A 144179-nucleotide genomic window follows, 5' to 3' on the forward strand; every position below is an offset into this window, starting at 1 on the left:
ATACAATAAGGACGTTTAGGTTGGAATAAATTCATTTTCTCGAGAATGGGCGATTTTGGAGAAAAATTCCGAAACAGGTCGATTTTTATTTTTAAATTATGATTTTTTGTCATGTATATCATACTAGTGACCAGGCGCGGATTTAGAATTTCATAATAGGGGGGGTCAGACGTACCGCAAATATTTTATTGTCCAGATTTAGCCATACGACTCACACTTACTCTAAGGATAAAATTCAGGCATCTCAAATACATACGGTATCAAAAGGATTGAGCTCTGGTTGATTTGACAGAAAAAAAAATAATAAATAATAAAAAAATACTTATAGACTAAATACAATAGGGGGGTCCACGGACCCGTTGACTACCCTCTGTATCCGTGCCTGCTAGTGACGTCATACATCTGAGCGTGATCACGTAATCGACGATTTTTTTAAATGAGCGTAGGGGTCTTGTGAGAGCTGATTTGAAAGGATATTTAATTCTCTACTTCGTAATATAAACATTAATATAATTATTTATAGAGTGTGTCCAAAAATATTTTTTTGAATTAAATTAATTGAGACAAAAAGAAGAATGTATGTAATGTATTTAACTCAACATACACTTTACTGCTATCAGAAAACAGAAAAAAATGTTTATTAGAAAAATAAATATTGATTTTTGCTTAAATTCAATGTTAAAGTTGCCACCCACCTGCCTCATAGCAATTTGAACATTGAATTTAAGCAAAAAGAAATATTTATTTGTGAAATAAACATTTTTACCTGTTTCCTGACGGCAGTAAAATGTACTTTAAATTAAACAAATTTCTTACATTCTTCTTTTTGTGTCAATTTATCTAATAAAAATTTTTTTTGGACACCCTGTATAACTAATTATGTTAATGTATATATTACTGAATAGACAATAGAATATTCTTTCCAATGAGCTAGCACACGACACACATTCTCAAAAAAATCATCGATTACGTCATCACGCCCAAGTGGATGACGTCCCTAGTATGATGTACATGCCAAAAAATCATAATTCAAAAATAAAAATCGACCTGTTTCGGGATTTCTCTCCAAAATCGGCCACTCTCGGTAAAATGAATTTATTCCAACTTAAACATCCTTACTGTATTATGTTACGATTAATTTGTTCTTATAATACATTACTCAATTTTTAGATTCCTCAGAATATTCTAGACATATCTTGAAAAATGTCGATAAAAAAAGAAAACTGAGGCGAGGATATAAAGCACTAAAATCGCCTAAGCCTCTAACTTTTTTAAAGTAAGACGGATCGTTATGAAACCTTTTGAATTAGATTCGGGAGATATTAAGGAAAATAATTGTTGAACACTTGGCATGAGGGACACATGAAAATTGCATTGTTGGAGGCGAAAAATGCATTTTCAAGCATGCTAATTTCAGCTAGATCATAATTTCAACTAATTCATGACAAATTTCCTAAAACTCCAGGAGACGACGTAGATACCGGGAACCAGCTTCTCCGACACGATATTCCTGTCTAGCGACCTCAAAAACCCCCGAGTATGAAAATTGAACTCATTTTCATGATTATTTTCCGAGTTGTGAATTTTCATTTTTTGGACACTTTTTAAGATGCACTTTGGAAAATGTGTTTTTCACCTACAACAATGCAATACAGGGTGAGGCAGATAAAGGGCCTATTAGAAATATCTCGAGAACTAAAGGTAAGAAAATCATGAAAATTGTTATACAGGGGTTTTGAGGTGTGAACTATTTAATGAAAATATTTTGGTCTCTTTGCTACTTCCGGTTATACCGGAAGTTGATTGCAACTTCGTTTTTTTAAATGGGACACCCTGTATATTTTTACATTTTTGGATTCTTCTCGATTTTTTCTTTCTTTAAATATAAGGTTTTGAAATATTAAACAGGGTAGGTTAAAACATAATTACGTTTCCTTATTAATTTCGTAGCAATATTCACACCCTGTAGGCTTGTAGTAGTTTGGCATAATAAATTCTATTTATGTTCAAATGATTTTTAATATAGTCTTCTATTGTTAACAATTATTAGTGTAGCTAAATTTTTCGTTTTAGTATACAGGGTTGGTCGAAACACGGAATGAGTATTTTCTGAGTTTTCTTAAATAGAACACCCTATATTTTAGTATTGTAATGAAATGTTGTTTTATGGTACATTTTAATTACTTCAGCACTTCCTATACCTAACTGCTTTAATTTGTGAGTTATTGGTGATTCAAGCAAAACATTAATTGCAAAAAAAAATATGTGAAATTGTATTAGGTTGGCCGTGAAAATATTCAATCACAAATAATTTTTTGGAAATAAATACATATTAATCTAGACTGATACTTAAAATTGCCAATAATGGTTGAACTGTCAAAATACCATCGAAGTTAAGATTGTTGGTGCGATTAACAATTAAGCACAAATTAAAGCAGTTAGGTATAGGAAATGCTTAAGAAATAAAAAAGTACCATGAAATATCATTTCATTACTATACTAAAATATAGGGTGTTCCATTTAAGAAAACTCAGAAAATACTCATTCCGAGTTTAGACCCACCCTGTATACTAATATTAAAAATTTAGCTATACTAATAATTGCTAACAATAGTAGACTATATTAAAAATAATTTGAATATAAATAAAGATTATTATGTCAAACTACTACAATCCTACAGGGTGTGAATATTGCTACGAAATTAATAAGAAAACGTAAATATCTTTTAACCTATCCTGTATAATTTACAAAATATTATATTTTAAGAAAGAAGAAATCGAGGAGAATCCAAAAATGTCAAAATATACAGGGTGTACCATTTAAAAAAACGAAGTTATAAGCAACTTCCGGTATAACCGGAAGTACTAAGTAGATGAAAATATTTTCATTAAATATATCAGTCTTCAAAACCTCATTATTCCAATTTTCATAATTCAGTTACCTTTAGTTCTCGAGATATTTCTAATAGGCCCTTTATCTGCCTCACCCTATATTGATTTGTCCCTCATGTCAAGTCGTCAACAATTTTCCTAAAGCTCTCCCGAATCGAATGCAAAAGATTTCATTCATAACGATACGTTTGACTTTAAAAAAGTTAGAGGTGTAATGCTTTATTTCCTCGCCTACTATCTGAGTACAAAAATGTTCTACAACACACTGAAAAACTATACCTACTTTTTGGTTTGTTGATAATGTAAAAACCAAAAAATAGATTAATGTTAATATAGGAAATGTTCAACATGCTCGCCGCTAAAGTCTTGGCAACATCTTAACTTAAACAGAATTTTTTTCTAACGTTGCGTTTCTCAACATCTCATGTGCGACCGATCTAATCTACAGCGTTATTCGTATTCTTAAATCAACTAAGTATAGGGGTCTAGATTTTTATATACAGTGGAACCTCGATAACTCGGATTAATCGGGACCACGGCCGATCCGGGTTAGCTGGAGAATATGGTAAAAATTAATAAAATACGGTATACTTACAGATAAACTCATTTATAATTGAAATACGACTGTACTATATACACACAATACGGTCACAATCGGAACGATGTTATGTTATTTATGAACAGTGGAGACTAACACCATTGTTTAAAAAATAATTTTTTAAATAGTTTTTTAGAAATTTTTAAACAATACAAAGACAGTTTGAAATAAATAAAGGAATAACAGGTGCCTGTTGTTTCCGATGAACCGAGACAATGGACGTCGCACTGCCGCCCTGTGCCATGAGTCATTTTTATTATCGTATAGTTCAAGTTACACAAATACCCATTATCTCTCAAATATTATATTACATACATTTTTATTGTTGAAATGTTTGTCTAATGAAAATCGGTCCGGGTTATCAGGGGCCGACTAATCGGGGTCCCCACTGCACATAATATTTTCGACATATTCCCATAAGAAGAAATCTAATGGAGTCAGATCAGGAGATCGTTCTGGCCATTTCATCGATCCTCGCGTCCCTATCCACCAATTTTGAAATAGTCGGCTGAGGCACTAACTACCAAACCAAACAGTTATTTGGTAATTGGGTATTGCTCCATCTTAGTGAAAGTATTCGCTGGAGCTTGCAGGTTTGCTGGAATTAGCTATAAGTTTGTTAAATTAATATGACATTATTTTGGAAAAGTGCTAAGTAATTATCACCATTGAAATTACCATCAATGAAAAGGGATATATGATATATGATATCCGTTTTTTTTTTGAAAAATCACTCCAATATGATGTTTTTTTTATGTATTGCTATTGGCCTTATTATAGTAAATAGTATTTTACGTATACTTATCTCAAAAAATATTTGTATGTTTACTTTCTTTCTATTTTTTTTGTTGTTGATTTTTAGTCTTCTCTTCTCTTTAGTGTCAACTTCATTTTTGTGATTGATGGGTCAATAGTAATGTCAGTGAATAATCTCCTACACTGTTGTTTCTATGTTCTTGCACTTCTTGCTTCTCTGTACTTGCAATTTTTAATCGTATCATTTTAAAGTACCTATATCTAGTAAAATAAGAAATGTAAAATATTGAATTAGTAATGAGAATATAGACAGTTATGGTATTATTCTTAAAATACACATAGACTTGTTCAAAAGCATTCTCCTTCCAGTACTGCCAATTAAGTACATTCTAAGTATGAACCTCATACTTGAACCTCATGCTTAAACATCTCAAACGGGATCTTTAATACTTCAATCGTCAAGTATCTTCTTCATTCCGCTACCAGCGAACATTCCTACATAGTTCCACCGTACTAACCGCTAAATTAAAGAAGAACCCACCGGCTGTGCGCATCCGTTCTTCTTGGTTAAACAGTTGAGCTGCAGAAGTCATCCGCGACTCCGCGATATATAAATTACTAGAAGATAGATCGCGGCGGGCCCTGGAAGTCATGGCCGACTACGTAAGCATTATCAGCGTGTTGGTGTTGTTTTGTTGGGTGTCTGTCGCCGAAGAACAAACAGCCAGTGTAAGTTTATTGTTGTTTTAGGCAGTGAGAGTGTGTCTCAGGGTAGGTCAATGGGGCGGTTAGAATGCCATAAAGTAGAAATATACATACTTAAAAGTACAAGTTCATTGCTAGTGCTAATAGCGATCTCATATATGTATCTAAGTTATCTAAAATGTCAGCTATAAATCATGCAATATATTGAAAAACCTCTGATTACAATCAGATTATTATTATACTAGAAACAATCTACATACTTATGATATTATACTGAGAATACATTTTTAAATTGTTTCTGTTTAATTACAACGAGTTATAAGTTTTGACAACTGTCACATTTAAGAAAATAAACCAAAATAATCTTTTAGTTCTACATCTAATATCAAATTGTCACGAGGGAAATACAAATGGACAATTTTAAGAGCTCGAGTGTACTTCGGTAAAATTATTTTATAAATAAAACTGTTTAAATAATTTTAACCGATATTTTATTGATATCTTCGTCTGAATATTAGCTAAACCTGTTCATGGTTTTAACTTTGACAAGTGTAAAACATTGATAATTATGATAAATATCACTGAATGTTTATTTACAAAGACTTAAATTTTGTATGTGAGTGTTAAAAAATAATATTTCGAATATCACACGATAGTAAGAGTAAACAAGAAAATAGTGCTTCAGTTTTTTTCCAAACTTGTTTCCCTTTGGCAATAGTCACACGAGCCCTGCGGGCTCTCATATCTATTGCCAGGCAACAAGTTTTCGAAAATTTGTAGCATTATTTTCAATTTATTCTCACTCTCTTGTGATACTAATGCTGAGTATAATTTTTACATTAATTTTTACAAGTTGAAATGTTCCTTTTTCTACTTGGCTTTTAAAAGTATATTGTATGTCTACATCTTTTGTAGCTAGTGTTTTCTTTCTTACATGAACTATCACCGGATCTTGTAATGATTTATCGTTAATAAACTAGATGACAAAAATTTCTTAATATAATTTATGAGACAATAATTAAATTTATTTAAACTTTATGTTTAAATAACGGATAGAGGCCCATTATCTTCTATGAATCTATGGCACTCAACTTTGTACAACTTCGTCGAATTAGTTTTTAAACAATATTAACGTTTATTACCAACTACTGTTTTCGATAACTCTATTACCTCAATTGTTCCTTAAAATACGCTTTCAATCTGTTGCCATAAACTTTTCTAAATAACAAAGAACAACATTGTTTGATACCCGCAGCATTTGTGGTACAGGGCGTTCAGTAACATGTATTATTTTCGTTAAGAGGAAACAGTAGCGATCAACAGGTAGCAAAAACGCGTTCCAAGATTGCGGCTGTAATTTTGAATATTTTTTCGAGATATTTGGCACACGTATCGTATTCGTAATATAATAAAGAATGGCGGTACAGAGCCCACTTTGAAAAATATATTAATAATATGTGGAAATTACTTTGTAATTATATACAATATTAAAAAACGAGCCTGTACCGCCATTAAGAAGAACAAAAAAATACACTTTCTTCAAATAAACTTTTTTATCCGATGCCTAGATTTTGTGTCATTTTGGAACTACTAAAATTTTTTATTTCATTAGTAGTTCCAAAATGACACAAAATCTAGGCATCGGATAAAAAAGTTTATTTGAAGAAACTGTATCTTTTTGTTCTTCTTAATGGCGGTACAGGCTCGTTTTTTTTAATATTGTATTTAATTACAGAGTAATTTCCACATATTAATATATTTTTCAAATTGGGCTCTGTACCGCCATTCTTTATTATATTACGAATACGTGTGCCAAATATCTCGAAAAAATATTCAAAATTACAGCCGCAATCTTGGAACGCGTTTTGGCTACCTGTTGATCGCTACTGTTTCACCTTAAACCAGATATTTCCGATTCTTGCTCATTTAGAAAAAGTCAAATAGAACCAAAATATTACTTGGGCATTAGCGTGATACTGATTAATAAAATCCAATGATATTAGCAGATAGGTATCTTTGAATGTGTAGATATTTGCATCAATTACTGTTTAAGTGATGAACTAGCTGCTGGTATGAGCACATTGTGTAAATGTTAGGAAATAAGTCCAATGCTCATAATCTTATTGAAGGTTTTATTTACTGCAGTTTGTGGGCGACCACTTTCGGCGTTTACAATTTGTACGCCATCATCAGGCCCTTAGAAACTGAACAAAGCTATAAAATAAATTAAGCTGTGTCAAAATACAGTTGCCCTAGGTTAAGTTTTAGGTGTTAGGTTTAACAATAAGTAATAAAAAAAGGTGTCACAATGGTGTTCGAATGGACCAGTACTAATCTGATGTTAACTGTTGTAGTCAGTAGATGATATAATATAAAGTATTAATAATTTAATTATTGGTACTTACCTATCAGTACAATAAGTATACAGTGTACAATCTGGTGTTAGAATAGTAACAATTTAGCCTCTGTGTCTTACTAGGTTTCGAACTCATATGGTCTTCTAAATGTGTTCCTTGGTTGCCTAGGTGTTCTAATTGAGATACATATTTAGAACACCTAGGCAACCAAGGAACACATTTAGAAGACCATATGAGTTTGAAATCTAGTAAGACACAGAGGCTAAATTGTTACTATTCTAACACCACATTGCACACTGTATAGTTCTTGTACTGATATGTAAGTACCAATAATTGTATTATTAGTACTTTATATATCATATACTGACTACAACAGTTAACATCAGATTAGTACTGGTCCATTCGAACACCATTGTGACACCTTCTGTGTTTTATTAACTATTGTTATACCTAACACCTAAAACTTAGTCTAAGGTAACTGTATTTTGACACAGCTTCATTTATTTTTTAGCTTGGTTCAGTTTCTAAGGGCCTGATGATGGCGTACAAATTGTAAACGCCGAAACCGGTCGCCCACAAACTGTAGTAAATAAAACCTTCAATAAGATTATGAGCATTAGACTCCTTATTTCCTAACATTTACAATTACTGTTTAATTTCTGACGTGTGGACTAATCTTTAAAGACTATTTTCGTCTTGGGCAATCAATATTGCATCGTCTGCGTGACATTTTGCGAATCTGCGAGTAGTTTTACTTTGTTTATCATTCGGTATCCTCTTCGTTTGTTGACGCTTTTGATGATTTCATCCACTATTAATTTGAAGAGCGAAGGACTCAATGAGTCTCTTTGTCTTATTCCCTGCCTATGTCTATAAGTTCTGTAAGTTGTTCTATTCTGACTTCTATTTTGTTGTTGTGGTAGATATTTTCAATAGTTTTTATGATATTTAGTGGGAGTTCTCTATTATATAGAAGATGGATGACATATTTGAATCCTGTCTCTGTCAAATGCTTTCTTCAAGTCGGTAAGTCATAGAAATGCTGGTCTATTATTATACTCTAGTGTTTATTCAGTAATGTACTTTATTAGGCCAGGGTAATAAGACAAAAATGTACCCTGTTCGTGACACTTCAGCAGCCAGGGTACTGAAGCGTTTTTTCGACAGGTAATACCTATAGGAACAAATTGTAACTATTTCCTGCGTAGGATCTTTTTTCCTTTTTTTTTCAAATCAATGGAAAACAGTGAAACTTATGATTTTTTTAGTACAAATATCTTTGAGATTATGGAAAAAGCTTTAGAATGACATATTACAAAGTTTGATATACTCAAAAATAAAAATGTATACCATTTTTATTCATTCAGTTGCGGTGCGAAACCAAAACTGTCTTAATTTTTACTCAGATCAGAGAGTGCAGCCAGCACTCTTATCGACGATTTCACCTCTTGTTAGAGGTTCATCAGAGACTGCATAGGCTGCATTTCTCTGGCCCAGGTAAAAATCTTCGACATATCCATCTCCCACCGCAACTGACGAGATGGTAGTAGGTGCCTAGCGGCATCTGCTAAATAAAAGACTAAGTTTTTCAACCTAATAAAAATATTTTTAAATTAAATATTTTTAAAAGATTTTTAATTGAAAAACTTTATTGGCCCATTTCCTGGTGACAACCTCCAAGGCTTCTACAATATGCAAGCCAAATGGATGCTGCAGTGAAGACTAAAGGGAAGGAATTCTACACTATGCAATTCACAACCCCCGTCTGCAGCGTGGTAAAGTTCCAACAGAAAATGGACCTAGTTACTCTATAGGAGTAATACTAATATAAAAATAAAAATGTATACCATTTTTATTCATTCAGTTGCGGTGCGAAACCAAAACTGTCTTAATTTTTACTCAGATCAGAGAGTGCAGCCAGCACTCTTATCGACGATTTCACCTCTTGTTAGAGGTTCATCAGAGACTGCATAGGCTGCATTTCTCTGGCCCAGGTAAAAATCTTCGACATATCCATCTCCCACCGCTGGCTGACATATCGTCGATAAGAGTGCTGGCTGCACTCTCTGATCTGAGTAAAAATTAAGACAGCTTTGGTTTCGCACCGCAACTGAATGAATAAAAATGGTATACATTTTTATTTTTATATTAGTATTACTCCTATAGAGTAACTAGGTCCATTTTCCGTTGGAACTTTACCACGCTGCAGACGGGGGTTGTGAATTGCATAGTGTAGAATTCCTTCCCTTTAGTCTTCATTGCAGCATCCATTTGGCTTGCATATTGTAGAAGCCTTGGAGGTTGTCACCAGGAAATGGGCCAATAAAGTTTTTCAATTAAAAATCTTTTAAAAATATTTAATTTACAAATATTTTTATTAGGTTGAAAAACTTAGTCTTTGATATACTCATTTATTGTTAATATAATTGCGAAAAAAGGTCGGAATTGCAAAAAAAATATTTTCGCAATAACTGTGTACAGGTTTGAAATTGTTATGAAATTGTTTGAAATTTGTTAGATGAGGGTTCTTTGGTGCTTAATATGTGATAAAAATTTCAAAGCGATTCATTCAGTTGTTTAAATTTTATTCGAATTGTTTATCCCAGAGAGCATTTTTTTTGCAATAACATAAGTCAGAAAAAAAATGACGTTAGAACCATTCCACAGGTGTCAAATAGAAGAGCATGCTATATTTTGAACTTGGTTTAAAAAAAGCGAATAAAAATGCATTTATTAGTAATAAATAATTATGCAAAAGTACCGTAAATCTTTCCTTATAAACTTTGTGGATAACTTTTTCCAAAAAAATTAACTTTTTTTACCCTGTTTTAAGTGCACAACTACCAAGTAATGTTATTTATATCATAATTGAAAAAGAATTGTAATAAATATATATAATTTCTTATATAACAACATAAAAAGTTTATAAGGAAAGATTTACGGTATTCTTTCATTATTATTTATTACTAATAAATGCATTTTTTATTTACTTTTTTTAAACCAAGTTGAAAATACAGCTCATGCTCTTTCATTTGACACCTGTGGAATGGTTCTAACGTCATTTTTTTCTGACTTATGTTATTGCAAAAAAAATGCTCTCTGGGATAAACAATTTAAATAAAATTTAAACAATTGAATAAATCGCTTTAAAATTTTTATCACATATTAAGCACCAAAGAACCTTTTATGACAAAAATTTCAAAGCTGTACACTAATTTTTACAATAGATATTGCGAAATTATTTTTTTTTGCAATTCCGAACTTTGTTCGCAATTATATGAACAATAAATGAGTATATCAAACTTTGTAGTACGTGATTTTAAAGCTTTTTCCATAATCTTAAAGAGATTTGTACTAAAAAAATCATGTTTCACTGTTTTCCATTGATTTGAAAATGTCTATTAAGCCAGATCATCCATTTCATAAGTCCATATTTGGAATAGTTTCATATTTTTTTGCTAATTTTTTGCTAATTTATTACCACAAAAACAAATTTTTTGCTCCACCCCTAACCGAGAAACAATGGTCGATGTAGCTTAATATTATGTCACATCATCGATAGCCATATCTCGCGAACCTAAAGAGCTAGAAAATCGTACGACGCAGCATATTTTTTTGCTAATTTATTGCTGTCGATCTGCATATGCAACATACCCCAAAACCACCCCTGCTTCCCTTACAGCTAAACAACACCCCCAAAAAACAACGAAAAATCTTGAAAAATGATTTTTGTGATATAGTTGACGGTTGATATTTAATTGCTAATTTTTTGCTGTCATTAGCTGTAAAAAACAAATTTTTTGCTCCACCCCTAACCGAGAAACAATGGTTGATGTAGCTTAATATTATGTCACATCATCGATAGCCATATCTCGCGAACCTAAAGAGCTAGAAAATCGTACGACGCGGCATATTTTTTTGCTAATTTATTGCTGTCGATCTGGATATGCAACATACCCCACAACCACCCCTGCTTCCCTTACAGCTAAACAACAGCCCCAAAAAACAACGAAAAATCTTGAAAAATGATTTTTGTGATATAGTTGCCGGTTGATATTTAATTGCTAATTTTTTGCTGTCATGAGGCGTAAAAAACAAATTTTTTGCTCCACCCCTAACCGAGAAACAATGGTTGATGTACCTAAAGAGCTAGAAAATCGTACGACCCGGCATATTTTTTTGCTAATTTATTGCTGTCGATCTGCATATGCAACATACCCCAAAACCACCCCTGCTTCCCTTACAGCTAAACAACACCCACAAAAAACAACGAAAAATCTTGAAAAATGATTTTTGTGATATAGTTGACGGTTGATATTTAATTGCTAATTTTTTGCTGTCATTAGCCGTAAAAAACAAATTTTTGCTCCACCCCTAACCGATAAACAATGGTTGATGTAGCTTAATATTATGTCACATCATTGATAGCCATATCTCGCGAACCTAAAGAGCTAGAAAATCGTACGACGCGGCATATTTTTTTGCTAATTTATTGTTGTCGATCTGCATATGCAACATACCCCAAAACCACCCCTGCTTCCCTTACAGCTAAACAACACCCCCAAAAAACAACGAAAAATCTTGAAAAATGATTTTTGTGATATAGTTGACGGTTGATATTTAATTGCTAATTTTTTGCTGTCATTAGCCGTAAAAAACAAATTTTTTGCTCCACCCCTAACCGATAAACAATGGTTGATGTAGCTTATGTCACATCATCGATAGCCATATCTCGCGAACCTAAAGAGCTAGAAAATCGTACGACGCGGCATATTTTTTTGCTAATTTATTGCTGTCGATCTGCATATGCAACATACCCCAAAACCACCCCTGCTTCCCTTACAGCTAAACAACACCCCCAAAAAACAACGAAAAATCCTAAAAAATGATTCTCATGATATGGTTGACAGTTGATGTTCAATTACAAATTTTTTTCTATGATAAGTTCTATCGATCCAAAGCTTATTTTAAATGTTTTTTAATTATACTTATGCACGTATTATAAAAATTGAGTTATCCATCGCATTTTTTCGGTATGTCAAAAAAAAGTGTTTCATTTTTTGTTTATTACATTTTCTGTTATATCTCGAAAACTGCTCGATGGATTTTAATGATCCTCATCTCTTTTTATTTTGTTAAACGTGCAAAAATATGAATTTTTCATTTTACCATATCAGTGTATATCGAACCATATCTCCGAGATTTATCGATCGATTTTTGACTATTATTAAATATAAGTCACTTCGATACCACTCCGGCTACACTCATAAAAAAAGTAGTTACCGATCTTAGAAAAAGCGTTCTTGAACGAAGAAAGGCTGTTTTCTACAGCAAAGAGTAAAATAAACTATAGCCAAGAACTTATTCTTCATAAGAATGTATTGAAAAAAATTCTTGGTTGTAATTTATTTTACTCTTGGCTCTAGAAAACAGCCTTTCTTCGTTCAAGAAAGCTTTTTCTAAGATCGGTAACTACTTTTTTTATGAGTGTAGCCGGAGTGGTATTGAAGTGAGTTATATTTAATAATAGTCAAAAATCGATCGATAAATCTCGGAGATATGGTTCGATATACATTGATATGGTAAAATGAAAAATTCATATTTTTGCACGTTTAACAAAATAAAAAGAGATGAGGATCATTAAAATCCATCGAGCAGTTTTCGAGATATAACAGAAAATGTAATAAACAAAAAATGAAACACTTTTTTTTGACATACCGAAAAAATGCGATGGATAACTCAATTTTTATAATACGTGCATAAGTATCATTAAAAAACATTTAAAATAAGCTTTGGATCGATAGAACTTATAGAAAAAAATTTGTACTTGAACATCAACTGTCAACCATATCATGAGAATCATTTTTTAGGATTTTTCGTTGTTTTTTGGGGGTGTTGTTTAGCTGTAAGGGAAGCAGGGGTGGTTTTGGGGTATGTTGCATATGCAGATCGACAGCAATAAATTAGCAAAAAAATATGCCGCGTCGTACGATTTTCTAGCTCTTTAGGTTCGCGAGATATGGCTATCGATGATGTGACATAATATTAAGCTACATCAACCATTGTTTCTCGGTTAGGGGTGGAGAAAAAAATTTGTTTTTTACGGCTAATGACAGCAAAAAATTAGCAATTAAATATCAACCGTCAACTATATCACAAAAATCATTTTTCAAGATTTTTCGTTGTTTTTTGGGGGTGTTGTTTAGCTGTAAGGGAAGCAGGGGTGGTTTTGGGGTATGTTGCATATGCAGATCGACAGCAATAAATTAGCAAAAAAATATGCCACGTCGTACGATTTTCTAGCTCTTTAGGTTCGCGAGATATGTCTATCGATGATGTGACATAATATTAAGCTACATCAACCATTGTTTCTCGGTTAGGGGTGGAGCAAAAAATTTGTTTTTTACGGCCAATGACAGCAAAAAATTAGCAATTAAATATCAACCGTCAACTATATCACAAAAATCATTTTTCAAGATTTTTCGTTGTTTTTTGGGGGTGTTGTTTAGCTGTAAGGGAAGCAGGGGTGGTTTTGGGGTATGTTGCATATGCAGATCGACAGCAATAAATTAGCAAAAAAATATGCCGCGTCGTACGATTTTCTAGCTCTTTAGGTTCGCGAGATATGGCTATCGATGATGTGACATAATATTAAGCTACATCAACCACTGTTTCTCGGTTAGGGGTGGAGCAAAAAATTTGTTTTTGTGGTAATAAATTAGCAAAAAATTAGCAAAAAAATATGAAACTATTCCAAATATGGACTTATGAAATGGATGATCTGGCTTAATAGACATGATTTGAAAAAAAGGGGAAAATGCCATTTTTTGACACTTAATTGTTTATAAATAAAAATAGCCGCCAGATCCTAAGCAGGAAATAGTTACAATTTGCTCTTATAGGTATTACCTGTCGAAAAAAACGCTTCAATACCCTGGCTGCTCGAGTGTCATGGGAAAAACCTTATTACCCTGGACTATATGGCGAAAATTTCATAATGTGTAGACGATCTTAAAGTAAGAAATCTTTGTGTTCATCTGCTTACCCTCTGATTCACTAGGTCTTGTAAAATTTTAGTTGTAAGTTTTAGGGTAGTATTTAACAAGTTAATACCTGTGTAGTTTTCTGGCTGTTTTTTATCACCTTTTTTAAATGGTATAATTAGTTTCCTCGTTCTCCATTCTTCCGGTATTTTATTGTGTTTTATCATTTTGTTAATTGATGTTGTTAATTCTGCTGTCATTGCTGCTCCACAATATTTCAGGAATTCGTTTTATGTTTCATACTTACCTACAGTTTTTCTGTTCTTCGGCTTTTTAAGTGTTTTTCTAACTTCCTGTGTACTTATATTAACTTTATTTGTGGTAATTTATGGTGTTTCCGGTTCTAGCATCATTTTTTCTTCCTCTGCATTTTTTAGATAGTCCTTTTCTAATGGTTTAGTTTTAGTTAGTTTTAATTATATTAATTCCTTAACCTCTGTTCTTTGACTACTTATAAATCGCCATATTTTATTTTGTAGACCATAAAAATCATGTCTCATTTCTTTCTAAAACCTTTCCCAGTGATCATTTTTTATTCTTCTTACGAGTGAATGTGTTTCGTGTCTTATTGTCTTATAATTAATTAACGTATGTCTCTTGTGTCTTAGTTGACATGTATTTTAGGTAAGTTTTTTTACATTTTTCCTTCAATTCTGTACAAAATCATGAAGTTATTCGCCTTGGAAAAAATTTATTTTATTAATGTTTTTTCACTAAGAACTTCCTTGACTGAGGCTAAGATATTAGACTTAATTTTTGCCCAACTTTCTTCAACTCCGTCACTTTCTGTGATATACTTGTTTCTGCTTCTTTCCGTTATTTTTTTTGGAATGTGCAGTCCCTGAAGGTGGATATGAGCTATTACCTCCGATTTCGTTGAACCTCCATCGATTTGCATGAAAATTGGTGAGTGGTTAGAGGATATCTCAAGGAACAAAGGTGACATGGTGCCAACTTGCGCTTTTACCCTGGGGGTGGATGCCACCCCTCCTCGGGGTGAAAATTATTTTAATAAAAATAACCCCACAATTCGATAGAGGGACAAATTATAAGCAAAATTTGTTATATAAAGTTATTAAAATAAATCAAAACTTTTTGAGTTATTAAAGATCAAAGCTTTTAATTTTTCGTGAGAAAAATGCATGTTTTTAACCGATTTTTCATAAATAACTCAAAAATTATAAGTTTTTACAAAAAAGTTATTATTATGAAAATTGAGGATAATAAAAAGTCAAATAAACTCTTTACTAGAAAAACCTTTCAATGTTAACTAAAAGTGAGTTATAGGTAATTGAATGTATATTTCTTTCGTCGAGTACCCAAATCTAAGGATTCCAGCTTAAATACCGGGAAAATAATGCATTTTATAACATAAACTTGTTAAACATTTGTCAAAGTTCATAGAAATATGTATCAAATAAGCCCTCGAACAAGTTGATAGCATTATAATTATGCACCAAAAATGTTTCAAAATGTATCTTTGAAAAATTTTTCCAAAAAATGTTATTGTTTTTTTGTAAATAACTCCGTTGATTTTTAAAACATCAGGTTCACCTAAAAAATAATTAAAATTTTATTCCAAGAGCTATTAAAAAACGTCGAAACTAGTCTTTTAAACCTCTTAGTTTTTTAAATATAAAAGGTTAAATGGCCCCGGTTACATGGTTCTCGCAGCAAAAATGAAATTTTATACGTTTCTATCTCGGTTATTTTTCACTCTACGGAAATAGTAAAATCGGTAAAGTATTTGGAAGAGAAAAAACTAAAATTTAGTTAAATATAATTTTTTACGTATATTGAGTATTTTTGGAGTTATTATCAAAAGAGAATAAAAAGTACGATAATTCTAAAAATTCTGATTTTTTTAAATTATATTTTTTTTTCAAAAATATGCATTCTAAACCGGTCAAAATTGTTGAAATCATTAACTATGTTAACCTAAAGAAATTCCTTTGAGGATTACTACAAATTTTAATTTTTGTGGAAATGGCGTATGTTTTATTTTTCACTTTTTCCTAAAAAAATCGAAAGGGTTCTCTTATTTTCATCATAACTTGCTTAATTTTGATTCTATTAACTTCTACTTGAGCTCATTTAATAGGTATTGTGAAGTGCTTTGACAAGTGTTTTACAAGTATATTCTATATAATGCATCGTTTTTCCGTTATGTAAGCTTGAATACTTAGATTTGACTACTCGTCGAAAAAAATATACATTCAATTACCCATAACTCATTTTGAAATAACATTGGTTTAGTTCTTTAAGTGGGTCCCTGATAACTTTTAAAATGTTTATTTTAATAAATTACAGGGGTGAAAAACTAAGAAAAAATGTAGTGTGATTTTTAATTTCAAATATCTCATTCGAAAGAAACTTCTTATATATTCTAAGGGACTTTCGGCCCTCGATACTAATTTAGTCTTTCATTTTGTGTTTAAATTTTTTAAAATATTTATTAGTTTTTTAGGATTCAAAAAAAATGGACACCATGTCCGTGGAAATCGAACATTCGCTATCTTTGTCATACAACGCACTCATTCGAATATAATGTTATGACAAGACTCAAGACAGTGACAAGTAGAGATGTGTCCGACCCTCTATTTTGATATAGCAGTTCATTCTGCTACTGCTTTTTAACGCTTTTACGATGATAATCAAAGAGTTGTTTATTAAATAGTATTGCTAGTGTATTTTAAAAATAATAATTGATTTAAGGCGTACAATTAATAAATAGTACATTGTTTACCGGGTAGGAAAAGCTTAACATTCCTGGACGACTGTGAAGATTGCTAAGTCGAGGCGCAAGCCGAGACTTAGCAACACAGAGTCCAGGAATGTGGCTTTTCCTACGAGGTAAACATACTATTTTTCCGCAAATCGTTTAAAATTCGACAGATATTGATTGATTTAAAAAAAACGCGATAATTTTATTCCCAAATAAATGGTGCTTTGAAATTCCTAATAAAATTACTTGGGTTACTATGGAAACGTATTGAGGTTGAATTGTCAAACTTGACGCTTATAAATAGAACACTAACAACTGTACGGAAATATCATTTCCTTACAGTAAGGAAATGACATTTCCTTACAGTAAGGAAGTCCTGACTTTTTCTTCAAGAAATTTTGACAGGAATGTCAAAATTTCCTGGCGATTTGCGGAAAAAGTTATTTATTGTTTATATATTATTTATGGAAAATCCAAGTATTTCAAGTCATTAAATTTCAAATAAAAGTATTATTTTATAAGAGTTTCTTCCGATAACCGTAAAAAGGTACGAGTTTAGCTATAAAGTAAAGTGCCCATGGTGGCATAAAATGTAGTAAATGCTAATGCTTCAAGTACGTACTACATTTTTGAAGATTTCACTACACTTAAAAAGCATTTGCTTTTCTCCGTAGTATTTGCTACTATTTACCAGCCTACATAGAAGAATGTACTACGCTTTTGAAGTATATGTTTGTTTAGTAGTATTTTGCTTCAGTTTAAGTGAAGTTGGTGGGTGGACGTCTTCGGCGTAATTATTGTTTTGTTACAATATGACAGCATTTATGAATGTGTGTCATAGAAAAATTTACAAACTAAGAAGAAGATTCTTAATTTTTGGGTCATTCTTTTATCAAATAAAATTTAATAATGGTGAAGAAGATTAACAAATAACAATTGTTCATTTAAATCCTCGCGTAACTTTTTTGTCGCTTCGGATCTGAGTCACTCATTTTTACTCATGTACAATTCTAATAAGTAATTTGGTACGTAAAAATGTGAATTCACAAATCACAAGCACATGGAAAACTAATTCCATCACGATTGGTGTAATGCAGACACGGCTGGCGCTACGCTTTTTAGTAGATACTTCTGGTCAGTAGTAGGTACTTCTGTTGTGCAGTAAGTTCTTCTCAACAAACGCACCTACTTTTATGTAAAAGAAAATGCTACAAAGTAGTGACTATTTGCTGAAGCAATAGCATCTACTAGGTTTTATGCATTCCGCCCATTTTCTTGAGTGAATTATTAAATGTTGGCTTCAATAAATAGCCAAACACGGTACTGTGTAGAACGTTTTTAAAATCGCTCGTAGTTATTTGCTATTTTTGCAAGGAAATAGTTATTTTTGTATTGTTTAATTGGCATCAATTTAATCGTCTAATTATAGTGGTAATATTAGTGAAAAATTAAAATCTGTGCAACATAAATTAAGCGAGTAATTAGAAGATATCTGGAAGCTGTTCTGCCGTATAAACAGGTTAGTCAATAATTGTTTATCGTTACCAAGGTCAAACAGCTTTAAATATGAGTGATTGCCAGAATTGTCGATCAGCTTTAGGGTCTACGCCAACAACAATGTGTGACGGATGTCGATCTACTGTTCATTTGAAGTGTGTTGGAATGCAATCCGCCGAAGATGTTAGAATGACTAGAAATAAATCACGAAGCGTTAAGATTCTTTGTAATAATTGTTCAGGAAATATTGGTAATCTTGATCAATTAAAATCTTTTTTTGAAGGCTTTAAAAATGAGTTTGAAACTAAAATGTCAGAATTAAATAAAAAGTTTGATGATCTAAGCACACAAATTACAAACCAAAAGATGTCACCACAAACTTTTGAAGAAGTTGTTTCGGAGGCAACTGAGAGGATGGTGCGAGCTCAGAATATAATTATTGTTGGTGCTCCAGAAAGTACAGGCAGTATCGATCAACGTAAAAAGCATGATGAAGAATTAGCATCCGATATTTTGGGGGTAGTGTGTGGGAATTCAACCCCACATATTCCTGTTAGCATAACCAGAATTGGCAAACCTTCACCCAATAGACCAAAATTAATGAAACTTTCATTTAACAATGCATCAATTGCAAAGGATATTCTTAAACGCAAGAACTCATTAACGGGAACCCGTTTTGATAAATTTATTATTAGAGATGATAAAACACCTAAGCAAATGGAGTATTTGGATCAGTTGAGAAAGGAGCTAAATGATCGAAAGGCTAAAGGCGAGACTGATATTACTATAAAGTTCATCAGAGGAACCCCCTCTATTGTACCATCAAAAAACTGAAACAGTCAAATTTTCTTAATTTCTCTATATCTTATACTAATATTGATTCTTTAATGGCAAAACTCAATGAATTTGTTCCTTATATGGATTTAGAGAAGCCTGCTATTATGCTTATAACAGAATCCTGGCTTAAACCACATATACCTAATTCTATCATAGATGTACAAGGTTATACTATATTCCGCAACGACCGGCTTTCGACTGGAGGTGGAGTATGCATTTATGTGTTAGATTCTGTTTTTTCTCAATTTACAGTAACTGTTTTACCTTCCAATATTCCTGGCTTCGAGGCAATATGTCTTCTCTTTCATAATAAACACTTATCTTTTACGATTTGCTGTGTTTACAGACCGCCTGATACTGCTTATAATAATTATGTTCAACTTATTAATTTTTTATCCGTTCTAGCTTCAACTTACAAAAACCTAATTATTGCCGGTGACTTCAATCATAGAGATTTAAAATGGCCACATCCTGTACCTCAAAATGCTTCATCTAGACTTCTTCTTGATTTTGTACAAGATTCACATCTCCAACAAATCGTTACTGAACCAACTCGTTTCCGTTCTGGGCAGCAACCCTCCATCTTGGATTTAATTATTACTTCTGATAATGATTTAATAAACAATCTAGAATACTATCCCCCTTTTGCTAAATCCGATCATGCAATTCTTCAGTTCCAAATGCAGTTAATTCTTGTTACTGATCCAAAAAAACTATACTCATCAAGATATTTTATTGATTATAGAGGTATTAATCATGATGTGTCACTGGTTGACTGGGCTTCCGCCCTGTCGTTACCAAATGTACAGGAAAACTGGAATATTTTTCATGAACAATGTAGCAACATCATAAAAAAGAATACAAGCTCAAGACTTATAACTACATTTCCTTCTAAACCCTGGATTAATTGGGATATTCAAAGACTGATTAAGAGAAAGAAAGCTCTTTGGCAAAAGTACCAAAGATCACGTTTGGAGAATGATTTTGTTACGCATAGGAAAGTTGCCAATCTATTGAAAACAAAAATTTGCAATGCTAGGAGAAACTATGAAAAAAATATTATAGACAGCAATAATCCAAAGAAGTTTTATAAGTATATTAGAACTTCCATAAACACAAAAGTTTCTGTTCCTCAATTAAAAACAGACTCAGGTGATATTACAAATGATGATTTGAAAGTGGCTACAACTTTTGCTAGGAGCTTTTACGGATCTTTTACTTTAGAACCTGATGGCCCGCTCCCAGACTTACATTATGAACCCGTAAATCATAGTTCTATTACCTCAGTAGAATTTTCTCCTGATGATATTTTTAAAAAACTTAAAGAACTTGACACCAACAAATCTCCAGGACCAGATAATCTTTCTCCTACTTTCTTGAAATCATGTGCAAATGCTCTTAAATATCCACTCCATTTGCTTATGGAACAATCATTCCACTCTGCTACTCTGCCACTTATTTGGAAAGAAGCACGGGTGAAACCAATCTTTAAGAAAGGAGATAAACTCGACCCCAAAAATTATAGGCCTGTTAGTCTCACTCCAGTTATATCCAAAGTTATGGAATCAATTATTGTGGATAATTTACACATATTTTTGAACCAGCATCAAATAATCCCGAACGAACAACATGGCTTTACCAGTGGAAGATCGGTTGTTACCAACTTGTTATGTTGCCTAAATGACTGGACTGCCGAAGTAGATATGGGACAGGATATTGATATTATCTACTTAGATTTTAGCAAGGCTTTCGATAAAGTTCCAAGGGAAAGGCTTTTGAAAAAATTAAACAGGATTGGAATTCGCGGGCAACTGTTAAACTGGATTTCAGCCTTCTTAAGTGAAAGAAAATTTTCAGTAAGAATACAGTCTTCAAGTAGCCCCCTATATGACGTGATAAGTGGAGTCCCCCAAGGATCTGTTTTAGGGCCACTACTGTTTAATATATTTACATCGGAGCTAAAATGCATCATTTCATCAAAGTTTTCGGTTTATGCGGATGACACAAAGCTGTACAACAATCCTAAAATAAACTCTCAGTGTTTGCAAAAAGACTTGGACAGCATTTCTCGATGGTGTACTGACTGGTTGCTACCGCTTAATATAGAAAAATGTGTCGTTCTTCATCTCGGCAAGAATAACCCTCGGTTAAATTATTTTATTAACGGCACCGTTTTAAAAAAGACCGATTGTCACTCTGATCTCGGCGTGTTAATAGACTCACAATTGTCCTGGACTCCTCAAACGTTGCAACAGTGTAATAAAGCCAATCGCATGGTATATCTTATTAGTAAAGTTTTTTCGTCCTGTGACAGTCGAACCTTAGCAAAATTGTATAAAACTTATGTGAGACCTATATTAGAATTTGCTAATTCAGTGTGGTGTCCGGTTCTTCAGCGTGATGTAAATATGCTGGAAAATGTACAGCGACGAGTAACACGGATCCCGTATTCATTGGTGCGTCCCTCATATGAAGATCGTTTAAGGATCATGGATTTAGTTCCATTATCCGCCCGCAGACTTAGAGGCGACTTAATTACAACATTCAATTCATTTCATTACGAAACTTCTTCACTCAGAAATTTCTTTACAATAAATACAGATGAGCGGTTAAGAGGCCATCCCAGAAAGCTAAGAAGAGAACTCTGCAGAACCAACATCAGGTTAAACTTTTTATCAAATAGGGTTGTTTATGCTTGGAATTCATTACCGGCTTATGTCGCTATGGCTCCTAGTACAAATAGTTTTAAGAATAGACTCGATAATAATTGATTGTATTTTTAATTTAATTATATGTAAATCAGCATAAGTGTAAAACAGCTAAGTACCAAAATTTGTTTAGCTTTTAGAGTATAATAGGATTCTAATCCTCTATTCTTATTGAATGTTAATAATAATAATAATAATAATAATATTTTAAAAAAGATGATTTTAAGATTTTATAATTAAAGGCTTCGCTTTTTACGGAGAGTTTTACCGCTTTTTTTCTCGAAGAAAAATAATAAAATGATATTTTCGGCTCCTTTTCCGAAGTGACTTCTTTATTGAAGTTGGCGGTCAATATGGCAAATTTCTCTCTATTCTGGGCTTGATGAATTAAGTCATTTCCTGTTGTGTGGGTCTAATCTCCGATGTTTCGGAGCCAAGATTTTTTCTTTCTTCTTTAACCCCTTTTACCTTCGATCTTGCCATTTAATATTACCTGGAGCTGCTCAAATTCCCTATGGCGCATTATGTGTCCTAGATATGACGTCTATCTAATTTTGATAGTATTGACCAGATGAGGACGTGTGTTTATTTTCAGTAATTTTTCATTCGTGGTTCTGCTGGCCCAGCTTATTCTTAACATTCGGCGGTTCATCCACATTTCGAATAAATTCAATTTGTTAACGTCATACTGTTTTAATGTTCAGGTCTCGCAACCATATAGTAATAGAGACCACACATTCACACATAACACTTTAGTGTTCTCAATCTTATTGTGACTGATAGCTTGGGGTTACAGAGCATTTTACGCATGTTCATGAAACCAGACCTTGCTATTTCAATGCGTCTTATGATTTCTTTTCAGTGGTCTAGTTGAGTATTTAGCTCTCTGCCCAGGTATATGAAGCTTTGGGAACTCTGAAGAATGACTTTAACAGCCTGTGACTTTCTTCTGATAATATCTTCATCCATATCTTAAGTTGGTCTTCTGTTTCCGCTAATAATTTTTTTTCTTTTTCGACTATTTGTATAATATATAAATAATGATAACCACTGAATACATAATTAGTGAAAAAATAATCCTATCATTTATACAAGTAAAGGTTATCCAAGAACATTCAAAAACTGAACGAAACCGAAATAGCCATCTCTACCTTTCTAATGACAATGGCACTGTCAACCTAATGTTTAAATCTGAAGTTTCCATACCAGTGAGAATTTTACTACACGTAATTTGCCGTGTAAAGACAGAAAAAGTAGGGATAGCCGTAAAATATTTGTGAATTATGTACCCATAGCCTTAAGGCTGTGAGTGATAAAACAAAATAAAAAGTTTGCGATAAAAATAATATATTAATTTTTTTAACTCTGAAATAGGATATATTTTTTATATTCGTGAACTTCAAACGACGTCGGATTTGCACTCATGGCCCCCTCCCCCCTGTCGTATAACGTCGTAATGGGCAAAGTCCCCCTCCCTCTTTTCAACAACGTAGTTTATGGATGTTTCCATACCTATGTGTTTAGATCCTGGCATTTGTCGTTTCAACTTTGGTTTTTGGCTTTTAATACTTCTATTGTAAAATTAACGAGTGCTTTATTTATTTATATTTTGCTTTATCTATAGTTTTCTTTACCTTTGTGTGTTTTATTATTTAGCTATTTGTATATTATTCGTGGTTATTTTTTCATTTCTTCTAGATGTCATTGCGCCAGTAATTTCTGCCAATGTATTCCTTGACAAAACTAGTTGTGTTGGATCAACTATACGCGTTTTAAATGCCTGCAGTCTGAGCTACATATGTTCTTTATTAGGCACTTAATTATAGTTACTCATCAAGTTCAGCTTCTTGTAATCTATGTATGTATTTTTATTATCATTTATATATTTTACTTTATTCATTAATGCCTACTGATAATTAGCAACAAATGCAAGATTGGAAATAGTTTTTGAAAATTTGAATGTAAGCTTAGAAATTGTTAATTAAATTTTTGAATAACTTCAAAACCATTGTCGATCTGGTCAAAGTATCCATTTCCAATCTTGAAATCGAAAGTAAATATCAATTTAAAATGTCATTTTGTTTTAGATACCAACAGATGTAACAGGGTTAAAAAAGATATTTGGACCAAAATTTGGAAATTTTGGAAATCGGCCTCCTCCAAGACATGACACACCTTCATCTCCGTGTCAATGTAGTAAGTTAAATATGGTCTTGAGATAACAAAAAAGCCAGCAAATATTTATGTGTTTATTTTATCATGTTACCTACAGTTACATACTTTGAAACATTCCAATTCTACAGCCTTTTACAGCCCGACGTAAAATTAACATCTTATTTTACAATTCCGTTTTTACTTGCCATTTCTATAGATAGGGTTTAAGCCTCTATGATATGTTGGAACTTTTAAGTAAATAATATGTCCTACTTCTTGCAGTAACTTGTCAAATTTATATTGATAAAGAGATTGTTTGTGTCGTTGTTTTTATGATAACAGCGCGAGTGTCATTCGGTTCAATAGAGAACTTACACATATCGTCGGTATACTGCGAAAACCAGATAAATGACAAATTTTAAAATATTGAGTTAAGTATACCAAAATTCTCAGCTTTTTACGCTCTACATACAGGTAAAACCCAATAAATGATACGACTTGCCATTCAGCAGGCAATTTGTGTACCTAATAAACAAATAAGTTACACCTAACCAACTTTTCATTTTCAAATAAAACAATATATCGCTACTTACTTCCTTGATAAAATCAAAGTTCTGTTACATGTAAAACCAACTAAGCTCACATATATATTTGCCGGACAAAAATATATTTCTACTTCTGTATATCTACCATATTCAGTAAAAAGGTGATAAGTGTCTTTAATACAGTGTGATTTATTTTGATTTACAGGTAAAACCAGGTAAGCGATCGCACCTCGATCTTAAATTTAGGTTTAATCAGCTAGGTCTCTTAACTATTTCAAACTAATGATAGAATATTATTTCTGATATATGCATCTTTCACTAGCATATCGAATATCAAACACAACTGGTAAGCTTAATTCAAAATAAAGCACTAAACTTTAAAATCATTTTTTCTCGATTTCGGTATTTCGACATTTATCTGGTTTTCGTTGTATACCGACGATATATTTGTTTTATTACATAATAATCAACTTAGAAGTACAAATAATTTAAAATATTCTGTGTATTTAAATCATTTCAAACGATCGAAAAAGCGCGCGAACCCTTGTAACGTTATATCATAATATTCTGTAATAACAGTTCTCATATCTCATGTAAAATTATATGTATATCACTCTGTTTACTTAGGACTTTAATACAATTTTTGAACAGATAGTATTTAAGTGTGTGTCTTTACTATGGAAAATCAAAGTAAATACTACAAGTGTTGTTTTATTACCATTATATTAAAGTTCAACCATTAAAACCCCCAATAAAATATTTATTAGATTTCCAGTCCATAAGAAACGGCATTTAAAGTTCATACTGAAAGAACTTTTTTAGTTCATTCTCAAACTCCTCATATTGTGAGATCATTTTTTTAATGTAAGTATTTAATATCTGTTGTCTGCAATAGTTTTTTTATAAATGAAGTGTATTTTAAACAAAAAGAAAATATAACTTTTGATATATTTTGATAGGTGTGAATCACAGATTGAATGATATTTACCTATACAATATTTTTCTGGAACTGTTTTTACTATAAAATAAACTACATGATAATAAAGACTTATGCTTATAATGGGTAGGTTATCATACTGCCCTTTTAGGGGAGTGCAATTAGAAAGAAAATATGCATTGTTTCGGAAAAATTCAAACAAACTTATATTTTTCTAAAACTTTTTTTTTTAGTTTATATACTTGTTAAAGTAAAATGTTCTACTCGCAGATTTGGCCGCTAATTGTTTATTAATTGTTTAAACAATAACAATAATGGTTTTGTAAAAATAATTTTAAAAATATCGTTAAATTCTTCATTTTACTTTGATCAAATATGTTTCTATTTTGTTTTTGATTATGCTGAATCCGAATATGGCATTAAAATTTGAAAATTCTTATACAGAAGCTCTTATACAGTATGTCTGCGTAGCTAGGAACCACATGGAAATCTTTTTTATTATCAATTTTACCAAAAAAAGTTATTCTTGGATAGTCAGGATAGTCAAAAATCTAAAACTTGACCATCAGATATCAAATTTTATCAATTTTATACGAGTTATGTCAAAAATATGAATTTCGTTAAAGAGTAAAGTACCTTTATATTCCAGAATATCAAAAAATGATAAAGTTGTTTGAAATTAAAATAGTTATTTTCCTAACAAGTGCAGAAAGTCATTCTTTTCCGCACGCGACTGCAGTTTGCCGAACGACGCGAAGCGGGAGTTCGGCAAGCAGTCGAGTGCGGAAAAGAGACTTTCTGCAAGAGTTAGGAACAATATTTTTTCTAAGAGTCTTTAAAAAATTACCAAATCTTAATCAATTAATTTAATTAATATGAAAATACATACACAAATTAATTCTTTGACAAGATTGTCAAAACCAAATTTTCAGTATAATTAGTTAGCATGACGACGATCTTGGTTTCCATGACGATGATTCAAAACGACTGTTATTGTCTACCGATTTGACTTTCGAATATTATGTCAAAATAATTTTATTTCATCGAATTGTCGCGTTAATTTCATTAAAACAGGAACACAATAACATATATTTGAAATAAATTGGTAAATAATATCTAAATATTAGTTTATTGCATGTATTATAATTACTTTAAGGCCATATTAACATATCTAAATTAACACGCGTGCGGAAAAGTAAAAACCGCGTGCGGAAAAGTAACACGCGTGCGGAAAAGTGAAACTTTCTAAACTAAAATGCGTGCGCGAAAGTAGACATTTTTCACGCTCGTAGAAAAACTATGTTTAAATATACAATTACATCATTCTAATCGAAAAAAAAAAATTCAATTTTTTCTCAAATTACGGATACTCATCATCATTTTATTACAATTATGATAACTATTTTATTATCACTTTAACGAAAAAAAGTTATTCCTCATAAAATGCTCTCCCTGGTCTAAAATATAAGATACAACCATCATATATCAAACTTTTTTTATGTTATACGAGGTATGTAAAAAATATGAATTTTTCTTAAGTGCCTTTATTATTCACAATATTTTAATTAGAAGGATGCAATTGAACACTAAAACAAATTTTTTAATTCCAAACAACTTTTCTTAATAACAATAATTTTCGATATTGTGAAATGTAAAGGAAATTTACTCCTGAGTGAAATTCATATTTTTTGACATACCTCGTATAAAATTAATTAAATTTAATATTTGATGTTTGCAACTTAGATTATATACGTATTTTATAAAGAATAACTTTTTTTCGTAAAACTGATAATAAAAAAGTTATCAATAGGTTCCAAGTTACGCAGACATACTGTATAAGAGCTAAAAAAAAATTTTTGCTGAACATTTATTATTGTTGAAGCTTATTATTAAATGTATTTTAGGTAAGTTTTACAGGAAAAAGTGTTGATCACTTTGTATAAACATTTTTTAGCTGGTAATTTTCGATTTTTGTATTACATTTTTCTTGTCCTTCTTAATTTTCTCACAAAGAAATAGTTTATTTCATTTCTAAAGTAAAATAGTTTAGTGCAATTGAAAGATTGTATCCAAAGCTTTAAAAAACACTAATAAAACTGTAATAGATCTGTTCAAACTTGAGTAATACCGTCTTAAAATGGTGGTAATTCTATAAAACTACGAAGATTTCAAAAATTTTTTTGAGACGTCATATTATTTGAATTAAATTTTTGAGATGTTTTTTTAATGAAACATCATTTAGCAAGATGCTTGAAAGGCAGGTTGTGCAAAATTGAGAGTTTTATAGGAAAAATTGTATTAGTTACACATGTTTAAATCATTTTTAAACAAAATTCATGTAAGACTCAATTTTCGCCCACACCGTACTTATGTCCAATTTTATTTATTTTTGGTATAACCATAAGATAGCTTAATTATTTTTCTTTCATGTTCAATTTTTAAAATTTCATTTGATCCATTAGGTAAAGAATTATATTAAATACCTCAACCGTGCATTTCGCCGTACGCTAGTTTACAGTGCGCCAATGTTTGTGAGAAGGGTGACTTTAGCGTTATAAATAAGAAAATATAGAAGATACAGATTTAATTTTAGAAAATTCTTTTTATAAGGTTTTTTTTTGTAATATTTTCTGAATTTTTCAATGGTCAAGTCAGTTTTTTCTAAAATGTATATTTTCGGAATTATTTAAAAAAACATCTAATTTCGTAGTTCATTTGTTTAATAAAAAATGAAGCACCCACTTCTCGAGTAGAACTTTTTGATATGTTGTTTATTAAACATTTCTTAATGAAACTACAGAAAGTTTTATCTTTTTTTCCGAAGTGAAAATCTATATGCGCTCCCCTATTTAGAAAAATCCTCTTCCATCATTTTACAAAAAAATTGTCTTAACAAAAACACTCAAATATTACGAAATATATAGTTTACAGCAACTATCTAAAGAGTTATAAAACTGAGGTACACCATAAAATGATCAGTAAACGAATAAATGAAGTAAACGAATATCATACATAATGAGTTATTGGCGCGGATCTCAAATAATATATTGATATGACGTCGCCACCAATGAGGGCGCGTTTTGGACTGGCTGCTATATTTTGAATTTTCTGTAGATTTTAATTGTCTTTAGGGGCCAAATGAAAGACAAAACAACTTTTTTCTTTGATATAAATATTATATTTTAAATTATGATCTGTTGTGATTTATAGCATTTCTTTCGAATTTAAAATTTTATGCAAGTTACCTATTAGTAAATGTTGATTATCTTCCTTTTTTTTTTTTCATTTAAATCCCAAATCTTGTAAACCTTACAGTTCCAGTCCACTCGTACGTCTCTTCAATCGTTTTCTGCAAAAGTTTCAATAATATACCACAACCTTCACTCTAATAAAAATAGTAAATTGTATGTCTAATGATGTCCTTGTCGAAGTCTGAGAGTCTATCACAGTTGCTTTCCGTTTAGCAGGAGGAAACCCTTATAAATTATTTGAATCTGCATTTGTTAGATATTATATTCGCTTGCTGAATTATCCTCACACGTTGCTTAATATTGGTTCGATTATCTCCAGGAAAGAGGAAAGAGTGCTTTTCTTTATCTAAATACTTTTAAAGTACCCCTATCGATTCGGATGCCAATATGACCTGTTTACGCGTTCTAAACTTAACCGTTTCTATACGCGTACTATATAAAACCTTTCTACCATTAATGGTGTATGATTTGATTTTATTCTTAATTTTCTTCCATTCCTTACAGTTTCTTGTTAACATCTTTTCCTCTGTCCATGTCACTCCTCTTCTCTCCAATACTTTCCAGATAACTTCATCCCACGTCTGATTTGGTCTTTCCCTTTTTTCGTTTTTCAATATTTTTGCTTCTCAAACTGGTTCTTTTCACTGTTACGGTATCTTTTATCCAGTGTAAATGATCCCACCAACTCAGCTATCTTGCTCTTTTGTCTTTGCGTTAGTACACATGATTCACTGCCGAAATTCAGAACAATTGAGGCGCTCAGAGCAACAGGGGCCTAACCTCGAAAACGAAGTTTTGAGATAAATGCAATCTTTACATTCGTATTTACATTATGCTTATGGGATGGCGCTATAAATTATGCAGCGCCATTTAGCCAAATATAGAGGTAGGTAGGTAGGTTGTGTAGACCCTTGTTAATTCGTAGATTTAATGTTGCTGCTTTTATTGATATATTAATCAAAAATGTTCAATTTGTGGGTTAGGCCACTGTTGCTCTGAGCGCCTCAATTATTCTATAAACTGCTTTGAAAACTTTCATTCTGTGTTCCATGATATTTCCATAATTATTCCATAATTTTCTGCATTATATGCAAAAGAGTAATTATTATTACTAGTAAAATACATTATTTTACACAGAAATATCTCGTTTTTAGCTTGTGGGGAGAAGAATGAAGATAGTAGAATAGTTGGTGGAAGACCTACTCATGAAAATGAGTTTCCCTGGATGGCTCGTTTGTCATACTTCAACAGGTTTTATTGTGGCGGTATGCTAATCAATGACAGATACGTCTTAACAGCAGCACACTGTGTTAAAGGGTAAGAAAATTAGTTTTTAATCAAGTTAATAAGAGTCATATAATTAGTTTTATCGTTCGTAAGTTAAATTGTTATTTAAGAAGAAGACTCTAAAATTATATTTTGTGGTTAATTTAGAAATCAACTTTCTATAAAAATGATCATTTCATTTTCATTCAGATTCATTTCTTCTTCTTCTACTTTTTCCTCTTAAAAGCAATTCTACTTGTTCATTGGCGGATTGATACCTCTATGGAAGGTTGTTGCTCCACCTTCTGCGCGGTTGGCAGATATTTCTTCTACCATTTGGTGAATTATTCTACTCTTTTTTTTTTTCGTATTTAGGGTTCATTCGTTTATACACTGTACGTTACATTTTCTTCTAACATCTTCACTTCTCTTTCGATCTCTTAGTGTATTTCCTGTATTTCTTCTCAATACTCTCATTTGTGCCGTTCCTAGCAGTCTTTGTGTTGTGGCTGTATCTTTTCTTTTGCTCTTCCGTTAAAACTCTGGAATAATCTTTGCAGACTATCTTCATCTTGGGCTATTAGTACTGCGTCGTCTGCGTAACAGAGTATTTTTACTATTTTGTTTCCCATTCTGTATCATTTTCCTATGTTGATGATTTTGATGATTTCATTCATGATTAAATTGAGGAGCATAGGGTTCAATGAGCCTTATTCCGCTGCAAAGTCTATTGGTTCTGTAAGTTGCTTATCTATTCTGACTTCCATTTTGTTGTTTTGATATGTTTTCACTAGTTTTTATGATATCTAGGGGAACTTCTCTATTATCAAAAAAAAAGAAGGATATTTGGGTCTTACTTGGTCAAATGCTTTCTTCAAGGACAATCAGACATAGAAATGCTGGTCTATAATACTCTAGTGATTTTTCAGTAACTTGTTTTATGACGAATGTTGCATCAGTACACGATCTTCCAGTACTAAAACTCTGTTTTTTATTTGGTAAACTTATTCTCTGATTCATTAATTCTTGTTGTTTTAGGGTCGTATTTAACGAGTTGACCCCTCTGTAATTTTCTGAATGTTTCTTATCTTCTTTTTGAAAAGTAGAATTAGTTCTCTCGTACTCTATTCTGACAGTAATTTATTCTGGTTTATAATTTTGTTAACTAAGGTTGTTCCGTAGTGATGCTCTAAAATATTTCAGTAATTAATTTGGTATTCCATCTTTATCTGCAGCTTTTCTGTTCTTCAGCTTTTCAGGTGTTTTTCAACTTTCTGTGTACTTATATCAACTTCTTCATTTGTGTTAATTTCTGGTGTTTCCGGATCCATGTATCATTTTCTATCTGTTTTGGTTCTAGTAGCTGTTATAAAGCTCCATATTTCCTTTTTCAGACCATAAAACTTTTATGGTCTGTAAAAGGAGTTTTTTTAGACCTAATTTCATGCCACGAAATTATTGGACAAATAGTGTTGCGTTGAATCGGTCTAGACATTCAGAAAAGACTCATGATTAGGGAGCGGATTTTATGCTAAATGCATATTGCATGCATATTTCGCATATTTGAGCACTTTACTAAATTTTGCATATTTTTAAAGAAACATGCATATTTTGTGCATATTTAAAAACATTTAAGTCAAAAAAAAATTAATTTTTTAATTCGACACAAAATATTTCCCCGCACAGGCTGTCGTATCTATTAATTCGAGAACTACCTGAAGAGAGACGGTTCATTCACTGCCTTTTCATTTTTTCTTAGAAAATACCCGATCTTTACACATAGTACTTATAGTGCTTATAGAACGCCGTTATAAAATGATTGTAGGATGTTAAAATGATAAAGGATAGTTTACCGGGAAATCCGAATTTTATTTACTTTTATTATATTTAGTACAATTTGTATCCCAATTTAGTAGGTACCTATAATTCTGGTGATTCTTTTAAATCCCCTATTGTTAAGAGAATTTACACATTTAACCATAGATTTACGATTTTCTAACGGAAATTGAAATATTCATGCTTTAGATCAGATCCCTTCTTTAAACGGATTTAAAACTTTGGAGGACATATATGCGACATTTTTAATGGAAATTTTGAAATTGATTTCGGTGCAGAATTTTCGTCTTTAACAAGTTATTTTAATGCGCCCCAATTACTTCTGTTGATATTGAAAGGAGTTTTTCAAGTTATAAAAATATTTTATCTGATCAAAGAAAATGTTTCCTCGTGAAAAATTTGGAAAAACACATTGTAGTGAATTATAATCGAAGATATATATAGTGATATTGTTGTTTTATTTTAAGTAGGTAACTATTGGTATCAGTTTTGGTAAAAAATGTGAATATATTGCATTGTATAAAAAATAACGATTTTATTTGAAAGATAATAAATAAGATTGCCGCCCCCCCCCCCTATAAAAGAATCCCGTAGAATAGAATAGAATAGAACAGAAAATTTGTGGTTTCTCGAAATGCGCATTTTTTGAATTTTTGTGCATATCTTGCGCATATTTCGTAATTTTTTACTGCATATATATGCGCATATTTCATCAAAATTGATCGCATATAAATCCGCTCCCTACTCATGATATGTTGACCTTACATATGACCTTACATATTGAGCATTTGGTCCTATTTTTATTTTTCGTTAAATATTATAGTTTCTTTAATTATTAATGTACAATTTTTATTTATTTACTCCTTCCTCTTTTCAAGTTATTTTTTATGAAGTGCACTTTTTGAACTTTGGAAAGAAACTTTTACAATATTAAAGTTTTCTCAATTTGAATGGTGTAGATAGTTTTATTAAACACATTTGAATTTTAATTAGCAAAAAACATTATTACATTAAATCCTACGGTACATCCTTTGGAATTGGTTATTTAAAGATTTTGATTTGTTGTCTATAAAACTGTTCATAACTGCAGATCGACACCGTTATCGTTACTTTCATGACTAGAGAATAACAACACAATGATTATGTGATTATAATGTAGGACCGATATTCATAAAGCGAAAGTAATTTCAATGCTAATTAGGTGTAAAGATGCGTTGTAACGAACAAGTGATCCGTTGGAACAGATCCGTTACTGAATTACTCCAAAAAATATGTATATCCTATGTATGTATATGTATCTATAAAAGTAATCCTGCTATAAATGATGGCGTTTTCAGCAATAGTTATTAATAATTACACTTCTCCAAGAAATTAACGCACCACCACATTAGTGTCTGTAATTTCCTAAACCTGTTGTTTGATTTAAGTGTTTTTTTAATATGTTATAGCCTTATTCTTTAACAATATCGCTGTAATAATATTGTTGCTAGATAGGTAAATCGGCATTGTATACCGGGTGTACCAACTACCAATAAAACTGTATTCTTTTCTCAAAGTTCGCATCACACTGTGGAATATTCTAGAATTTATAAAACACTAAAATTAAAACCCAACTATAGCCCGATGTTTTCTCAATACAGTGGAACCTCGATAACTCGGATTAATCGGGACCGCGGCCGATCCGGGTTATCGAAAATCCGGGTTAGCCGGAGAATATAGTAAAAATTAATAAATAACCTCCATTATAATTACAAAAACATGAAACACATATGCACAGTACACATCTAAATTACGTATAGTTGTATAGAGTGTAGAGTTTTGTTCATTTCTTGGTAAAAAACTCAGTCATACTGTAGAGATGTACCGACACCATAATATGGTAGGTCTGGATCCTGCGTACAAAAAAAAATTGATAAATAGCAAGCTGAAAATTTGTTATTAGCTTAAGGGTGTCTAGTCGGACAAACATTAATATATGGGAACACTGGAACAGGGGAAGTTTTAACTGTGGAACAGGTTAAAAATTTGGAACGGTCAGACCACGAAAACGGCACATGTATTTTTTCCGACAGAACAGACTTAAACTCTCCGAACAGAGATTAAACTCTCATGCAAAAATCAGACTGCTATTTATCACCAAATTGGCGTTTTAATGAGTGGAACATGTAGAATATGTCAAATGACAGTAATTATGACAGGTGATAAATAGCAGTCTGATTTTTGCATGAGAGTTTAATCTCTGTTCGGAGAGTTTATGTCTGTTCTGTCGGACAAAACAAATGTGCCATTTTCGTGTTCTGACCGTTCCAAATTTAGGACCTTTTCCACAATTAAAACTGCCCCTGTTCCAGTGTTCTCATATATCAAAGTTTATCCGACTAGACACCCTTAAGCTATTAATAAATTTTTAGCTTGCTATTAATCAACTTTTTTTTCATACGCGGGATCCAGACCTATGGTAGCATAATATCATATTATGATGCTGCAATAAATTTATTTTAAAGATTCGCCTTTATCAATCCTACCTAATGTTTCTAGTTTCTTTTCCATTGTCACTACAACATTTTTACGTTTTGTTACCATTACGTAGACAAAGCAAACACAATCTGAAGCACGATTACATTACAGAACGGAAGTGATTAATAGGCTGTACTACACACAATACGGTCACAAGGAACAATGTTGTTATTTAAGAAAAGACAAGACCATTGTTTTAAAAAAGAATTTTTAAATAGTCACGTCTTTTTTAAACAATGCTAAGACAGTTTGACATAAATAAAGAAAAAGGAATACAGACAGGCGTCTGTTCTTTCCGATAAGCTGAGACGGTTGCTATGGCTGCCGCCGTGTGCATGAATCATTTTTACTATTGTACTTATGTGTTCAAATTACACAAATACACATTATCTCTCAAATATTATTTGGCCTACATACATTTTTATTTGATAAAATTGTTAAATTGTTTATTTGTTAAATTTTTGTCTGATGAAAATCGGTCCGGGTTAGCCGGACTTCCGGGTTATCGGGGGCCGACTTATCGGGGTTCCACTGTATTCTGTTTTTAATTCATTTATGTTGGATAATAAAAAAAGTTAGGTACTTTAACAACTAGCCATGTTTTTCATCAATACAGGGTGTTTTTAAATCAGAACGGAAAACTGTAAAGGGTAATTATGCATGAAAAAATAATGACAGTTTGTTTTATAAAAGTATGTTCCCAAACGCTTCGTTTCGAGATAAGGGGTGTTGAAATTTTTCTTACAAGCTGACGATTTATATATTGCTCTAAATCCAGTTGAGATATGAAAATGTAATTTGGTGAGTTTCAAGAGGCAGTTATTGCGCATTTTTTAACATACAATTTAGAATTTTATTTTCTCCATTGGCGCGCATACGTGTCATATTACCCGTATGCGCACGCCAATGGGGAATAATAAATCCTCATTTGTATGTCAAAAATGCTACATAACTACCTGTTAGAACCATAGATATAAGAGAATAAATTAGGCCAGTTCGAAAAATAGCGTAACGCGGAACAGTTCGGGTCGGTGGTCTATCTATCTCTCTCTACCGGCGCTTAGCTTTCTCTCTCTAGCATATGATGGCCGCCGCCTGTGTGTCACTGTCGTTCCGTTATTCCCATCTCTTGGTAGATACGCTCACACTCGCACGACAGACAAAGATAGCTAGACCACCGTACTTGATATCGGCGTTACACCCCGATGCATTGAGTGGCATATGACTAGCCTGATCTATTTTCTTTACATATCTCTGGTTAGAACTCACCAAATTTCATTTTTACATCTCAACCGGTGTTAGAGCAATAAATAAATCGTCAGTTTGTAAGAAAACTTTTAACACCGCTTATGTCGGAAACGAAGCATTTGCAGGAATACGTTTATGAAGCAAACTGTCATTACTTTTTCATTTAAAATTATCTCTTAAAATGTTCCGTACCTATTTAAAAACATCTTTTATTGATGAAGAACATGGCTAGTTGTTAAATTACCTAACTTTTTATTATCCAATATAAGCGAATGAATTAAAAAAGAGAATATTAAGAAAACATGGGGCTATAGTTGGGTTTTAATTTCACTATTTTATAAATGCTAGAATATTACACAGCCTGATGCGATATGATGAGAAAAAAGTACAGTTTTATGGGTATGTGGTTGGTACACCCGGTATACAATGACAATTTACCTATCTAGTAACAAGAGTATTACAGCGATATTGTTAAAAAATAAGGTTACCTATATCATATTAAAAAAATCACTTAAATCGGACACAGGTTTAGGAAATTCGAGACACCAAAAATTACCCATTTTTAAGGTGGTGGTGCGTTAATTTCTGGAAGAATTGTATATTCTATTTTTACAAACTCACTTATAATCATACTGTGATGGTTTTCTAGAAACTACATACTTCCAAAAAAGTCATTGCGTTTATAAAAAAAGTCGTTAATCAAGTTATTTGACACTAAACTAATAATTCTTTCCAAAATAAGAGATCAACAATTTAAATTGTCACTGACAAACTAACTTCCAAAATATTAGAGAACTTAGCCGTATTAGTTCCGCATCAGTTGTAGAATTCTTTTATTGTTTTCTATTTCTTTCGATATTTCTAATCATTTACAGAACGTCACAGGATGTCCTATTTTCCTTATAAAATATTTTAGTCGTAAACAAAATTCGCTTTTAGACGTTTTAATTACTCTGTCGTAATTATTATACAACTGTTGTGATATATCTGAGTGTCGACACTTACTTTTAAAATTTCTGCATTTTAAAGTTCTGCAGCCAGTCGCGTTTTCATAAACCACCTTCTCTTTTTCCTTTATTTATCACAGAAAATCCTTTTTCTGATTCCTATGGTTCACATACTAATCAATACATGAAACTTAAAACTTACAACTAAACTTTCTATGTATGAAATACGAGTCTAATCTATCTATCTATCTATCTATCTATCTAATTAACCTTCTTCTGTCCATCTTTGGACAAAGGTCTCCGCAATCCTTTTCCATTCTTCTCTGTCTGTCGCTAGAGTTATCCACCTAGAGCCCACGTGCTTCTTGACATCATCTGCCCATCTGATTTGTAGCCTTCCTCTGCTTCGTTTATATTCCCACGGTCTCCAATTTATGAGAATTTTGTTCCATCGGTCTTCTTTTTGTCTTATAGTGTGTCCGGCAAATCTCCATTTCAATTTTGCACCTGCTTGTCTAACATCCCTAACTTTGGTTTTCTCTCTTATCCACTCGTTTCTGTTTTTATCCATTAGTCTTATGTACAACATTTGCCTTTCCATAACTCTTTGCATTTTTATGATCTTGTTCATGTTTGGACAACACGTTTTTTCAAACATGGACAAGAAATACTAGTATGTACTAATAATTAGTATTATTAACTCGGGAGGAGTCGCGACGTTACAAAAAATCTAGCATTTTATCCTTTTTCGTGATAACTTGATGAAACATTTTGCAACATAACTGTCCACTCGTAAGTGCCTCAAGGAAGATTGTAGGAATGACTTGGTATTTTTTTTAATTGTGTTAAATTTTTATGTTATTTTTTAATATTTTTTGTGGAATTTATTGCTTTGGAGAACCAATTAGCTTTAAAATTGTTAGAAATAGATATTTTTAACATCACAGGTAAACAAAAACGTTATAAAATAAAAATTTGTTTTAAATTCGTATTTAAATTCATATTGTTAGATTTAATCTAATCGCGCGACTGATTCGTGACAGAAGTGAGCGCGACTGTTCCCGGGTTAAACAACAGTAACAGTAGAAATGTAAAAAAACTAAATCTGCATTTGTACAAATGATGAACAAATAACTGTTGTCAAATGAAATAAATCTTACGCACCATATTGTGATGCGTATTGCGAAGCTATCAAAAAAGGGTTTTATTTTCTGATTTTCGACGTAATAATAACGATCTTAGAGAAACATCGTTCATCCATTTGTAATTTGCTCGCTAAATGAACTGTAAAAATCGTTTCTCTGGTTGTATCATAAAATTTGAATCACCGAATCAGTTTACGACCACCTCTATTCGCAACTTCTTTTTTTTTGCTAAGCAATTACGGAAAAGTACAAGTGAAACACGTCCGCCAATAATTTCAGTAATTGCAGCTTTTACAGAGGATATACATGATACAAAAAGTTGCTCTCAGAAAGCTGTACTGAAAACGCTTAATACGCAATGTTACATAGTAATGTAAGTTGTTACCAGTAACAAAGGAAACTATATGTAGGTACACTGAATAGATGCGTTTTAATATAACTGTTTAAGCAGGATATATATAAATATTACAAAAATACTGTAAACCTTGGACTATCGAACAGCCCAAAGTCAATACAGCGTTAAGTATATATAATAAACATGAAACTAGTACTATTATTTTTAAAGTCAAACTAAATTCAATCCTAGATCAACACAACAATGAGTGGATTAAAATTTATACAGATGCATCCAAAGGTGAACTTGGCGTTGGAGCAGCAGTGGTAACCCCAAATGACACTTCAATTTAAACTTCCTCTAAATTCCAGCATCTATACTGCAGAACTATTTGGTTTGTTCAAAGCCACCAAGCAAGTAAATATCAAAAACATCCCTTGTTGTCTAGTCCTTTCTGACTCTCTCAGCGCAGTCAAAGCCCTGCAAAATGTATACCCTAAACACCCCATTGAGAAAATGATCAAGGCCGAATTAATGAAAGCTCAAGACAATTTTAGAAGAATCCACTTCCTGTGGATACCATCTCATATAGGTATAGAAGGGAATGAAGAAGCAGATACTAGTGCGCGTAACGCTATCGACAGTGACGCATCAGAAACAGAGTGTCGGAGTGTCGCAGGCGATCTAAAAGTTTATTTCAAAAATAAAGTGTTAAGTGCGTGGAATCGGGAGTGGAATGACTCTAGTTCTAAACTCAGAACCATCAAAAGTGACATTTTTTCATGGAAGTCCACTGTCAGAAGCAGAAGATGCCAAACTATTATTACACGTCTACGACTTGGACACTGTAGGTATACTCACGCCTATCTCTTCTCAAATAGTGAACCTCCAAAATGCGAAACATGCAATACAGTAGACAGTATAAAGCACTTCTTGATAGACTGTCCTAAATATGTAAATCAAAGACAGTTTTACAATTTGCCAAATAACCTGAAAGCACTCTTCAACAAAAATTTAGTTCCGGACAATTTATTGGGTTACTTAAAATGTATAAATATGTTACACAAAATTTAACTTAATTAATTGTTACAAATGTTCAATTGTTCTCAAATTCTAATTAATTGTTAAAATGATTGATTGTTATAAATGTTAAATTTAATATTATTACAAATGTTACAGCAATGTCGCTAATAACCTTTGGGTGGATGCGACTTTATCTCTTTAAATAAAAAAAAAATACTGTAAATACATACGAAAATGAGTTTCCGGCTTTGTTGTAGATTAGTTTAATTTAATATCATTTAGTTTTAGTTCAATTTAATTTAATTTAATACGTTACAGGGGTAAAAAAGAAGAGAAAATTAAGCGTGATTTTTAATTTCAATTATCTCATTCAAAAAAAAACTTTTTGTTTATTCTAAGGGACTTTCGGCCCTCGGAAATACTGTAATCTTTCAGTCTGCGTTTAAATTTTTCAAGAATATTTATTAGTATTTTCAGGATTTGCGCCTATGCTCCTAGCCCAATAAATGACCGTTTTCTAGTGTAATTTCCAGGGGCAACTCCGAATTGCATGAAAATTTGGATTTAGGTTCTAATTACCATCCACTTCAAAGTTGAATTTGTGCCGTTGGTTGCTTTTACTTGGGGGGTGACATTTACCCCTTCTCGGGGGGTGAAAAACGGGTCTTTAAAATAAGGCCGGAAATGGATAAATTGACTTATTTTAAGCACCTTTTATTCTATAAAGTTTTTTACGTAATTTAATACTTTTCGAGTTAATCGCGATTTAAAATGTTGATTTTTCGACAAAAAACTACGTTTTCAGACCGTTTTTCTCAAATAACTCAAAAAGTAAATATTTTATCGAAAAAAATTTTTTTGGCAAAAGTGTAGCCTATAAAAAACGAAAAAAATGGTGTACCAGTAAAGTCTACAAATTAAGTAGAAGCAAAGTTGTAGCTCATGAAAAATACGTTCTTATTCGTCTAATTCCAAATCGAATAATTCAACGCGAAATCACCGAAGAAAGAAGAGTTTTTCGGGAAAACCTTATTAACAATTTAAAAGTATCAAAAAAAAGCTTATTATTTGTTTTTTTACAAAAGTTTACAGCATAAAAAATAAACAAGTTACACTAAAAAAAAGTTGGCCCCTTTTTTTGCAAAAAAAAAATCGTGAAAACCTCCTTCTATTTAGCACCCTAAATGAAATTAATCGTTTGGGTGTACCATCTATTTTAACTGTATGTGTATTGTTTATATGATCTGTAAGTTTGATTGGTTTGAAGTGCTTATTTTTGAAAACATTTGGTTTTATAGTAAAAAAAAATTCTAAAAATTTTTGAAAAATTTCATTTTATCAAAATAACTTAAAAAGTATTAGTGATAAGAAAAATCTTAAAGAGTAAAGAAATGTAGGTTTTGCTATTGTAAATATGCTAGTTTTATTTTGTTTCTCCGTAAGACAAAAATTGGTTAAGATATGACTGTTCAAAATTTTCATACACTCGTGATTAGTGACCCATTCAAGCTTTCTCAATTATAAACCTTTAAAAAATAACACTTTAAACCGGTGAGACTAACAGATCATATAAAAAATACATAGGTAAGTAAATTGTTTGTAAAGCGGTAGCGATTAATTTCATTTGGGGAGCTAAACACGGCGAGATTTTTATGATTTTTTACAAAAAAAAAAGAGGGCCAACTTTATTTTGAGCGTAACTCGCTTATTTTTAATGCTAAAACTTTTGTTAACAATTAAAACAAAGCTTTTTATAAACACTTTAAAAAAGTTTAAATGGGTTTTTCCCGAAAAGTGCTTAATTTTTCGGTGATTTCACCTTGAATTATTCGATTTGGAATTAGACGAATAAGAACGTATTTTTCATGAGCTACAACTTTGTTTTTATTTGATTGATAGACTTTAATGATACACCATTTTTTTGGGTTTTTTATAAGCTACACTTTTGCTAAGGATATTTTTTTCGATAAAATATTTACTTTTTGAGTTATTTGCGAAAAATCGTCTGAAAACGTAGTTCTTTTGTCGAAAAATAAACATTTTCAATGGCAAATAACTCGAAAAGTATTGACTTAAGTAAAAACTTTATAGAAGAAAAGTTGCTTAAAATCAGTCAATTTATCAATTTCCGGTCTTTTCTAGAACGTATGTTTTTTCACCCCCGAGAAGGGGTGACTGTCAGCCCCCAAGTAAAAGCAACCAACGGCACAATTTCAACTTTGAAGTGGAGGGTAAGTAGAACCTAAATCCAAATTTTTATGCAATTCGGAGTTGCCCCTGAAAATTACACGGTATCGCCGAATTTCCCGTTCATTTACTGGGCTATCCTACTATTGCTAAATCCATCCAAGAGAGCTAGGTGCAGTAATAGCCAATCTAGCAAGTCTATACTTTCAGCAATATTTTTGATGGACGTTATTTCTACGTTCTAGTTACCAAGTTCTATATATACACACACCCAAACTTATATGGAATCACCATATATTTCAAAACAATATTTTTTATTTCTTTTGAAAAAACTTGTTATTGTTGCGAAGAATAAAGGTTTTTATTGAAAATAGACAAATCGATAACACAATCAGATGGTACAGCTCGGAAGCTCGGTACGGTATAGGTTATTTGCTTGAGTAGCCCAGTAAATGAACGGGAAATCCGGCGATACCGTGTAATTTTCAGGGGCAACTCCGAATTGCATGAAAATTTGGATTTAGGTTCTACTTACCCTCCACTCCAAAGTTGAATTTGTGCCGTTGGTTGCTTTTACTTACGGGGTGACAGTCACCCCTTCTCGGGGGTGAAAAAACATACGTTCAAGATAAGACCGGAAATGCATAAATTGACTGGTTTTAAGCAACTTTTATTCCATAGAGTTTTTTACGTAAGTCAATACTTTTCGAGTTATTTGCCATTGAAAATGTTGATTTTTCGACAAAAAAACTACGTTTTCAGACGGTTTTTCGCAAATAACTTAAAAAGTAAATGTTTTATCGAAAAAAATATCCTCAGTAAAAGTATAGCTTATAAACAACCCAAAAAATGGTATATCAGTAAAGTCTATCAATCAAATAAAAACAAAGTTGTAGCTCATGAAAAATACGTTCTTATTCGTCTAATTTCAAATCGAATATTTCAAGGTGAAATCACCGAAAAATTAAGCAATTTTCGGAAAAAACTCATTTAAACTTTTTTAAGGTGTTTATAAAAAGCTTTGTTTAAATTGTTAACAAAAGTTTTATCATTATAAATAAGCGAATTACGCTCAAAATAAAGTTGGCCCTTTATTTTTTTGTAAAAAATCATGAAAATCTCGCCGTGTTTAGCTCCCCAAATGAAATTAATCGCTACCGCTTTACAAACAATTTATTTATCTATCTATTTTTTATATGATCTGTCCGTCTCACCGGTTTAAAGTGTTTATTTTTGAAAGGGTTATAATGGAGAAAGCTTGAATGGGTCACTAATCACGAGTGTATGTAAATTTTGAACAGCCATATCTTAACCAATTTTTGTCTTACGGAGAAACAAAATGAAACTAGCATGTTTATTATAGCAAAACCTACATTTTTTTACTCTTTAAGATTTTTCTTATCACTAACACTTTTTAAGTTATTATGAAAACATGAAATTTTTCAAAAATTTTTAGAAAAATTTTTTTTATTATAAAACCAAATGTTTTCAAAAATAAGCACTTCAAACCAATCAAACTTACAGATCATATAAACAATACATACATAGTTAAAATAGATGGTAAAGCCAAACGATTAATTTCGTTTAGGGTGCTAAATAGAGGGAGGTTTTCACGATTTTTTTTACCAAAAAAAGGGGCCAAATTTTTTTCAGTGTAACTCGTTTATTGTTGATGCTGAAAACTTTTGTAAAAGAACAAATAATATGCTTTTTTTCGATACTTTAAAAATGTTAATAAGGTTTTCCCGAAAAACGCTTCTTTCTTCGGTGATTTCGCGTTGAATTATTCGATTTGGAATTAGACGAATAAGAACGTATTTTTCATGAGCTACAACGTTGCTTCTACTCAATTTGTAGACTTTACTGATACACCATTCTTTTCGTTTTTTTATAGGCTACACTTTTTCTAAAAATATTTTTTTCGAAAAAATATTTACTTTTTGAGTTATTTGGGAAAAACGGTCTGAAAACGTAGTTCTTTTGTCAAAAAATCAACATTTTAAATCGCGAATAACTCGAAAAGTATTGACTTACGTAAAAAACTTTACAGAACAAAATGTGCTTAAAATAAGTCAATTTATCCATTTCCGGCCTTTTTTAAACACGCGTTTTCCACCCCCCGAGAAGGGGTAAATGTCAACCCCCAAGTAAAAGCAACCAACGGCACAAATTCAACTTTGAAGTGGAGGGTAAGTAGAACCTAAATCCAAATCTTCATGCAATTCGGAGTTGTTCCTGGAAATTACACTCCAAAACGGAGAATTATTGGGCTATGAGTTGCAATTTCAACGAAAATATGCCTCATGTGGGGTTATAGAACTTACAACGGGCAATGACTACTGGTCTTGTGGAGCAAGTAATGTTTTCAGAGGGACATAGCTGCAGAGCTAAGTGTAACACAGTTTACACAGAGCGATCTGTCTAAAACCTATGCTAGGTAACAGGAACTAGGAAAGCTCAAAAATAAAGAAGGGAAAGTCGCCAAACAGTAATAAAGGCTCGTCACGATCGTTTAATTGTACAATTAGCTGGAAGACACCCAACCATTTCTCACCAGCAGCTCCAAAGGCAGCTTTTGGAAGCTGCAGGTGTAACTCTTTCAGTTGAAACGATAAGAAGAAGAATTCGTGCCAAGAAGTATACAGCAGGAGACAGTTATGGCTTCCCGAGTTATCCAGGCAGCACAATATTGATCTCCTAAATTGGTGTCTTGACCACCAAAGCTGGAACATTGGGAACTAACAAAATGTGCTATCTTCAGAAAAAGTCAGGATTTGTGTAAAATCAGATGAGCCACGAAATCGTGTACTTAGAGATCGAGGAAGACAAGCAAGAACGAAAACTGTCAGATCCGTTCACAAATATAAAAGCTGAAGTGTAATGTTCTGGAGAGGAATTGTGATCCATAAAAAAACTTCTTTAATTTTCATCCAATCAACGTTAACTTCTCACAGGTATGTTGATAACCCATAGTTAGGCTCTGGAGAGGTGCAACAGGAAAAAATTTAATTTTAATGCATGATAATGGACCTCCACATACCATTAGAATGAGTAGAGACATCACTGAGACTACCAAAAAAAAACAAAAAAAAATTAATAAAAACAATTTAAACATTATTAGTTTTACATTGAAATTTTTAATGCTATTGACTTTAAAACAACTAGTTTCAATTTGTTTTTAAAATACTTTGTTTTATTTAATTGTTACGTATTTGTTATTAAATTGCATTAATATAAATATTGTTTGACTTTTTGTGTTTGTTTTTTTAAATTCGCACGAAATAGTAAGAAATATCAGATGATTCCATATAAGTTTGGGTGTGTGTATTATTCTTTCCTTTCCATCGTTCCTAAACCATGCGAATTTGAACGTTAAAATTTCAAATTATATTTTAAAAGTTTTTTTAGTTTTGGGGAGTGCAATGCTGTGCTTCTAGCTTGATTATTTAATATGTTTTTTTTTACTTGTTTATACAGGGTGAGGCAGATAAAAGTCCTATTAGAAATATCTCGAGAACTAAAAGAAACAGAATCATGAAAATTGGAATGAAGGGGTTTTGAAGAGTGGTCTCTTTAATGAAAATATTTTCATCGATTTGCTACTTCCGATTATACCGGGAGTGGCTTATAACTCTGTTTTTTTAAATGGAATATCCTATATATTTTTACATTTTTGGATTCTCCTGGATGTCTTCTTTCTTAAAATATGAGGTTTTGTAATATTATACAGGGTAGTTTAAGAGATAATTACGTTTCTTTTCTTAATTTCCTAGCAACATTCACACCCTGTAGAATTGTAGTAGTTTGACATCAAAAACTCTATTTATGTTCAAATGATTTTTAATATAGTCTACTATTGTTAAAAATTGTTAGTATAGATAATGTTGAATTGTACTATACAGGGTTGGTCGAAACTCGGCAAGAGTATTTTCTGAGTTTTCTTAAAAGAAACACCCCATATTTTATTATTGTAATGAAATGATCTTTTATGCTACTTTTTTATTTCTTAAGCATTCCCTATACCTAACTGCTTTAATTTGTGAGTTATTGGTGATTCAAACCAAACATTAATTTCAACAAAAAAATACGTGAAATTTTATTAGTTTGGCCGTGAAAATATTCAATCACAAATAATTTTTCGGAAATAAATACATATTAATCTAGACTGATCTTTAAAATTGCCAATAATGGTTGAGCTACCAAAATACAATACATATCAAATTAAAGCATTTAGGTATAGGGAATGTTTAAGAAATAAAAAAGTACCATAAAATGTCTTTTTATTGCAATACTAAAATACAGGGTGTTCCATTTAAGAAAATTCAGAAAATCTTCATTCCGAGTTTCGACCAACCCTGTATACTAAAATTTAACATTTAGCAATACTAATAATGTTTAATAATAGTAGACTATATTAAAAATCATTTTAACATAAATAGAGTTTTTGATATTCAACTACTACAATTCTACAGGGTGTGAAATTTGCTACGAAATTAATAAAAAAACGTAATTAGCTTTTAAACTACCCTGTATAACATTACAAAACTGCATATTTTAAGAAAGAAGACATTGAGTAGAATCTAAAAATGTAAAAATATACAGGGTGTCCCATTTAAAAAAACGAAATTTTAAGCAACTTCCGGTATAACCGGAAGTGGCAAATTGATGAAAATATTTTCATTAAATAGATCACCCTTCAAAACCTCTTCATTACAATTTTCATGATTCTGTTGCCTTTAGTTCTCTAAATATTTCTAATAGGCCAGTTATCTGCCTCACCCTATATAGTAAGGTTTTTTTTATTAAGAGTCGTATATTGTAATTTGTTGGTCTTGTGATAATTTCATATTAAGCTGCGTCCCCGCTGGCAAAAATGTGTAACGAACCTGCTGTTCGTCGCAAATATTTGGGTGCTTGAGGTAAATTGTACTAATGTGGACGTGTTTGTCGCATAAATTAGACGCAAGAATTTTCGACACACACAACACACGCGCTCCATCGGTTGTCGGTTTTTGAGATATCAAAGGAATTGCGTTGCATACGGTTTGCAGTGTGAACGAAGGATAAACAAATTGTCGATGCTCGAACAGTTAGCCAAGCCGCACACCAAAGAAATATGAAACGAAAAACATGAAACATGAAACGAAAAACATGTTTCATGAAACTAAAACACTGCTAAATAAATCTCAAAGTCCGCCTACCAATGAAACTAGTGTGATTCATGCTCATGACACATTTTTATTTTCGGAGAGTTTCATAAATGGCCAGACGTATATTTGTTTAGCAGTGGTTTATTTCCATGAAACGTAATTTACGTTTCATGTTTCTTTGATGTGCGGCCGGGCTTAAAGCGACGCAAATTCTTGCGATGAAACATTATTTCAAAACGCACGTAAAAATCTACCACTAAGGACGCGGCGTTAGTATTTTTCAGTGTTGTACACTCAAATTAACTATTTAAGTAATATCTTAACATGTCTTCAGCATGTTCTATACTCCGTCCCAAACCCTTTTTTTTTTTCGTGCGTCATTAATTTTGACTTCATATATTTATGATTTTAAGAATGTCGCAAATCATTACATGACATTTTAGTTAAATCTGACACTGACAGTTGCCAGAATATTTTATATTTCGAGAGCTGAGAACAATAAGGTTCCAAGGGCCATTTCACGAATTTTTGAGAACAAATTTCTAATTTTAAACTGTCAGAACTTCGGTATTTGAAGGACTGTAAATATTAAAATTATTTTATAGTACAGTGTGGTAAATTGTGACAACGCCTCATGTTAGATGATAATGTCATAAGTAAGATTCTAATATGTCATTTTTACGACGTCTGCAGGGTACTTGGAACCTTAATGCACTATAAGCGTTGTATTTGGAACCTGATAGAATTATAAGATAAACAGTTCACAGAAAATTTTCAATTTTCCAAAATATTGTTAGCTCAATTGGTGGAATTAAGCAATAAATTTCAAAATAAAGGGAATATTTATTCTTGAATTGAATATCATAACAAAAAAAATGTTTTTTCTAAATTAATCTTAAAAAACTTGAAATGAAAATAATAGTTATTTTTCTACAACCACTATTCAAAGTGCACTTTTCTGCACGGTTTTATGTTAGCAAACTTGATATTTTCTCACAGTATAAGATATTTGACATTAGTGTGCAGAAAAGTAACGTTTCTGTGCCGCAAAGTGACGTTTCTGTGCCGCAATAATATATTGTGCAACAAGTGCAGAAAGGTACTAATTTCTCACGAGTTTGAAAAGTTGCGGTACGAGCGCAAGCGAGTGCCGCAATTCAAACGAGTGAGAAATTACCTTTCTGCACGTGTTTCACACTATACTTTTTCTACAAGCACAGTTTTTCCTAAAAATAAAAATCACAATTTCCAAACGACGATTAATTATAATAGGTACCTATGTGATAAATTTTAAACTGTATTTAATTAATACCTACTAATCAATTTAAATTCCTTATACTTAAATAAATTGCACAGAAATCAGTTAAAAAATTAATGCACTGCCTTAATTTGTTTAAATTTAAACAATTATTACACATTATTGACATTATATTTATGCAGTCACGGATTTACACAAAACCTACTTCATTCGACGTCTCTTGCACAGGTTGCTAAATCCTTATTGGTTATTTGATAATTATAAAATGTTTAATAAGAATAAAATTGTAAAATAAAACAGTTGTAACATCCATAATTTAGTTTCTATGCTATAGTTAAATATAATAATTGTCTTATAGGTTATATATTTGTCTAAAGTTTAACCACGGATGTAAACAGAATATAACGTTACTCAGAATGCGGTAGTCCACGGATGTAAACAGAATATAACGTTACTCAGAATGAGGTAGTCAACTGTGCAGAAAAGAACTTTGCGGCACAGAAACGTCACTTTGCGGCGCAGAAACGTCACTTTTCTGCACACTAATGTCAAATATCTTATACTGTGAGAAAATATCAAGTTTGCTAACATAAAACCGTGCAGAAAAGTGCACTTTGAATAGTGGTTGTAGAAAAAGTTCTTTTCTGCACAGTTGACTACCTCATTCTGAGTAACGTTATATTCTGTTTACATCCGTGGACTACCGCATTCTGAGTAACGTTATATTCTGTTTACATCCGTGGTTAAACTGTAGACAAATATAATATAACCTATAAGACAATTATTATATTTAACTATAGCATAGAAACTAAATTATGGATGTTACAGCTGTTTTATTTTACAATTTTATTCTTATTAAACATTTTATAGTTATCAAATAACCAATCAGGATTTAGCAACCTGTGCAAGAGACGTCGAATGAAGTAGGTTTTGTGTAAATCTGTGACTGCATAAATATAATGTCAATAATGTGTAATAATTGTTTAAATTTAAACAAATTAAGGCAGTGCATTAATTTTTTAACTGATTTCTGTGCAATTTATTTGGGTATAAGGAATTTAAATTGATTAGTAGGTATTAATTAAATACAGTTTAAAATTTATCACATAGGTACATATTATAATTAATCGTCGTTTGGAAATTGTGACTTTCATTTTTAGGAAAAACTGTGCTTGTAGAAAAAGTATAGTGTGAAACACGTGCAGAAAGGTAATTTCTCACTCGTTTGAATTGCGGCACTCGCTTGCGCAAGTACCGCAACTTTTCAAACTCGTGAGAAATTAGTACCTTTCTGCACTTGTTGCACAATATACTATTTCCTAAGAAGTGCAGAAAGTCATTCTTTTCCGCACGCGACTGCAGTTTGCCGAACGACGCGAAGCGGGAGTTCGGCAAGCAGTCGAGTGCGGAAAAGAGACTTTCTGCAAGAGTTAGGAACAATATTTTTTATAAGAGTCTTTAAAAAATTACCAAATCTTAATCAATTAATTTAATTAATATGAAAATATATACACAAATTAATTCTTTAACAAGGTTGTCAAAACCAAACTTTCAATATAATTAGTTAACATGACGACGATCTTGGTTTCCATGACGATGATTCAAAACGACTGTTATTGTCTACCGATTTGACTTTCGAATATTATGTCAAAATAATTTTGTTTCATCGAATTGCCGCGTTAATTTCATTAAAACAGGAACACAATAAGATATATTTGAAATAAATTAGTAAATAATATCTAAATATTAGTTTATTGCATGTATTATAATTACTTTAAGGTCATAATTAACATATCTAAATTAACACGCGTGCGGAAAAGTAAAAACCGCGTGCGGAAAAGTAACACGCGTGCGGAAAAGTAAAACTTTCTAAACTAAAATGCCTGCGCCAAAGTAGACATTTTTGCACGCTCGTAGAAAAAAAACTTATATATTATGGAAAAATGTACCTAATTAAATTTATCTTTTTTTTAATTGAATACATTACGAATCAACAAACTTTTTACTTTATGTCTGACGTAAAATGTTGCTTGAAACCTTATGAATCCAACCTGAAAATATACGTACTTAAAACCATATTTTATTATTGATTACACCGCCATCTAGGAACAATAATTCAACGTATTTCAAATTACCATTCGATGCAGAATTCTTTATTAAATAGAATCCTTTACAAAAACCGATTTTGTACAAAATGTTACTTGGAACACTATTGTTCTCAACTCTCGATTTATATAAACATCAATACTTATACAAAGATTTGCCAGAATATTAATATTTAAAATAGTTTAATGCAAAATTAAATAAATAAGTATATCAAATTTCACTATACAATGCCCGAATATACCAATGACATAAAATATCTATATTTACGTAGTTGACAAATTTCTAACCTAGAAATTAAAATTGTCATTTTACCATATGATCGATTATTATTTTTGTGTCAAATTATCTTACTCGCCTCATTGATTGGTTATCTATTTAGAGTACCGTAATCGTCAACCAATATGCAAATACCCGTCAAGTAATACATAATTTTCTAAGTTCAATGTATCATAGATAAACGTTTTTTTCTTCAAACGTCAAATAATAATGATGACATTACTTATCTAACTTGATCCTGTCAAAGTTTTATGTCTCCGCCGGCAGCAGTTTTTTTCCCATTTCTTTACGGCGGAGGGAAAAATGTTGTCATGGCAACAATGTGAAACATGTCACAAAGCAACAATACAAATGTCATTAACAACAATTAAACATCATTTTTATTTATACGCTCTGAGCTTCGCTGGTGTCGCTCCTAGCGGTTACTAATTCAACTTTTACCGGTAATTTTTAAATTTATTATTTAATTGTTTTCGCTTAATAATTACAACGCAAAAAAGTAATCAAATTGTAATCGATTTTTTTAAGATTTTTCTAATCATTTTGACGTTCTATTGATAAAATATAAATTTCTTACTTCGGATACTTTTACAATAATCGTGTAGATGGCGCTAAGATTATAATAGATTATTTATAATTAGGTATTACGGAACATTAAAAAAACTTAAATTCAGTATTTAAAACGTAAGTATATTTAAGGTAAAAATATATACCACAGCTTTGACCAACTAATATTGTTTATAATTAATGTTTTTAATTTTAATTTTAAATTAATCACTTTGACATTTATGTCAAATTTCCAGTAAACGTTTACAAACTTGTCACTACTGGCGTTCGCGAATTTGTAAATATCCCCTCTACGTACGAGCTCACAGCGGATAGTAATATTAAAAGTACAATTAGTGAATGAGGCATTTTCAAAATTGAAACCGTGCAAAAATGTTCCCGACTCTTGATACGCATTGGTAATTGTTGATGATACTGATGGTCGAGCACAACTTTCAGCAATCATTCCCGATGTTGGCGAATCATGAGGGTTTAAAATTTTTTGAGCATTATCGTTCTTATTTCTTATTGAATCCTCTGTATATCCTTCGGCAACCGTGCTTGATTTCCAGCCCCCATGTCGTTTGAGGCATTCTAGATTTCCGCCTCCATCAATTAAAAGTGTTGCTGAAGTTCGTCGTAAAGAGTGACCCGTGTATGCGCGTGCATCGTTTAAATTTAAATAACTAGCTACTTTTTGGGCTACTGCGCTGATCGAATGTATTCCCATGACGCTTCGGTAACACTTTCCATTTTGGTACTTGATAAAAAATCGATTTTCTGTGAAATTTTCAGGCCGCAGTGATGCATACTTTTTATACAGTTTAATGTAGTTTTGACCAATTATCGTAAAAGATCTAATTTGTCGTGTTTTACTGTCTGGGATTTTGATAATTATTACATTTTCTTTATCCTCAATGTCCACAGTCTTCATTTTTACCATTTCGTCGCATCGACAGCCGCCGGTAACCCCAATTAACAAAACAATCTGAAATATTTTTATAATTTAGTAGAGTATACTACATGCTTTGCAATATAATTTTTTTTACCTTTAATCCCAAATACAACTTATCTGGCGCTTCAAACAAAAATTTATCAAACTCGTCTTTAGTGAAAACTTTAGACTTCTTTGCAGTATATCCTTCGCTTGTCTTTTTCAGAAAGGCACGTAACTTTAAAAATTTGCTTATATCCACATTTTTTCTAATAACTAACTCGGATTTTATCATAGAGTATCGTGACCACATTGTAGAAGATTTCCATTTATTTTCATTTTCCATTATACAGTCGACTCGCGTTAATTCAAACCTGCGATAATTCGAATCTCTCTATAATTCAAAGTTATCACGAGTTCCCTACAAAATCTCTTTATATTTTGAACTAAATCAATACATTTTCATACACTTGGTAATTCGAACGAAAAATATCATTGCTATATAACAAAACGACGCATTAATTCGAACTCATCGGCGTCCAACACTCGACAATTCAAAGTTGCAGAGATTGTGACAAGCAGCTTACTGCAAATATTAGGTTCTGACAGCTATTTTACTGATTGACAAAGCATGGAGAGGTGTAACACTCATAACTATTCTCAACTGCTTCAAAAAATCCGGTTTCTTAAGAAGATCAGGAAGATCTTCCACTACTTATGGATGATGAAGAACCAGCAATAGAACCATTAGTTGACATCAGCGGTGTGAGTTTTTCTGACTTTGTTCAAGTGGATGAAGATGTTGCTGTCTCAGGTTCACTAACCGATAGCGAAATTTTATCTGCGACAGATACGAATGAAAAAAGTAACGATGAAGATGAGTACGATACATCAGAACCTTTGGCAGAGGTGTCAGTTAAGGAAGCAAGATTCTCATTCGATACCTTACAAACCTTCTGTCTACAAAACGAAAGTGATGAAAAAGCATTTCAGGCACTTTTTCTGTTAAAAAAATTATTGAGCAGTCTGATCAGCAGCAATGTGCTTTGAAGCAAACCAGTATAACACAGTTCTTTCCAAAGATTGATTAATTCACATTAGGAATACATACATGTATGTATGTACACGAATGGACCTCTAAACTTTTGTCATCGCTATAGAATATGTAGCAGTTAGTAAATAATCAACACTTAATAATTCGAAGTTTTATTTATTGTCTCTCACAAATTTCGAACCATTTGATATTTCAAACACTCAATAATTCGTAATATTTTAAGAGTCCCTAGAGTGTCGAATTAACGAGAGTCGAGTGTATTAAAATATGCCAGTAAAACGTCTTCGGTAACTTGCCGTACTCCTCTTGTATCGCACCACTCTTGGAAGTGCTTGTACGCTAACCGATACTTTATTCCGGACTTGGAGGGCCCCAAACGTGCTACTGCATCATTAGCCGCGGACTCAATTTCGTTTAGGTTTTCCATTTTCGCACTAAATTTGCGCTTGCGGTTGCAACAACAATAAGCTGTCTTTAATAATTGCAAACAACTGTCAAACAACTGTAACCAGGGAGACGCAAATCCCACCGACGACTTAATTATTTTAATTTCTAACATCTAGACGACTTTGATAGTTGTCACAGTTGTTAATTTCGAGTAAAAATAGCGTATGAATTGTACTATTTATGGTTGAAAATTGCTACGTTTGAAGAAAAAATAGTATACTTTATTCGGCAAAGAAGCGACTTTTCTTGACTTGCCCTCTATTACGCGCCTCACTTCGTTCGGCGCGTAATATCGGGCGCGTCAAGAAAAGTCATGCTTCTCCGCCTCATAAAGTAATATACTATTTTCTGTCGTTTCCAACTGTATTGAGTTAGAGAGAATTCGATAATCTGTGACAAACTGAGAAAAGGGCTTGGGACGGAGTATAGTATAACACATAAATCAGTATTTCAAACAGTAAGTTATTTTCAAGATCATTACTATGCGGTGCAATAGTTTGAAAGATGATATTCGTTTTAAAGGACATTTAGCGAAATCTCACAAAATAAGAGAACCAACTGAACCTGAGAAAAACGACGACAAAAATTCTAGTACAAAGAAAGTAAGATAGAAATCTGGTTTTGCGGTTTTATGGGTTTTACCCATTTTGGTAATTTATGATCAGTTTCGCTTTTCTGCATGACTTGCTAAAAGGAATCCACTACTAATTAATCGTGCAAAACGAACTGAATTTTTAATTCATTAAGAAAAGAGAGAATGGAGCCAGTCAATTTTTGCATATACCAGGTATCTAAATAAAATGATTAGTTTGTATAAAATACGTAAATTATGATATTTTTAATTATAATTGTGGTTTATTCCAATAAAATATTATAGTTGTCTTTAAGTGTAGCTGTTTATAGTTGTTATGTATAGATCATTGTATGTGTATAATTATGATTGATTATTTTGCAATTTTCTTTCAATATAATTTTTGATTTAGCGTATAAAATATGACTGATATTTGTAGTCTACAACTTTTTATTTTGGTTTACTTCTTCTTTTTCTTTTTCTTCTTCTTCTTCCTCTTTATAAGCAATTCTGCTTGTTCATTTGCGGACAGATATCTCTATGGAAAGTTGTCACTCCATCTTGCGCGGTCGAGAAGAAGTATCTCTTCTACCGATTGGTGACTTATCTCTTGCTATTTTGACCACACGTGTCTCCTCCATTCTGCTTATTATGTGGTTATTCCATTATTTTTGTTTATTTAGTGTCCATTCGTTTATACATTGTACGTTACGTTGTCTTCTAAAGTCTTCACTCCTTTTTCGATCTCTCAACGTATTTCAAGTAATTCTTCTCAGTACTCTCATCTCTGCCTTTCCAATAATTTTGGTGTTGTGGCTGTATCGGATCTTGTTTCTGATGCATATAATATATGTATAATGTCATTATCAGGTCTTACACTGGCTTTATAAATTCTTGAATTCATCTCAGTGTTAATATGTCGGTTTGGCCGTTTAGTGTTATTAAGACATCCTGCCAATCTATTTGCTTTTTGTACTTGATTTCTCACTACTTTGTCCAGGTATCCGTACACTTGACAATGCAATTCTGAGGTATTTTATTATTTCAATTACTTGTTCAATACTGATATTGGCTATTGATTGTGTACTTTAGAAAGGAGCTACAACATTAACGGGGTTTTATTGTTTCAAATGGTCAATGGACCTCTAAATATGAAAAAACCGCGGAGTGTTACCATTTAAAGGGGTGCGTTTTTGAGAAAGGGGTGAATTAGTCCTAAGCACAGGTGTATTAGGATGATTTCTATGCACTTTTGGTAAAAATATTCAAAAAAAGAAAGAAAAAAAACACGCAAGAAAGCAATTTTGTTTTTTGTCCCAAAACTTTTTTCCATGGGGATATAGGTAAACTCTTTTCCACGAACATACGCCTGTTTTGGATTACTTCGACAACGAATATTTTACTGTGCAAAATAAGAAGAACGAAAGTAAATTGAAAATTACATTGTTGTTTATTGGAATAATTATTAGCGCCATTTACTTTCGTACTTCTTATGTTGCACAGTAAAATATTCGTTGTCGAAGTAATCCAAAACAGGCGTATGTTCGTGGAATGGCCCATGTAGGCATTGCTTCGCAGAAAAAAAAAACTTCCATCCTTTTTCTTTAAAATAACGTTTAAAATGACTTTAAATTCGCCGCTCACAACATTTTTGGGTCATTTTCCAAATTATTTCACAAACACTGTTCTGTAAATTTTTTCTACCCATTTCAAGGTACATGCAATGGCAAATTTTGTAGGAAGAGAAGTCGATTACGATTAAAATGGTCTATTCAGTCTATTGTATAAGGTATAAGCTTGTATGACTAATTTTAAGCAAGTTATGGTTTTTCAAAATTTTATACTTTTAACCATTTTTAATTTTTTTACGATTATTTTTTAAATTTTTCATTATAAAAATATTTTCCTGTACATTTAGGTATATACATTGTGAAATAAAAAAAAGAATGTGTGTGTACTTTGTACGCACGTAAGAAGATATTCTTCTATTATATAGGTAATTTAAACGAAGTAAATATACTTAACAGGTTACTTGTATTTTATTTAAAAATTAAACTAACTTTCTTATCTACCACTTTCAAAAAATTTTTATTAAAATAACGAAAAATAAAAAAAAGTATGAATCGTCCAAGGATTAGAACCCGCGACCTTCCGTGTGCTTCCATTCTCTGTCGCACCGCTCTGCCAACTACGCCATCGAGCCACTTGAATTGACACGTAAGTTTCGGATATAATTACACAACACGGCGACAAACTGTAAAAATGTTATGCTTACATATTTTATTATTTTACTACAGGGAAACACAAATCCAAAAACACAAGAATTATAATAAATAATACATTTCCTAAAACCACTAACATATTCTTTTAATGACTTATTTGCACGGTTACAGATACATACATTGTCATACATACCTATATTGAAAGATTAGCAATGAACTACATAGTACTGTCAGAACTACATACTGTCAGTGTGCGCAGGCGCGTGGTTGATGTACAATTTTACCCTCAATCGATTCGTCGCTAAAGAAGAATATCTTCAAAAAAAGCTTATTATCTTTACTTTAAAATGGTGTACATATTGTAAAAAATTCGAAGACTATTTTTAAACAAGAGATCCGTGGGATATCCAAGGGTATCCGTAATTTGAGAAACATTTTGAATTTTTTTTTGTTGGAAGAATATAATTGCATATTTGAACATAATTTTTAATTTCAAATAACATTTATTTTCTTAATAACACTTTTCCATATTGTGAAAGTTATTTTACTCTTGAGCGAAATTCATAATTTTTAACATACCTCGTATATTACTAATAAAATTTGATATCTGATGATTGCATCTTAGGTTTTAGGCTATGCACACCATTTTATGAAGAATAATTTTTTTTCGTTAAATTTATAATAAAAAAGTTTTTCATATGGTTCCAACTTAGTGGAACATATTGCATGTTTATATGTCACATTTTAAAAAGCATATCTTGTTTAAAAATAGTCCTAATTTTTTTACAATACACCATTTTTAAGTAAACAAAATAAACACTCTCTTGTATTCTGCAATGTATATACCTAAATGTAAAAGAAAAAAATCGTAAAACATATCAAAAATCGTTAAAAGTATAAAACTTTGAAAAACCATATTGCTTAAAAATAGTCATACAACCTTCTATAATTAGACCATTTTAGAGGCAATTGACCTCTCTCCTACTAAATGTGACATTGAATATACCTAAAATTGCGTAGGAAAAAAGTTACAGAACAATGTTTGCGAAATAATGAGGAAAATGACCTAAAAATGCTGTGAGTGGCGAACTTTGAAAAATCATATTTTGGAAATTATAAATCCTAAAGACTTCTACCAAAGGTGGTTTTAAAGAGGAAGGATATAAGATTTTTTTCCGTTAAGCAATGGCTATACGTATATCCCCGTGGAAAAAAGTTATAGGGCAAAATAAAAAATTGCTTTCTATCGTGTTTTTTATGCTTTTTTTTTATATATTTTTGTAAACAAAAGTATTTTTGACTTTAAAATGTGATATTTTGATAATAAATTTAATCTGGAACAATTTTCCTGTAGATGTGTTTGTACCAAAAGTGCATAGAACTTACCCTAATGCACACTGTGTCTAGGGACTAATTCGCCACTCGCCACGTCGCCACTAAGCACTCCTCGGTTTCTTGATATCTAGAAATCCATTGACCATATGAAACAATAAAACACCGTTAACTTTGTAATTCCTTTTAGCTCTCTTACTTTGGACATAACCATATAACCAATAGCCTAATACCATCAATTTCTATTTTACATCTGATTGGTTCTTTATTGATTATTGATTACTATTGTTTTAGTTTTCTTTGGTTTACAAAAGAAATATTGCGCTTTATAAGATTTCAAAGAGCGCAGGTTAAGGAATTACCAGACCGCAACACATCGAAAATGATACATGGATTGACTAGTTAAAGAAGTTGTATACAAAGGAAAAACAAATGATGTTGAAACCACAAACGCCAGAAATTACAATCAACGAAGAAGTTCTCATAAGCAAGCACAAAAAATACTTAAAAAACTAAAAAAACTGTTGAAATATGGTAGAGCGACAATGACAGCTCAACTGACAATATCAATTAACAAGGTTATAAGATACAATAAAATACAAGAAAGTAAGCGAGCTAATCTTACTGTTTAAAAAGGGCGATAAGAAATAACTATAGAAAACTAAATACGACTATTACCATTAAGCTTACAACAGGTTGTGTACAGACATAATATTCGTCATAAAATTGATTACAGAAAAATCATTAGAATACAATATACCTACCTTCATTCCTACGTTTGATTGACTTGAAAAAAACATTTGATAAAGTAGGACTTTGTGTAGGTAATACATTTCTTGTATAATAAAGATGCCCCGTTGGATATTATAACAACCATTGAAACTGTCTGTCAAAACAGTAAGATGGAAGTCAGACATATATCGACAACTTATGGAACCTATAAATGCAAAAAATGAAATAAAACTAAATCCTAGGCTATTCAGTTTAATCTTGATGAAATCTTTCAATATTTCACTGAAAAGGATTTCAATAAAGGTAGACGATACAAAATGGGGAATAAAGAAATTAAAATTCTTTGTGACGCAGACGATGCAATATTGGTAACCCAAAATCGATGGAATTAGCATTAGCCTATGTGTCTCAAAAGAATAGTCTTTAATCAGTGTGTGTTGCCAGTACTTACATATGGTGCAGAAACTTTAACATTAACCAAGAAAATAAGAAATAAAATTTGTGTTACACAAAGAGCCATGTAACGCTCGATGTTATGCATTTCTCGTAGAGATGGGATTACCAACAAGGAAATAAGACGGAGAACAGGAGTGACAGATGCCATAGAAAGAATTATGGCCCTTAAGTGGATGTGGGCGGGGCACATAGCTAACTAGAATGTCGGATAAAGTCCTTTTACCCTATGACGGTCGATATGCAATTAAGAGATGATCAGTGGGTCTCAAACAGTGGGGCGTTAATATTTAATTCCGATCGCTTGAAAAGTAAAATTATTTAATTTCCTGTATTTTATGTTCAGTAAGAATATTGGATTTTACTCTATCAAAGGCAAATAAAATGAATATACAGGGCGTGTTAAAAAAAGTGGGACGGAATATTTCGAATACATACTTGAAATTATTTGTTGGCATCAAATGTTCATTAAGATCTCTATTTTGCGTAGAATGAAAATTATACGAATTGTTTTGCATGCAGTAAAATTGGAAAATAGTTGACAAGTTGCTGGTATGTCCAAATTTGAATAAAATACTTCCAGGACTTTACTTTCTACAGACACTGTATTAAATATAACCTTAAAACAAACTGGAACTAAATCACTTCCGAGTTTTCAACAAAACAAAAGGTTTAAACAAGTTAGTGATTGCAAAAACGGTTCGCATGTTTTAAATAAGACTTTTGCTGACTATGTATTTTGCTAAAATATTAAATAACACCAATACAATTCACAACCATCATTTAATTTTTAACGATAAACAAAAGTTTAATATGATGACAACTTTGAATTTGATCGACTTTGTCGATAACAGTGTCGTTAATAGATATTTTTAAATACCATGAATCGTTTTTCAATGATTGGGTGGATTTAAGAAATACATATTTACTAAACAACTTTTTTTACGTGTATAAAAAAGATTATAATAATTATGACACATGGTACTCTTTATATTTTTTAAATAATATGGTTTTGTAAAGGCATAACTTTGATTATTGGCTAAACCTACATTATACGATACGTCACAAGAAATTAAAAAAAAATTAACATGTAAATTCACTGTTTAAATAAGATACAGTGCGCTGGAATAAGTGTTAGCACCTTCTTAACCCCCCTTTTTAACCTATTTATTTCTAGCACATAAGCTAAACACTCGGACAGGTCGATTTTTAAAGTAATCAAAGTATATTATAACATCACTGTTTCGAAACTTTACGCGATCAGTACATCAGTACATCATGTGATAGCTCATTTAAAAGTGTTTGAAATACTGATTACAAAAATTTATAATACTTTAACTCTTTTTAAGAGCGTAGGCGCAAAGTTTCGATCGAATTGTTTTTAAACGTATTCATTTTTTCTAATCATGAGAAAACTAATAAGTATTTTTGAAAAATTTAAACGCAAAATAAAAGATTACATTATTACCGAGCTGAAGGTCCCTTAGAATAAACAAAAATTTCTTTTGAATGATATATTTGAAATAAAAAATCCGACTAAATTTTCTTTTTTTCACCCCTGTGACTTATTAAAATAATCATTATAGAAGTTCTCAGGAACTTTTGACCCTCGATAATATTGTAATATTTCATTCTGCGTTTAAATTTTTTAAAAATACTTATTATTTTTCTCACGATTCCAAAAAAAATGAATACATTTCACAATACTTCGATCGAAATTTTGCGCCTACGGTCTCAAAAAGTATTAAAGTATTATACATTTTTTAATCAGTCTTTCAAAAGCTTTTAAATGAGGTGTCACATGATGTACTTTCCCATTAAAAAAAATCAAAGTTATGCCTGTCACCTGAAGAGGAATCGCGTAAAAATCGAAACATTGATGCTATAATATACTATGATTATTTTAAAAATCGACCTGTCCTTTGCTTATGTGCTAATAATTAATAAATTAAGGGGGTAACACTTATTCCAGCGCACTGTATATTCCGTACTATTGCATAAAATATTTAAACGAATAAACGAAAACTTGTTGAGTAGTGCTGATTGACATAACAGACCAGTAAAATGTTATTCATACAGATAGTGTAAAATATATCGCCGCTTATCTGGTCCGCTAGTAATAAAGTTATCAGCATTTAATTGCAAAGCGGTCTTCTTAGGTGGAAAATACTTTAACATATAGTATGGTATAACCAGACCAAAACCCAGACATCCAAAGTGAAAGTTATCCTCTAACACCAAATTTTTCTGTATGGTCCAAATAATGTTCGGAAAAAAGTCACACCATTTTGAGCGTCGGGTTTGGGGGAGGGGGGGAAGGGGGAGAAATCCGTAAATTCGTGGTTTTTTTAAGTTTTTCGTCAATATTTCTAAAAATATGCGGTTTAGCATGATCAACCTTTTATACAAAAATGTTCTACACTAAATTTTAAATAAAAAAGGTTCTATGCATAATCCTTCTAAAATGAACGGTTCCAAAGTTACGGAGGTAGTATAATATAATTGGTCCAAAAAAGGCCTAACCCAAACATCCAAAGTAAAAGTGTTCCTCCAACACCAAATTGTTCTATATGGTCAACATATTATTCAGTAAAAAGCTACACCATTTTGAGAGACCGGTTTGGGGGGGAGATGGGGGAGAAGTCGGTAAATTAGTAGTTTTTTTAGGTTTTTCGTCAATATTTCTAAAACTATGCTTTAGCGTAAACAATGTTCTATACAAAAATGTTCTACATAAAATTTAAAACAAAAAAAGTCCTAAACATAATTTTTATAAAATCAACGGTTCCAGAGTTACGGAGGGTGAAAAGTGGAGGTTTTCGATACTTTTTATATTTTTTGGGCAATTTATAATATTATTACTGATGAAAGATATTTTCTTTAACAGGATTGTGTTTTTTAAATCAAATTTGCTATTTCAGTGGCCGACGGTATGTTAGTTATAAGCCCTTGAAGAAACTTCAACCTCACCACCCAAAATCATCATCAATTGCCCAAAAAATATAAAAAGTATCGAAAACCTCCACTTTCACCCTCCGTAACTCTGGAACCGTTGATTTTATAACAATTATGTATAGAACCTTTTTTGTTTTAAATTTTATGTAGAATATTTTTGTATAGAACATTGTTTACGCTAATGCATAGTTTTAGAAATATTGACGAAAAACTTTAAAACAACTACTAATTTACCGATTTCTTCCCCATCTCCCCCCCAAACCAGACGCTCAAAATGGTGTAACTTTTTACTGAATAATATGTTGACCATATAGAACAATTTGGTGTTGGAGGAACACTTTTACTTTGGATGTTTGGGTTAGGCCTTTTTTTGGACCAATTATATTATACTACCTCCGTAACTTTGGAACCCTTCATTTTATAAGGATTATGCTTATGACCTTTTTTATTTCAAATTTAATGTAGAACATTTTTGTATAGAAGGTTGTTCATGCTAAACCGCATAGTTTCAGAAATATTGACGAAAAACGTAAAAAACTACGATACCGATTTCTTCCCCCTCTCCCTCCCCACCCCCAAACCCGACGCCCAAAATGGTGTGACTTTTTTCTAAACATTATGTGAACCATATAGAATAATTTGGTGTTGGAGGATAACTTTCACTTTGGATGTCTGGGTTATGCCATCTTTTGGATCAGTTGTATCATACTAATATGGACAAAGCGAATAATACACTGGAAACCAAGACAATAATCATATCGGAGTAGAGGTCGCCCGCCCACAAGATGGTCTGATGACATAAAACGGATCGACAAAAAATTGGATGCAAACAGCACAAAACAGGAATACATGGAGAAGACTGGTGGAGACCTATATCCAGCAGTGGATAGATTCAGTTTAAATGATGATGATAAAGTAATAAAAATAAAGTACGTAGAGATTGCACTGTCTAGCTATAGAGACGTGGAAAAAGAAGTAAAAGATCAAGTACAGAGAGCAAATAGATTAGTAGGATAACACTACGCTATGACGTAATAGACCAGTAAATGTGAGATGAAGTCAAGAATCTATGAAGCAAGTATAAAACTAATAACGACGTACGCATCAGAAACGAGACCCAAAACAGCCAAAATAGAGCGATTGCTGGAATAGCAAAAGAAGAAGACACGCTGAGGGAGCGAATGAGGATTGACCAGATCAGAACAAAATGTAGTGTATAAGATATAAATTAATATAACAACACCTATATGTTATATATGATAACAACTATACACCAAATGCAGCACAAATTTTAGAAAAGTCACTGGAATATAATATAGATACACACCAAGTCTTTGTCGACTACAAACCAGCATATGACAGTGTTGAAATAACTGCACTTGAAATCACCCACCATTCTTTCACAATTTAACATTTAAAATTGCATAATTACCTTTGAAACCAAGATGACTACTAAGGAAAAAGAAGCTTGTATTGCATTCAAAAAAGTTGTAACCAAGTTTTTAGGTAATGTAAAAGACCCTAACTACGACCTTATATTAGCTAATTTAGTAGATAATTTTTTTAAGATATTAGATAGGATTTGATATTGGGAAATCAAATGAGCCTCAAAATCCACCTTTTGCATAACCATCTTGACTTTTTCCCTGAAAATCTGGGTGATGTCAGTGAAGAATAAGGCAAACGATTCCACTAGGATATCAAGGTGATGGAGAAACGATACCAGGGACGACGTTGGAACACCAATGTGATGGGTGATTACTGTTGGTCACTTCATCAGGAACAACAGGGTGCCTCGCATAGGAGAAAAAGCTACTTCAGAAGTTTTATATACAAAAGAGAAAGAAAATACAAAAGCATTGATTCCTGAAATGATTGCACAGTATGCACAGACCTATAATATTACAAAATAAGAATTAGATAAAAGGTTTTATCTAATAATGTACCATTTTAATGTATTTCGGTATTTTGTCTTTTTAAAATTATTATAATGTATAATAAACCAGTGTCATATTGTGGGAAAACTATGGGTGATACGTAAAATCTAATTTCAGATTCTTTTTTAGCGCCAAAAAATACATAGGATTCACATAAATTTGTAAGAAAGGTTTTATAAATTTTTTTTTGTTGGCCTGTGAATTGATTATTTTCGTTTGTGTACATTTAAGGTTTATGTGGTTCATGATCAAGGTCACTTTTGGAGAACACGACAGATGTAACGACAGCAAACGACCGGAATCAAGATTCGTGCTTAGAGCCATTGCAGGTGCCTTCAGTTTCCTTAATTTCGATAACGATATTGCCCTTCTGAGGCTAAACGATAAAGTTCCAATAACACAGTTTATTAAACCAATTTGTCTACCAAAACTTAAAGGTAAGAAGACTTTTATATGCACTAGTTGTTCAGTATTTCATTAGAAGTTTTATGTTTTCTAGGTCTTAGGAAAATCACCCTACTTTACAACCATACAAAATATTTTTTTTTACTTTAATATTTTCTTCTTTGTCCTCTTTAATTCCTTCTTGATTTTAGGCAGTAGAGTTGCACAAGTTTGACTTGAATGTTTGAACTTGACTTGGGTTTGACTTAATTTCAAGTCAAACTCAAGTCAATCCTTTTGACAAATAATTCAAGTCAAGTCAAACTGGTCAATCGTACAGGTTTGAAAATTCAAACTGTTTGTCAAGCTAGTTTGAAAGAGTTTGAAAAATAATTAATTTAGCAGATATACTTTTTTGTCGAGATTGACATGTTAGTTGCCAATTAAGATAACAGAATTAATAATACAATGAGTGCCACATAAAAGTATCTTGATACGGAAAGCGATTATAATCAAAATATGGTAAATTTTTTGAAAATGATTTCTTTATGCTTAGAATTGCTTGCTGGCAAGTTTCGTTTTATCGATATAACTTTTTTATATTTGAGTGCTACTAGATTAAAACAAAGAATTCGTTGGATAGTTTTTTTATCATACCAAGTGTAATCTAATCTACTTTGGAAGCTTTCAAGTATTACGTAACGCAAGTTGGGGGAGGGGGGCCATGTAAAACGTTACGGCGCGTTATACGGGGGAGGGAGTCCGAACAGCGCGTTACGTAAAAAAAACTACGGAATCACGATCTCCCAACTTTTCAACTTTCGTTTATATTTGCCATAGAACCCCTGGATTGTATTATATTGCCCCCTCACGCTCCGCTCATGTTACAATAGGACAATAGTATTCAAGTGAAAAAATCTTAAAATTTGTATTAACCAGATCAAGCACAGTAACACGTGTTTGCAATAAATAGCTGGACCTTTCTTCACAACAAAAGATGAAAAGATACAGATGGGATAAAGAGGTTGTAAGAGCTTTAAAAATTCCGTTTCGTAATACTTGAACGGCCCCTTTAACAAAAACTTATGAAGGAACAACAAAATATTATATTTTTGATAGAGTAAGTTTAATGAATTTTTTGCGACTTTGCAATGTCGCCTTAAAGAATTAGTTTATTATTTGTCATTTTATAACGCTGTTCTTTATTTTTACATAATACAAGTATGCAGATTTTTTTCTCTTGATTTTTGCACTGGGGATACCTTCAAAATCAGACTCCATTTGATCTGGTACTTATTCTGAGCCGAAAAATATTCAGGTTCAGATATTATTTCACAAAGCACACACTTCAAAACGAAAGTAATAAACAAGCCAAGCATATACAGTAGAACCCCGATTATCCGTGCTCCTCGGGACTGGACGTTGGCACGGATAATTGAAATGCACGGATAATCCAAACATGTATTTCTCATATATAACACATATGTACGTATATACATACATATGTACCTACCATAAAAAGGTAACAGAAAAAATAAATCTTTCATTATGAGTCTTCTTCTCAGCATATAGGGTTTAATTCGAGTGATTTATGGTGACACTATTTTGATAAAACCTCAAAAATGCAGTTTGGGTAATAGTAAATCATAGCACGGATAATCTGCAGCCCAGATAATCCGCACACGAATAATAGGGGTTCTACTGTACTTCTTATTAGAATTGGAAATAAACACGTTGCGCAATATGATATTCAAACTTCAAACTGTTTGAAGAAGTTTGATTTCAAGTCAAACCTAAAGATATTGAAATCAAGTCAAGTCAAACTTTTTTACAAAAAAAGTTTGGTTTTCAAGTCAAGTCAAGTTTGTTGAATAAAATCAAACTAGTTTGACTTGATGCATCTCTATTAGGCAGCCTGTCCATTTTATATTCATACACCTGCTCTACCTATGCTTAGCTCATCCCTCCTTCTCTTTCAGGGTAAGAAAGTGGGGCTCACTACTCTTCCTTGTTTTATTATATTAATGGGTATTTCACTATTTTATACTTTTTAATATCAAGATATTAATTTTCATGTCCTTGCATGTAAGTATTATGCTTTCGATTTTTTCTATGAAGTCTCTATTGCTTCCGATAATCCTTTAGTTTGATGTTTCTAACATAGTTTCTATATTATATGCTATAGTTATGGTAGATCTTATAGTTGTCCTATCGATTCTTGATTGTATCTCAATACTACTGCTTTTGTTTTTCCATAATATATTGTTTATAGTAGGGGAGGAAAGTATGCTAAATTTTGCAGTTACTCGAGCGTTATGGAAACCTATTGGGTTGTGAAGAGTAGGTACTAAAACCAAAAAAAGTACGTTAAGTTTTTCATAAAGTGGGGACTTTCTATTTTTAATTTAATTTTCCATTTCCAACAATCGTTTTTTCCGATTATAGCGAAATCTATCCATAATTCGAAAAAATGTATTAAATAAAAGTTATTTATTTTTAGGTAAGGAATTCAAATCTGCAATTAAAAATGGGGCCTCCTATTTAAGCTTTTAAAGTAATCCCCCACCCACCTCCGTGGGGCACGTGTTTGGTGGCATTCGATAGATTTTTCAAAAATTTTGAAGACGTGTATTTTTCAGTTTTTCAATCTGATGTTTATTTCGCGAAATATCGCGGGGTTCGTATTTCAAATTTTAAATTTACCCCCACCCCTCTCCGTGGGGTCGTGTTTGGTATTATTCGATAGATTTTTGAAAAATATTGTACACATATTTTTTAGTTTTTCGATCTGACGTTCATTTCGTGAAATATTCGCTTTTTTGTGTGAAACTTTGTGACTCACCCGTTTCCTTACGTCCCGCTCAAATCGTCAGATTTTTTAAATATACACTGTCTTGCATGTACTTAATTACCTTATCTTAATCTGACGATTTGAGTTTTTCTAAGGATAGATTTTTTTCCGGACCCCCCTTAACGATCTCCCCTGTATTAAGAGCCAATATATGGTAGAGGTACATTTACAGAGTACAAGGTTTCTCCCCATGCGATAATATAACGCGCTAGAGTAACTGCAAAAATCCCCGCTTGGGCTCCCCTACCATTAGACCTTATTCCATTTTTGCTGGTCTTACTGTTTGTTTACGGTAATAAAGAATATAAATAGCTCCATGTTCTTCCAAGCGACTACCATTTCCAGTCGGTATTGATTGAGACACTTTTTGGTTTATCGTCGCGTCGTGTGCTTTTGGTTTTTTGTTATCATCATGTGAATTTTTACGAGCAGAAGTAAAAGGCTTTCAACCAGCTAAGAATCAAAAATCCCCAGGAATCGATGGCATACCAACAGAGACTCTAAAATCAATGGACGAGATTGGCGTAGCTGTAATATTGGATATGTGCAACATGATACGGATCACAGGTGAATGGCCTGAAGAGTTTTGCGAAACAACTTTTATTTATCCCTATAGGTACATAAAAAAAGGTTCACTAACCGTATCACCGTTCTGTAATAGCAGCAATTACAGAACGATTGTACTTATTCCTCATGCAAAATCCTGTTACATATAATTAATAAACGGCTATACAACTTTCTATTTCCAGAAATAGTCGAAGAACAATGTGGATTAGTACCAGGAAAAAGAACGCGTGGGCAGATATTGAGCCCTAAATATGCAGAGCAGACATTGAACACAATATACCAATTGTGCTCTGCTTCCTATATTACACAAAGGCTTTAGATTCAGTAAAACGGGATCTCCTCTGGAATAGAATGGGGAATATAAGAGTACCTAACCTCCTAGTTAACGTAATAAGAAATATGTATGATAAAAACTCAGCCAAAGTTATAATACAAGGAAAATATTCAAATGCGTTCAAAACAATACTTTCACCATTATTATACAACCAATATTCTGAATGTATAGTGAGGAAAGTACTAGACGAATGGGATGGAGAAATCATTATAGGAGGCAGAAAATCAGTAAACTTAGATAACACATTTATATTAACAGCGAATGAGGTCAAAATTATTACCATCCCCGAACAACAACAGGATAAGCAAAGAATTTGAACTTGAGATCTACACCAAAGGGAAAAATAATGGTCATACTTAGATAGAAACAATAATAATCTACATCACATACACAAAGTGGCGAATTTCGAAGTAGTATGTAGACAGTTTCGGATAATTGAGCTCCCTGATAAATATTAATGGCGATTGATTCTCAGATATCAAGCGTAGACAAGAAGTCGCTCGAACCGCAAGAGCTAAATTATTTAAAATATAAAAAGACAGAACAATGACAAGGAATACCAAGCTCAGGTTGGTCAATGCCCTTTTTTGCCTCAGGTTGTCTATGTAGCAATGGTTTTTCCCATTGCTGCATAGGCAACTATAACATGGACTCCCAAAAAATCGATAGAAATAATTCTACGCGTGTCCTGGATAGAACACAGAACCAACCTGTCAGTTCTGGAAGAGCTTCATATAAAAGAAAGGTTTTTTAAAAAAAGTAAACCGAGCTTACCTAAATTACTTCGGTCACATAGCCAGAAGAACTGGACCCATGGAAATATTGGTAGTAGAAGGAAAGGCATAAAACTGAAAACCAAGAGGAAGATCTCCAACATGATGGGCAGCCGAATAAAGACTCTGGTCGGAACATCCGTACCTAAAGCCGTCCATCTTGTACAGGATCGCAAGCTAACAATATTTAGAGTGTCACCACGCCTTGACAAGGGATCAATTAACGAGGAGGAGGGATTTGGTTAACTGAGCTCTTCTTAAACTTTTTCATAATTACTAACTGCTTTCTTTGTGTACATATTATAATTATTAACAATTATTATTTTGTAGATAATCTCTATGTGGGTGTAACCGCCATAGCATCCGGTTGGGGAACATTAAAGGAAGAAGGAAAACCAACTTGTATTCTTCAAAAAGTTGAAGTGCCAGTTATCACAAATGAAGATTGTAGAAAGACAAATTATTCAGCTAGTATGATTTCAGATAATATGATGTGTGCTGGATATCCTCAAAGCGGAAAGAAGGATTCGTGCCAGGTACGTATTTTTCTCTCTCCATTGTTTATAGTTGAAATAAAAAGTATAGTTATATTTTAAATGAGCACCAAAGTAATTATTAAGCCCCCATATTTCCTACCAAGTTTTATGATCAGTCTCGAAAATAATATTTGGCAACCAAAAATAATAAACGAATACCAAAAACCTCAACTAGAAATAGAATTTATGAACACCTGAATACATGGACATCGAAAATATTAAATAGTCTCCAGAATTAATAAATGATATTCAATAAAAATCTATGAGCTGGAAGTTAAATTAAATGATTACTGGGAATGATACTTCGCACCAAAAAATAAGAACGGATTATCAAAATGAGCGCAGAACACACCAGGTCCTAGAATGCAACAGAGTAGTTAGTTACCTTCGTTGTTATTATAATAGTGTATATTTACCGCCAATTCAGTTTATTGCTGCCAAATTGTGATATGGCAGCGTCTCCTAAAATATTCCATAAGGCATCTTAAGCCTTTCTGGATAAATTGAAAAATAAAAAAATTCTTGAAATACAAGGAGAGTGGTTTGTTCAGAATCCGAATTGGTATTTGGGTGCTTCAAATGGAACAACGGCCATTGCCAATGAATTAGAATCTTTTAATAGGGTTATTAAAGCGCCAGTGGTACCTCTATGAGATTTTCTCTCACGGTTTCAGAAAATTGCGCACAACTTTTTTTCTGGGAAATTATACGCGCTATAGTTCCTTCCAGTCTCCTAACTATCCTCCCTCGACAATCTAATAGACTCGTCCGCTCAGATAGTGACTCAGTTTTCTTAGTATAACCATATTATTGTTGAGTCAGTGCGCTTTATGTGAGAGATTCTCTCATCAAGCTACCACCGGCGTCACCAACTGTGTATAAAAATTAATTTTATTTTTCCCCTCAAAACCTATAATAATATCCTTTTATGATGTAATAAAAGGCGCCATGGATGTGGTCGGTGATATGAAAATCCTATATTCTGTTTCACGGGTTAGTTGTAGATGGTCACTTACCATATATTTTTCAATGTTAAATATTGTTAGATATTTAAAATAAAACAGAAAAACGTCGTGCCTTTTTAAAGCAAATGGCTTTATCGCTGATGAAACCTCATCTTTTTTGTAAAATTTTGTAAAGAAAGGCAAAGTTGGATATGTGAGAGAAAATCTCACGCGCGACCACTCGCGTAACAACCTACCTAGCGACCAATGCCGGGTTAAAGACAGTAACATGCTTCGCGAACGCAACCCTCTTTCTAGTGTTTTATTTATCGCTTCTGAAATAGTAACTCTTTAATCTCAAATATTCATCATTCATATCCGATATTAAACAGTATATGTATTTATCACCCCGTATATCACACTAACGCAATTGTTATTATATTACAAACATGTGCGGGCTATTTAATTAGTTTAATTATTGCAAATCATAAACAATATTTTTGGCAATGGACAATAATTTTGCTGACTAAATAAAAATCTTTGTTAATTGGTCGCGTGGGATATGACCCAATTCATCCTGCAGCTAAGAAAGAGCATACATTAGAATCATCGAGTAATTTCAACGAGCCAAGATGTGCTTTTAAATGCATTTAATTGAGTCAATTCGAACAGTCAACATGTAGTCTCATCATCATATATGATTCTCAGTTCAACCATCATACAAAGCGGTCAGTAAAGTAGCGTCATTAGGTCTCCCGGGAAGTTAGTGTAATTTACAGAAATAAATTATCATCTTGAATTTGGTGTTTAACTAAAGGCGATAGATCCTGCAGCTGAGCCCGAAGATTATACAGTAACTGAATGGTCAAACAAATATAAACTGCAAAACTACACAGTTCCAAAGCAGCCAACTGTGATTTTAAAACAATGAACTAATGCCTACAGGCTAAAATGCCTAAGAGGGTGCCCAAAAACATGAAACATGATTACGGGTTACATTTTAGAATTCCGGGTGGGGATACATTAGAATTGCGATTGTTCGAAGAGTCATGGACCAAATTTTATGATTGCAAGATACAGTATTTTAGTGAATGGGAAGTGTCTTTGCCGAAGAAAAAAGATGACTGGGTGAAAGGTACTTGTAATTATCCAATATTCAGGAAGGAATATATGTGTAGACATGTCATGTTCTTGGAACGGGCATTCGTCTTAAATACGCTATACCACCTCCTGAAGCAAAAAAACCTTCCTATAGGAAATAAAAGAAAGCGGGAACGACCGACGTGAGCCAAAGTAGCTCTTATAGTTCAATAATTCTATGCTGTTTTTTTCTGTGATATTTTGTATCAATAAAGGTTCTTGCCAATTTTTAGTTTTACATTGGTTAGTTCTTGTTAGCTTGTTCAAGATAAAAACAATAAAATTAAAGAGCTACGGAAAACGATGGTCTACCAGAAAGTGAAACAGAACAGAGCCCAATTGGAACTATTCTAAGAAGAACGATTGAACTCTACAATGCGGCTATTGAAAAATTCACAAAGAAAATATTTCGTTAAGATCGATTTGCCAATTATGTTTAAGTATTTTACGACTTTGCTAAAATCCATTGCTTAGTCCTGAAACATAGGTACATCCGAGATTCTACAAATTTAATTGTAAAAATAAAAGATATCACTCTAGGATCGAAAGGTAGACTGTTGAGTTTAAACGTAGTTGGTATCATGGTACCATTTGAAGATGCTTTACTGTGCACTAGGCAGTAGCTGTTTCCAACGGGTCAATGAAGTCTATTAAGAGATCTATGGAATAGTAATAGAAATTCTGTCGAACTCATTAAAACCAATATAGACCCCAGCCAATATTTTGTTTTATTTATTTAAACAGACTATTAAACTGTAAATTGTATTTACCTGCTTAGTTAGTTGATTTATTACGCCAATGGTTTTGATTTTTTAGGTTTTTATGTTATACAATTAAAACTAATCTGTTTGATTTTTTATTTTTAGGGCGATAGTGGAGGACCTCTTATCACCAAAAAAGCAGATTCAAAATATGAGCTTATAGGTATGAAAAAATTGGATGAAAATAACACTAGAATATCTTAATCCCACTTTGTATAACTTAATCCTTATTCAAAAATGATTAACCATTTTCAATTTCGTTGCAACACGAAACTACAGCCGCAATATATTCTAGTCCAATTAGAGAGTGCAGAAACCACCTCTATCTGTTTCGAAACTTATTAGTCTCTCATCAGGAGGCGCATAATATGCTGTTCTCTCTGACCCAACCAGGACAAACCTCGGCGTGAAGCCACGGATTGCAACGAACGAAATGGCAGGGATGCCCTAGCGGCAACTACTAGCTACCGCGCTGAGCAGATGGGACGTGAATTATAAATTGTAAAATTCCCTCATCTTCTTAGTCTCAGAATCCGTTATGGCTTGCAAATTTTAGAAGCCTCGGAGGTGTAACCAGAGAAGGTTCCCATTGTTTTCAATCTGGTGGGAGGTAGAGTAATATTTTTAACCCTGTACTGCCTATTTTTTTTTAACTGCAAAAAAAAAATTCTGGTGTTATATACTTCAAGGATAGGATCAAATTAAAACATTTTTGAAATTTTTTTTTAATTCTTTATTTCCTTTGTTAAAAAAGGGTTTGTGACTCTCAAGTTAGAATGGGAAAAAAAGTTAATTTTTATGAAAGTCCACAAAGCAATTAGAATTAGGCGTAAAGCACAAATTTACATTACATTTTTCACATAACACTTTTGGCACGTCTAGACATCTCGGTTTCTTGCAACGACCACGCTTTTCTGAAAATTTAGGCCAATGGCCTATTCCATCTTTCCGTATGTTTTTCTACGGTAGAGTAGCGATAAGTCCTCTTTTCCTTTTCTGCTCTATTTCTTGTTCTATTATAGATAGACTGGGCCTTCCTCTCTTCTCGAGCCTCTCTTTACCCTCTTGACAAAGACAAGCGGCAATAGATGCTTTGAAATCTAAAAGACTTAGTTCATCGTCTTTTCTTACACCAAGTAACTGGGTGTCTCTTCTATAAAGTAACCAAGCATTCACAACTGCCAAGAAAAATATATGGAACACAATGCGGAGGTACCACTTTTTAGAACGAATCTTAGTTCTATACAAAGCCATCAACGAGTCCATTAAGTCCACTCCGCCCATACATTTATTGTAAAACGTTACAATATTAGGACATTCCACAAGAATGGTTTCTTTCTTTGCTTTGTCCCATCTTTGTACTTGACTTGTAGGATACGTGCCTACAAACGAACTCAGTAAATGCACTGGCTTGTTGTCGTACCATTTGACTGCTCTAAGGGTTATACCTTCTTTCTTGTAAACAAGTTCTTCGAAACTGCCCCTTCCTTTCTTTTTCATATCTTTGTCGGTAGAGAAATTACATCCTTTCAATCTGTTAGGACGCACCGTACCTACAGAAGGAATACCCAACTTGTCCAGTTCAATTTGCAATTGCATACTTGTAAACCAGTTATCAAAATATATCTTATGGTAAGAATTTCTTGGAATTATTGTGGCCAATCTAATAACCTAATTTCCGCTGACTCCAACATTTGGTAAATATTCTGGATGCTCTTCTCTACCAGTATAGAGTTCAAAATTATATACAATTCCGTTGGTATCACATAGGAGAAACGCTTTATAGCCCCACTTTTTTGGTTTGTTTTTTATATACATTTTTGGACTATGTTTTCCTTTGAAAGGAATAACTTGTTCATCCACGGATAGTTTTTCTGTCATTGGAATTTTCTGAAAATTTGCTATAACTGGTTCTAAAAGCGGTTTGATTTTGTACAACTTATCTCCGGGAATTATCTGACTATTTTCATTGAAGTGGATATTGTTTTTTATTTGCTCCCAACGATTCCGACTCATAGTTTCTGCAACAACTGGAATTCGAGTAGACGCTTTCCAGTACATTCTCGTTGAGGGTAAACCATACACTGACATGAACAAACATACACCGAAAAACTATTCTATTTCGTTCTTGTCCACATTTAAAGATTTTTCTGTGTTCTTTTGGGTAGAATAGAGATTTGTTTGATAAACAATATTGTCCAATATATTGTCATCTGTCAGTGTTCTAAAATACTTGATTGGAGTATACGCTCTGAGCTTCGCTGGTGTCGCTCCTAGCGGTTACTAATTCAACTTTTACCGGTAATTTTTAAATTTATTATTTAATTGTTATCGCTTAATATTTACAACGCAAAAAAGTAATTAAATTGTAATCGATTTTTTTAAGATTTTTCTAATCATTTTGACGTTCTATTGATAAAATATCAATTTCTTACTTCGGATACTTTGACAATAATAGTGTAGATGGCGCTAAGATTATAATAGATTATTTATAATTAGATATTACGGAACATTAAAAAAACTTAAATTCAGTATTTAAAACGTTAGTATATTTAAGGTAAAAATATATACCACAGCTTTGACCAACTAATATTGTTTATAATTAATGTTTTTAATTTTAATTTTAAATTAATCACTTTGACATTTATGTCAAATTTCCGGTAAACGTTTACAAACTTGTCACTACTGGCGTTCGCGAATTTGTAAATATCCCCTCTACGTACGAGCTCACAGCGTATACGGATTTTCAGGTTCTGGCGGTAAACTACCTTTCCAAGGTCGAATAGGCTGTGCAGAACGACTGGTAATTCGTTTCCATGTGATATCCTGAGGATTGGGCACGTCATTTTCGTTGTCACTGCCATCCTCTTTTTCATTATCATCTTCCTGATGCTCGTTATTGTCTTCCATATCTCCCACACTCACGTCTTCCGAACAAACATTTTCTAAAATATGTACCACTTCATCATCTTCACTCTCGGATTCTATAATGGAATCTTCAGAGTCATACCCAGAAATGTCTCTAATTTGAACATTATTTAGTTCTTTCTTGCCATAAAATGATTTTACACAAATAGGTTCCATTTCTGTTGCCACCTGCAAAAAAAATTATGTTATACATTATGGACCATTGTAACTTCAAAGTTACACAACATTTTTTACTCATAAAATATCTAAAATTTTATTATCAGAGCATTTATTTGCTACAATAAATGTCAGAATGTACTTACGTTTAGTTTTATTTTTTTTTTATTTCGTCAGCTAGTATCGAAAGTACTTGAAATTGTGATCAAAGTCGCCTCTTACAACGCTGTGACACTACTAATGACAACACACGACAATTGCTAGAACTTATGCATAAAAATATGAGCTTGCGGAGGATTGGAATGTTCTGTGGTAGACAGATGTCTGTAACTTTATAGAAACAACTGACGTTTACGGAAATATCAGGTTTAGAAAGTATTTAACGACTCTTATTCAATATGTAACTTGAGAGTTACAAGGGGCAATACAGGGTTAATATTATTTTATGAGCTATTAGATTGGAAACTTAGTCTTAATCCTTATTATTTATTTAACACTAATGTAAAGGGACAATTAACTTTAATTATAAATAATAATTTATTTCGATCTCCTTGGGTCATATCAGACATGAGCAGATATGTACAAACCCAAACACGAAGAATAACAAGACGTTTCTATAAATTTTCCCACCTAAGTGGTCATATACTCTGATAGCCATGAACTAAATTTTTTTATTAATTATTATCGTTTTCTGTCCTTTGAACTAAGATGAAATATGCAAAATATAAATCTTCTAAAAAAAGCTTGGATGATTTTTCAGTCTTCGTACAAAATTGACAGGCTTAAAGGTTTGCTCCTGTATGGCTCTCCGTTTGTTGTTGTGACCTCTTTCCAGATACTTTTTAATTTTTTTTCTTGGGACCTCTTTCGTAATATCGTAGGTCTTAATTCAAGGAGTTTCAAGGTTTCCATGGAGCCTGATATTCCTGGAGCTTTAAATACCCATCATATTTTATGTGTATTTGTACACTTATATACAGGGTGTCCCGAAAAGATCGGTCATAAATTATACCACAGATTCTGGGGTCAAAAATAGATTGATTCAACCTCACTTACCTATATGACCTTTGATAGTTACAAAATTAAAACCGATTTTTTTTATATATCGAAAACTGTTAGAGATTTTTTATTGAAAATGGACGTGTGGCACTCTTATGGCAGCATCATCTTAAAGAAAATTAAAGTGAAATTTGTGCACCCCATAAAAATTTTAAGGGGGTTTTGTTCCTTTAAGCCCCCGCAAACCTTTGTCTACGTTCCAATTATATTATTATTGTGGCACCATTAGTCAAACACAATATTTTTAAAACTTTTTTGCCTCTTAGTACTTTTTCGATAAATCAGTGTGTATCAACCTAAATTTAATATTTGTCGAATCCACCACATACTTATTTGTATAAATATGGTTAAGTACGATTATAGAGAGCTGTTAATAATCTGAAAATTTATTTATAATTTACATTTTTAGGTATATTTTGAAAAAGAAGCCACATCTCGATAAAAGGCGACTTGTCAAAAAATGACAAAGAGACAAAAAAGTTTTAAAAATGCTTTTTAAAAAAATAATAAACTTATTAATATTTCTTCACTGCTTATATCATTAAAACATAGTCTCAATTTACAATCAATTACTCTCAACTGAATTTTAATTCGTATCTTTTCTCTCTACTCTAATTCTCCACCCTTTACTTTATATCTCAGTTTCATGTATCTACATTGTCGTCTATTAATTCACATTTATTACTGTTTTTATTATATGACTGCTAATTTAATATTTTAGCTACAACTTTTAAGCTTTCCGATTGGTCATCCCTTATACGACCACTACTCCTCTCATTAAAACATCAAGAAGTACTGACCTTAACAATTTAGGTTACAGCTGCACATGCACATCTAACATACATATTAAACATTCGACCCGTTTTGATCCAAACATTGTCAATCTTACACTAACACATACACTAATAAATAGAAGTCTTTCAATAAATATAAATAAAAACAAAATCTTTTCGTAAATAGAAATAAAAATCTTTAAAACCATCACATTTTAAAAAATTGTATATATGACATTCACTGTAATGTGCTTACTTCGCAAACATAATAACAGGTACAGATTTGTTGGTTGTCTTTCAACAACTATCTGTTCACCCTCAAGAATTCCCAAATCCAATAAACTTGTTTACCTTTGCAACATTCTCCGTCTATTCCACCATATCCCGTAAGCATAACTTAAGCAAAAACATCTTGCTAATGAATACTGAGGTAGTAGCTCCTTGTTTCCGAATGTAAGTACGACACGTTATAATTGCATGATTATAGACGGCATACATCTGCATGTGTTTGTAAACTTGGGGACGTTTGTTACCGCCCCCGTTTTTACATGCATATTTATTTGTCTGCTATTTTCACTTCTTTTATGTATGTTGTTGAACATTGGCTTGATCTTATGGATCTTTAGCATCTTTTACAACCAGACATTGTTCTAACTCTGGTTTTTTATTTGTAGCATTTAGTGACTTGTAACCGTCGACCTGAAGATGCTCTGCATACTTTAGAGAGCGAAACCGGTCGTCGGAAGTTACAATAAATGATTGAGAGTACGTCTGTTTTTTACTTCGTTTGAAAAAAATCGATTTTCATTTTGTAACTTCAAAGGGCTGTAACTTTTTTTATGAACACATTTGTACTAAGTTAGGTTTAATCGAACTATTTTTGACCCCAGAATGTGTGGTATAATTTATTACCAATCTTTTCGGGACACCCTGTATTATGCACTTTAAACATATACTAAAACAAAGTTTCTAAACATACATCTGAACTTTCATTTTCATCATCGTAAGATCATATCATGAGTTAATACAATGTTTATATATTGTAGGTGTTGTTTCGTGGGGAAATGGATGCGCCCGGCCAGGATATCCAGGGGTATATACAAGAATCACCAGATACTTAGATTGGATCCTGGAAAACTCTCAAGATGGATGTTTTTGTCAAGACTGAAGTATTTTTAGAACAATTAGTGTAGTTTAGTACTAGTCCATAAGTCTTAGTTAGGTATACTATAATAGAATCTACAGTGTAAGACATGCCTTAATTTATTTTTTAACATAAAAGTATGTTGTAAGAACGTTATACGAAGCAAGGACGATTATATGTTCTATAAACTTTTTAATAATTAATTTACCTTTATTCAAAAAGACGATTACTCAATAAAAAAAATAATAATTTAAAAAATAATACTATCTTCCAGAAACTTTCTGCATTTCTTCTGGTGTCTGCTGGTACATAGTACTCCAGACCTCTATAAAATAAAATTTATACCCAGCAATATGCGTCGCTTGGGACTTTGTATTTCATCACTCTTAACAAACATTTGTTTAGCTAGCTCATGAGGATGCATTGTTACACGTTTCTGATAGTTCTTACAAACTTCCGAAATCATTTTCATAATAAATATCTTCTTGGAATATCTCCTTCTTTTTTTCCTCCTTCTCCTTCTTCTTCATCTTCTTGTTCTTCTTTTTGTATAGACAGGACTCTGTTTTTCAATGTGTATTTTTCATGTGCTAGTACATGTTTCATGTGCTAGTAATGTTTTTCAATGTGCATCTAGTACGTTGTCGTTTCATCCTTTTTGTGGTTTTCCCACTTATAGTCTACCTATTGTGTAAACGTCCCTAGCTGTCTTCACTACTCTGTTGGTGTCATTCAGCTTATATGGTCGTTCCATTCTACTCTTCTCTTTCTTAACTAGTCCTTGATGCTGTTTACTTCATCTTATATAAATATGTACTTCTAGCTCTGTCCCGTAGTGTCTTACCCTTACCCTATAGTTTTCTTTGCTGATTCTCGATCATATCTGCTGATTCTACCATTATTTTTGTTCTCTCTATGTCGGGTTGTGTTCCTGCCGCATATGTCATTATTGATCTGATAACTGTTTTGTAAATTTTGTCTTTCATTTCTCTTCCGATTTGTTTATTTCTTTATATTCTTTCATTCGGGCATCCTGCGGCTCTATTTACTCTATTCGCTTGATCTTCCACTTTTGTTTGGAGATTTCCGTAGCTGCCGAGACAGTTTGATAACCAGATATTTTTTTACTCCATCACTTGTTCTATTATCTGACTCTCCAGCTCCAATTGACGTCTTAGCAGATTTGCTGTTACAACCATGCATTTTGTCTTTTTTGGAAAAATTGTCATGCGCAATTATTTGGCGGTTATATTAAATGGGTCAGCATATACTGTGAGGACGTTTAAGTTGGAATAAATTCATTATCTCGAGAATGAGCGAATTTGGAGAGAAATCCTGAGAAAGGTCGATTTTTATTTTTAAATTATGACTTTTTGGCATATACATCATACCATTGACGTCATCCATCTGGGCGTGATGACGTAATCGATGATTTTTTTAAATGAGAGTAGGGGTTATGTACAACGTTGGGCAGAATACATAGACGAACTGTTCGATGATGAAAGAGGCCACCTGGAACACATAGAACTTACTTCAGGAGAAATAGGTCCAGATATTACAAAAGAAGAAATAATCCACGCATTAAAAACAATGAAGAACGGAAAAAACCCAGGACCTGACATACTTCCTATCGATCTTCTAAAAATTATAAATGAGCAGCATATTGATGTTTTAGTGATACTCTTATTACAGCTCAGGCACATTACCCAAAAAATGGTTAACGTCACTCTTTATTTGTCTCCCTAAAAAGAAAAACGCCAGAGAATGCGGCGACTACCGCACCATTAGTTTGATGTCTTATGTCCTAAAGTTGATATTGAAAGTCATCCATAACCGAATATATCATAAACTGGACATAGACATTAATGATACGCAATTTGGGTATCGCAAAGGCCTAGGAACTCATGAATCTCTTTTTTCATTTAACATACTTATACAAAGGTGCCTGGACGTCAATCAGAAAGATATATGTGCGTGTTTTATTGACTATAATAAAGCATTCGACAAAGTTCGACATGAACAATTAATGCATGTCCTGGAATCAAAGAAGATAGACTACAATGACCTCAGGATTATATCTAATTTACACTATAAACAATGAGCAAAAGTACGTGTTAACGATCAGCTATCAGAGGAAATTGAAATGAGACGTGGAGTGAGACAGGGATGCGTGTTGTCTCAAATTATCTTTAATGGCTACTCGGAAGTGATCTTGAAAAAAGCTCTTGAGGGTGAAACAGCTGGAATAAAGGTAAATGGAGATCCCATTAACAACATTAGATATGCGGATGACACTGTCATCTTAGCTGAAAATATTGGGGATCTTCAGAGGCTGGTGACCAGAATAGCGGAGTTTGGACAAGAATACGGTCTAACAATTAACGTCAAGAAGACAAAGTTTATGAGAATATCAAAAACTCAAAAGAAATAACGAGAATCTCTTCATAAACGGATCCAATATCGAATGAGTCGACCAATATGCATACCTTGGAACAATGATCAACTCCACAGGAGATTACTTACAGGAAATCAAAATCAGAATATTAAAAGCTAGAAAATTTTAACAAAATTTTTAACTAGGCAAATTTTAACAAAATGAGAAAATTTGTTTTATGGAATGGAACCTTGAATGCTGCATCAATGAAAAAACTAGAATCATTCGAACTGTGGGTGTACAGAAGGAATTCTAAAAATATCGGGGACCGAAAGAATAGGACAGAACAATTCACAAACAAAGAGGTTCTGAGAAAGATGAATGGAAGAAATGGAAATCTTAAATAACATCAAAACAAGAAAATTGGAATATCTCGGATATTTTACACGTGGAGAGAGATACAACTTGCTCCAATTGATTATGCAGGGAAAGATTCAAGGAAAAAGAAGCATAGGAAGACGCAGAATATCGTGGGTGCGCAACCTGAGAGAATGGTACGGATGTACATCAGATGAACTTTTCAGGGTAGCCATCTCTAAAATCCGAAGAGCTATGATGATTTCCGACTTCCGTCGCGAAGTTGGCACTTAAAGAAGAAGAAGAAGGCGTTGTGTGATAGCTCATTGGAAAGGTTATTTAATCTTATATTTAGTAATATAAACGTTGTCCAGGGTGTCCAAAAATAATAATTTTGAATTACAAAAAATTAAGACAAAAAGAAGAATGGATGTAATTCATTCAATTCAAAATCCATTTTAGTGCTCTCAAAAAAGAGAAAGAAATGTTTATTTGACAAATAAATATTGTTTTCGCTTAAATTTAATGTTAAAGCTGCGACCCACCTGTCTCTTCCCAGATAGCACAAGTACGTTTTATGGACATCCAATGGACGTACATCTGTGTACATTAGAACATCCAATGGACGTCCCGCTAAGGTACAATAGACATCCGATGGACGTCCAACGAACGTCCAGAGTTCACAAAATTGGACGTCCATAGAACGTCCGCAACAAACATACAATGTACGTTGTTGGAGCTTTCAATGTACATCTGATGTACAGCTGGTTCTTGTACTTATTATTTACATACTGTCACTGTCACTGCCAAATCTTAAAATTTGTCAGATAACTTATCCTGTTTAACCTCAAAAATGGCGGCTTTAATATTTTATTTAGCAAAAATATATTTTATTCTAATTTATGTAAAATCTATCATTTATATACTCTTTATAAAATGCAGGAATTCAAAATAATATCAAAATTTAGACCTTAATAATTATTACAATTTATGAATTAACATAATGTAGTCAGTTATTTGTTGTTTGTTTATTTTATTATTTGTCTGTCATAATAAATATAATATAATGTCAGACCAATCAAATACACTGCTCAAAATTCAAAATGATCAAATCTTATTAAGAGTCGTATCAGTTTTTTTATGAACCAGCAATTTCAATGTAGTCTTATTATATGGACATTTGTAGGACACTTTGCACTTTCCACGAAGCAATCTAGTACATATCCATAATTTTGTGAATACATAGCAAAAAGCCTTTATAGTAGGAAACAGTTCACATAATACTAAAACTTATACTTTAAAATAATACCCAAAAGACCTTTTTTATTTTTCTTTACTATAACTTTATTATACAGTATGGTGCAAATGAAAGGAATAAATTCGTTATTTCGTAAACCTGCGACGTTAAGGGAAAATCCCCAAACTGGTCGATTTTTTTTTAAATTATGATTTTTTGACATATCTATCATACTAGTGACGTCATCCATCTGGGCGTGATGACGTAGTCGATGATTTTTTAAAATAAGGATAGGGGTCGTGTGCTAGCTCATTTAAAAGGTTATCCCATTCTCTATTCAGTAGTATAAACATTTACATACATATTTATACAGGGTGTCCAAAAAGATAATTTAAAGTCAATTATTTAACAAAAAAAAGAAGAATGTATGTAATTTATTTAATTCAAAATACATTTTATTGCTATACTGTCAGAAATTAGACAAAAATGTTTATATCACAATAAACATTGCTTTTCGCTTAAATTAACTGTTAAATCTTTAAAGAGGCAAGTGGCTGGCGGGAACTGGCTTGAACATTGAATTTAATCGAAAACCAATGTTTATTTCTGAAATAAACAATTTTTTTGCTGTTTTCGGGAAACAGTAAAATGTATTTTGAGTTAAATAAATTACATACATTCTTCTTTTTTTTTTGTCAAATAATTTAATTAAACAATTTTTTTTGACACCTTGTACAAATAGTTAAGTAAATGTTTATATTACTAAATAGAGAATTGAATGACCTTTCAAATGAGCTAGCACATGACCCCTATTCCCATTTAAAAAAATCATCGATTACGTCATTACGCCCAGATAGATGACGTCACTAGTATGACATATATTCCAAAATATCATAATTTAAAAAAAAAATTGACGTCGTCGCGACTATAAGGAGCGTGGAGCTCCTTATAGTCATTAGTAATTTTCCTTATTATCATTTTTATTCCTTTAATTTGCACCATACTGTATATACTTTATTTTAGGAACTTTATTAATGCACGACTGCACTTGCACGATAAACAGCAAACACAAAGGTATTATCACAGGATGTATTATACTTATTGTATGTAATGATTTAATAAAAACCAGATTCAGATAATGGCGACGTATGAAGCATACGTATGTACTATACTATATTATTTAACTATGGTATGAAGCATTCACATAGAAACGAGGGTTAGGAAACAAACAAGCCACGCCGGGCCCAGGCCAGTTTGTAACTAAAAAGTCATTGGGTGCGTTCGGACGACCACAGCGGCTGACTGTCAGCACAAATCGGCTGAGTGGTTGTATCCAGCGCTGATAGGAAAAGCTTAGTAAATCTCTCAGCGGCTGTCTTTTAGCGGTGTCGTCTGAACGCTATCTCTTACGCAGCTGTCCAGACGCTGTGGTCGTCCGAACGCACCCATTCGATTTCGATGCCAGGACAATATTGCAAGCCGGGAAATTTAACAGTAACAAAATGCACATGTAAGATTTAAATTGGTAGTGTCTATTTATTTTAAGGTCTATAATTATCGATGTAGCACAGTTATACTGAAAAAGTTTACGATCATTTTATCATCCTCTAATACCTATAATAATAACATAGGTTTAATTAAAATAATTTCAGTATCAGACAAAACATTTTATCCACAAAACTTGTAAATTCCACATAAAATTAGTAGGTATTGCAGAGCTAATTATTTTAAATTGTTTTTCTCCCAGTCGTGTTGTTCTTCTGCTACTGTTATAGTTTCATTGAGTTTATTTGTTACCATTTTGGTTGTTAATTTTAGTGTTAGGTTTAGTCATCTGTAGTTCTCCTGGTCCGATATTTCTCCCTTTTTGAAGGGGGGTATTAAGATGCTTGATCACCATCCTTATGATGATATTATGATTTATTCTATTATTTTTTTTTTATTAATTTCAATAGTTGCTTGGGCAGATCTGGTCTTCCGTACTTTAGGAGTTCGTTCGGCATTATGTTTTCTCCTGGTGATTTCTTATCATTTAATTCCCATAATGCTTCCTTTATCTCTCTTCTGGATATTTATTTCTTCATTTGTCGTCACTTATGATGTTGGTGGTTTATTATCGTCACCATTAGCAATTAGGGATCAGCAATAATAGTCTGCCCATGTTTCCTTCTTAACAACAAAAGACAGAAGTCAGACGAAAATTTAATTTAACCAGATTTGTGGGGCGGTTATGTCCAAGCTTTGATTGCATACAATTAGGAACTGAGAAGAGCCAAAGTATAATGCTAGGGAAGGAATTGCCAGCAGATAGAAAAGAACTGTCATATCGCCATAAAGTTGTTTCTAAGGTTTCAGAAAGCGGTCAGGTGAATACACCTGAATATAATACAATACAATGAATGGTAAAGAGACCCTTAACAGAGTCCGAAACAGAAGAGATACCCCTAGACATAAGCACATACATACGAAAGCAGAATGGACTAACGACCATAATTTATGATCTTAGGGAAAGCTGGAATATGTCAAGAGAAACGGTAGAAAATAACACAGTCAAATTAATGAGCAATAATATAAACCATCGGGTCCAGACCGGACTTATCCAGTACTTCTACAGAAAGGACCTTCTGTACAAAAAAGTATGTATAAGTATGATACATACATAAAAAATATGCTTCTTCTTCCTCACTTAGTTTCTTCTCCTATCGGAAGTTGGCTATCATTACAGCTATCCGTACCTTACTGGCGTCGGCACTGAAAAGATCTACTGAACTGCAACTATACCACTCTCCCAAGTTTCTCAGCCAGGAAATTCTTCCTCTACCTATGGATATTTTCCCCTTAATTTTGCCCTGCATTATAAGCCTTTATATCTCATATTTAGCACCTTTAGTAATGTGGCCCAAATATTCCAGCTTTCTTGTTTTGATGTTCTTTATCACCTAGTAATCCTTTTGTAGCCTTGTTAACACTTCTGCATTCGTAACTCGTTGGATCCATGATATTTTCAAAATCCTTCTATAGTACCACATCTCAAACGCTTTCAACTTCTTTATGCTGTCTACTTTTAGTGTCCAGATTTCCATTCCATACAACAAAGTCGAGAACACGTAGTATCATAAGGCTCCTATTCTCAGCTCCAGAGGAAGGTCTCGATTAACAAACATTTTTTTCATTTTTATAGCTTTTCTTGCAATTTCGATGCGTGTCCTGATTTCTCTATCTGGGCCGTTGTTTTCTGTTACCCAGGTTCCCAGATATTTGTAGGTATTCACTCTTTCTACTTGTTTCCTCTCGATATCTAGCCTTCCTTCTGTGTGTTAACATAATAATCATGAACTTGGTTTTCTTAACGTTTATTTGTAGTCCATATTTTATACTGACTTGATAAACCCCCTCTGTGGCTCAGTGGTAAGAGTGCCTACCTTTGAATCGAAAGGTCCGAATGGTCGTGAGTTCGAATCTCACCAGGGTCAGGAATTTTTCGTTTATTATAAATTAATAAATGAAAATAGTTTCTGTCCTTGTGGGAACGGTACTCACCGGAGGGACCGCAGACGTTCGGATACAATTGCGTCTCTTTGCAGAGACAATGACGTCGACTTTGCAAAGTAACAAGACAATTACTCAATACACACACTACACATTACTCCCCTGAGTTAGTGGTAAGTTATAGTCTAAAAAATCATTATGAAATTGACTGGCCAATTGGTTGTGAAAACCAGTGCCAATAAAACACAAAACACACACGTACTGACCTAATATAATCTATTTACTAATCGTTGCAGTGCTTCTAGACCAGGGGTGGCCAAACTGTGGCTCGCGAGCCACATGTGGCTCTTTGAAGGATTATTTGTGGCTCTCAATAAATGCACCTGAATTACTTTTAATTTTTGTGTTTCAAAATGTCTTAAATTCCTAATAACAAATATAAAAGACTAAGTGTAACATCAGGACTTCGACAAGGAGACCCCTTATCACTGTTGCTATTCAATTTGGCCTTAGAATATGTAATAAGTAAAATATAATCTCAACTGACAGGAAGATTTGCGGATCCAGGATCAAAAATATTGTTGGCCTTTGCTGATGATATAGGTGCAGTCGCTCATTCTACAAGGGACGTAGGTACGTGAGAGAGGTGTTTTCACAACTCGAGGAAGAAACAGGTAGTTGAGGCCTTCGAATAAATGAAGGGAAGACGAAATACATGCTAGTAACCAAAAATCCAAGACCAAGAGTTAGGCAGAATATAACTATTAATGACCACAACTTCGAAGTAGTAAAAAAGTTTAAATAGTTGGGGGTGGTAATCACATCCCTAATAACACAAAACATTCCAGGAATGTTCCTAGAAGGTACACACAGGACATTGAAAACATTCCTGGAATGTCCCCAAAAGCACACGAACGTCCCTGGAAAGTCCCAGGACAGTGCTGTGTCAGCATTTTAAACATTCCTTGAATGTCTTGTTGGAACATTCCATGAATGTCTACGAATGTTCTTTGAACATTCACTGTATATTGTTTAGACTGAATGTCTTGTTGAAACATTCCATGAATGTTCTTAGGACATTCAAAGTATATTTTTTAGACATTCTCTGAAATATATCGTCAGTGATGTGACAATACCTCCTATATGTTTTTTCATGAGTTTTGCATGAGACGAAAAACATTTTTTACGGTCACCTCCTGTTTTCATACGTAAGTTTTGACTTGTTTTGTAGTAAATAGATAGTTGAATTTACTACAAAATAAATCAAAAAATCTATGAAAACACGAGGTGGCCCAAACAAGTTTTTCATCTCCTACAAAATTCATGAAAAAGCAGATAGCAGGTATTGTCACATCACCGACGATATACCAGAAGTACAGTAGGAAAAATGAAAGAATACCCATGAACGAACATATAAAACATGCTGTATTTTCCTGTCACCGTGTCACACAAAAAACTGGTCAGCACAAGTACATGTAATAATTATTGTTACTTGCACTGGACAATTTTCTTTGTGACGCGGTGACAGGAAAATACAGCGTGTTTTATATGTTTATTCATGGGTATTCTTTCATTTTTCCGACTGTATATGTAGCCATACCAAATAATACATCCTTGATAAATATAAACATTTTTATTGCACAAAATCTTGTCATATATTTTTTTCCATAATCATCACTACGATGACGATTCATTGTATTGAATTGTTTATTAGAATTACAATCTGGTCATAACTCTGACCAATGAGAAATTTTAATTTAACCTAAATTACTACTGTTCCTTAAAATGAAGAGCTTACCCATAGCGTCTCTTATCTAATCTAACAGGCACACAAGCACTATGCTCTGCTTTTCTAACAGCACTATTCTAACATACACATGCACACAAGCATTATGCTCTGCTTTTCACTATCACTCAAACTAGTTCAAAAGGCTTTGTCCTCTTCAATCTTCTAGTTTGCCCAGTAGTATCCAGGAGCTGGATTTCCTCAATATTCTTGTAGGTACTTACGAAGTTGTTGCTTGTGACTTCCAACTTTACTCCAACTTTAAAAACAAATCCAGCTGTAAAATATTTATGTGCCTGAAGGCTTTTGTATGCTTTCATCTATAATATCTATAATAGTAATTTGGTGGAATGCACTTTATAGTAAAATCCAATTCTGACTGAATTGTATATGGATCTAAGTCCCCAATTATTTTCAGCTTCAATAAATATCTAAAACAATAAAAGAAATAATGTTATTGCTTGCAAAATTCATCAATATTGATAAATATCAGAAAAAAATGAACATTGATAAAAATTGTTTGCCCTACCTTTCTCCAAACATCTGGTGTCTCCAATAATAATTTCCTTAAATAATCACTTTGCAGTGTGGTAAAGTTTATAAAGTTCACAAAATACAGCAAACGAAATCCAAAATATGACGATAAACAGTGAAATGATGAAATGAAATGATATTCCAAACATAACCTCTGTAACCTGTATGCCATGCCAACCACAACCAGAAGTCACGTGGTTTGGATTGCCTAAATACATATACACGCGCAGCAAATTTGAAAATGAATGCAAATTGAATAGTAAATGGCCTCTCTTAAAATATAGGACATTGGTAGTATCTTCATAGAATGTCTTGTGGTAACATTCCACGAATAACTTAATCAGATATTCACCGAATGTTCCTTGAATGTCCAGTACATTCAAACATTAATAGAACTTTGATAGTACATTCCTGGAATGTTTTGTGTTGTTAGGGATATGACAGCCATATATAAAAAGAGGTGTCAGCAAGGATGGCTGCGTGGAATAAAGCATTATACTCCCTATCATCATTATTAAGATCTGCTAAAAAGACAATATAAATTAAGACTGTACAACCAATTTTTCACCCAACTGTTACATATGAAAGTGAAACATGGACTCTACATCAGCGGGAAATAAGTAAGCTGCTGGAATTTAAAAGCGAAGTTCTCAATAATTATTTGGCCCTAAAAGAGATGAATTGAGAGGAGAGTGGAGAAGGCGCCGCAAATCTGAATTGGTGACTGTGTATGGTACTGAAAACATCGTCAGACATATAAAAGTTAAGATAAGATGGACAGATAAAGACGGGGTTTTTTGAGAGATGATAGAAGATCAGTAGGCCGTCCCAGAAAAAGATGGAAGGATGATGAAGAATCGAAGTATCCTGAATTAGTAAAGGCTGCTTGTAGAATTATTTGCATATTTGAAACAACGACGCACTGAACCAAAAAAGTACGTATATATAATGAAAAAAACATTGATTCAAAAACGGGAGCATTAATTTTCGTCCGAAGATCAGTATCATTGGTTCAATGTAAGTAGATACATTAACTAATGCTCAAAAACATTAACCAATAAAAAGTTCGTTAATATTACGAAATTGGTACATTAACACAAATAATGATTGTTCGTTAGATTAACGAATTTGTTCATCAATTACATGAATTTTATTATTAATTTCTATGAATTCGTACGTCTATTCAATGAACTTTTTACTTAAGAATCAATGTATCGGTCATTGGTTCAATGTAAGTAGATACATTAACTAATGCTCAAAAACATTAACCAATAAAAAGTTCGTTAATATTACGAATTGGATACATTAATCCAAAGAATTATGTTCGTTAGATTAACGAATTTGTTCATTAATTCTATAAACATTAGTTTTTAAATTGATGAATTAGTACGTATATTCAATGAACTTTTTACTTAAGAATCAATGTATCGGTACATTGATACGATGAAATGTATATTATTTTAATGAATGTAATTATTGAATTAAAAACTATTTTACATTGTTTCGTCGTATGAGTACGTGGATATAATAAAATATTTACATTAAAATAATGGACGTTTACACTGATTCAGTGTGTTACGACATTGAAATGATCACATGTGGTTATTGTATTATGGAAATATTCACAGAATCAATAATAATAACTCTTAGAATATTTGAGCCCATTACTATACAAGGTGTTCTAAAACTGATTTCACCTGGCACACTTGAGAAAGAGTGCTTCAAATACCTATATACAGTATGGTTCAAATTAAAGGAACAAATTCGTAATTTCGTAAGCCAGTGACTTTAAAGAAAAAACCTGAAATAGGTCAATTTGTATTTTTGAATTATTATTTTTTGGCCTATATATAATATATCATACTAGTGATGTCATCCATGTGGGTGTAATGACGTAATCGATGATTTTTTTAGGAGTCGTGCGCTAATTCATCTGAAGGGCTATTAAATTTTCTATTCAGTGGTATAAACATAAGCATTAACATAATTAGTTATACAGGGTATTGAAAAAAAAATAATTAAAGTAATTGACACAAACAATAGAATGTAGATTATTGTAGATATGTATCTATTGTATGTAATTCAAAATACATATTATTGTTTATTTATTATGGTGTAATAAACATTTTATAAAAAATGTTTATTTGATATTTAAACATTGCTTCTCACTTAAAATTAAATGTTCAAACTCCAAGAGGCAGGTGTGTGGCAGCTTGAACATTCAGTTTGCGAAATGCAATGTTTATTGGTCAAATAAGCAATTTTTATGTTTTTTCTTCGGTAGTAAAATGTATTTTGAATCAAATAAATTATATACCTACATTATTCTTTTTGTGTCAATTATTTTAATTAAATAAAATATTTTTGGACACTCTGTATAAATAATGTTATTAACGTTTATATTATTATATAGAGAATTGAATAACCTTTCAAATGAACTAGAACATGACACCTATTCTCATTAAAAAAAAAACATCGATTACATCATCACGCCCAGATGGTTGACGACACTAATATGATATGTTTATATGCCAGAAAATCATAATTTAAAAATAAAATGGACCTGTTTTGGGATCTTTTTATTAAAGTCGCTGGTTTATGAAATAACGAATTGATTATTTTCCTTTGTAACTGCTCCATGCAAGGGGAAGCTGGAAATACTCCTGATGGAAATAATATTCAAAATAAGTTTTATAAACTTTAATATAATTAAAAAACAGGTACACAGAGTCACATACAAATATTCAATAAAAAAAACAAATGACTACTTAATATCTACATAAGAGCATCGGCGCAAAATGTTCAATGCGTTTTAAATGTATTAATTTTTTATAAATACTGAGAAAACTAATAAACATTCTTTAAAAATTTAAACTCAGAATGAAAGATTGCATTATTACTGAGGGCCAAAAGTCCCTGAAATTTTCTAAAATGTGTATTTTAATAAGTTACTGGCGTGAAATAAAAGAGATTTAGTGTGATTTTTAATTGAAAATATTTCATTCAAAAAAATTTTTTTTTTATTTATTCTAAGAGACTTTCGGTCCTCAGTAATACCGTAATCTTTCATTCTGCGTTTAAATTTTTCAAAAATACTTATTAGTTTTCTCAGGATTCGAAAAAAATTAATACATTTAAAACACATTGAAAATTTTGTTTTATTTGTTGAATTAGCATTTCAAAAAATTTACAGACAACATAAAATTAATCAATACAAGAAAATATGTAGAATTCAATTAGAAAATACTTACTTTTTGAAATGTCTCCATGGGTAATCTTTTCAAGCAAAGCCTTATTTGTCTTATCCTTAATATGACTTTCACACTCAGAGTCAATTCTTTCGAAATATTTTTTCCATCCTTCGATAAGTCCATTACTGTTTCCGAATGCCACTCCAAAGTCCATATCAATCTGCAAAGGTAGAAATATAAATACATTTTTTTTAAAAGGGAAAGTAAATATTTCTCACCAATCGATATCCAGAAGGTTGGGAATAAAAATTCCATGTTTTAAGGATTTCAGTAGAAAAAATCCACAAGGAAAAAAGTTTTCCTGTAGTTGGCTGTATACCATGTGATACAAAAACAATAAATGCTGTATAAAAGGTATATTTAAAAAAAAAACTTGCCGTCAAACTTCCAACATGTGAACAAGTCACACCCAAATTTCAGATGTTACCTAGGGCAAATTAAATTATATTTTAAACATCAAGGCTTAAGGTAGCTTTTTATACTTATGTTTCCTTAACGGACTACTTGAAATGGGCTTTGACCCACATATTTTTGTAAAATAGCATTTTGGTGGCTAACATGTACATTGCACGTAAGCACTGATGATGACTGGTAAACCAGTCGAAAACTAGTTATGTGAATTGATGTGGCCCTTTTGAGGGTTTTTTAAAATATACCTTTTATACAGCATTTATTGTTTTTGATTTCAGTAGAATTTTGAGCCAATTTAATGTCATTTAGACGATATTGTATGCAAGCTTTCCAGTAGTTATCGAATTGTTCCGAAGTTATAGGTTGTCAAATTTCATAGCTGTTAAAGATCTTTTAGCATCTGTTTCGAGATCTAAAAAAAGTTTTGCTTTTTTAAGTTTTTACTGTCCCCTGTATGTACTGTCTCTTCAGTAAATTTCAAGAAACTCTAACTTTAGTAGGCATAAAGTAAGGCTCGGTTTCATAATCCGTTTTCATAAATCTCAACTTTAAAGTGAACTTTAGTTAATGTTCACTTTAAATTGATTATGAAACCGGGCGTAATAATTAATCATTTTCACTGTATTCCTATCGAAAAATTTGTATTTCAGGAAATACACTTCGAAAAATAACGGTGGATAAATATTTCAGATTATTAAGCTCCGATTATTGTATTGATTAATATTATTTAAAACCTGAAGGGTTTAAATATTAAATCACAAACGGCTAATAAACTGTCAAATTCATTGAATACAGAAATATTTTGTTTTAGGTATGATTTGGAGAAACATCTAAAAAATTTTAGGACCGGCTTAATCAACAACTTTTCTGTAATATCTATTATTTCAAAAACATCGTTTCTTGAAAAGTTATTTTTATTATGTAGGGAAAGAACAAATTTTGCTACAGAATTAACTATTAACTATAACAGAAAGCTTGATTACACTCAGATTCACAACATATGTCAAGAGAATTTGTCCTTAAATCATGTTTACGTTTAAAATGTTTAATCAGTAATGTTAGATGGGTAAAATGATGACGACAAATGAAACAGATCATTACTTTGATATAAGTATAAAACTAAATAAGTAATCCTCAACTTATTTCGCGATTATAGAATGAATAGATAAACGAATAGGAAAATTAATGGTAAAATGGGAAAATTGGAGTCTAAAAAACATAAACAACAAACTAATTTACAAGTAGTTAAAAATATAAGTAAACGTACATACCTTAGAACACTCAACCAAATCACAAAACTTTTCTTCTCTGTTACTGTTGGCACAGACGTCGAAACAAGTAAACAGCCAAATTACTAATGCGAAACACCGGTGTTAGAAGTCTACAGGAATAGTTCACTGTTGTCACATGACTTTTTTTCACCAATAGAGACACTTATAACGTTTTAATAAATGTACAGGTTAATGTACAATATCATTCCTACAATGTATGGGTCACTGAGTAATGTATATTACGTTAAAACAATGATTGCTTTACATCAAAATAATGTTAAGAGTTATTAAACAAAGTCGAAAACATTAATACAATGTTACCGTTCATTATTCTTAAATATGACCATAACAATGATCTAATTATTGTCTATCGCAGTATCAGCCTTATCACTGGTGTGCCCGGCGTGCCCAAACAAAAATTCCATTTAAAAATATTAAAACAGACTTCCTTTGTTCAAGCTGATTTTCGTTGTATTATATTTGCCGTTAGTTGTGTGTGATAACACTTTAAAAAGCAAAATTGCAATTTTTATAATCGCTTCACCTACGTGTATTATTTGAAACAGTAAATGATTTACTGTTTGGTTTCGGACATTTTCTTGTAATCTATTCTTTACCTATAAATTATATTTTATAGGTGAGATAAATTATTTAAGCCCCACAATTCAATTTGAGATTATTAGTTAACTTGGAATACTGCAGTTAGCGAAACAATTCTCCGAAATTAAAAAAGCTCCATTTATGGCGATAAATATACAGGGTGTCCCGAAAAGATTGGTCATAGATTATACTACAAATTCTGGGGTCAAAAATAGGTTGATTTAACTTCACTTACCTATATACAATAGTGCATACAAAAAAAGTTACAGCCCTTTGAAGTTACAACATGAAAATCGATTTTTTTACTTGAACTCTTGAGATTTTTTATTGAAAATGGACATGTGGCATTCTTATGGCCGGAACAAGGAACATCTTAAAAAAAAAACAACAGTGAAATTTGTACGCCCCACAAAAATTTTATAAAAATGTTAATGTTAAAAACGGGCTTTTCGAGAAAGTACTAAGAGACAAAAAAGTTTTAAAAACATTGTATTTAACTAAGGTAGCACAATAATAATTTAATTGGAACGTAAACAAAAGTTTGGGGGAATATAGGGGAACAAAACCACCATAAAATTTTTATGGGGTGCACAAATTTCACTATAATTATTTTAAGATGCTCCTGCCATAAGAATGCTACGTGTCCATTTTCAACAAAAAATCTTTAATAGTTTTAGATATATTGAAGAAAATTGATTTTCATTTTATAACTTCAAAGAGCTGTAACTTTTTTTATGTGCACATTTTTACTAATGTAAGTTAGGTTTAATCAACCTATTTTTGACCCTAGAATCTGTGGTATAATTTATGACCAATCTTTTCGGGACACTCTGTATAATACAACTTAAGTCTTGTCAAAACTGACCAATTTTCTGTAGTTTTTCGATATGTGTCAATAGTAGAAAATAATGAGTGTGTACCGAAAGAAATCAAATCAAAATTTGCGAGTTTTTTTTGAGTTAATATCAGTAACTGATTTCAGTGCACAAGAGCTTAAAACTTAAAACTCTTATTTTAAATACTCTGACAGAATATGGAATTGATTTATCGAAAAGAGGGCAGGATTATGATGAAGCACACGATAGGCCTCTGTAGGACTAACTACATCACTGTTAAAATGATGTACTTTATCATTTAAGGGACTTTCGGCCCTCTGTAATAATGCAATCTTTCATTGTGCGTTTAAATTTTTCAAAAATTCTTATTAGTTTTCTCAGGATTAAAAAAAACTGAATGCATTTAAAACACATTGGAGCGACATTTTGCGCCTATGCCCTCATCTCAAAAAGTGTGTTTCTTAATTCAATAAACAAGGTGTTAATTTCAGGAACACTGTGCATTAGTGCAACATTTTATATTCATTAATTTAAACATATAATCCTAACGTAAAATTTCATATTTACAATGAACAACTTATTAGTATTACGAAAAAAATCGTTGGATCAATAAAACAGTTCATTGAATTAAAAATTATATTCATTATTTTTTAAAATGAACGTGATCATTACTCAATAACGTATGTTTATTGTATTAACGTACGCGTTTATTGTATTAACGAAATTTTCATTGAATCAATGTAAAAAAAGTCAATGATTGGCGTTCATTGGTACTATGTACAATATTTTTTTCAGTGCGTGAACCATTTTATTTCACTCTAAAAATCGTGAAAACCGAACAGTGAGAGAAAAATGTAATACATTTTTTACACTTTTTGGTGTAAAAAACTGATACACAGGTAATTGTTTAATTACGGCTCGCGAAAAATTTAAAATTTTGACAAATGGCTCGGAATATCAAGGAGCTTGGCCACCCCTGTTCTAGACTGTCTGCAAAAATAGCGGTGTCGTCTCCGACTCTCTTGCTGTTCAAGATTTTTCCGTTTATTGGTATACCCTATTCTTCCTCTGATGTTGCTTCCTTAAAAATAGCTTCGCTGTACAGATTGAATAACAATGGAGACAACACTCAACTCTGTCTAACACCTCTTTTGATTTCTATGGTTTCCGTTTCGACATATTCGATTTTAACCTTTGCTTTTTGATTCCAGTACGAATTGATAATAACGCGTATATCTCGACTAACCGCATTCTTTTCTTTTAAAAGTTCTACGAGTTTTTGATGTCGTACTCTATAAAAGGCCTTTCGATAATCTATAAAGCAGACAGACAAATCCTAGTTTATACCTAGTCGTCTTTGTACGAGAACGTTAAAAGCGAACGGAGCCTCTCTCGTTTCTAGTCCTCCTCTGAATCCAAACTGGGTGTCATCTATATCTTCTTCTTTTTTTGTACAGTCTTCCGTGTATTATTTTGAGAAATATCTTAAGTGTGTGGCTTTTTGGTGTAATTTGATGGAAATTGTTCTATATACTGGGAGCATTCTGTAGCATGGTACTGACTTGGGTAGTGTTACAAACGTGGACAGCAATCAATCCTGGGGTATTACTCCTGTTGTATAATATACTTTGTTGAATAGATCTAAAAGTATATGCAGTTTCTTGTCAATGCATTTAATTAGCTTAGTGGGTATCTGATCTGCGCCTATGCGTTTTACGGTCTTTGCATTTCTAATTGCCTGTTCTAATTCGCACATTATCATTCTTGTTTCATTCTATCAAAACTGTGCTTATAAAGCAGGAATCTCTACAGTAGTAGCACGGCATCATCTAGTACAGAGAATGAAGTACGTTCTGGAAAACCAAAAAACCAAAAGGTGATACTGGGTACATTTCTTGGTATAGGAAGCATTTTTTAACCACACCTACGGAGCAATCATAGGGGCAATTCGACTGAAGTACTTGTCCATCCAAGCTGCAGGAATATAGACGCCCCGCTGAAGAGCCGTGTCATATTTACCTCGTTATAGGGACTTAAAATGTCGGTATTTTTTAAATCTATTTTTTAACATGACATCGTCATACCACTGCAGAGCAGTAAAGATCTGTAGACATTCATCAAATCATCCTATTTTCTTCTAATATATTGCTAGACACATCTCTGCACAGAGCTCAAATTCTATAACAGGAAAACATATTATGCGAGAAACTCATAGATCGACCGATCGTCGATCAAAGGGCCTAGCCGGGTAAGATGGTGAAAAGTGCCCCCAGCTCCATTGAAATTCCATATAGGTCACTTTTTAGCACGTATAGAGGAACTCACTTTCTGAAATTTTTAGCCCCCTAGGTGGTCACGTGACCCCCTAGAGCCTAATTAGGCATTTTATGTTTTTATTTTTTATCTCAGCCGCATCAAGAGCTAGCCAAAAACTTTATTTAAAAAAGTTGTAAGTTTCAAAAAGATCTATATGAAAAAATTTTTCTTTTATTTTTTGGCGCGAAATTCGAATTTTTAGAACAATTTTAAACTTTTAAATACCTCTGAAAAAAAACTAAGACACTCGTTTTTACGAAAATTAATCATAATGTGTATTTTTGCACAATCTTTCACCCTTAATTTTTTCAGATTTCTAAAATTGGTGAAACGTACCTTTAAAAATAAAAAACCGCATTTTTTCGGTTTTTTTTTCGTTTTTTGATACAATTTTATACATATTTTTCAAAAAAGGTAACGCTGTCACTAGAATAGGTAAAAACTGAAAAATAATTGGGGTTTGCTTAATAAAAATTTTTTGTAACGCCATCGATTTTCAAGATACAGGGCGTTGAAGAAAACAAAATTTTACACATTTTTTACGATTTTGCTGAAACTACTGGCAACATTGTAATAAAACTTGGCGGGATTTAAGACGTAGTTATTGTGCAAGGTTCATAGATAGGGGTTAGGTTATCTCATAACTATGTGGGCGGAAGCGAGAGGGAGGGGAATGCCTACGTCTCTCGTACGACAAAGTCAAGTTTGACAGTTGTTTGTGATTATATTTCCGTATATTTTTGTGGAATTTTCTTATAATATCGTTTATTTGTTTAATATTTGTTGAGTTTTTAAGCATATAAGGACAATATTACTATAATTACTTATTTGGGTCCTATACAAAGGCAGTAATGACCTGTGAAGTGTGTTTTCGTAACCGTGTAAAGTTAGTTTAAAAATTATAATATTACACATAGTAATATGTAGTTTTGTATGTTATAATAATAAAACATTTTTTAGATGAGTGGTGGTAACATTTGTAGCATAGCTATATGTAAAAGCAACTCCAAAATTCCTGAACCAGATGGAAACAAAATAATGTTTTTGGACATTTCCCAAATACCTTAACATTATCAAACAATAATGGATAATAAAATGTTACAAGATAAATGGGCCTCTAAACATAAGAAAATATGTAGCAAACATTTTCTCGTGTCTGAATATGTTAATATTATGTTACATCTTTTTTATATTTTAACCTAATAATAAATTATTTATATTATTCGTTCTTTTGTTGTTGCATACCACCAAAAATGATAAAAGTGCTGCACATTCCACGAAAAACACAATAAGTAGTACCTACATATTAGTATTTTTGATTTTAAACTTTTTCTTCTATTTTTTTGGATTTTTGTGCTAATTAAATTGTTTTCTCCATTTAAAACACACATAATAAGTGTTAAATGAATTCTAGTTTTTTGTTAGCAGACTATTGATTTTTAAGGGAAAAATTGATATAATTACCAATATAAGAACCACTTAATATACCTATACCCAAGAAAATCTCAAAATATATTGCAAAACCTAAGTTTTTGAACCTTTTATTAGCATTGACTCTTATGACAATTTTAAAATTGTCGTACGGATGACGTATTCCCGCCTTTAAAAAGCCAGCCTTTGATTGGTCTACAGTTATGAGACAACCTACGCCCTAATCTAGTAACCTTGGTTATTGTGCATGTTTTGACATACAATTAAGGATTTGATATTCATCATTGGCGCGCATAAAGATAGTACGCCACTGACATATTTCAAATTAACAATGGTTTTTGAATTTTTCGTTCAATTTGTGACAAAAAATGTATCTTCTTATTTTTTCATCCGACGCGCCATTTTTATTAAAAAAATAAAAGATCTTAACCCTTACAAATTATTCGAACTTCTAGTACTTTCTACATCTACATAATAAACTCATACATCCATTATTATCAAAATTAATTCGAATACTTTGGAAGCGTTAAGATATTTTATTTTTTGCAGCAAAACGGCGCGTCGTATGAAAAAATGAGAAGATAGATTTTTTATTGAAAATTGAACGAGGAATTCAAAAATGATTGTTAATTTGAAATATGTCAGTGGCGTACTATCTTTTTTTTCTTTGAAAATTTCAGACCATTACCCCTATGCGCGCCAATGATGAATATCAAATCCTTAGTTGTATGTCAAAACATGCACAATAACTACCTCTTAAAACCCGCCAAGTTTTATTACAATGTTGCCAGTAGTTTCGGCAAAATCGTAAAAAATATGTAAAATTTTGTTTTCTTCAACGACCTGTATCTTGAAAATGGATATCGTTACAAAAAATTTTTATTAAGCAAACCCCAATTATTTTTCAGTTTTTTACCTATTCTAGTGACGGTGTTAAATTTTTTGAAAAATATGTATAAAATTGTATCAAAAAACGAAAAAAAAACCGAAAAAATGAGGTTTTTTATTTTTAAAGGTACGTTTCACCAATTTTAAAAATCTGAAAAAATTAAGGGTGAAATATTGTGCAAAAATACACATTATAATTAATTTTCGTAAAAACGAGTGTCTTAGTTTTTTTTTCAGAGGTATTTAAAAGTTTAAAATGGTTCTAAAAATTCGAATTTCCCGCCAAAAAAATAAAAAAAATTTTTCATATAGATCTTTTTGAAACTTACAACTTTTTTAAATAAAGTTTTTGGCTAGCTCTTACTGCGGCTGAGAGAAAAAATAAAAACATAAAAAGCCTAATTAGGCTCTAGGGGGGTCACGTGACCACCTAGGGGGCTAAAAATTTCAGAAAGTGAGGTCCTCTATATGTGCTAAAAAGTGGCCTATATGGAATTTAAATTGGGTTGGGTGCACTTTTCACCATCTTACCCGGCTAGGCCCTTTATGTCTTTTTATAGGAGGGTGTAGATGGCTAATCAAATACCATTAAAAATGAATGTCTTAAAGCATCTTAAAGATAATTTATGACTAGAAATGCTGAAGTAAATGATGAGTAATTTATAATTATTATCACATAAAAATCCTATCAACTATATTTTAAACATGCTTTATTTAAATTAACTATGGATATTGCTCCTGCCACCTACTGACAACGATATAAAGTCTACTGACTATTGACTACTGACAACGATATAAGGAATAAATACTATGGAGACCTACACAGAGGAGAGGAATCGAGATAGGACGACCTTGAAATTTTTGTACACAATTTTGCCTGTTTGCTTGGTTTCTCGCTAGGGCGGCGGTGGCGTAGAAATAGATGCTACTTTTGCATTGGAGTGAATGTGAAAATTTCGAAAATAATTTATTATTCGTAGTTAATATAAGATTATTGGTTTTGGTGGTTAATATTATTTAAATATGAGTGCCAAGAAAGCTTACACTAAAAGAACTTGCTTCGTACCGGGATTTATATAGAGTTATCGTTCCGATAAAAAATTCAAAAGGGAACTTAAAGGCCGCGTCTCACCATCAAACAATTTGATCAAACAGTTTGAGCAAACTCCGGAAGTACGTCAAAGTGACGTCACAATTGCAGTTTTTTTTTAAATTCTATAAATCTGTGCTCTCACTATCAGTCTAGTTTGATCAAATTTTTTGTATTGAGTTGTCTAACTTGTTTGTACTTTATTTAAAATTAAAATTTTTCATTATTGTCCACAATGAACACTCAGGATGTGACGTCACTATCTGTCACTTTCAGTTTGCTCAAACCAGTTTGATCAAATTATTTGATGGTGGGACGCGGCCTTTACGAAGTTAATAATAAAGACTTTTTATAAAGATTTGTCTTTATGTTATTTATAACGTTCGTGGATTAAACCTATTCGTTTGTATGTTATTTCCTTCGGTGTAAATAAAATGTGTGCCTATTATTGGTTTTATTTTAACCTGAAAATTATAGTGATAATAGTAGGAGGATCTTGAAAGTTTTTCTGTCGAAACAATGCATTTTTTGAGACAAAATATTTCACAAAAATTAACATTAATTTTATAAAAGTCAGACTATCGTCTGCGTAGTTTATAGACATATATTTTTATTAACTAAATTTAAACATCTGATAGGTAAGCTTTCAGAATATAGATAAATGAAGTATTCAAAAAAAAAGCAGTTAAAATTTTGATAAAAAGAATAATTAAAAAAAATTGATCAATAAACTTCAAATTATTTAAATAACTTTTTAAACTTTTTAAAAACAATTACGTACAGTTAAGTCAATTTTTTCAACTAACAAACTTTTTGATATCAGTTACAAAGATATTAAAAAATTAATTTGCAGTTGAAATACCATTGGTATATAAATGTGGCAGTTAGATAATGTGACAAAATATTTCCGCTTCAAAATAAGCTGTCCTACATATTAAAGTAATGACAAATTTAAATTTGATGTCACATCTCCATCTACAATGGTATATAAAGAATACACTTTTTACCACACGTCGATATGTTATAAGGTTAAAATAATTTATTTTTGGCATAAAACATATTCAGCTACAATCCACCAATAAATTAATATCTAATTACGCTAAAAACAAAAATAAAATGAGTTAAATATTAAATAAGTCCATAAGAGCTAATGTATTTGTAGCACCTATTCGAACACTTGCGCCTCTAGCGGTGATTGCTGAAAGTTGAATTAGAGGTTGAAAAGTTAGCCCACAAACGATGCATTGCGTTTCCACTCCTTCTTACAGGTCTCCATAATAAATACTAAATAATAAAATTGTTTCGACTAAACCAACAAGATATCCCATCGTATTTCTGTTACCCTAATACCAAATTTTGCACTGGGAACTGCGGCATAGTTGTTTGTTTAGTTTGTTTATTTTTATTATAAAGTAAGTAAGTAAGTTTGGATACAAATCCACCCACACCACTCACCTGGCATCGAAACGGCCGGCGATGAACCGGCGGCATCGAAACGTCCCATTTCGTCACCTGATGAGACTGTCATACTATCGCCACATTATGATGATCTTATAATCGCTTCGAACATCCTATTATTCCTATTGGTCATCTAGAAACCCATTAAATATAATATTATGATGTATGTAAGAGGATTTAAATAAATGGAGCCAAGATAGTTGAAATAATAAACTTCATTCCAAGGAAAGAGCAATATCTAGAACAGTACCTACCAAAATTTCGCAGCCTACAAGAGAGTAGAGTAACATAAAAAGAATATTATGTAATATATAATATATAAGTAATCAATAAAAAAGGATAGATATAAAAACAAAAAAAATATACCTAATAATGGACAGGAAATGCAAGCGGTGCTACTGTAATATGCGGTCTACATGCCCCTATCGAACCCCATCTACTATTAGTACGGGATCCGAACATAGGTCGATCTGGGCCCTGATTCTAAATCAAATTTCGACCAAAAACAAGTCGCTTTCAATATGGCGACTGTCGAAATTATTTGACACTGACACGGAGATGAATGAATGAATGGCCAAAAGCGAGGTTAGGTTTAGTTTAGATGTGTTTTGTTTATTTCTTGCAAGGAAAACTAAATCAAAAGGTATTATAATATAGCTGGGTTTAATTGAAATTTGCTTGTTTTGAGGAATTAGATAGAATAGTATTAAATTAGAAATATAATAATTGAGAATGTCCACAACATGAATCATCAACTCAATGAAAGATGTGAGGTAATAATCTGGGAAAATTAGTAAAAAACAAGGAAAATTAATTACCAGCTATTTTATTGCTGGACATGCTGAAATCAAATCTTAAGATTTCCTATATTAGTAATATAGCTGTGCAAAGTCCACAGAAAGTGTGCTATTTTGTTTATAAACAAATTAGCGCTCCGAAATCTTTTTTTTTTATTATTGCTCTATAACTCCGAAAATTTTAACTTTAAACCAATACACTCACATAAAAATTGACAGTAATTTAATTCTGCACATTGATAATTTATTCCAATTTCCTTCGACGGAAATTTTCTTCGGAAAATTCGGGTTTTCCAAACAAAATCTTTAATTTTCAACTAAAATTTGAGGGAAGTAATTATTTATCAATAATTAAATAATTTGGTGACAGTGACATAAATCTTTTTTGTTATGAGTGTCTTGAAGATATGAAAATTTGTATGTACAAAGAGGACCGGAATTAAAAGGTATCTAATGGTTCAAAGATTAAAATCCTGTTGTTTATAACTCTGTCGCAAATGCCGGTCAAATTTGACCGGTTATACCTGGAATCACTCCTCGCAATTCAATTTGTTTTTCTTCGAAAAGGACACAGAAGCCGTGCTCTTTTCAACAGCGTTAACTTAATTTAATTTAATCTAATATTTTCTGAGGGGTTCTATTTGTTTATAAGCCAAAAAATTGTTTCTTTATAACATTCCTGAGACCGCTCAAATGGTCCAATTTCAATCCTGTAAGGTACGTTGAATAGGTATAGTGCTTTTTTATATGAAAATCATAGTTATTCTGGTGTATCATAATCTTTCTGGTTATTATTTCGACCGAAATTTTTTAATTAACATTTTAATTATTGCTAAACTATTGGTTAGATTGTCGCCGGTCTCCTGATATACAGAGAGGGGCTAAATTATGGAATAAATTCATTTTCTCTAAAATGGACGATTTTAGAGAAAAATCCCGAAACAGGTCGATTTTTATTTTTAAATTAAATTTCTTGGCATATATTTCAAACTAGTGACGTCATCCATCCGAGCGTGATGACGTAATTATTTTTTAAATAGGAATATAGGTTCGTGTTGTAGCTCATTTACAAAGGCGTTCAATTCTCTATTCAGTATTATAAACATTAATATCAATATTTATACAGGGAGGCCAAAAAAAATTTTGAATTAAATTAATTGACGCAAGAAGAAGAATGCATGTAATTTATTTAACTCAAAATACATTCTATTGCTGTCAGAAAATAGAAAAAAATGTTTATTTTGCAAATAAACATTGCTTTTAGCTTAAATTAAAAGTTCAAACTGCCAATAGGTAGGAGGGAGGCTGTTTATGATTTAATTTAAGCGAAAAGAAATGTTTATTGGTGAAATAAACCTTTTTTTCTATTTTCTGACAGCAGTACAATGTATTTTGAGTTAAATAAATTACATACATTCTTCTTTTTGCGCCAATTAATTTAATTCAAAATTTTTTTTGGCAACCCTGTATAAATACCTAATGATATTAATGTTTATATTACTGAATAGAGAATTAAACGCCCTTTCAAATGACCTACCACACGACCCCTATTCCCATTAACAAAATTATCGATTACGTCATCACGCTCAGATGGATGACGTCACTAGTATGAAATATATGCCAAAAATTGTAATTAAAAAATAAAAATCGACCTCTTTCGGGATTTTGCTCCAAAATCGTCCGTTTTAAAGAAATGAATTTATTCCATAATTTAGCCCCTCTGTATAATCTACTATAATAAATCTTTCATGTCTTCAATTATTTAATTATTGATAAATAATTATTTACTTCCCTAAAATTTTAATTGAAAATGGCAGATTTTTTGGAAAAACTCGGATTTTCTGAGTAAAATTTTTGTTGAAGGAAATCGGAAAAAAAATAACTTTGTGCAGAACTAAATTACGGTGAATTTTTATTTGAGTGTTTTTGGCTCAAAGGAAAAATTATAGGAGTTACAGACCACTAATTGAAAAAAAAAAGAAGATTTAGGAGTGCTAATTTGTTTATAAATAAAATAACACACTTTCTGCGGACTTGTCATACCCCTTATTACTAATATATGCAATCTTAAGATTCGATTTTAGCAATAAAATAGCTGGTAAATAATTTTTCCCAAAAATGGTATTTTTTCGATAATTTTCCCAGACTATCAACAAAATCCAAGAAACGGAAGCGCCAACCCAAATTCTGAGCAGTCTCAACATGATAAGGTTAATATCCTTAGTTGCTGTCATGGCGGTGTCGAAATGAAATTGCGACTGTCGAAATGAATTAGAATCAGGCCCCTGGATCTGTACCTGTACCCATCTGCTGGCCGGATGAAACATTGTTTTTATTAAATTTCATACATAGACAAATAAACTGCTAGTCAAAAGTTAGGGATATAGAAAATTATGCCCATTTTCATTCATAGTTAATTTTTTCGGGAACAGATTAAGAGATTCCGCTAATTTGTTTTATTCTTTTAGATTTTTTTTTAGTGTTTACACAGTTGTGCAAAGGTTTTCTCAAACTTGTTTTTTGTACTTATACCAGGTGGAAGAACATAAATGTTTTCCTTATGGTAAGTTTAAAGTTTGTGACACCCTGTAGGGAGGACGAGGTACTACAGCTGTTAGTATACATCGGATAGAATAGAATAGAATAGAAATATGCTTTATTGTCATAAAAAATTGTACAATTTTATCGACAAAGCTTATAAAAAGTCAAGAAAACAAAACAATAACAATCCAATTTACTAAAATTACATAAATCGTCAATATATTTCCAATAATAACAATAATAATGAAGTTAAACAGAAGTAATCAATTGCAAAATTTAAGTAAATTGCAAATGCATAGTCTACCTAGTAATTAATAAGTTTAAAAGTTAAGCTGCTGCATATGACACATGACACCCAAATATAGACAAAAAAATGATAATAAAAATACTACTTGTGCAAAGGGTACTGTAATTTCTTAGTTATTGATTAAGAAAATCTTCTACTGAATAATATGGTCTTTCAGATAGGTAGGCTTTTGTCAGTTTACGGAATTTGGGGAAAGATGCAGATTTAAGTTGTAGAGGGAGATGGTTGTAAAGTTTTTTTGCGGAATATAATATAGATTTCTTTACTAACTCAGAGGACGGGGTCGGCATATAGACGTCAAACGTAGAATTTCTCGTGAAGTAGTCATGATTAGGTCTTGGTGGAAAGACATGTAGATGTTTACGAATTAAGCAAACAGTTTCTAAAATATACAAAGATGGAAGGGTTAAAATTCTGTCATCTTTGAAGTAACTTCTGCAATGTGTTGTTCTTCTGAGGCCAAACAGATATCTAATTGCTCTTTTTTGTAATTTGAAAATAACATCGAATTGGGCAGCTGTACCAGAACCCCAAAAAGGAAGACCATAACGAAGATGTGACTCGAACAAAGAAAAATATGTTATTTTGGAAGATGCTAAATTGAGTTCATTCGAAACAGATCTTATAGCATAGCAAGCTGAGGATAGTTTCTTCCTTAACAAATCAATATGGTGGGACCATTTAAGGTTGCTGTCTAAAAAAATACCAAGAAATTTTCCAGAATCAACGGTACTGATCTGGCTGTTATTAAGAGGTAAGGGTTGAAGGACTCCTTTATAAGACAATGCTACTGTTTTATCTACGTTAAACGAGAGTAAATTAGAGTCAGACCAGGTTTTTATTGTAAGTAGATCAGAAGTTATAGTAGCATGAAGAGTTGCAATATTTGATTTGCTCCAAGTAATACTGGTATCATCAGCAAAAAGAAAGATTTTTCCATCGATTTTTAAACTAGTGATGTCATTAATAAAGATAAGGAAAAGTAGAGGACCCAATACTGAACCTTGAGGTACCCCACATACAATGTTTTTGAGACTAGAGTCTGTATCATTTGCTCTAACCAGTTGTTTCCTATCATCCAAGTAAGATTGGAACCAATCTAAAGAAATACCTCGAATTCCGTAGAAATTTAGTTTTCTTATCAAAATGTTATGATTTACACAATCAAAAGCTTTGGCGTAGTCACAAAAAACGGTGGCAGTGTGAAGATTACTGTTCAGTGCTTGATAAACCTCATGTAGTACAGAAAAAATGGCATCAGTGGTGCATTTATTATTTAAAAAGCCGAACTGATTTTGTGATAAAATGTTGTTTTCAACTAGAAAGGACATAAGTCGGGCTTTTATGAGTCTCTCAATAATTTTGGAGAGTACCGGTAGTAGTGCAATGGGTCTATAATTGCAGGTATTAGATATTTCACCACCCTTATGAAGAGGAATAATGATGGCTGTCTTCAGGCACTCTGGAAATTTACCTTTCTCAAAGGAATCATTAATTAGTGAGATGAGGACTTCTAACACATTTTCTGGGAGATTAGAAAAAATTTTTATCGATAGACCATCAGTACTACAGGAGGATTTGCTTTTGATACTATTGATTGTTTGGATCAATTCAGATTTATCGACAGGTTTTATAAAGAATGAATTCGAGACCTTTCTTGAATTAGGGAGATAAGCAATGGGATCTTGTTGTGGTAAAATAGTTGATGTAATATTTTTACTCACATTAACAAAGTATTCATTTAGATTTTCAGGGTCTGGAAGGGAAATTGTTTTAGCAGTGTGGGTTTTATTTCGAAGATCGTTTATTATGGACCAAGTTTCTTTTGCAACACTTTTTGAGCTTCCCAAACGGTTATGGTAGTAGTCTTTTTTAGCTGATTTTATAAGTTTAAGATAGGTTGCCCTGTACTTGGAAATATATTCAGTGATAGAGACGTTGGTAGTAAATTTCCTGATATAGAGAAGAGAACGCATATTCTTGGATGATATTCGGATACCTTTAGTAGTCCAGGGTTTGCGATGTTTTGGCTTAATTGCAATTAAAGGAAATGCTTTATTGAAGATACAGACAAGCTTATCCAAAAAAGTACTGAAATTATTATCCACGTCCATAGCAGGAAAGCGCCACTCAGAGGTTAAGCATAAATTTTGGAAATTACGAAAGTTCCGGGTGGAAAAAATCCTGCCTAAACGTCGGGTTTTCGAGGAGGGTTTGCTCAAGATATTAAACTTCGTATAAACTGCTTCATGATCAGATAGTCCAGCATTAATAATTGTAGAGTGGACATCAAGGGGTGAAAAATCTGAGACAGTATAATCAATTATGGTAGATGAAGTTTTTGTAATCCTTGTAGAAGAATCAACGTGCATTGTTAGACCATACGATTCAAATATGTTGACCAAGGATATTTGTGTAGCACTAGCAGCAGCATAATCAATGTTAAAGTTCCCGCATAAAATTTTTCTACTTTTATGGGGCAGGTCATCTAACAAATTTAGCAGGTTCTGAAAAAATAGTTCCACGGAAGAGTTAGGTGATCTATAAATGCAAATAATATAAAGATTAAGATTCTTGTTGTAAATTAACGAAAACTCAAAGAAGGCTTCACTCTGCAGAAAGTCATATTTTGTTACCGAAGAAAAATCATTGCTCGTAGATAGAATTAGGTTGCCTCCGTAAGCTGAGCTTGGACGATCATACCTAGCAATTGTGGTGTATTTTTCTACAAAAAAAGGCTCGTTGACTTCAAGCCAGTGCTCTGTAACCGCAACTACCGGGGGAAATCCTAATTCCTCTAGGAACAAAAATAATTCATCAGTTTTGTATCTAATAGAACGAATATTAATCAGAACCATGCTAAAGTTGTTATCACTAAAACAATTTGAGGATTCTAGTCCCTCAGAACACGTCGTGATGTTTAAATTTTCGTTTTGGAGAGGCAGCGGAATAGTAATTTCGGTGACATTCTCTTGATTTCTGCAGGTGAATAATTCTTTCAGAAGTGAGAAAGGATCTGTAAGCATCAAGATCAGCTTCCACCTCATCTGGACCAATCCCATAGGCATTGTTAAATTCCAGCAGAATTCGTCGTAGATCTTCTGTCTTAGTGGGAAGTCCCTCGGAAGCCAAAAAGAGTTTAACGCTTGTATTGGTAAATCCATCGTAAAACACTGAAGTTGGTTGGTCGTGTAGATAAGCAAGATGAAGTTTAATGGCTTTTAAGATATCCGGTCCCTTACTCTGGCTAGAAGATATCGACTATTCGAGTTATTGGTTAATCTAACTCTTGGTGGAGTCAAAGGATCCAGATTTATCGAAGGTTCTAAAGTATCCTTCTTAATGAAATATACAGGCGAATGGAACGGATTCTTAGATTTACAAACTTCGATGGCCTGCTTGTCTGTACGTATGTTTGTGTTTTCTACTTCATCTTTGTTCTTGCGAGAATTGGTAATTGGATTTTCCAAGGTGACAGGACTTCTGAGATTCTTCGGATTCTTATGTGACTCAGATGAAAGCGTTGATTCAGAATTGGAAGATTCTATAGACCATTTGATGTTAACACCAGGTGGTAACCGGAATCTTATTGTAGTCTTATGTTTTGTGAACATCTTGTTTTTCGAATGTCCCTGATATCTTTAGAAACAAAGGAGATATTATGTGATTTTACTGTTTAACATGTGTTTTAACTGAAACAAAACTAAACTAACAATAAAAAAACAATAAAAAAACAAAACTTTAAAAACAGAAAGGCACATAAGGTAAACAGTTATTATCGACATCTCTAAGCGAGATTTGTCGACAGGTAAGCGGTATGCACAACACAACATAAGAGAGACGAGATTATTTAATTTCCTTGAATTTCCTTGAGGATAAGTACGGATTTGGTGTCTACGTGGAGGCTCTTTAAATAGCAAGAGGTACATTTCACAGATTTTTTTTCATTTACCACTCTGTTACGGTCAAACTATGTAGGAAATAAATTCATCTTAGTGGATGATAAGACATGGCCTCCTCACGTATCGCATGTAGTCAGTTAAACACATATTAAAGAGTAAAACCATCTAGTTTCTTTGATATTAAAGATATCAGAGAAATTGAAAAAAATAAATATTCGCAAAATATGAGACTACAACATAATTAGTGTTGCCCAAATGCAAGACCAAGACGAGACTTGGACAGTCTTGGTCTTGGTCTTGCACCAGTACACCTGGTCTTGGTCTTGGTCTTGGTATTGCACCCAGTCTTGGTCTTGGTCTTGGTCTTGCAGCAAGAGTCTTGCAAGTCTCGCAGTTACCCACTAGCATATTGCTATTTATTAATAAACAACTCACATTAGGTGGGTTTGAACCCACGATCTAAACTATTCCTGCCTATACTCTAACTAACTGGGCTATCTACCATGTCCCACGGGAGTCAGTCTGTTTCTTAATAAACGTTTGCATTTAATAACCTGACATGTGCTAAAACATGGTGAAAACACAAAAAATCAAACAAATTACATAAACTTATCTAGACTGTATTTTAAAGAACATTATCTGTCTAGAAAGGGATTGATGGACTCTCACATTAGGTATATGAAATGAAATGGAATAAAAGAGTTCTACAATTTGCCATTTATTCAAATAAAAAATAAAAAAAATACAAATTAAATTACAGCACAGTACGCAATAGCTTTGACACTATTATTAGTTGAAAGTTTTTATTTGCTATTAGTTGAAAATTTTAAGATTGACTTTTTTTTTAACAAGAATTAATACAAAGCAATACACGCAGTTTAATTATATAACATTTATAAAGAGTGAGTTTTATGTATGGAACGCCTCAAATATCTCGGAAACGACTTGAACGATTTTTATAGAATTTGGTGAGTAAAGGTCTTCTAATGCGGCCGATATTATAGTGGTAATTACAGATTGTTACCAGATCTTGCGTTTTTTTTTTAAATATAATGAACTTTAGTATTTCGAATAGAACACCCTGTATATTGTTGCATTTTGAACCATAATAACTACTAATTAATTTTCATGTAATATTTTCTATACCTAAATGCCGTAATTTCTGAGTTATTTCTATATTTATTTAAAAAAAAAATTAAAGAAATTATAAAAATCAATTGTTTCAGCCCTGGCAGACTTATTTTAGGTTCTTTGAATCATATGGAACAAAAAAGGTCTTTTGTAGTTTTTGTCTAAAGTTATTCGTTTCCGAGTTATAAACAATTTAAAACTGAAAAAAATCGAAAAATGACGATGTTCAAGGCTCAAAAACACAAGTAATAGCTATTTGTATAACAAGGGAGGAAAGTGCTACTTTTCCTCCCGAGAACAAAGTTTTCGATTCAAGGGAGGAAAAGGCACTTTACTCCCATGTTATACATATTATGGTTTTTCCACCTTCCTCAAATAACAAGTCATTTCTTCATTTTTACTTAATTTATTTTATGTAACTAACCAATAAAATTTATTAGAACTAAATCTAACAAGTAGGTACAATATAACTGTCAACTGTCAAATATAAGTCAAATTATTAATTTAAACATTGTTAAATCAAAATAACAATTTAATGTTCTTTACCATTCTGCAAAATACAGAGTGTTTTATAAATAAATGTTAAAATGTATAGATACTTACGTAATAGAAAATAGATATAATACAGGGCGTCAATAAGTTATATTTCATGAATGACATACCATGACATTACTTTTACTTTTCCTCCCTAGGGAGGAAAAGTACAACTTTGCTCCCTACAATCAGGTCCGGAAAAGTATACTTTCGGTAGAGGTAGGTGGAAAAAAATATTATTTTCGAAATCTCGAAGTGCCTAAACTGAAGTTTAAACTTTATTTATCAGTTGTCGATAAGTAATTTGTTTATTTCATTTTAAAAAACATTGTTTTTTAGTTTTTAATGCAGCAGCCCGATCACCCATCCTCTCATAAGTTCTTCATTAACAATAAAAAAAACAATGGCAAAATCACGCATCGGCCAATATCTCTTTTTATATAATAATAAATATCTCTTTTTTTGAAATTTGAAGGTTTTGTAACATTTTACCGTGCGCGAATGGACTATACATGGTAGCCAGGCATTATCTTATCTAGTGCTTTTTCAGCAAAAAATTTTGTTTGGCCGATTGATCTAATATCTAATTGCACACCCTGCAAAAAGTAGGATGTTTAGTCTTTACGATATGGATAAGGAAAAACAATTGAGTGGTTGTCCGTAACAGTGAATATGGTATTCGTATTATATTTTTATCACCTTATAGGCGACATACTTCTTTAAAAGTTTCAATGCGATATTGTTATACACACAACACAAGAAGATTATTTTAGGAAAGGTTGCTATTCTCAAAATCTAGACAATTGCTCAATTGTAATTAATTTCGGAGCGAAGGCGTCGTCTGATATTAGTAAAGAATGAAATATTTTATTTTTACATTGTATAATAATTTATTATGACCTCTGAGTACGTATCCAATAAATAAGTGTTCATATTTTTAATTCGGTATGTATGTTCATCGTATTGTTCATAATGCGGATAAATCCATTTTTCCAAATTTTTGTTACATATTTTTTTATATCTCTCATAGTCTCTAAGCATATACCCGAACTAATATACAGGGTGTAACAAAAATACAGGTCATAAATTAAATCACCTATTCTAGGACCAAAAATAGTTCTAATGAACCTAACTTACCTTAGTACAAATATGCATATAAAAAAGCTACAGCCCTTTGAAGTTACAAAATGAAAATCGATTTTTTCCAATATATCGAAAACTATTAGAGATTTTTTATTGAAAATAGACATGTGGCATTTTTATGGCAGGAATATCTTAAAGAAAAATTATAGTGAAATTTCTGCACCCCATAAAAATGTTATGGGGGTTTTATTCCCTTAAACCCACCCAAATTTTTGTGTACGTTCCAATTAAATTATTATTGTGATACTATTAGTTAAATTCAATATTTTTAAAACTTTTTTGGTTCTAAGTATTTTTTCGACAAGGCAGTTTTTATCGAGTTGCGGCTTCTTTTCTAATATGTTTACGTAGAGATTTTATGGGGGTTTTGTTCCTTTAAACCTCCCAAATGGTTGTGTACGTCCCAATTAAACTATTACTGCGATACCATTAGTTAAACACAGTGTTTTTAAAACTTTTTTGCTTGTGTGTATTTTTTCGATAAGGCACATTTTATCGAGATGTGACTTCTTTTTTAATATGGTTTAAAATATACCTAAATATGTAAATCATAAATAAATTTTCCTATTATTATCAAGTCTCCATAATCGTACTTAGCCATATCACAGATGAACATAACATACAGTGCGTCCATAAAGTAACGAATAAATTCATTATTTCGTAAACCGGCGACTTTAAAGAAAAATCCCGAAACAGGTCGATTTTTATTTTTAATTTCCGATTTTTTGGCATATACATCATACTAGTGACGTCATCCATCTGGGCGTGATGACGTAATAGTTGATTTTTTTAAATAAGAATAGGGGTCATGTGATAGCTCATTTGAAAGGGTATTCAATTCTCTATTCCCTAATATAAACATTAACATACGTATTTATACAAGGTGTTCAAAAAAACATTTTTTTAATTAAAATAATTGAAACAAAAAGAAGAATTTATGAAATTTATCTAATTCAAAATACGTTTTAATGTTGTCAGAAAACAGGAAAAAAAATGTTTATTTGACAAATAAATATTGTTTTTCGCTTAAATTCAGTGTTAAAGCTGCCACCCACTACTTCTTGCCAGTTTGAATATTCCGTTCAAGCGAAAATCAATGTTTATTTGTCAAATAATTTTTTTTCTGTTAGTACAGTCTACTGATAGTAGGAAAACGCATTTTTAATTAAATAAATTACATACATTCTTCTTTTTGTCTCAATTATTTTAATTTAAAAAATATTTTTTTGAACACCCTGTATAAATAATTATGTTAATGTTTACATTAGTGAATAGAGAATTGAATACCCTTTCAAATGAGCTATCCCCTATTCTCATTTAAAAAAATCATCGATTACGTCATCACGCCCAGATGGATGACGTCACTACTATGATATATATGCCAAAAAATCGGAAATTAAAAATAAAAATCGACCTGTTTTGGGATTTTTCTTTAAATTTGCCGGTTTACAAAATAATGAATTTATGCGTTACTTTATGGACGCACTGTATATGTGGCCATATACAAATTTGTGGTGGATTTGACAAATAATATGCAAAATATTTCGACAAATACTGACTTTTCGAAAAAGTACCGAGAGGCAAAGAAGTTTTTAAAGAATTGTGTTTAACTAATGGTACTACAATTATAATCAAATTGAAACGTACACAAAAGTTTGGGGGGGGTTTAAAGGAACCAAAACCCCATAAAATTTTTATGGGGTGTCTCAATTTCACTATAATTTTTTCTTAAGATACTACTGCCTTAAGAATTCCACATGTTCATTTTCAATAAAAAATCTCCAATAGTTTTCGATATATTGGAAAAAATCGATTTTCATTTTGTAACTTCAAAGGGCTGTAACTTTTTTTATGTGCACATTTGTACTAAGGTAAGTTAGGTTCAATCGAACTATTTTTGATCCCAAAATATGTGATTAAATTTATGACCTGTATTTTTGTTACACCCTGTATTATTCCATAAAACGACACTCAAACTGCAAGACGCAAGAGTCTCGCAGGCTTGGTCTTGTTCTTGCTCAAGTCTTGCACGGTCAGTCTTGGTCTTGGTCTTGCTAAAATAAGGCGGTCTTGGTCTTGGTCTTGGTCTTGGTCTTGATAAAACGCAAGAACAAGACCAAGACTGCAAGACCAAAACCGATTTTGGGCAACACTAAACATAATATCGATGTATACCCATCTTTGTACCTTTTCGTCCCTACAAGGTGTCTCAAACTTTTGTTTCGGTTAAAACACATGATAAACTATAAAACCGTCTATTTTCTTTATTTCTAAAGATATCAGGAACATTCATAAACTAAAATGTTCACAAAACATACAACTACAATACGATTCTAATGTATACCTACATTTGTACCTCGTCCTCCCTACAGGGTGTCTCTAACTTAACATAAGAAAACCATTTCTTTTCTTCCACCTGGTATAAGTACAAAAAAGAAATTTAAGTAAACCTTTGCACAACTGTGTAAATACTAAAAACAAAATCTAAAATAGTAAAAAAAATAGCGGCATCCGTTAATCTGCTCACGAAATAATCAACTGTTAAAATGAGCATAATTTTCTATATCCCTAACTTTTGACGAGCAGTTTATTTCTAGCATGGGTTGCCTATCAAACTCGTGCCATAGATATTGTTAAGGGGTGGCGTAGAGGTTGAAATCAATATTTCTAGCACATTTTTTGTAAGTATGGTAGAATTATTTTATTTTTAAATTAAATATAGGCATATTCAGTATAATTCATAGATTACACAAGAAAAAATTCAGGGAAAAATATTGTAAAATAAGCCAACGGTGGCAAATTTTAAAAACACCTCAAAAAACAATGAATTTTGCGGTGGACATCAGAACTCATCATTGGATCATGGTAAACAAAAAATTCAGAAACATTTTATTAGCAGTTCTTCGAGTAACGCTGTCGAGTTTTTTTAGTTTTATCAAATTTTGACTTTTTGATATCACTCAGAAGTCAACACAACAAAAATTTTTTTGCAAAAAATTGTGAAAATCAACATATTTATTATTGTTAAACAAAAAATAAGCTTAAAACAGAAATATCTCAACAGCGTTACCTCAGGGAATGTCCAAAGAAAATATGTATATACAAAATTCCAGGTGGTTTGGTCAAGTAGATTTGAGTTACAATGTCTACAGCCTTTGAAAAAAGCAGTTTTGATCAAAACGCGTTTTAAGTATGTATTGTCAACTTTTATTTTCAAATTTTTTTGTCTCTAAAATCGTAAAGTGATGCACACTGGAATATGTTTTTGAATCGCGGAGTAATTTAGAAAAGAAAATGAAAATAGCTGTTGACCGTTGTTCACTACGTTCAAGTGTGCTGGCGCGAAACTGCTGCAAAGCGAGTCGAAGGTAGGAATATTAATACAACTCCTCAGCACGATTTGACAGACAAAATGGTGAAAATAATGGTGACAAAATAGTGAAAATAAAAGTTGACAATACTTTAAATGCTTTTTCCTCAAAAACTGCTTTTTTCAAAGGCTGTAGACTAGAGATGCATCAAGTCAAACTAGTTTAATTTTATTCAACAAATTTGACTGGAAAACCAAACTTTTTTGTAAAAAAGTTTGACTTGACTTGATTTCGATATCTTAAGGTTTGACTTGAAATCAAACTTCTTCAAACAGTTTGAAGTTTGAATATCATATTGGGCAACGTGTTTATTTAAAATTCTAATTGAGGGCGTACGGATTTTGTTTTGATTTATTTGGGTAGATCTGAATCTGTACTCCGCAAATTATAGTCCGTCTAGAAAGTATCGGGAACTTTATATTTTTTCTAATTTTAATAAATTTCCTTTTTGTAACATTTTAAGACAACAGTAATGCATCAAGTAGGTTGTGCCGATAGTAGGTTATGGACTAAAACCGCATGACAACACGATCTGCCAAATATTGTTATTTGTAAATCAAAGATTTGTGAAATAATGTCGCAAGTAGAAAAAACAAAAGTGGTGGAATATTTATATAGAAAGGGTGTCCGAAACGTTAAAAAATAGTGCAACTGACTGAACTCGGAAAAAGTTCAGTGTATGAGACAATAAAGAGGATAAAAATGGCATAGATATGAGAGATAGACCAGTTTCGGGTAGACCGCGTAAGATTCGCGGAAACAATTTAAATGCTTTAGTGGCTTTTAGTAGGACGAAAAAATCCGCGCCTAGGGTTTCGAAAATTAGTGAACAGATTTGGAAATCAACGAAGAATAAAAGTGTGCCCTGAAACTGTCCGCATGTCACTGAAAAAGCAAGGCTACATATCAAGGAATCCAAAAAAAATCCCTACAATGACACATCTGCAAAGGCAACGAAGAATGGATTTTTGTCAACGTTTCCGAGAAGATAATTTTAATGATGTCTTTATATCTGATGAAAGTTGTTTCCAGCTTGGTGCAAATCATCTAAAAGTCCTATTAAGAGACAATGTTACCGTTCAAATTACCAAATTTCCAAATTTCCCACTAAAATAATGGTTTGGGGAGCAATATCTCAGCGTGGTGCTACACCTCTCTGTATAGTTAATGGTACTGTTGATAGTGCGAAATATTGTGACATCCTAAATGGTTTTCTTCTTTAAACAGCTCATGTTTTATATCAAGAGGGGTGGCGTTTTCAGCAAGATAATGCAAGATGCCATACTTCTGCTTATACTCAAACTTGGATGCAAGAACACGAATTGGCAACAATTCCGTGGCCAGCAGCATCTCCAGATCTTAGCCCCATTGAAAACATATATGGGGACTGATGAAGATTGAAGTGGAACGAGCAGCGCCACGAGATAAAGAAGGTTTAATTCGGTCAGTTTTACAGGCCTAGAATACCATTACCGAAAATTATAGCCTTGACCTAGTTTCGGGTGTAGGTACCTGGACGTTTAGTTAAGTGTTTAGATTAAAATGGAGGTTGTATAAGTAAATGAGATGAATTATTTGTTGAAATTTTATATTTCAAGTGATAGAAATAAATACCGTAAAATTATGATTCTGCTTTGTTTTTTCCGGATACTTTCTAGACGGACTATAGTTTGTAGTTCATATGTAAACGTCTATATGCTTGGGTTGTTTATTACGTTCGTTTTGAAGTGTGTACTTTGTGAGATAATATCTGAACCTGGATCTTTTTCGGCTCAGAATAAGTACCAGAACAAATTGAGTCTGATTTTGAAGGTATTCCCACTGCAAAAATTAAGAGTAAAGATCTGTAGTCAAAGCAGAATTAATTAAGAAAAATAAATATACTGATTTATTTGATGTTGCGGCAGTTGATTTCAAAACAATGAAAATTGCAAAGTGCATGCTTGTATTAGGTAAAAATAAAGAACAGCGTTATAAAATAGCAAATAGTAAAATAATTTTTTAAAACGAAATTGCACAGTCGCAAAAAATTCAATAAACCTATCGAAAATATAATGTTTTGTTGTTCCTTAATAAATAAATAATAAAGTTTTGTTAAAAGAGATTAAATTACACTTGTTATGATAAAAAAAACCAACCAACGAATTCTTTGTGTTAATCTAGTAATAGCACTCAAATAAAAATAAAAAAGTGATATCGATAAAACGAAACTTGCCAGCAAGCAATTCTAAGCGTACAGGAATTATTTTCAAGAAATTTACGACCCTATTTTGACTAATAATCGCTTCATGTATCAGTTTACTTTTAACTGGCACTCATTGTATTATTAAATTTCTTATCTTAATAAGCAACTAGCATGTCTATCTCAACAAAAAAGTATATCTGCGAAATAAATTATTTTTCAAACTCTTTCAAACTATGTACTTTGATAAACAGTTTGAATTTTCAAACATATACGATTGACCAGTTTGACTTGACTTGAATTATTTGTCAGAAAGAATGACATGAGTTTGACTTGAAATTAAGTCAAACTCAAGTAAATTTCAAACATTCAAGTCAAACTTGTGCAACGCTACTGTAGAAATTGTAACTCAAAAACGACTTGACCGACCGACCTGGAATTTTGTATATATTTTCTTTAGACATTCCTTGAGGTAACGCTGTCGAGATATTTTTTGTTTTGTGCTTATTTTTTGTTTAACAATAATAAATATGTTGTTTTTCACCCTTTTTTGCAAAAAAAAATTCGTTGTTTTGACTTCCGAGTGATATCAAAAAGTCAAAAGTCGATAAAACTAAAAAAACTCGACAACGGTACTTCGAAAAACTCATAAGCTAATAAAATATTTTTGAATTTCTTGTTTACCATAAGCTAATGATGAATTCTGATGTCCACCGCAAAATTCATTATATTTTGAGGTGTCTTCAAAAATTTGCCACCGTTGGCTTATTTTTCAATATTTTTCGTTGAATTTTTGAAGATATTCTTCTTTAGCGGCGAATCGATTGAGGGTAAAATTTGATTGATCCGCGCGCATGCGCACACCGACAGTATGGTATTAGTTGTTATACGGGCTCTGATTGGGTGTTGAAATTTTGAAATGATTTGTCAATAATTGTTCAATATGGAGGTTATTGGTAAACAAAAATATTGTATAATATTAGTTTTTATTGATGTGTGGACAGAAATAAAATCAAATTTATAATTATAGTGACTTTTTAAATAGTTTTGAAAAGCCGCAGGTACGTAATTCTAAATGTTTCAGTTGGAAATACCTAATAGTTTCAATACCTATCTATTTGGAAAATGTAAACAAAATAATGTAGTTACCTATTAGTAGGCAATGCTTTAATTTACATAATCTGATTACGAACAAACTTTCTACAAATCTTCATCTCATATATCGTTTTCTTACTCTATATTTTGTTGTATTTTATTTCGACAAAAATCAAACTAATAATTTTATTAAATTCATATAAATTTATGGTGTAAACGTTTAGTTTGTGTATATTCCCACATGACGTATACGAGAGTTTGGTGCAGTTTGAAATGGCGTCAACTTTCGTACGGCGCGGTCGACGTGAAGTGGGTTCAAGCCCCAAGCAAGTTATTATTTTTTTTATTTTTTTTTATAGATTTTATGATTGTAAGTATATTATTATATAATTTTTGAAGATATTCTTCTTTTTTGAAAGTGGTAGATAAGAAAGTTAGTTTGATTTTTAAATAAAATAAGTACAAATAACCTTTTAAGTATATTTACTTGGTTTAAATTACCTATTATATAATAGAAGAATATCTTCTTACGTGCGTACAAAGTACACACACATTCTTTTTTCTTGAAAAATCTACGAATTGTACTGGGTCATTCCATCACTCAATTTTGGAGCAAAAAAAATTTTGGACCACCGATTTGTCTGAAAATTGGTATATAGCTTCTGCGGGACGTAAAAATAAGATATTTAAGGTCAAAAAATCTTCTTCTTCTTTTTTTCTCAAAATTTTATTTTATGCGATTTTACAGTGATTTGGTGTTTATTTAAACAAATTTGCATTTTCTGTCGTAAAGTATCAATGAAAAACGTAATATTTTAATAGAAAGGACTCAAAAATGTCATTATATGGCATTATAACAAGTTACTTTGATTCAAAACAAGCTTTTGATCAAATTTTATGGCGTAGAAAACGTTAGAATACCGTTTTTTACATTTTTCTCCATTCCCAAAATACGTCATCATCGATTTGGCTAAAAATTTGCCCACAGATAGACAAAACATAGGACTAGGATTTGAATTATATTACAATACCTAAAAAGTTACATGCAATATTATAGTCAAAAATATAGGCGTCTACTGTAAGTACAATTAACTCAAAAATATCGACCTCACGACAAAAATTGTTAAAAAGAAATTGTAATAATTGTAAACACAATTTATTTGGAACAATTTCAGCTCCTACCATTTTTGTCGAAAACTCAAAAATGGCGGAGATATTGAGCAAAACAGGTTCTCCTTTAAAATCAAGATGGCGGCTAACGTAACGGAGGAATTCATTCGTGATTTTAAATTTAGGCTACTACTGACTCCCCTAAAGATCAGAAAAATAAAATTTTGGGCAGCTCGGCATTCAAGGTAAAATGCTATCCCGACTGGACTAATATATACTTTTGAGTCTGATATTACTACTTGTAACTTTTTTGGTTTGTAATATAATTCAAATCCTTCTAACCACGTAAATTCCTATCTTTTGGCTATCTGTGGACAAATTTTCAGGCAAATCGATGATGACGTATTTTGGGAATGGAGGAAAATCTAAAAAACGGTATTTTAACGTTTTTTACACTATAAAATTTGATCAAGAACTTGTTTTAATTCAAAATAACTTGTTATAATGCCATATAATGACATTTTTTAGTCCTTGCTATTAAAATATTATCTTTTTCATTGATACTTTACGACAGATAATGCAAATTTGTTTAAATAAACACCAAATCACTGTAAAATCGCATAAAATAACATTTTGAGAAAAAAAGAAGAAGATTTTTTGACCTTAAATATCTTATTTTACGTCCCGCAGAAGCTATATACCAATTTTCAGACAAATCGGAAATCCAAATTTTCTTGCCTGAGTGATTTGACATGGAATGTACCACAATATATGCCTATTTAATTTAAAAATAAAATATTTCTACCATACTCGAAAAATGTCCTTGAAATATTGATTTCAACCCCTACGCCCCCCCTTAAGGATAGCTATGACACGATTTTGATAGGCAACCCATGCTAGAAATATTTGTCTATGTATGAAATTTAATAAAAAAATGTTTCATCCGGCAAGCAGATGGGTACAGATCGGCCTATATTCGGATCTTAGACTATAAATATAGTGTGCATAATAAGTATCAATTTGCAAAATAAAACAAATTCTGTATACTACTGGCACTGTATACCTAGACCTACATTTGTAACATAATCTTTTCTCAGAAGGTTTTGCACACTATAATGAAAATCTTTACAAAGTGACTAAAACGCACAAATCAGAAGAATTACCATTTTAATTCTACAAACGAATACTTTGTCATATCAATTTATTATTTTAATTGTAATAAGCCACAAAATTGGCTTATTCCCAACTAAAATAGTAAATATAGATATAACAAAGGATTATTTGTAAAACTAAAATAATAATTCTTCTTATTTATTCATTTATAAACGCGAAGGTAGACCGCATACTATAGGAGCACCATTCAAGCTATCCTAGAACCAACTCTTTTTGTGCAATAATATCATCAATCCAATTTGGGTTTACGCAATTGAAATTTGAATTTATACCATAAAATTCAATAGAGATATAATATTGTCATTATCCACAGTAGGAAAAATGAAAGAATACCCATGAACGAACATATTATAAAACACGCTGTATTTTCCTGTCACCGTGTCACACAAGAAATTGGCCAGCGCAAGTACATGTCTGTAATAATTATTATTTCCACCTACCTCTACCGAAAGTATACTTTTCCGGACCTGATTGTAGGGAGCAAAGTTGTACTTTTCCTCCCTAGGGAGGAAAATATTTTTCCTCCCTAGGGAGGAAAAGTAAAAGTGACGTCATTCATGAAATATAACTTATTGACGCCCTGTACAATATCTATTTTCTATTACGTAAGTATCTATACATTTAACGTTTATTTATAAAACAGAATTATTTTGCAGAATGGTAAAAAACAGTAAATTGTTATTTTGATTTAACAATGTTTACATTAATAATTTGACTTATATTTGACAGTTGACAGTTATATTGTACCTACTTGCTAGTTTTAGTTCTAATAAATTTTGTTGGTTAGTTACATAAATAAATTAAGTAAAAATAAAAAAATGACTTGTTATTTGAGGAAGGTGGAAAAACCATATGTATAACATGGGAGTAAAGTGCCTTTTCCTCCCTTGAATGATTACTGCCCTCCGCTACGCGTCGGGCAGTAAACTTCATTCTCGGGAGGAAAAGTAGCACTTTCCTCCCTTGTTATACAAATAGCTATTACATGTACTTGCACTAGACAATTTTCTTTGTGACACGGTGACAGGAAAATACAGCGTGTTTTATATGTTCGTTCATGGGTATTCTTTCATTTTTCCGACTGTATAGATGCCAGTCTATTCTTTTGAAGCCGAGCTTTTCAGGCTTCTCAAGCCGAGCCGAGCTTTTGACAAGATTGAGCTCGGCTCGAAATTTCGAGCGGAGCTCGAGATAGAAGCTAGTATGTTGGGACATAGACAAGGCGAAAACGGCGGGTTGGTTGAGAAAAATATTCCCATGAGATATTTTTGCATAATCACATTCGCGAGACATCCCAGAATAAGGTTCAAGAAGTCGCCCACGAGAAAAGTGGGCCAATTTTTTTTTAGCAATTTTTTTTTAATCAAATTGCAAAAATCAATATTTTTGGCCCAGATTAATTTTTCTTAGGTTTTTTGGACCATTCTGAACAAAAAAGGTCTCATAATTTTTCTCTAAAATTGATCTTTTTCGAGTTATAAGCAAGTTAAAATTTGAAAAACGCGAAAATGGCCATTTTTAAGACTTAATAACTCGGTCAAAAATTATTATTTTGAAAGTCAGAAAGTGACTAAATCAAAGTTTAAAGTCGCCGCTACATGATCCTGAAGAAATATGTGTCATTAATTTACTACTAAGCTGTTATCTTTAATTAATAACAATGAGTGGTTAGATCGTATTGACGCTGCTGTAAATGTGAGTGCGAGTAAGATGCACAATTGGACTGTTGGAATGGCTTCTCACTCGCACTCAGCATTTACAGCTCCGCACACGTGCATGGCGCTTATTATTTTTACTTAAAAATAACAGCTTAGTTATAAAATAATGACAAAAATTTCTTCAGGATCTTGTAGGGGGGGCTTTAAACTTTGATTTAGTCATATATTGACTTTCATAATAATAACTTTTAACCGAGTTATTAAGCCTTGAAAATCGCCATTTTTCGTTTTTTTCAATTTTAAATTGCTTATAAGTCGAAAACGATCAACTTTAGAGAAAAATTATAAGAGACATTTTTTGTCCAGAATGGTCCAAAAAATTAAAGAAAAAATTGTTCAGGCCAAAAATATTGATTCTTGCAATTTGATTAAAAAAAATTGTTAAAAAAAAATTGGCCCACTTTTCACATGGGCGACTTCTTGAACCTTATTCTGGGATGTCTCACGAATGTGATTATGCAAAAAAATCTCATGGGAATATTTTTCCCTTCGAACCCGCCGTTTTCGCCTTGTCTAACAAAATACTGCACGAACATATTCTACCTTATAGGACGTCACAACGAAGAGAAGTGTCAAACATCATGACGAACAAAAAAATGACAATAATATTCTGCTCCATCCATTTCTTGAATAACACTTCATTTGAGTAGATGACTGAAAGAGCGATGACCAACAGATCTAAGATGGTTACAAGAACTATTTTTTTATTAGCTGGGCACACACGGACAGGAATTCTGAACGATATCTATCCCTACGATCATATGTCATTCCGCTCCCTCCGATTTGGTCTGCGGCAGATCGGATATTTTTTTGCAGACAAACGTAAATATTCCGTCTTTCCTTTTTATTACATCACCACAGACATCACTGATATGCGAAGGGACAATTATTATTCTCTTATGGTTAGGGCAGTTCCGTCATATATTGTGGGGACTTGAATAGACGTTGGATGTTTTATTCGTATATAAAATATCTAGAGGTATTTTGTCACGTTCAGAATAAAATGTCTAAAACTAACAAAAAGAAAAAAGTAGGACTTTCCGGGTTGTGTATGGTGGAATTGCTAAATAAAAAAGGCCAAGTAAATCGATCAAAATTGATTAAAAATTGGATGAAGCAGAGAGAAAAATATGGACGCATATCTTTACTCCGTGAATTAAGACTGATGATTAGAGACTGGAAAATATGCACTAAAAAATGTCTAAAATATGCATGCAATATGCATTTTAAAACAAGCTGAATATGCACAATTAACATGCAAATATGCATTTATATATGCACTTATTTTTATATGAATAATTTTATGGTTTACGTTAAATACATAAATAAATAAAAAATAATAAAAATAAATAAATAGGTTTGAATTTAAACCAAATTGTATTATTATTTCTTAATATATTTTTTTAACTTCAGGTTTTGTGACAAATAAAACGGCAAAATATTTTATTTTGACCACAAGATAAATAAGAGTACAATAAAATAAATGTACATATTTTTATTGTTACAATATTGATTCATATTTTCTAAACTAATATTATAAAAAGAGTACAATAAAACAAATTTACATATTTTTATTGTTACAATAAATAATCATATATTGATTCATATTTTCTAAACTAATATTATGTCTTCTATCTGTTAATATTTGTTTATAGGCAGAAAAAGATCTCTCAACGTCACAAGATGTAATTGGGGCATATTTAAACTTTGCTATTAGAGACGGATCCATATTAATATTTTCATCGAAGTTTCCAAAATTGATTATATTATTTATTGAACGCAATAAAGTGAAACCCTCATTTTTGTTTAAAACGTCATCAAGTTTATCTTTAATTTTTACTCCAATTTCCCCATTCAGATTTGTTATTTTCTGTTTAACCGAATCAACAATAGACATACTATTGTGAAGACATAAATTTTGAGCCTCTAATTTTGTAATTGAACTTTCAATGATATCGAAATTCGATTTTATATACAACAATTGATTTTTAATAGACTTTTCTTTAAAAATATTTTGACAGTTATCAATAGCGGTACAAGTCGGATCAAAACTTGAAATAACGCTTTTGATGTCGTCGTAGTGTTCAGATAAAAATATAGCACTTTTAAGCCAAGTTCCCCATCTGGTTAATACTGGTTCTGGTGGTAAAGGAATATCGGGAAGCATCTCCCTATATACCTGTACACGTAGTGGTGCTTTCAGAAATACTTTTTTTACATTATTTATTAAGGTGTTTACATTGGGAAATTCAATTCTAACTTTCTCTGCAACTCTGTTTAGGCCGTGCGCCAAACATGTACAGTGAATTAAATTAGGGAAAAAGATTTTAAGATTGGATGCAGCTTTCATCATATATGAGGCGGCATCACTAAGCATTAATAATATTTTTTCAAATGGTACTTGATCAGGTAAAAAAAAATTTGTTAGGGATTCGTTAACAAATCTAGCTATTGTAGCATAGTTTGTTTTTTCCAAACATTTTACACTAATTAAGTATGAGTTTTTAAAATCGCCAGAGTCGTTAAGAACTCCAACAATTAGATTCGCAATTTGTCGACCCTTTGTATCCGTTGTTTCGTCGACGGAAATCCAAAGATAATCGGCTTTTAACTGATTTTTAATACTCGTCATCACATCTTTGTAACATGCACTGACATATTTTTTCCGAAGAGTTGAAGAACTTGGTATTTGAGCTGGTTTATCTTTAATCTTGCAATAAGTTTTTAAAAAGTTTTGACACGATTTATGTTCTAACTTGTGCAGAGGGATATTGCAGTTCAAAAAAAAATGGCATAAATCCTTTGCAAAGGTTTCTTGCCCAACTGACGTATTCTGAATCTGCAAACTGTTCTGTAGAATCTGCTGGCGAGGTTTATTATCATTTTTTGATAGCTTAGTTTGGTGAAGTGAAGTTTTTATGTGTTGAACTACTTGGAATTTCTTTTGACATGGAATCTGGAATATAATGATAATGATGTTTTAGATGTTTTCGTAAATAGATACCTACATTAAAATGATCAAACTTTTTAAACCTCCCCCAATTTTTTTTTATTTCTCAAAGTGAAATTGAAATCGTCAAACAATAAAGTACAGTCAGTGTACCGTAGTATACAGGGTGGGCCACTCTCAACACCTCGCTCTGTATAAGCCAAACCGTTGCGAACTTTAAAAAACAGTTTTTGAAGAAATGGGACGGTTTGTCATTTTAGAATAGACAGACACATAGATGTGCAAAGAAGTTTGATAAGTTTAAAAATCTATTGAAGTGGAGAACTTACCTTTTTATCACAAATGGTGCAAAACATACTTTCACTGTCGATAACTTTTAGATGATTGTTACTTCCAATCCAACTTCTGAGAAGACTTGATTTTTCCCTTGCTACTTTAGGCATTTTCACAATAATAATAAAATGATTTTTTTACACAGTATAGTCAATAACTTGCAATCACAAAAGTTGAATAATCGGCGATTGATTTAAGACTAACCATTCATAAAATAAAATAATCTATCCTACCCTTAAAACAGTGTTGCCAACTCGACCAATATAGTATTTGCCAAACCTCACAAGAATGATGGAATGATCAGTTCAACAGTAGGTATTCCATTATCAACTAATAAAAAATCCCTATAGCAAGCATAACCCAGTACAGATAAATTATTTGTTTTAAAAAATGCTGAAACATGATCCTGTAGTTAATAGTAATCTCATGGTCCACAGACATAAGTACTAATATAAACATTATTGAAGGCGAAGGGATTTGCTGATGTAGGTGTGTATGTGTGAATGGTTAAACATTTTTTGTTAGGAATCAGATTTGACTCACTGATATCAGTTTCAAGTTCCTGTGAGAGAGTTCCTAAGTTGTTTTAGTAATTGTAAGGCCAACATAAAAATTTGTTCTGAATTAGAAGATTTTCGATTTTTACTAAATAATTTTTATATTATTTAATATGCTAGAAAATATGCTATATGCTAAACAAGAAATAAATAAGCTAAACAACACAAAAATATGCCAAATCTAGCATAAAATAAGCTAAATTGGCAACGCTGCCTTAAAATTTCGTTTTGGTTGGTTTTCCCAGAATAATTCATAGTTGGCCGACACCAGCAGAAAGTACAGGTAATATTTGTAATGTTATTCAAAATATAATCGGTATTTACTTAGGTAATTTGTAAATTCTGAGAAGTCTATAAATCTTAAATATCCGGATAATGATACCTGCAGCTATAAATAACGCCCATTATGTTTATGGGTACAACAACAAAGGAGCTTAACAGCAAAATATTTACTTTCACATTTTATTTTAATGGATGTTGATGTTACTAATATATACCTTATTTTTAAATGGGGTAGAGTAAATTCCCATCAAAATATGCATTTATATGCTCTTAAATCTCCAAATATGCAAGGCATATGCATTTATGAAAAACATGAGAAATATGCAGCATATATATGCATATGCATTTTTCATATAATCCAGTCTTTACTGATGATTAAGCTTGATGAGTTTGAAAATTATTTGAAAATGTCTGCTCTAAATTTTGAAGAATTATTGGGCAAGTTTTTAACCTGTCTTGATAAGTTCCAGTTTAGCAGATATGTAGGTATATTAGTTTACAAGAAAACAGTGTTTATTAAACGCTTTTTAAACGCTTTTATTTAGTTCAATAGTTTGCGTCAAACTTTTAGACGTTAATTTGACTGCCTTTTCTTCAATACAAATGAATGAAAATTTGCAGACATATGCATTCGCAGGAACAATACACGAATAGTCAATAAAAATTTTTTCATGTTTATTAACTGTTTAAATAAAAAAAAATTATTTTAATGGAAAACGCTTAAATTCTCTTGTTTTTTACGATGTAAAAACTTGAAAATTTTACGAATTGTATAGCTAATGATATGAACAATAAATAATTTCACTTTTTATGTTAATTGTTTACCTTATGCTTCATTAATAAACAATAAAGTTTCAAATTTTTTGCTGATTCCGACTACTTTTCATATTAGTACATCATAATATGTTATATACAGTGCTAGTCAAAAGTCCGTACCCCCCCTCGTATCTTTTGAACGGTTATACCTATAATAGTGAAATTTGGAGATAGGAAATAAACGGACGTAAGCTTCTTAACTAGTCATGACAGGTGACGTAATAGTGACAGATGACTTTACAGGGCCACTGTGACAGATAATTTTAAATGGGACCTTATGGCAAGTGACACCTCGTTTGAAAGGTATTGAAAATACCTATTCAGTCATACTAATATTGTTTAAGTTTAAGCTAATTTTGACGAATTAATGAAATAAATATAAAATTGTAGTTTCATTTAATTATTTCAAAATTCAAAATTCCGCCTATGATTACTTGTCAAAAAGGTTGACGTTGACGTAAAAACTACTAGAGAATCGAAAAACGTCAACTTTTTTGACAAAAAAACCATAGGCGTACATTTGAATTTTTATTAATTAAATGCGAAGCTACAATATTATATTTATTTAATTTATTCACCAAAATCAAAATCAACTAAAACACAAAAAAATTAGTATGGCTGAGTAGGTATTTTGAATACCTTTCAAACGAGGTATCACTTGCCATAAGGTCCCATTTAAAATTATCGGTCACAGTGGCTCTGTAACGTCATCTGTCACTATTACGTCACCTGTCATAACTAGTTAAGAAGCTTACGTCAGTTAATTTCCTCCATCCAAATTTCACTATTATAGGTAAAACCGTTCAAAAGATAAGAGGGAGGGTACGGACTTTTGACTAGCACTGTACATATTTTAATAAACATGACGATATATTTTAATGTGTGAAAAGTGTAAGACTAAAAAGTTAAAAATAAAAAAATATGAAAAAATTTTTTTAAGAAACGCTTTTCTTTAGTTACGAGTGACTAAAATTAAAAATATTATAAAAAATCAACTAAAAAGCAAAAAATAAAAAAAAATTGAAAAGATCTAACACATTTGTTAAAGAAAAGCGTGGGGCGAAAACCGTTTATTCGATGAACACGCGCCACGCTTTTCTTTGACGGATGTATTAGATTTTTTCAATTTTTTTTTTATTTTTTGCTTTTTAGTTGATTTTTTATAATATTTTTAATTTTAGTCACTCGTAACTAAAGAAAAGCATTTGTTAAAAAAAATTTTTTCATATTTTTTTATTTTTCTAATATATTAGGCCTGGTTTCACCATATAATAACGAAACAAGACACAATAATGCATGAGTCCATTCCTGTAGAAGAAAGAATAATCGCAACTCAAGATGCAGATCTAAAATTTTCTACAGCATTGCCGTTCAAACTCTTACTAGTATACCAGAAACATGGCAAGCAATATGGTAGAGCTTTTAAATCTTTTATGAAGGTAAAAAAAATACTAATTTAATTTAAGATAGTTTAATGTCAGGAAGTAGGACAAATAATATAACAAACATTATAGTTATTTATGTATCAAGGGCATTAAATATAGATGTTTATGCCCTAAGGGCGACCAGCTTATAAACTCGAGGGCCTCTATGTCGCCCGAGGGTATAAACATATAATAATGCACGTAGTGCATACAAAATTTTATGGCATACCGGTTCATTGCATCAATTAAAGTTTTAATTTTATTCTGTATTAATTAGAAGTAATATTGTATCGCAGCAGGTTTTTAGTACCGTTGCTAGGAAAGTGATGTTGGTTAACAATTTGTTATTAACGTAAACAAAGTTTTTCTATCGAACATTGTCAAAAAAAAAAGTCAGAATGCAGAAGAAATTCAATATTTCTGAAGGAATAGTAAAAAAAGCCAAAAAGCGACTCAGATTCTGTTACCGAAAAATCCAAAGAAACGAACGACAAGGAATACGCTAGATTTCAACAATAGATTGCTGAAAATAATACTGAATGCGTAAATGTTTTATTTTTGTTGTTCCCTATTGTAATAATTTCTATGCCCGCACGGGCATTAGGTATAACATTATGCCGGCGCGGGCATAAAGATACCATTATGTAGTTCGTAACTAAGTAATAAATACACAATATTAAACCGGTATGACATAATAATTTATCTCCCGTAATTCATATTACTATATGATTTTTAATTTAATTAATATTATTTTGGATATTGTTATAATAATGGACCGTAATAGTGTGACGTCAAAACGTCAAAAAGGTTTCCAAAGAAAGCAAACGTTTGACGTCTGTCAATTGATTATACACGTGGTTTGTGTAATCATTTTTAATTTAATTTTGTTTTAAAAATCATCTGCACATTTTTTATAAAGACACAATCCTTGTTTGTCATGTCAATCATATTGCTTTTAATTTTACAATTGTCCCTACACAAAATCAAGGATTTACACACTACATAGTACTTACTGCGTTTATTCAGGTTTTTAACCAATGCTATTTGGAAATATGGTAGGAAATATACTATGAACATTGATTACAATCGGGTACCCAACACATTACCATTTTGTAAAAATTAAATATCCTACAAGCAATATATTCCAATTATAAAAACGAAAATAAACATTGGCAAACACCACGTGTGAATTTTTGACAGATCTTTGTTTTGTTTTAAAACCTTTCCAGAGTAGTCAACACTGATTTGAAGTCACGACTCTCACAGTCCATTTGTGACCCCTGAATGTGCAGAAGATATGACACTTACAGGAGACGTTAAAGGTGTTCCAACAGTATTTAACTATTATAACCCGTGTCTACAATATCCATATTATCATTTAATTTGCCTAATAAACCGTAGGTTACGATTTTGTGCATAAGCGATTCAGTCCAAATTTGTTGAATAGGGTCCATTTTTCTCATTTTTGCCGCAAAGGCCATGCAAATATTGTCGAACTCATCATATTCTTTTTCCGGCGTATTCAGTGTTGTAGTGCAGGCTTTCACAAATTCTCTCATATCTGACTCAGACTCATTTTTTCTTTTTTTATTATTCTCAAAAGGCTGTTTTAATCGTACCTGTAAACAACAAATTATATGTTTTAGATGCCAGACACAAAAGAAGAATGTAAAGAAATTGCTTTAGGCTTTAAAAATCGATGACAAGTAATGATATGCGGAAGAGCGATTGACGAAAAGCACATACAGTCGGAAAAATGAAAGAATGCCCATGAACGATCACATCAATCAATTATTTTGTATTTGCTGTTTTTCTATAAATAACAAACGTTTGTTACAGAAAAAGATAGCAAATACAAAATAAGTGATTGATGTGATCGTTCATGGGTATTCTTTTATTTATCCGACAGTACGTATAATACCACCTGCTGGATATAAAGCCATTTATTATAAAACATCCATAAACTGCATCGTATAAAAGCGGGAGCGTTGCCTTTGCTTGTTACGACGGTATACGACAGGGGGCAGCATGAGTGCACATCCGACGTCGTATGGTATATTTAAATTTGTCGCTATTGTCTCTATAAATATAATTTTTTACTAGCTTCTACCAGAAGACAGCATTATTAAAAGTATCAGATAGGTCCTAATCATATAAAAACCTAAAATTTCATTACTAGCTAGATAATATTAATTATATTATATAATATGCGAATATGTATAAATGACACTGAAAATAAATGAAAACAAAAGGTTCACGAATATAAATATACCCTATCTTAGATTAAAAAAAAAAATTGTATTACTTATATCGCATACTTTTGATTTCGTTCCAACAACGTCTGGAAGCAATAAACATTAAACTGTTAGTTCATTTATTTATAGTCCAGGGCGCATCTGTTTTGAAATGGACGTTGAGAGGTGACTCAAATTTTTTTGCAGAAATTGCTTGAAAATAAATCAAATAATAATATTTGAGTTATCCTTCCTCTCAAAAAGGTCCGGAACATTGTTTAAATAATCAAAATATGAAAAAATTAAGGAAAAATTCGATTTTTTACTTCGTTTTTTCATTATAACTTTAAAAGTATTCATTTCCGAGAAAAGTTGTACTAACATAAAAGTTGCGTAATTAAATTTCCTACAATATAGAATTGGTTAAAAATTCAAAAAAATAGTCATCCTAGTTGCAAAATAACGATAATTGCGAAAAAAACATACAAAAACCAGTATTCGCATTTTACGTTTTTCAACCATTTAGGCTACACTTAGGACCTTCATATTTCGCCCAGAAAAACTTTATGATATAGTAAAACAATACTGTAAATTTTATTAAGATCGGTTCAATAGATTTTGCAAAATAAATTTTGCAATCCAGCTTTCGCAAAAAAAATTCATTTTTTCAAAATGTTACAGTACTGAAAATAAAGCAGATAGCAAGTTGAATTTTTTTTGCTTATAGAAGTGTACTGTACCTTTCATTTGCTATTTGCAAAATTAAAATCGATTTATTAGGACGGCGTCAGGATATTTTTTAAATAAACATTAATTTTTGGTGCTACGCGCATGACAGCGGTGTTCGATTCACACAAGTTGATTTCCACCAAAATTTCTTCCAATCTTTTTTTAATATATTATTTTTTTACTCTATATGTTGTTGTATTTTAATATTTTAATTCCACAAAAATCAAACTAATTTTATTATTGTTAGTGAAATATTGTTTAAACAATTGCATATGTTTAAAAATAATAAACTTTTATTTTTTAAGTTAAAATATATGAACAAAGAAAGTTTTTGCTAATAAAAGTGGTATTTCAAAGGATAGAGTATATGTTTTTATTTTGCAATAAACAAATTTATTTATTTATATCGAAATGTAATAAAAATTAAAATGTATCAATCATTATCAAAGGTCATTGGAATGCCCAATCAGAGCCAACTATCCGCTGTCCTGCGCGTAGCACCAAAAATTAATGTTTATTAAAAAAAATCCTGACGCCGTGGTGTTAATCGATTTTAATTTTGCAAAATTGCAAATGAAAGGTACAGTACACTTCTATACGCAAAAAAAATTTAACTTGATATCTGCTTTATTTTCAGTCCTGTAACATTTTGAAAAAATGAATTTTTTTTGCGAAAGCTAGATTGCAAAAATTTATTTTGCAAAATCTATTGAACCGATCTTAATAAAATTTACAGTATTATTTTACTGTACCATACAGTTTTTCTGGGTGAAATATGAAGGTCCTAAGTGTAGCATAAATGGTTTAAAAACGTAAAATGCGAATACTTGTTTTTGTATGGTTTTTTTCGCAATTATTGCTATTTTGCAACAAGGGTGACTATTTTTTAAATTTTTAACCAATTCTATATTGTAGGAAATTTAATTACGCAACTTTTATGTCAGTACAACTTTTCTCGGAAATAATTACTTTTAGAGTTATAATCAAAAAACAGAAAAAAATCGAATTTTTCCTTAATTTTTTGACATTTTGATTATTTAAACAATGTTCCGGACCTTGTTGAGAGAGAGGATAACTCAAATATTATTATTTGATTTATTTTCAAGCAATTTCTGCAAAAAAATTTGAGTCACCTCTCAACGTCCAAATGTACTAATATTTTTACAGATGCGCCCTGGTCTGTACTGAATACTCTGTGTGAAACAATTATTCTAAAAGAATGAATAGAAATGTAATATTCTATTTTATTTAGTTAGTACATTGTATTCATAAAAAAAATGGCATTGGAATCAAAACAAAATAAGTATCTATATGATGCAGTTAAGAAAGCATAGGAACTCCGATAAATGTGTTGTCGTTTGACCAAATGTAGCTAATTAGTAGTGGAGTGAATTGAGGGAAAAAAGTTCGCGGATATTAATGAGCTATATATTACTACTGATTTGGATACATTCGTATATGGAAATAACATTCGAAATTCGAAATAACATGGAATTTTAAAAAATAGTAAAAGGGGGAGTCCTGAGTTGCGGTTGCGACGTCAGCATGAGAGGGGGCGACTATAAATGACGCTTTATGACGAAAGGGGGGATAGAAACTCCAAAAATTTTACGACGTAGTTTATGGATGTTTTCTAACTACAAAAAATTTTACAGCGTTGTATTAATGGCTGTAGTCAATCACAATGGCAGCTAATCTGAAAAGCTGAACGTAGGTGGCGCTTGTGTACTTGGTGGTCACGTTAACTTACGTTAACTATTCAAATCCATTTATTTCTAAGTACATATTGCATATTTGTTTCGCTGTGTGAATTTAATTTGAGAAAATAAAATTCCTCAATGTTGTGCTGTGCCTTTGTGCTCATCGAGAACATCAGTTTTATTTATTTCTAAGTACATATTGCATATTTGTTTCGCTGTGTGAATTTAATTTGAGAAAATAAAATGCCTCAATGTTGTGCTGTGCCTTTGTGCTCATCGAGAACATCAGGACACAGGTTTTCCAAAGATATTCTGATGAGAAAAAAATTGGATTGTAGCAATAAGAAGGGATAAATATGTGCCGACAACAAATGTCAAAAATACAGAGTATTTTAATGGACCTAATCTAGTATAATAATTTAATGGATCTAATGGATACATATTTACAGATGCTAGCGTGTATAGGCACCAGGGTGTTGAAATCGGTTAGGGTTTGGAAAAAACAGTAGATTTACAGATGCTAGCGTGTGTTGACACCAGGGTGTTGAAATCAGTTACGACTTGTTTCAGGATTTTTCCTTAAAGTCGCTGGCTTCCGAAATAATGAATGTATTCCAGACATTTGCACCATATTGTATAAAATTAATGTCAATAGCCCTTAGCATCTAGTATGCATGTATAGCCACTAAAAAAGCTAGCTGGTTTCAACACTCTGGTGTCTAAATCTGTTAGTATTTGTAAATTTCCTGTTTTTCTAGACCCTAACTGTTGTTCTGAAGTTATTTCCTTGTGGAATTTTTATAATTAAATATTTGATGGGAAATTAGCCACAATTAAATTTAAAAAAATAATGTTATTAACGTTTCGATGAACAAATCGCGTGTCAACACCCTAGCACCTGTAACTGTACTGTTTTTCCAAACCCTAACTGATTTAAACACCCTGGTGTCTACACACGCTAACATCTGTAAATGTACTCCTTTTTCCAAACCCTAACTGGTTTCAACGCCCTGGTGTCTACACACGCTAGCATCTGTAAATATGCTACCGGCATAAGTTCCATGCAGTGCTGGATTTATATATGGACTGTAGTCCAGGGCGGCAGAATTCAGGGAACGGCAAATTTTGGCAAAAAAAGAAAAAATAAATTATTCCAAAAGTTGAAAATAATGTGAAAAAAATTACTTATTACTTATATGTCGAAACTCCGAAATTTACAATCAAGATGCAGTAGAAATAAACAAACCAAGACACGTTAAATGCTACTAGGAGCACTCCCGAAGTATATACATTGGGGGGGGGGGAGGCGGCAAATTGTGGATAGCCCAGGGGCAGAAAATCTTCAAATCCGCCTCTGGTCTCATGGCAGGACGACATGTTAGAAGCCGAAAAGAGTTAATATGAATTTAAATTTGGTATCATTAATGTAGTGTTTAACCCACATGTGTGGTCGGCGGCCGAAAGCAGACAAGTCTGAATTTGACTTTTTTCAGGAACTGAAAAAAACTATCAGAAAATTAAACACGTAAGTAAATGTAGCTTTTATTAACTAAACCTATATATACCTACCTATTATTAGTTTTGAATGCAGATTTTGATGGAATGTGCATACTACACATTTCGCACGATATGCTATTAACGACAACATTGAAAGAGATAAGAAACGTGAGAAACGCAATGTACCTAATCAATACCCAAATTACAAATGAAATGAATCATTTAGGTACAGGGTGGGGGGTGGGGCATTAGTATGACAAAGTCCAATAACTCATTTGTCGTAAGAGATACGAAAAAAAGTAATTTAGGTAAAAGTTGTGGTAGAGATAGGACTATCACTTAAAAATATTTTCAAATATACAGGGCCACCCGTATTGACAGGGTGACACAAACTTATGTTTTTTTAATGGAACACCCTGTATATTTTTACATTTTTAGATTCTCCTCGATGTCTTCTTTGAAAAGTATAGGGTTTTGTAATATTATACGAGGTTGTTTAAAAGATAACTACGTTTATTTGTTAATTTCGTAGTAATATTCACACCCTGTATAATTATTGTAGTAATTTGATATCAAAATTTCTATTTATGTTCAAAAGCCTTTTAATATAGTCTACTATTGTTAAATATTATTATTATAGCGAAACGTTTAATTTTAGTATACAGGGTTGGTCGAAACTCTGAGTTTTCTTAAATGGAACACTTATTTTAGTATTGTAATGAAATGATATTTGATGGTACTTTTTTATTTCTTAAGCATTCCCTATAAAGTGCCTTAATTTGTGAGTTATTCGATTGACCAAAAAAATATTTTTATAATTAAATTAATTGAAGCAAAAAGAAGAATGCATGTAATTTATTTAACTCAAAATACATTATACTGCTGTCAGAAAATAGAAAAAAATGTTCAGTTCACAAATAAACATTTCTTTTCGCTGAAATTAAATCACAAATAGCCTCCCACCTACCTCTTGACACTTTGAATATTTAGTCCAGCAAATAAAGCATTTTGGCTCGCAATTTTTTCGTCCAGCATGGATTTACTTGAAATTTTCACAGAAGGTAGAGAAAAGTGCAAGGATCATTTTCTATATCATGGCGCTGAACGCTAAAATCTTGGGGGTGGTTGCCATCCCACCTCGGGGGTGGGAATTTTGTATTACATTTTAACCATGTTAATCGATGTAAAAAGTAATTCTAAGAAAAAAATGTTTTTTATATTTTCTTCGTAAAACTGATAATTTTCGAGTTATTCGCGGTTGAAAATAGCAGTTTTTCGACGAAAAAATCCGAGATACGGCATGTTAAAGGTTAGCTTTTTTCGTCAAATGGATAATTTCAAATATTCAAAGCCAAATAACGGGAAAACTTTGCATTTTTCGAGAAAAACTTAGATAATCTTTTTTCAATCATACAATTAGACCTTGCAAAAAATAATAATAAAAAGTTTCTAGCATAAGAATCGAGCGACTTATGATTAAAAAAGGTCGGTACCTACCTGCTTTTCTCTACGAAAAAATCATTGACAACAACCCCCTAACTACCCTCCTTATTAAAAATTGGTCGTTATCTTTCTGTAATTCCTTTTATATTGGTATTATCAATACACCCAAGAAGTTTGACCTATTTAAAAGGCCTAATTTTAGAAAAATTGAAGTTTAAAGAAAAATAGATCTTTTGCAATTTTGTATTTTTCACAATTTTCTTCAAAATATCTCCGAAAATACTGGAGATACAAAGAAATGATATTTATCCCTTCTACCCTGAGGTGTAGGGATACAAATAAATGATATATTACTAAATTGTAGATTTTTTAAAAACTAAAATTTCCTTGTGCATAGATTTTCATTACAGTGAATAGTTACCGAGATATAGCTGTTTAAAACCTCTACTTACGAGCAAACACCCCCTTATTCGAGCCCTTTAAACCCACTTACTTAAAAAATAAGAGATCTTACGGAATTTAATTTACATAGTCTTATAACTCTTCAATAGTCCTACAAAATCATTTTCAAAAATACCTATTATCGCCAAAAATAAAGGAGCTATGTTTGTAAAACGATTTTTTTTCGAAAAATTCGAATAGTCCCCCTATAGAGCATTTTCAATGTATATTATAGCACAGGGTTACATATAAATCGAAATAAAACCAAATTCATGGCGACTAACACAAACACAAGAGCTGGAAATGTTGACGCAGATCTAATCATCAATGAGCAAAACTTCGAAGCGGTCAAAGAGTTCATATATCTAGGGACATCGGTTAACCCCAATAATAACACATCAGGGGAAATAAAAACACGAATAATAATTGCAAACAGGTGTTATCATAATCTATCAAAGTACTTAGCTAACAAACGTCTGTCTCAAAAAAACTCGTATAAGGCTGTATAGAACATTGATAGTCCCCGTTCTCACATATGGATCAGAGGCATGGACGCTAACTAAAGCAGATGAATCCGCTCTATCGATTTTTGAAAGAAAGGTGCTACGGAAGATATTCGGAGCGGTCTGTGAGAACGGAATATGGAGGCGTAGATATAACTTTGAACTGCAGAATATCTACAAGCAAACGTTTGGTGGAAAAGATATTATCACTATAATTAAGCAAAACCGCCTGCAGTGGGCAGGACATGTAGCCCTGGCCCCTGAATAGAACATGATAAAAAAGATTCTAACAGCGCAACCCGTGGGAATGAGATGACGGGGTAGACCAAAGATGAGGTGGATGGACGGGGTAACACAAGATGCCGAAAAGATCGGAGTCGGCAACTGGAAAATGCAAGCAAGGGATAGAACAGAATGGCGTAGAAAGCTTGAGAAGGTCGAGACCCTCTAAGGGCTGTAGCACCAAGATGATGATGATGATAATGACATTTGTATTTGTATTTGTAAATTCGTATTTTTGTGTAAATAAATGTGTTTGTAATTCTTTAATTCTACTTTTTTTCTGTATAGATCTATTAAATTATCTACTTATAAAAATTGTAATGTTATTAAGGGTGGTTTTTACGGGTTGAAATATTATATCCTAAGTCCTAAAGTATAAAACAATCACTATTTAACCAATCAAAACCAAATTTTACCCATATTAAAGTTTACAATGTTTTTTATATAATTTTTTACAATAAGGGGTAGTTTACACCCCTAAAAATAATCAACGCGCTTGAGCATGATATAGAATATGAAGTACAGGGTCAGATGATCCTAATCCCAAATTTTTATGTAAATCTATGCAAGCCGAAATTATTCTTTTAGGATAAGTAAATTTTGTATATATAGCTACAACAAGGGTGGTTTTAAGGGTTGAAATATTATAATATTATATCTTAAAGCATAAAACAATAATTATGTAACTAATAAGAACCAAATGTTGACAATATTAAAGTTTAAAATGATATTTTATAATTTTTTACAATTAGGGGTAGTTTTCACCCTTAATAAACCAAAAGCGTACAACGGATCAATATAGAAAATGAACTAGAGGTTGAAATAAGCCTAATCCCAAAATTTGGTACAAATCGATGCTGGATGAAAAAATTGCGAGGTATTGCCATTTTTTCAGTTTCATTTCCTTGACTAATTTAATTTAAGCGAAAATCAATGTTTATTTGCTAAATAAACATTTTTTTCTATTTTCTGACAGCAATAGAATGTATTTTGATTTAAATAAATTAGTGGAGTCATTGAAGGTGGATATGAGCTATTACCTCCGATTTCGTTGAACCTCCATCGATTTGCATGAAAATTGGTGAGTGGTTAGAGGATATTTTAAGGAACAAAGGTGACATGGTGCCAACTTGCGCTTTTACCCTGGGGTGGATGCCGCACCTCCTCGGAGGTGAAAATTATTTTATTAAAAATAATCCCATAATTCGATAGAGGGACAAATTTCAAGCAAAATTTGTTATATAAAGTTATTAAAATAAATCAAAACTTTTTAAGTAATTAAAGGTCAAAGATTTTAATTTTTCTTGAGAAAAATGCATGTTTTTAATCAATTTTTCATCAATAACTCAAAAAGTGTAAGTTTTTACAAAAAAGTTATTATTATCAAAATTGAAGCTAATAAAAAATTAAATAAAGCTCTTACTAGACAAACCTTTTAATGTTGACTAAAAGTGACTTTAGGTAATTGAATGTATATTTTTTTCGGCGAGTAAAAACTCTAAGTATTCAAGCTGAAATAACGGGACATTGATGCATTTTCTAACATAAACTTATTAAACATTTGTCAAAGTACTTAAAAAATCTATCAAATGGGCCCCCGAACATGTTGATAGCGTTAAAATTTATGCTCCAAAATTTTTTCAAAATTTATATTTTAAAAAATTTTTTCAAAAAATGTTATTGTTTTTTTTAATCACTCCGTTCGTGTTTACGATTTTAGGTTCATCTAAAAACTGTTTCAAAGTGCTATTTAAGCACGTTGAATCTAATCTTTTAAAGCGCTTACTTTTTTAAAAATAAAAGGTTAAATGGCCCCGGTTGCATGGTTTCCACAGCAAAATTTAAGATTTAAACGTTTCTATCTCGGTTATTTTTTACCCTATAGAAATACTAAAACAGGTAAAATATTTGTTATAGAAAAAACTAATATTTGGTTATATATGATTTTTTACGTATAGTGAGTATTTTTGGAGTATTATCAAAAGAATATGAGAATTACAATAATTTTAAAACTTATGATTTTTTAAAATTATACCTTTTTTTTCAAAAATATGCATTCTACATAGGTCAAAATTATCGAAAACATTACTTATGATAATATAAAGAAGTTCCTGTAAGGATTACTACAAATTTTAATTTTTGTGGAAATGGCGTATGTTTTATTTTTCACTTTTTCCTAAAAAATTCGAAACGGTTCTTTATTTTCATTATAACTTACATAATTTTGACGCTATTACCTTGTTCTGAAGCTCATTTGATAGGTATTCCGAAGTACTTTGACAAATGTTATCAGGAATATTTTATACATTGCATCGTTTTCCCGTTATTTAAGCTTGAAGACTTAGATATGAGTACTCGTCGAAAAAAATACACATTCAATTGCCAATAATTCACTTTGAACTAACATTAGTTTACTTCTTTATGTGAGGAATCTATTCAATTTTCTATCATCTTCAATTTCAGTAATAACAACTTTTTGTAAAAGCTTATAGTTTTTGATTTATACGTGAAAAACTGATTTAAAACATGCATTTTTGTACGAAAAAAATAAAATCTTTGGTCTTTAATAACTCAAAAAGTGTTGATTTATTTTAATAACTTAATATAACAAATTTTGCTTATAATTTGTCCCTCTATCGACTTATGGTATTATTTTTAATAAAATAATTTTCACCCCCGAGAAGGGGTGGCATCCACATCCAGGGTAAAAGCGCAAGTTGGCATCATGTCAACTTTGTTCCTTGGGGTATCCTCTAATTACTCACCAATTTTCATGAAAATCGATGGAGGTTCAACGAAATCGGAGGTGCAAACCTTCAGTGACTGCACTAAATTACATATATTCTTCTTTTTGCGTCAATTATTAATTTAATTCAAAAATTATTTTTTTGGCCACCCTGTATAAATAATTATATTATTTATACAGGGTAGCCAAAATTACCATAAAAATAGGGCATAGAAAACGTCAAAAACAAAGAGAAAGAGAGGGAAAAGAAATATTTGCAATAAGGCACTAAGAAACATAAAACAAAAAAAAATAAAAATTGGTAGAACTGCTATCTGGGCTGTTCGATATTTACAAAATGTAAATTAGTTAGTATGTAATTTAAAGTGTGCTTACCTCAGCCGCATTGATGTTCCTAGTGTCCTGTGGCTCAGCATATTGCTTGGGAGAGAGACCACATTCAGTAGAATGACGTGCCTCATTTTTATCTTTTAAAAAGAAAAGCATATTAAAAAACAGCCACTTTGTTTTATAATGAGCATCGACTTCATCGCCACTTTTACCTTTCTTCAATTCTCGCTGAAATTGCCCAATCAGCATGCGCATTTTCTTTTCTACTTCACTTGTATCTGTTTTCACTTCTGCGGCTATTTCAGTCCATGCGTCGTGTTTTTTATTTCTGTTTTTAAAATCCATAAATGTAGGATCCCATAATACTCGTTGCTCACGAAATAGCTCAATTAAACGAGTAGTCAGTTCTTTTGACCATTCCATCGCGTAAATAACCCCACGTGAATAATAGAGCAAAGAAAAATTTAGCAAAATCACTCAAGAACGAACAAGGCGATATGACTCCGACGGTTGCTGCTCGCGTAATATGCCACCCAGAGACAAAAGAGAAATGTTTCAATAACATGTTTTTAAGTGTAGATCAGTGGCGATGCGGTTTTACAACAACGTTTTATAACTTTCTTTGATGTTTACCGACAACTGTTGGATAACATAAAACATATGTACTATATAACCAGAAAAATGTTATACAACACTGTGTTTTAAAACTTTTATTTAAAATTCTGTAACAAGTTACAAAACTTTGTTATTTCACATGTTTTGTTACATAGTCTAGTCTAGACCCACTACTAACTATATATTATGAAAAACGAATAGCTAATCATAGATTAGGAGTTGTTCTTCGGCAATCTTCACCAATAGACACAACCAAAAATCGAACAGAAACATATAATACAGGGTGTAACAAAAACTCAGGTCATAAATTAAATCACATTATATTCTGGGACCAAAAATAGTTCGATTGAACTTAGCTTAGTTCAAAAGTGCACATAAAAAAGTTAGAGACCTTTAAAGTTGCAAAATGAAAATCGATTTTTTTCAATATATCGAAAACTATTACACTGCGTTGCAAAAAAATCGATCCACTAAAAATTTGGTCATTTTTGATGTTTCGAATTTCCTAAAACTGTTGTCCAATTTAAGCAATTTTTTACCACGTTATAGCCTTATTCATTGACAATATCGCTGTAATAATATTGTTGCTACACAGTCAAACTGTCATTGTATGACCGGGTGTACGAATCAAACTGTGCTTTTTTCTCATATTTCGCATCACCCTGTGGATTATTCTATCATCTATAAAATTCTGAAATTAAAACCCAACGATACCCTCAGGTTTTCTTAACATTTTGTCTTTCGATTTATTCGCTTATGTTGGATAATTAAAAAGTTAGGTACTTTAACAACTGGCCATGTTCGTCATCAGTACAGTGTGTTTTCTAAATAAGTGCGACAAACTTTAAGGGGTAATTTTACATGAGAAAATTATGACAATTTGCTTTATAATAATTATAAAGCACATTGTCATAATTTCCTCATGTAAAATTACCCCTTAAAGTTTGTCGCACTTATTTAGAAAACACACTGTACTGATGACAAACATGGCCAGTTGTTAAAGTACCTAACTTTTTAATTATCCAACATAAGCGAATAAATCGAAAGACAAAATGTTAAGAAAACCTGAGGCATATAATTATTATATGTCCGCAAACGCTTCGTTTCCGATACGGGATGTTAAATTTTAAGATGTTAAGACGTAGGTATTGCACATTTTTTAACATACAATTAAAAATTGCATATTTACCATTGGCGTGCGTACGGGTAATATTATCGGTCATAATACCCGTTTGCGCGCCAATGGTGAATATTAAATTCTTAATTGTATGTCAAAAAATGTGCAATAAATACATCTTAAAACCCACCAAATTTGATTTGCATATCTCAACTGGTTTTAAAGAAATAAATAGATCGTCAGTTTGTAACAAAAAATTGAACATCCCTTATCTCGGAAACGAAGCGTTTGCGGACATATGATTATAAAGCAAATTGTCATTATTTTCTCATGTAAAATAACCCGTTAAAGTTTGTCGCACTTATTTAGAAACACCCTGTACTGATGACAAACATGGCCAGTTGATAAAGTACCTAACTTTTTTATTATCCAACATAAGCGAATGAATCGAAAGACAAAATGTTAAGAAATCCTGAGGCTATAGTTGGGTTATAATTTCAGTATTTTATAAATACTAGAATAATCCACAGGGTGATGCGAACTTTGAGAAAAAAAAGCAGAGTTTGATTCGTACACCCCGTATACAGTGACAGTTTGACTGTCTAGCAACAATATTGTTACAGTGATAATGTCAATGAATAAGGCTATAACGTGGTAAAAAATCACTTAAATCGGACAACAGGTTTAGGAATTTCGAAACATCAAAAATGACCAAGTTTTTAGTTGATCGATTTTTTTGCACCGCCGTGTAGATATGTTTTATTAAAAATGGACATATGGCATTCTTGTGGCAAGAACATCTTAAAAGAAAACAGCGAAATTTGTGCACCCCATAAAAATTTTATTGGGGTCTTGTTCCCTTTAACCCCTCTAAACTTTTGTGTACGTTCCAATTAAATTATTATTGTAGCACCATTAGCTAAACACAATATTTTTAAAACTTTTTTCCCTTACTATTTTTTTCGATAAGCCATTTTTATCGAGATGCGGCTTCTTTTTTAATATGTTTACATAAAAATTGTATGAGGGTTTTGTTCCCCGTAATGCCCAAATGTTTGTGTCCAATTAAATTTGTGGTATCATTAGTTAAACACATTGTTTTTAAAAAATTTTTGTCTCTTAGTATTTTTTCGATAAGCCAGTTTTTATTGAGATATAGCTTCTTGTTTACAATGTGTCAAAATATTCCTCAAAAATTTTGTGCCTACGCCCATACTTTAATTCACCTGTCTGTGTATTATATAAATCCGAAAGGCAAAACTTTATTTACAGTTCAGGATATACATAGGTATGTCAAAGTACTTATTGTAGTTATTAATGATTGAACTATTTATTATCATTGCATGAATATATACCATATAGAACAGTAAATAAGTCTAAACTTCATTATTTCTTGCTTCAGAACAATAAATTGCTTCTTAATAACTGCAAGCAATAACTACCAGGCTTTTCGGAGATTTATCGTCAAAAGCCAAGATATCAATTTGCTTTTTGTTTAGTATTATAAGGTTCCCATTTTATTTATATTAGATAACTAATTGACCTTTTAATGAAATAAGAATGCTTATTTTTCAATCTATTTAAAAAATCCACAAAAATGAATTTTTATATAATTAATAACTTATAACCTATAACTTTTTTTTCTATAAATAATTTGAACTTTGTTTAATATTCACTGTAGACTAAATCCACTTTAAACTACCTCGTATAATATAACAAAACCTTATATTTTATGAAAGAAGGCATCGAGGAGAATCCAAAACTGTAAAAATATACAGGATGTTCCATTAAAAAAACACTGTTTGTGCCACCTTGTCAATACCGGTGAACCTGTATATTTGAAAATATTTTTAAGTTATGGTCCTACCTGTACCCCAACTTTTACCTAAATAACTTTTTTTCGTATCTCTTACGACATACGAGTAATTGGACTTTGTCACAATAATTCCCCACCCTGTATATGTGTTATAGTCAAACCCCGAAGTTCCGGCACTCCTAGGTTTTACTAGTCAATCCT

General features: G+C 31.9%; 3 protein-coding genes across 3 annotated transcripts; 1 reads left to right on the plus strand and 2 right to left on the minus strand.

Moving 5' to 3' along the window:
- The first annotated feature begins 4740 nt into the window (after nucleotides 1-4740).
- Nucleotides 4741-78021, plus strand: LOC114332163 (venom protease-like). The gene is made up of 7 exons (XM_028281902.2): nucleotides 4741-4974; nucleotides 24205-24313; nucleotides 30159-30321; nucleotides 63712-63917; nucleotides 68720-68925; nucleotides 71876-71933; nucleotides 77733-78021. The coding sequence occupies exons 1-7, from the start codon at nucleotides 4897-4899 to the stop codon at nucleotides 77852-77854; spliced, it is 942 nt and encodes a 313-aa protein (XP_028137703.1). The 5' UTR covers nucleotides 4741-4896; the 3' UTR covers nucleotides 77855-78021.
- On the minus strand, nucleotides 72542-75205 carry LOC126882056 (piggyBac transposable element-derived protein 2-like). Its single transcript, XM_050646871.1, has 2 exons — nucleotides 75001-75205; nucleotides 72542-74866 (listed from the first exon to the last, which is right to left on the minus strand). The coding sequence occupies exon 2, from the start codon at nucleotides 73367-73369 to the stop codon at nucleotides 72731-72733; it is 639 nt and encodes a 212-aa protein (XP_050502828.1). The 5' UTR covers nucleotides 73370-74866; nucleotides 75001-75205; the 3' UTR covers nucleotides 72542-72730.
- Nucleotides 78022-128583: 50562 nt separating the features above from the next.
- LOC114332164 (uncharacterized) lies at nucleotides 128584-140952 on the minus strand. Its single transcript, XM_050646882.1, has 2 exons — nucleotides 140476-140952; nucleotides 128584-130144 (listed from the first exon to the last, which is right to left on the minus strand). Exons 1-2 carry the CDS (start codon nucleotides 140851-140853, stop codon nucleotides 129863-129865), a joined length of 660 nt encoding a protein of 219 aa, XP_050502839.1. The 5' UTR covers nucleotides 140854-140952; the 3' UTR covers nucleotides 128584-129862.
- Nucleotides 140953-144179: the final 3227 nt, after the last annotated feature.

This window comes from Diabrotica virgifera, chromosome 1 (assembly GCF_917563875.1).
Source record: "Diabrotica virgifera virgifera chromosome 1, PGI_DIABVI_V3a".
Lineage (NCBI taxonomy): Eukaryota > Metazoa > Arthropoda > Insecta > Coleoptera > Chrysomelidae > Diabrotica > Diabrotica virgifera.

What these genes read in the sequence shown, in the direction of transcription:
- LOC126882056 (XM_050646871.1), bottom strand. Translation starts at nt 73,369, where the DNA reads ATGCAATTGCAAATTGAACTGGACAAGTTGGGTATTCCTTCTGTAGGT.
- LOC114332164 (XM_050646882.1), bottom strand. Translation starts at nt 140,853, where the DNA reads ATGGAATGGTCAAAAGAACTGACTACTCGTTTAATTGAGCTATTTCGT. An exon ending in GGAACATCAATGCGGCTGAG is followed by an intron (nt 130,145 to 140,475) that starts GTAAGCACACTT and finishes TGTTGTTTACAG; the next exon opens with GTACGATTAAAACAGCCTTT.
- LOC114332163 (XM_028281902.2), top strand. Translation starts at nt 4,897, where the DNA reads ATGGCCGACTACGTAAGCATTATCAGCGTGTTGGTGTTGTTTTGTTGG. An exon ending in TTCATCTCCGTGTCAATGTA is followed by an intron (nt 24,314 to 30,158) that starts GTAAGTTAAATA and finishes TCTCGTTTTTAG; the next exon opens with CTTGTGGGGAGAAGAATGAA. An exon ending in GAAAGAAGGATTCGTGCCAG is followed by an intron (nt 68,926 to 71,875) that starts GTACGTATTTTT and finishes TTTTATTTTTAG; the next exon opens with GGCGATAGTGGAGGACCTCT.